This window comes from Zootoca vivipara, chromosome 9 (assembly GCF_965207765.1).
Source record: "Zootoca vivipara chromosome 9, rZooViv2.hap1.1, whole genome shotgun sequence".
Classification (NCBI taxonomy): Eukaryota; Metazoa; Chordata; class Lepidosauria; order Squamata; family Lacertidae; genus Zootoca; species Zootoca vivipara.
In genome coordinates this window covers 67,264,177-67,397,594 of record NC_142592.1, presented here as the reverse complement: position 1 = coordinate 67,397,594, position 133,418 = coordinate 67,264,177, and the positions used below count along the sequence as shown (strand labels likewise).

The 133,418-nt window shown below is 46.3% G+C and overlaps 4 protein-coding genes across 5 annotated transcripts; all 4 read left to right on the top strand.

Annotated features, from left to right (window-relative positions):
- The first annotated feature begins 18,115 nt into the window (after positions 1–18,115).
- Positions 18,116–83,148, top strand: NET1 (neuroepithelial cell transforming 1). 2 transcript variants are annotated; one of them, XM_060279238.2, is made up of 12 exons: positions 18,116–18,742; positions 38,549–38,615; positions 43,675–43,734; positions 72,104–72,211; positions 73,615–73,782; positions 74,968–75,030; positions 75,907–76,003; positions 76,532–76,608; positions 77,489–77,746; positions 78,626–78,796; positions 79,777–79,963; positions 81,032–83,148. In XM_060279238.2, the coding sequence occupies exons 1-12, from the start codon at positions 18,537–18,539 to the stop codon at positions 81,442–81,444; spliced, it is 1,875 nt and encodes a 624-aa protein (XP_060135221.2). In that variant the 5' UTR covers positions 18,116–18,536; the 3' UTR covers positions 81,445–83,148. The 2 variants fall into 2 exon arrangements, with proteins under 2 accessions (XP_060135221.2, XP_034984323.1); XM_035128432.2 differs by lacking the exons at positions 18,116–18,742; positions 38,549–38,615; positions 43,675–43,734 and adding an exon at positions 66,180–66,453.
- Positions 83,149–96,116: 12,968 nt separating this feature from the next.
- LOC118091534 (neo-calmodulin) lies at positions 96,117–102,101 on the top strand. The gene is made up of 2 exons (XM_088651762.1): positions 96,117–96,653; positions 101,874–102,101. The coding sequence occupies exon 1, from the start codon at positions 96,195–96,197 to the stop codon at positions 96,642–96,644; it is 450 nt and encodes a 149-aa protein (XP_088507888.1). The 5' UTR covers positions 96,117–96,194; the 3' UTR covers positions 96,645–96,653; positions 101,874–102,101.
- On the top strand, positions 99,514–99,786 carry LOC148684680 (calmodulin, striated muscle-like). Its single transcript, XM_088651915.1, has one exon. The coding sequence runs from the start codon at positions 99,514–99,516 to the stop codon at positions 99,784–99,786; it is 273 nt and encodes a 90-aa protein (XP_088508041.1).
- A 4,044-nt stretch (positions 102,102–106,145) lies between the features above and the next one.
- Positions 106,146–106,854, top strand: LOC148684679 (neo-calmodulin). Its single transcript, XM_088651763.1, has one exon. The coding sequence runs from the start codon at positions 106,258–106,260 to the stop codon at positions 106,705–106,707; it is 450 nt and encodes a 149-aa protein (XP_088507889.1). The 5' UTR covers positions 106,146–106,257; the 3' UTR covers positions 106,708–106,854.
- The last annotated feature ends 26,564 nt before the right edge of the window (positions 106,855–133,418 follow it).

Here is a 133,418-nt window from a genome sequence, read left to right as displayed (position 1 = left end):
CCGCCGCGCTTGGCCTTGCCGGAGGGCGCGACGGGGAGCTGGAGGAAGGGTGCGGCATGGTGGGCGGGAACGACAACTCATGCTCCACTGGGCTGTGCTCCGCCTCCGTCTCTGCTCACCAGCCCCGCTGGCAGTGCCCCTCTCACCCACGGCTGCGCCGGCCCTGCTTCTAGGGGGTGCAGCTGCCCCCCTGCCCCACGTTGGGTACGCCCATGTCCTCAGGCCTTGCTTGCAGGTTTGCCAGAGGCATGTGTTTGGCCACGGTGAGAACAGGGTGCTGGGCTAGATGGACCTCCTTTGGTCTGATCCTGCAGTCTGGCTCGTAGGACGATGAGAACCTTTGTTCTGATCCAACAGAGATCTTCCTATGCTCCCTCTTGGATGCAGAAGAAAGGCTGCAAATGTACAGATTCAGCAGAGCATCTATCAGAAACAGAGTAAGATCGCAGGCAATTGTTGTTGTCCTTCTGGCATGGAGATTTCCTTCCTGCTTGCAGTGCTGCATTTCCCCCCCATGCAGCTTGGTCTCCTCCTGTTTGCAGCGACTTCCTGTGAAGAAACTACCTGCTTCCTGTGTTATGCAAACAGCTGTTCTATAGCTCTCGCGCTCTCTCTCTCTCTCTCTCTCTCTCTCTCTCTCTCTCTCTCTCTCTCTCTCTCTCTCTCTCTCTCTCATCACGTAAGCAAGCAAGCTGGTTATTAGGTCTTTGCAAAGTGTGCATTCATTGGCTTGTCATGCAGAGACGGCCACGTGTTTAGATGGCATCAAAAGTGAGTTACACAGATCTAAAATAGTTCTGCCAACAGTGGTGGGGCAGGCAGACTGCCGCCTCTTGCACTTTTGCTGCCTGAGGCGGGTGCTTCATGGATGGGCCGACTCTGCAACTATGCAATGAGGTGAAAACCTTTGGGGGGGACTCTCCCTGAGGCAGCAGCGACCCAAGATTTTCTAAAAATGTGGCTTTATTTCTCAAGCCTGCTGTCGCTTGTACTGACACTCACACAAAGAACCCACCGCAAAAATCAGGCTGCAATATAAGACTGCAGTTCTCTGTACAATTACTTTCTTGGGAGTAAACCCCCCTCCCTGAATATTGTGGGACTTACAGCGGGATCCCATAGGCACATAACCTAGGAATACATCACATCCAACTCCACGGCATTCCCTTCTGAGCAGACATGTATAGAAGTTCGCTGCTCGTGAGTAAGCATGCATAAGCGCAGACTGTATATAGTAAAAGGACTCTGATTACAAGTACTTATAAGGGAGTAATGGCTTTCCCAACCGATTCTTTCGTATGAGTCAAAGCCATTGAGCCAACCCCCGCTGTTCTTGTCAATTTGAACGGCATCTAGCCAGAAAATTTCTTTCCAAGGATTAAGTTAAAACCATCTGTTTTGAAGCTTGGAAAGGCGCTGTCTTTTTGCAGGAAGGTCGAGCGGTGAATCGGGCAGCCCCTGGTCCTAACGCTGCCTTTATTGCCACAAGCTCATAGTGGGGGCATTAAACGTTCTACCTTCTGCTCTAACCCTCACATATCTTCCATCAAGGGATAATCTTCCTGGCTTCTTGCAAGGATCCTGAATCGTTGCACACCCTGGATTTGTATAAATGCTAAATATTAAAGCCACATCTTAAAAGAAACGGTCTTGTAATTTTGATTCTCTTTTCTTTTTTTGTACTTTTGATGCTACTTTTTTAAAAAAGCTGCTTAGGAAGACAACCGTGTGCCCTGCAACTGCACAGATTCTTGGGGAGGGGTAATTTGCATCTCCCCTCCCTCTTCCACCGTCACCCAATTAATACCCATCTCTGCAAATTATTGCATAGGCACTCCAGGGCCCTGTCGCCTGTGACATCACTGGGGGCTGCTCCTGGGTCTCAGGTTTGGGCCCCGAAATCTCAGGAGCTGGAATGCTCCCAACCTGACAACCCTAGTGTGTGTGCGCATGCGCAGATTGATCCTGCCTGCAGGGCGCATGCAGAGACCCTTGTGTGCCTGGCTGCGGAATTGCGCTGCTGCCGTTTCCGTTGCATCTCCTCTCAGCAAACAGCCTATCTGGATCATAAACAAACCGGAGAAAATTTTCCTTTTTAAGAATGTTTGGCGGCATGTTTCTTTACTCTTGCTTTTGCTCCGGCTCTACTTTCTATAGAACACTTTCTATAAACATTTGGCGATGTTGATGAACCTGCTTCAGAAGCCAGCATGCAGCAGAAAGAAAAGAGCTTTTCATAATGTGGGTGTCTCTCCAGTACTGCGCATCTGTTTGAGGGCCAAACCTGATGGGAGATCAGTGGGGTGGTCTCGGGATACCTCAATCAGATGCCCCGCTGATGAGTTGAGTGGGAAAAGTGGGGGTGGGGAGCCCCTTCGCAGCTGGCAGTGCCTCTGTGTGTATTGGTGCGGCAGGGTTTAACCCTCTCCCCATATCCTTTCCCCAATTTTAATCGCTCCTACCATTAGAACTGGTTTATGCCTTATGGCAGGCATCCCCAAACTTCGGCCCTCCAGATGTTTTGGCCTACAACTCCCATGATCCCTAGCTAAGAGGACCAGTGGTCAGGGATGATGGGAATTGTAGTCCAAAACATCTGGAGGGCCGAAGTTTGGGGATGCCTGCCTTATGGGGTAGGGAGAGATGAATCTTACCATTCATCACCTTCCACATCACAGCTTGCTGGGCATGTTGCACAGGGCCGGATTTAGGTTTGACGAGGCCCTAAGCTACTGAAGGTAATGGGGCCCTTTATATGTCCAGCTGTCCTTTGTCAACAATGAATTGCTGCTGTTTTTTGTCTTGAATATATGCTATATGGTCATTGATGGACCATAGGTATCTCAAGCCATTTGCACATGTTGCCATCCAACCAGTCCATGCAGAATGTAGGCACACTATATATAGAAATGAGCAAAGCAGTGATATTTTAGGGAGCAGGCTAGCAGGCGGGGGCCATGACTTACATCATAGGAGCCTACACAACACAAAACACTGTTGCTGTATGTAGGTTTTATTTTATTTGTTTTTTTCTTATATTTTGGAAATGTACATCGTTTTTTCCCCTTTACAGTAATTTTATAGGGCCCCCCAAGAGAGTGGGGCCCTAAATTATAGCTTGATTAACTTATACAGTGGTACCTTGGGTTACAAACACTTCAGGTTACAAACACTTCGGGATACAAACTCCACTAACCCGGAAGGAGTACCTCGGGTTAAGAACTTTGCTTCAGGATGAGAACAGAAATCGCGCAGCGGCGGCAGCGGGAGGCCCCATTAGCTAAAGTGGTGCCTCAGGTTAAGAACAGTTTTGGGTTAAGAACGAACCTCCGGAACGAATTAAGTTCGTAACCCGAACTTAATTCGTTCCGGAGGTTCCGTTCTTAACCTGAAACTGTTCTTAACTAGAGGCGTGCTTTCGCTAATGGGGCCTCTTGCTGCCACTGTGTTGCCGGCACACGATTTCCATTCTCATCCTGGGGCAAAGTTCTCAACTCAAGGTAACTCTTCCAGGTTAGCGGAGTTTGTAACCTGAAGCGTTTGTAACCTGAGGCGTTTGCAACTCGAGGTACCACTGTACGTAAATCTGGCACTGATGTTGCATCTCCCATTATATATACTGGGCTCTAGGAGGCTTATTTTGTCAGAATCGAGTAGAGTGGAACCTCGGGTTGCGAATGATCTGTGATCTGTGCGGGAGGCACGTTCGCAAACCGCAGCCGTGCGTCTGCGCAGCACGGGTCACGATTTAGCACTTCTGCGCTTGCTCAAAGTGCGATTTAGCGCTTCTGCACATGCGCAAGCACCAAAACCCAGAAGTAACTCGTTCTGGTACTTCTGGGTTTGGCGAGGTGCGCAACCCGAAAACGCATAACCTGAAGCGTCTGTAACCTGAGGTACCACTGTACACACTTCCAGAATTAACACTAAATACATTAGTTATGGTAAATGGACCACCATAGCTGCAAGAGGGCCATGAAAATTTGTGCCCTGGGCTTTTTGGACTCGTCTTCCCATGTACCATCCACCTGAAACCCAAGGGGTGCACTGGTTGCCAGATAGGAAATTTATTGGTATTCTTTTCAGATCTCCTACCCTAGTATCTCAGTTAGAGGCAGCGATACTTCTGAATATCTGTTGCTTGAAACCATAGGATGGTAGAGTGCTCTTATGCGCGAATCCTGCTTTCGGGTTTTGGTCAGCCGCTGTGAGAACAGGATGCTGGGCTAGATATCCCATTGGCCTGATCCAGCAGCTCTTCAGATGTTCTTGAAGCAGAGGGTTAACGGGATCTTAATCTGGACGCAATAGCAGGGAGGAGGAGTGGGAGTTAAAAGTTTGGAGCTGTATCTGCAAGATTCCCGTGACTTTAACTTCCAATGCTATTCCATTAAAGCAGAGCTAAAAAGGGCCTGGGGGTGCAGCGTGCAGCTAGAAGCATGCACCAAATGCTACAATTTCTACTCCAAACAGGCAACAGAGTCCAAATGCGCTGCCCGAAAGGAGCCGAAGCAGACCCTGCTTATGGTTTCGCTCAAGCCGGGGCCCGATCCTCACAACTTGCCTTGGTGCCAATGCTGAAACATGTCAAAAAAGCAGGCGCGCCAATGGCGCTGTGTAAACAATAACTGCGGAATGTTTGAAGTTGGATCTTGGTGCACATTCTTCCTCCTTTGGACTGGGAGCTGTTACTCGTCATCCAGCAGTTGCCAGCATGCCTGCGGATTAAACCTCTCCCCCCCCCCCATGGGCATTTAAAGCAGCATCAAACTAGCCTGCAAATCGTGGGGCCAGATAAACCTGACCTTGCGGCGCCTCTGAGCCAGTGAATTTACCATAGTTTTCGCTCCATAGGACGCACCTAGTTTTTAGAGTAGGAAAACAAAAACAAAAAAATACTTTGCTTTCTTGAATTGTCCTAAGCATAGCAGCCAACTCCTAGAGGCCTAGGTGCCTTTGCCCCCCGCCCCCATTAAATATTTGAAGCGGCTTAGTCATGCTGGCCACATGACATGGAAGCTGTACGCCAGCTCCCTTGGCCAGTAAAGTGAGATGAGCGCTGCAACCCCAGAGTCGTCCATGACTGGACCTAATGGTCAGGGGTCCCTTACCTTGACATCAGGCACCTGCTAAAAACATTTTTGTTTAGGTATGCCTTCCCAGATCTTTAGAAAGCTGATGGGAGTTTGGATCTGGTTTGAGTCTATTCAATCTTTCTGAAAGTTTTATATTATCACTATTTTTTCTTATTGATACTTTTACTGTTTTATTGTTTTTGTAAACTGCCTTGAAGGTTCTTTTTACAATTGAGCGGTGTATAAATTTTGTGATATAAACTAAAATAAAAACAGAAGTGCAGATTATTTGAAAGAGCACCTTCAGGGGCAGGAAGCACATGTGTGTATGGATTTCTGGCAGAATCCCAACTCAGATTGGGAATTGGCTCCAGATGTTTAGTCTCTAAGACAGCTATGGTGCTAGCTGGCATTGCTATTAGCAATGTTCAGTCCCATCCTTCTGTTAACTAAACAGAACTCCTGTGTTGGTGGCTACAGAGTTGTACCATTTCAAAAAGACAACTTGAGTATGACACTGTGGCTTGTCGGACAATGGTACCTGTTATGTACTGAGCTGAATCCTAGAACAATAGGATTCAGAATCAGCGGGAGCTACCCAATCCAACTCCAGGTGGAAGTGAATCCGCAACCTGATTGGCCTGCTGGAGCAGCCAATCAGGCGGCTGGCAGAAGTGAATCTGCTACCTGATTGGCCTGTAGGAGCAGCCAATCAGGCTGCAGGCAGAAGTCAATCCACAATATAATTGGCCCACAGGTGTAGCCCTGAAGTAGCCAATCACGCAAGGCCCATTGTGTAAATAATGTATATAAGCAGATGGTTTTGGGAAAAGAGCCATTCGTCTTCTCTTCTTCTCCTTGATGAATGTGAGCTGAATAAAGAGCATGAAATTCACTCTCGACTCCGAGTATATTTCACTGGCGACGAAGGTGGGATCCTGCTGAGCTGACCGCCACCACGCACTGCACCGCAGCACTGCCACCTGCTGCACCGCTGCATCGCACCGTGCATCCAGGCTTCAGCTCCAGGACCCAAGGAACCCAGAATGGCAACCGACAGCAGCTTCTTGCCATTCAAACCAGCATCAGGAGACTGGGAAGGGTACGCCGCCCGTTTCAACTTCCTCCTGCAAGCGAAAGAAGTCACCAACGATGCCATGAAGAGGGCGACATTCTTCAGCGTCTGTGGAGAGGAGACGTTTGAAATCGCCCGGGCTCTCCTTGCACCTAGAGATGTCGCTACCGTCTCTTACAAAACAATAATGGAACGGCTGAAGGAGCACTTTTCACCACAGCCCTCGGTGGTAGCTTGCCGAAATGCCTTCTACGCAAAGCGGCAAGCCCCAGGGGAAACCATAACTGGGTTTGTGACCTCCCTCCGCCAAGCCGCCCGGTTATGCAACTTCTCAGAGTTGGAGAACATGCTTCGTGACCGCCTCGTCGGTGGCCTGAGGGACGAGATGTTGCAACGACGCCTCTACGCCAAAAAAGACCTCACGTTCCAGATTGCTCTGGAGGAAGCCCTGGCAACCGAAGCCGCCGAGAGGTCAACGCAAGAGGCACGACCGGCCCCGCCATCCCAACCGAGGGTCTACCACGAAGACCTCACCGACGAATCCAAATCTGACAGGGAGGAAGTACACCGAGTACAGCGGCGCACTCAAGCAGCACACACACCACAGCAGCCTCGACGAGAAGGAGGGAACTGTGCAAGCTGCGGGGAGAACCACGAGAGGAGGACCTGTCGTTTCCGCAACGCAGAGTGCAGGCAGTGCAGAAAATTGGGACACATCGCCCGGGTGTGTCGGGCTCGACTCACCCGTCGACAAGCATCAGATGACCGATCCAGGAGCCCCAGGTCACACGGCACCATGCACCAAGGCAACTCGACGGAGATCACGGACTACCAGGTATTCCAGTTGCCCCATCCCAGCACAGAGAAAATTTATATAGAGGTACAGATAGAGGGAGCCCCATGCCGCATGGAGCTGGACACGGGTTCAACTCTATCCATAATCTCGGCCCGAACATTAAGGGAACTGTGCCCTAATGGGGGTCCCAAACTAAGGCCGGCCCCATTCACCCTCCGGGACTTCCAGAAACGTAAGGTCCCTACAATGGGGGTGGGGACCTTCAGGGTGCAATATCGAGGGCGAAAGCAACAATTGGACTTGCTGGTAGTTAAGGGCCCCTACGTTAGCTTACTGGGACTGGCATGGTTTGGACCTCTGGGGCTAGCCGTTACCGGGGTGAACCGCACTAGCTTACAAGTGGACGTGGACGCCATATGCAAAGAGTTTCCAGGGGTTTTCGATGGGGCATTGGGACGATATACAGGACCCCCCATTGCCCTACAGCTAGACCCCGCTGTACGACCCATCAGGCACAAGGCCCGCCGGGTCCCGTTCGCCCTGAAACCCCGCATAGACGAGGAATTGGACCGGCTCGTGGAGCAAGGAGTGCTGGAGCCGGTGCCCAACGCCCCCTGGGAAACTCCAATTGTCACACCCGTCAAGCCTAACGGTTCGGTCCGCATCTGTGCAGACTACAAATGCACCATAAACAAGGCTCTCACGGCCCATGCATACCCAGTGCCAGTGGTCAGCCATGTCCTCGCCACCCTGGCTGGGTCAAAAATCTTTGGCAAACTGGACTTGGCCCAAGCGTATCAACAGTTGCCTGTGGACGAAGCCACAGCAGAGGCTCAGACGATTGTGACGCACAGAGGGGCATTCAGAGTAAAGCGGCTGCAATTTGGCGTTAGCGTGGCACCAGGCATATTCCAGAATCTAATGGACTCTCTCCTTAAAGGGATTCCTGGCGTCACCCCCTTCTTCGATGATGTACTGATCGCCGGGCCCACACCAGAGGAATTTGAGGACCGCCTCCGCTCCGTCCTGCACCGTTTCCAGACGGCGGGCCTCAAGGTGAAGCGGGAAAAGTGTTTACTGGGAGTGCCGCAGGTGGACTTTCTGGGATTTAAGGTGGACGCAGAAGGGGTCCATCCAACCGGTGACAAGGTACGGGCCATTTGTGAGGCCCCAGCGCCCAAGAGCAAGCCCGAACTTCAGTCATTCTTGGGACTATTGAACTTTTACCATGCCTTCCTTCCCCATAAGGCAGCGGTAGCGGAGCCCCTACACAGACTCCTAGATAAAAGGGCCCCTTGGGTGTGGGGCCAGCGACAAAGGGCCGCATTCCAGGCAGTCAAGGACTTGCTCGTCTCGAACTCGGTCTTGGCACACTTCGACGAGAGGCTGCCAGTGGTGCTGGCATGCGACGCCTCTCCCTATGGCATCGGCGCTGTCCTGGGACACCAACTCCCGGATGGAAGAGAGGTGCCGGTGGCATACTTCTCCCAGACGCTTGCTGCAGCCGAACGAAACTACTCACAGATTGACAAGGAGGGTCTGGCAATCGTGAAGGGCGTAAAAAAATTCCATGATTTCTTGTACGGGCGGCCCTTTACCATAGTGACTGACCACAAGCCGTTGCTTGGCCTGTTTGCCCCCGAGAAGCAGACCCCCCAAGTGTTGTCTCCACGTGTCCTCAGGTGGTCAATTTTCCTTGCCGGCTACCAGTATGCACTAATCCACCGCCCTGGGAAGGCGATAGGCCACGCAGATGCACTCAGCAGGCTACCACTACCAGAAACAGGCCCCGACCCAGCGCCTGCGCAAGAGGTTATGACCCTGGAGCTGCTTCCCGACCGACCCATTCAGGCACAAGAAGTTGCGCACCATTCCACAAAAGATAGGGTCATCTCCCGGGTCCTGGACTGGGTGTGGCGAGGATGGCCCAGCAGCAGCCCCGGGCCAGAATTCGCTGGCTACACAAACCGCAAACATGAACTGTCGGCCCACAAGGGGTGCCTGTTATGGGGAAGCAGGGTCGTTGTTCCCCAGCCCCTCCGCAAAAGGGTCCTCACAGCCCTACACGAGACACACCCAGGGGTAGTGAGGATGAAGGCCCTTGCCAGGAGTTATGTGTGGTGGCCGGGGATTGACAGAGAGATAGAGGCCTGGGTCCAACACTGCCAGACCTGCCAAGAATCCCGCCCGGATCCCCCAAGGGCCCCAGTCCAGCCCTGGGAGTCCGCCCGACATCCATGGTCACGCTTGCACGTGGACTTCGCTGGCCCCTTCCAGGGAAAAACATTCTTCATAGTGGTGGATTCCTACACCAAATGGCTGGAGGTCGCACTGGTACCGTCCACTTCTACGGCGGCAGCCATCCGGGTACTACGTAAGCTGTTTGCAACCCACGGGCTCCCTGACACCCTCGTCTCGGACAATGGAACCGCATTCACGTCAGAGGAGTTCCAGACCTTCACAGCGCAGAACGCCATCCGCCACATCCGCTCAGCACCATTCCACCCTGCCACCAATGGCCAAGCGGAGCGCATGGTGCGGACCACCAAGGACAGCCTCCGCCGCATAACACAAGGGGACTGGGAATACCGCCTTGCCGCATTTCTTCTAGCACAGCACAGCACCCCAAGCACAACGACGGGCCGGAGCCCAGCTGAACTACTCATGGGCCGGCGCCTTGCAACTAGACTGGACCGACTTCACCCCGACAGAGCTCAGGATGAGGTAGTGGTGGGGAAAGGCAGGAACCCCCGGACATTTGTGGCCCAGGACCCAGTGTATGCAAAGAATTTTGGGGCAGGCCCAGCATGGGTACCCGCCACAGTCACCAAGGTGACCGGTCCCGTGTCGTACGAGGTACTAACGGAAGGGGGGCAATGTTGGCGCCGCCACTGCGACCAGCTACGGCGACGATTCCCAGGAGGAACCCGGGAGGAGAGCGGGACAGAGGGGTCCCAAGGGGACAGCAGGGCAGTGAGGCCTGTAGAGCGAGAGGGGTGGGCAGGGGAAGCAGAAGCAGTAGGCACAGAGGGGCGCCCCGAGGCTGGAAGGACACCGGAACCAGAGTCACAACCTAGTGGTTCAGTGGCGCCAGACCAGACAGCCCCGGCACAGCCAGCAGCCTCGGAACACGAGCCAGAACCAGAACCCCTGACCAAGGAACACCCCAGGCCACAACGCACACGGAGGCGGCCAGCAGACCTTGGGGACTACGAATGCAACTTCCCGGGCAGGACTGGAACTTAGAGGGGAGGGGTGTTATGTACTGAGCTGAATCCTAGAACAATAGGATTCAGAATCAGCGGGAGCTACCCAATCCAACTCCAGGTGGAAGTGAATCCGCAACCTGATTGGCCTGCTGGAGCAGCCAATCAGGCGGCTGGCAGAAGTGAATCTGCTACCTGATTGGCCTGTAGGAGCAGCCAATCAGGCTGCAGGCAGAAGTCAATCCACAATATAATTGGCCCACAGGTGTAGCCCTGAAGTAGCCAATCACGCAAGGCCCATTGTGTAAATAATGTATATAAGCAGATGGTTTTGGGAAAAGAGCCATTCGTCTTCTCTTCTTCTCCTTGATGAATGTGAGCTGAATAAAGAGCATGAAATTCACTCTCGACTCCGAGTATATTTCAGTACCCATTGAGACTGGTAGGGACCGGGGAAGATGGAGACCAACAGAAGGTGAAGCCAGAGCCAACAGCAGGCAAAGCCACTCCTTGTCTATTAAAAATGGAAGCAGGCAAGTGAGGGCAGGCTATTGGTAGGAACAACGTCCCATTTGCCCTAATGGACCAGCCTCCACCCTCATCAGATAAAGGTCATCTCTGCATGTTTCTTGCTGCTGGTCCCTGGACTCCTGAATAGTTTGAGCAGCACTACCTTCTGAAAGCATCTTACGAAAACAGCTATAAAACACAAGCCCTGCCAGCCACCCGAGATTTTAAAATGTTGCAAATTTCTAAGCTGTCCCACATCCATCCGCTAAAGTTCTCCGAATGAGTTTAAAGTGGCAAAAGAACCTGTCTCCCAGCACAAAAGAAGTGGGGGGGAAGAACGCTAACCGACTTGATCCAAGGAAGAGCAAAATCATACAATCGTAGAGTTGGAAGGGACCCCAAGGGTCATCAAGTCCAACCCCCTGCAATGAACTAAAGCATCCGTGACAGATGGCCATCCAACCGCTGCTTGAAAACCTCCAAGGAAGGAGAGTCCATCACCTCCCAAGGGAGACCGTCCCACTGTCGAACAGCTCTTACTGTCAGAAAGTTCTTTCTGATATTTAGTCAACAGTGTTCCAGATTCATGCCCTCCACATTATCACAAATCTCCAATGCTCTGAAGGAAAATGATTCTGCAAACTCCCAGCTATTTTTGAAGGGTTGATTGAGATTAAATTACTTGTAGTCGGCCTTCACTAATAGTTGAAAGGAGTTCTGGATCGGGCTAATAAGGTATGAGCCAGGCTTTGGAAGAGATTAAAGGAAAGGAACCTGGATGTCTCAGATTAGGAGAAACTGTTCCTTAAGGACCTAAGACAAACCATGTTAGATCAAGAGGAGATCTGCAGCTCAGTGGTAGAGTGTCTGCTTTGCATGCAGACACACTCAGGTTCAATTCTTGGCCTCTCCAAGAAGGGCTGGGAAGGTTGTCTGTCCTGAAACCCTGGAAAGCTAGCTCAGTATTTGTCTGTTTCCTAATTCTTGAACACATATTCAACGGCAGAGGCAAATATGAGCCACAGACATCACTTTTGGGGCTCCTCGGGGCTGCAGATGCAAATGTTTACAGTGGGAAAATGGGAAATATTAGCTGGTAAGAGGGTAAGTCAGCCAAACATGTCAACCCAGTACAAGACTGCAATGGAGTTTCTTTGCAGAAATGTGTTCTGAGTAGTTCGAATGGCTCTGTGTGCATGCCAAGCAATAAACAAAACTCATTAGCATTGGTACAGAGATTCTAAACTGTACACTTTGGCTTAAAATAACTGAACCAGTCAAAACTGCTTTGCACCAGATGACATTCATTTATTGCTTCCCCCCCCCTCCACTCCTTGCCCTTTTGTGGAGAAATGAAACCAGAGTCAGGTGGTTCTTTGCCAAGGCTGTTCACTCCAGCAAGAGAGATTTGCTCCGGTACCTGAAAGGAGCCTTCAGACTTTGGCCAGACATGTAACACATAGGGGTGGAGTAGGTGAAAAATGCAGAAACTGAGCACGAGGCAGTTCTAAAGAGCACCTTACCAGCCCTTCTCCAAAGAAAAGGGGTATTCTGTACCAACTGCAGACCTGAAACAGGCCTACATCACAGGTGACCCCGGGGAGGGGGGGGAGAGGTAGACCATAGCTCCATAGTGAGACAGGGATGTGGGGGAGAAATTTGATTCAGTTCACACTTAAACCTATCTACCTTGCACTTTCTTGAGCAATGTGCAAACTGCAATACAGCCATCCTCCAAAATTCACACTTTTTGGCAGTTCTCCAGCCAAGTCATGTGTACTAAGATGCACACGGCAGGGTAAACTGTGAGTATAAATGCATGTGTTAGGGGAAATTGCTTGGCAATTTTTTTTCAGGTAAAACTGGATTGTTGTTGTTGTTGGCCAAAGTATTGGAGCCTCAGCTTCATGATCTGTCCTTCCAGGGAGCACTCAGGGCTGATTTCCTTCAGAATGGATAGGTTTGATCTTCTTGCAGTCCATGGGACTCTCAAGAGTCTCCTCCAGCACCATAATTCAAAAGCATCAATTCTTCGGCGATCAGCCTTCTTGATGGTCCAGCTCTCACTTCCATACATCACTACTGGGAAAACCATAGCTTTAACTATACGGACCTTTGTCGGCAAGGTGATGTCTCTGCTTTTTAAGATGCTGTCTAGGTTTGTCACTGCTTTTCTCCCAAGAAGCAGGCGTCTTTTAATTTCGTGACTGCTGTCACAATCTGCAGTGATCAAGGAGCCCAAGAAAGTAAAATCTCTCACTGCCTCCATTTCTTCCCCATCTATTTGCCAGGAGGTGATGGGACCAGTGGCCATGATCTTGGTTTTTTTGATGTTGAGCTTCAGACCATATTTTGCGCTCTCCTCTTTCACCCTCATTAAAAGGTTCTTTAATTCCTCCTCGCTTTCTGCCATCAAGGTTGTGTCATCTGCATATCTGAGGTTGTTGATATTTCTTCCGGCAATCTTAATTCCGGTTTTGGATTCATCTAGTCCAGCCTTTTGCATGATGAATTCTGCATATAAGTTAAATAAGCAGGGAGACAATATACAACCTTGTCGTACTCCTTTCCCAATTTTGAACCAATCAGTTGTTCCATATCCAGATCTAACTGTAGCTTCTTGTCCCACATAGAGACTTCTCAGGAGACAGATGAAGTGATCAGGCACTCCCATTTCTTTAAGAACTTGCCATAGTTTGCTGTGGTCGACACAGTCAAAGGCTATGAAGCAGAAGTAGACGTTTTTCTGGAACTCTCTAGCTTTCTCCATAATCCAGCGCATGTTTGCTATTTGGTCTCTGGTTCCTCTGCCCTTTCGAAATCCAGCTTGCACTTCTGGGAGTTCTCGGTCCACATACTGCCTAAGCCTGCATTGTAGAATTTTAAGCATAACCTTGCTAGCGTGTGAAATGAGGGCAATTGTACGGTAGTTGGAGCATTCTTTGGCACTGCCCTTCTTTGGGATTGGGATGTAGACTGATCTTCTCCAATCCTCTGGCCATTGCTGAGTTTTCCAAACTTGCTGGCATATTGGGTGTAGCACCTTAACAGCACCATCTTTTAAAATTTTAAAATAGTTCAGCTGGAATATCATCACTTCCACCGGCCTTGTTATTAGCAGTGCTTTCTAAGGCCCATTTGACTTCACTCTCCAAGATGTCTGGCTCAAGGTCAGCAACCACACTACCTGGGGTGTGGATATTAGGATTGGATATTAGGACTGGATATTAGGACTTAATAAATAAATAAATAAAACTGGATATTAGGACTTAATAAATAAATAAATTGCCAGTGCAGATGTGGAGAACCGAATCTAAGCAGTGCCAGTTATGCAGATCCAAGTAGTCAAGTGGGCACATTATGGGCTAAGGTGAACTTGCAGGTAAACTGGTCCCAAGTTGTCAAGAGGTGTATATGCTAATAGTAACACCTTGAACACTGCAGATCTCTGAGCAGTGGTTAAATGCTGACAATACTGTAGATGCAATATATAATATTGCATGCAACAGGAGAACTACCGGTACGTACACCACCTTGAACTCCTTGGAGCAGAGGTGAAATATAAATGCATTAATCAACTAATAGAATAAACTTGTCAGCAGGTTTATCCTAGCAAAAGTTTTCATAGAATCATAGAGTTGGAAGAGACCACAAGGGGCATCCAGTCCAACCTCCTGCCAAGCAGGAAACACCATATGGCTGTCAAGCCTCTTCATAAAGACCTCCAAAGAAGGAGACTCCACCACACTCCTTGGCAGCAAATTCCACTGCCGAACAGCTCTTACTGTCAGGATGTTCTTCCTAATGTTTAGGTGGAATCTTCTTTTTTGTAGTTTGAGTCCATTGCTCCGTGTCCGCTTCTCTGGAGCAGCAGAAAACAACCTTTATCCCTCCTCTATATGACATCCTTTTATATATTTGAACATGGCTATCATATCACCCCTTAACCTTCTCTTCTCCAGGCTAAACATACCCAGCTCCCTAAGCCGTTCCTCATAAGGCATCGTTTCCAGCCCTTTGACCATTATGGTTGCCCTCCTCTGGACACGTTCCAGCTTGTCAGTATCCTTCTTGAACTGTGGTGCCCAGAACTGGACACAATACTCCAGGTGAGGTCTGACTAGAGCAGAATACAGTGGTACTATTACTTCCCTTGATCTAGATGCTATACTCCTATTGATGCAGCCCAGAATTGCATTGGCTTTTTTAGCTGCTGCATCACACTGTTGACTCATGTCAAGTTTGTGTTCTACCAAGACTCCTAGATCCTTTTCACATGTACTGCTCTCAAGCCAGGTGTCTCCCATGCTATATATTCCCCACCCCCAAGTGTAGTACTTTACATTTCTCCCTGTTAAAATTCATCTTGTTTGCTTTGGCCCAGTTGTCTAATCTGTTAAGGTCATTTTGGAGTGTGATCCTGTCCTCTGGGGTATTAGCCACCCCTCGCAATTTGGTGTCATCTGCAAACTTGCTCAGGATGCCCTCAAGCCCATCATCCAAGTCATTGATAAAGATGTTGAATAAGACTGGGCCCAAGACAGAACCCTGCGGCACCCCACTAGTCACTACTCTCCAGGATGAGGAGGAGCCATTGATGAGCACCCTTTGGGTTCAGTCTGTCAGCCAGTCACAAATCCATTGAATGGTAGCATTGTCTAGCCTGTATTTTACCAGCTTCTTTACAAGAATATCATGGTGCACCTTGTCAAAGGCCTTGCTGAAATCAAGATAGGACCAGCATTCATTTCTTTGTTGTTTAGTCGTGTCCGACTCTTTGTGACCCCATGGACCAGAGCACGCCAGGCACTCCTGTCTTGCACTGCCTCCCGCAGTTTGGTCAAACTCATGTTCGTAGCTTCGAGGACACTGTCCAACCATCTCGTCCTCTGTCATCCCCTTCTCCTTGTGCCCTCCATCTTTCCCAGCATCAGGGTCTTTTCCAGGGAGACTTCTCTTCTCATGAGGTGGCCAAAGTATTGGAGCCTCAGCTTCAGGATCTGTCCTTCCAGTAGGTTTGATCTTCTTGCAGTCCATGGGACTCTCAAGAGTCTCCTCCAGCACCAAAATTCAAAAGCATCAATTCTTTGACGATCAGCCATCTTTATGGTCCAGCTCTCACTTCCATACATCACTACTGGGAAAACCATAGCTTTAACTTTGAGTAATTCTGTATCTTTTAGGAGACATCTGAAGGCAGCCCTATATAGGGATGCTTTTTAAGGTTTAATGTTATAGTAAAATATTTTTTATATAAGCCGCCTGGAGTGGCTGGGACAACCCAGCCAGATGGGTGGGGTACAAATAATAAACAACAACTATTATTATTATTATTATTATTATTATTATCATTATTATTAACTGGACACTAGTGGAGGAGATGGAAACAAAGGATTCTGCCATAATGGGAGCTGAAATTTCAAATCTTGTTTAATGAAATAAAATAAAAATAGTCTTTTTCTTATGTTTTTAGCTGTGTTCTGGTCTTTTATCTCTAAGCCGCCTTCAGTCCCTGCCAGGCCTGCGCAAATAACTACATAAATACTGTACACCAGGGGTGGCCAACTCCCAAGAGACTGTGATCTACTTTCAGAATTAAAATCTGGCGGTGATCTACCCCCATTTTTTTGGGTTCAGCTCAAAGTTGTTGAGCTTTTTTTAGGGAGAAGGAAAGGGGGTTGACCAGATTTGGTAGCCTTTTTGGGGGGGCAGCACTGCCCAAATACTTTTCTTACAGAGGACAACAGAAACTTTTAGAGATTTCTTGGGAGAGAGTTGCATAAAAGCACTCACAAAACTGTACGCCGCACAAACTCCTTTACCCACTCCATTAACCTACCTATCAAGATTTCTTAAAAAATACATGCCTTCATCCATTGTTAGTGTGACATCTGTGTCACCATTTCGGTAACCAACTGTTTGATATCAGACGAGTACTGTGTCAGGGCCAGCTTCAGGGAATCTGTCATGTTTGAACGTTGTTTACTCTTTGTCATTTTTAAATATGAAAGTGCAGATTCACAGAAATAAGTACCGTACCAGTAGAACCAAAACATGAGTTCTAAAGGTGGGAAGCAAATACACACACACATAAAGACAATTGTTGCAGTGTTGTTTTCCAGGCAGACCACCTTAAGATCATAAAATTGTCCCTATTAAACTCCCATGTATCCAGAAACAGCAAAGTACCCCCCCAAAAAACACAGCTGAATCCCCCCCTCCCAAATGCCCCTCAGGAAATCCCAATACACATAAAATTACTACTTGTGTTACCAGCATAGGATAGTTAAAACAACCTTTTGAGGGTTCAAGAGGAGGGAAGGCAGGCAGGTAAAGGGGATGATGTGCATTTCACGGGGAAGTTGAGAAGCAGAATCAGCGAGACTCCTGCCTAGAGTGGCAGCAGCAGGCGGGTGGTGGTGATTGGGTGATAGGAGAGAATATTAAGGAGCCCTTGCCTGGTGGAATGATCAGCGGTTTTCACCCACCTGGTGCCCCTGTGTAAGTTTTGGACTACAGCTTCCATTGGCCCCTGGGGCTTCGTAGTCCAGAACCGTCTGAAAGACAGCAGGTTGGAGAAGACTGGGCTAATGCAAATGCTTCCCCAGAACTTGCTGGCTTTATAAGCAGTGCATTCAAGGGGCTGCAGGGTGATCACAGAAGAGTGAGACCTGTGCCAACAGAGTGTACCCCATTCACGCCCAAGGAGAAGGTTATTTGCCCCCAAAGTTTGCAGAAGTACAAAAATATTCTAGCGGGTGCGGGAAGTCCTGAGGGGAGGATATATAATGAAGACTGAGTAGTGAGTCTGTTGCTGCTCCTGTCACCTCCTCCCTCCTCAGCCTTTCCTGCCGGCTTCCCTCCCTTGTTTGTTTGTTTGTTTGCTTCCCTCCCTTGTTTGTTTGTTTGTTTGCTTGCCTGCCTCCTCCAGCCAGGAGCACCGGTGGCCCCCCACCCCCGACTCCCAAGTACCCAGAGCCCTTGCCGGGGCACTGGCAAAGCTGCGCAGGTCATCCTCTCGTGGCTCCCCCCCCCGTCCGCCCCCTCCCTCCCGGCTCAGGGAGGGGGAACTGTCTGCCCCTTCCTGGCTCCGTGCTTAGCATCACATGCTTATCCATTTGAATGTAAAGAGAAGAGGAGTGGGAAAGTAGACTTGGTTTTTTTTTAAGGGAGCCGGGAGGAGGAGCAATCCAGCCATTATGCGCAACGCACTCACACACACACACATACTGGTGAGTTCTATATCGGCAAGAGGGAAGGAGCTCTCCCTGCAATTGCCCGTGGCTATTGAGCTTTGAGGGGGGGGGGGAGAGAGACAAGAGTTGTTGAGGTGTTTTTTTTAGGGGGGAGAGCTCTTTTTTTCTTTTAGGCTGGCAATCACTAAGGAACCCACGATCTACCCGCGAGCTACCAGAAACTTCCTCGCGATCGACTACCGGTAGATCGCGATCGACCTGTTGGACTCCATACTCGGGAGTAGACCCACTGCAACCCGTAGGAAGCCGCGACTCTAACTCGGCTCCCTTCATTTCTGGAGCCTAATCCCACTCCTTTCACGTTCCCCGAGACGAGGCGGTACGAGGAAGGGAGGAGGGAAAAACAAAACAAAACACCACCCTCATTCTTTTGAAAAATAAATAATCCCCAAAGCGAAGAAGACCTCAGGCCTGGCAGCTCTTCCCCCCACTCGCACCCCCGCGCTGTCTCCTAGCAACCGGCCGTCGGCGGCGCTGATTGGCCGGCGCGGTTCCCGCCGCCATTTTCAAACGGCTTTTTTTTTTGCCAAAGCGGCCGGGCGGCCCTCCTCCCTCAGCCGCCGCCATTAACCATTCTCGTCCCGGGCTTAAGCGGAGGCGAGTCTGGTCTCGCCCGGAATGGAGAGCAGCCCCCTGGCTGAGAAGCCCCCTCTGAGGAGGAAGGGGAGGCGGCGGCAGCAGCAGCAGCAGCAAGCGGCGAGGCCCGGCGCCGCCGCGGGGGGAGCGCCTGTGAGGCGCAGCGACGGCGGCGCGCTTCTATTCGAGACCCCCGGAGGGGCCCGGCAGGCCTCCTCCTCCTCCTCAACCGCCTCCTCCTGCGGGCGGTAAGTGCCCCCTCCCACCCACCCCTGCCCTGGGTCCTTAGGGTGAGGGGCGGGTGACGAATAAATTCATGGTAATAGGAATAATAGTAATCGACCGGGGGGGGGCAGGCGGTGTGAGGTGCTGGGGGTGTTGACCCCCCCTCCCCAATATTATTCGCTTCAAAAGGAGGGGAGGCGTAAGAGCCTTCAGCCCCCTACCCGTCACAGGGACGATCCGATTGCATCACCACCACCGCAATCATTATTGATTACAGTACATACTATTGAACCCTAGGCCCAGTTTTCTCCCCGAAAAGGGGAGGGGGTGGTGGTCTGAGATGAAGCTGAGAACCTGCAGAGGGGTCCCCCCTCCCCCGCGGCACACCTGTTAAAGGGATGAGTCCAGTGCAATCTTATGTGCATTGCTGTATGCCATTATTATTATTAGTAGTAATAGTGTTATTGATGCTCAGCCCCAGCTTTCTACCTGAAAAGGGGACGGAGGTGGTCTGACATAAAGCGTGAGAACCTGCAGGTCCCACCCCCACCTGTTAAAGGAATGAGCCCCTATTTGTATTATATTCTTGTATCATCATGAGTCGAGTGCAATCTATTCGTATTGTATTGTTGTATCGTTATTATCACCCCCCCCCTCATCTAAAAGGATTTCGAGCCTCTGCACTCTGCACTCAGATAAAAGAAAATGTTGCACCACCCATAGCAGTATGGCAAAAATCCTAAAATCAGAGTGACGTAGCCAGCCAGCTCCTTTGTATATTTCATATGGATTTTTGAAGTGGGCACTTGATATGTGATGTGTGTTGTTTTTAAAAAAGGAATGACACAGGAAGCATCCCGTATGAACACAAGAGCGCTGCTGGATTACAGCAGAAATCCATCTCATTCTGCATCCTGTCACCCACAAAAGCCAGCCAGATCTGTTCCACCCCACCCCTGAGAAGGTCAGAAAGAGGGCATAAACACAATAGTATTGCTCCCCAGCAACTGGCAAAACTGCACGTTTTAGATTAATGCCCAAGGGACTTTTCTCGATGATACGGAAGCTGTTTAGACCTTATGCAGTGTGTTCAAGGTGCAAGTCTTTTCCCTGCCCCTCAAGATGTGTGCCCAGTGAGGGGTACCTAATGCCGCAGAATACAGAACTGGGATTCAAGATGACCTTAACAGATTGCAGAACTGGGCCCAAGCTAACAAAATGAATTTCAATAGGGACAAATGTAAGGCTCTGCACTTAAGAAGGAAGAACCAGCTGCACAAATATAAGATAGGGGACACCTGGCTTACCAGTACTATGGTTGTTATTACTATTAATTCAATTTATATACCACCCTTTATCAAAAGATCAGGGTGGTGTACAACATTAGAAACATATTACATGATATCAATGATAAAATCATAATAAAAAGAGTCCTATCCCCAACACTTTTGCAGGCCATAGATTATTGAATAACCATAGGCCTGGGTAAAGAAGAATGCTTTTGCCTGGTGTCTAAAGACATGTAATGATGCACCAGGCGAGCCTCTCTGGGGAGAGCATTCCACAGATGGTGAGCCACCACAGAAAAGGCCTGTTTTCTTGTTGCCACCCTCTGAACCTCTGTGGGAGCGGGGAAGAGAAGGGCCTCAGATGACAATTGCAGGGTCTGGGTCGGTTTGTATGGGGAGAGGCGGTCTTTAATTTATTGAGGTCCTGAGCTGTGTAAGTACATTTATATTTGAAAAGGATCTGGGGATCTTAGTGGACCATAAGTCAACAGGGTCATGCAGCATCACAAAAAGTGAATGCTATTCAATAAATAAATAAATAAATAAATAACCTTTATTAGGCATGACAAATTCAAGAGCTTCAGAACAAAATTATGGATAAAACATTCACGTTATAGACTTCATGAAATAAAATACATATTAATTAAATCAATATTTTAAAACGATATATCAATTTTCAGTTAGCATCCCCTGGTCCTCTCCACAGTGGCCCAATGCTATTCTAGGCTGCATCAACAGAAGTACACTGTCCAGATCAAGGGAAGTCATAGTACCACTCTATTCTGCCTTGTTCAGACCACACTTGGAATACTGTGTCCAGTTCTGGGTGCTGCAATTTAAGAAGGATTTTGACAAGCTAGAATGTGTGCAGAGGAGGGCGATCAAGATGACCAAGGGTCTGGAAACCAAGCCTTATGAGGAAGAGTTGGAAGAGTTGGGTGTATTTGGCCTGAAAAAGAAGAGACAGATGACATGAGAGCCATCTTCAGATAATCTGAAGGGCTGTCACATGGAAGATGGAGTGAAGTTTTCAGCTGCTCCAGAGAGTGGAACTCAAACCAATGGCTTCAGATGACAAGAAAGGAGATTCTGACAACCATCAGGAAGAACTTTCTGACAATAAGAGCCGTTTGACAGTGGAACGGACTACCTTGGAAGGCTGTGGACTCTCCTTCCTTGGAGGTTTTTAAACGGAGGTTGGTTAGCCTTCTGTCAGGGATTCCTTAGCTGTGATTCCTGCATTGCAGGGGGTTGGACTAGATGACCCTTAGGGGTCTCTTCCATTTCTGCAGTTTTGTGATTCTATCAATGACCCAGGCAAGCATCACACATTCAATTCAAAACAGTTCATTATTCATTTTTTGGATTTATATACTGCTTTTCTGCCCAGGCACGTCAGGCAGTTTTCAAGTTTAGCACTAAAACGGCTGCATTATATAAAATGAAATTTGACATATTCCTCTCATGCTAACTGGGAGCTGATAGAATTTGTGCTTGCTGCCCTGGGCTCCTTCTCTTCTCAGTTTAGGGAAGCTAGTTGTGTGGAACGATGCATGGGAAAAGTTTTCTTGTAGACCTGATATTATGTCTAAATCTGACCTTAGGTCTGGTCTACCTATGCAGCAGAATGAGGTGGCAGAATCATGATAGGATAAAATAGACTGTGTAATTGCAGATGACGGAGTAATCAAATAACAAGCAAACACTAGCACACTAAGGAGAAAGGTTCTAACCCAGCCTTCTCCCTGCTGTTGTGCTAGTTGTCTGCTAGTGGGGTGGAGTTTTTTTATTTTAAAACCAAGCCACATTCAAAATCTGACAACCTCCCCCTCACCACAGCCTAAAGTTGTGCAGTACATTCTACCATTGCTAACCTTGACCTCATAATGCTGCAACATGTGCAGATGAAGCCTTCAACATGCAACATTTCTTTTATTGCTAGATGGCCTTCTACTAGCCTTTTATTGTAACTCCAATTAAAATTCAGCAGCCAGCAACATACTTTTACTTATTTCAAGTAGGTCAAGTTTTCTTGAGGCATACAAGGACAAACAGGGTTGTTTTAAAGCATTTCTGCCCTGGCCAAGATTGCTCCCATTGCACAGTACTTTATACCAATACGGTAGCTGGCTTAATGGAGGGTAATAATTGTATTGATAGAGCTGGTCTCCATTATTGGAGCCAGTGATGGCTATGACACCCTTTCTCTTGAATTCTTACATACCTGTTCAGAGGTCCTGGGAAATTTTAAATCATGTCCATTAATTGGGAAGTGAGGAGAGCAGAAGTTGTCTTAGGAGTTAAAGTGCAATGCAGGCTTCCCCTTAAATACAGAATGTGTGAGAGAGGTGGAAAGTTCAGGTGCTGCCTCTAAGGTGAAGGAAGGTGCCCTCAGTCCTGCCATTCCTATTGAATGCTTCCATGATGTAATACTAAAGGTTAGCTGCCACTTATGCAAGGGTATTCTCAACTTCACATAATATTTGGCCCCAATCAAATAGGCAGCCAGTTGACCAGCATCCCAGCCCTACTCTGGATGGAGTGCCAACTGGCAATGTTGAAAAAGGATGAAACATTTGTCATTACTAAAATAATAATAATAATAATAATAATAATAATAATAATAATAATTTATTATTTATACCCCGCCCATCTGACTGGGTCTCCCCAGCCACTCTGGGCGGCTTACAACAGAAAAATGAAATAAAATAATCTATTAAACATTAAAAGCCTCCCTAAACAGGGCTGCCTTCAGATGTCTTCTAAAAATCTGGTAGCTGTTTTTTTTTCTTTGACATCTGATGGGAGGGTGTTCCACAGTGTGGGCGCCACCACCGAGAAGGCCCTCTGCCTGGTTCCCTGCAACTTGGCTTCTCGCAACGAGGGAACCGCCAGAAGGCCCTTGGTACTGGACCTCAGTGTCCGGGCAGAATGATGGGGGTGGAGACGCTCCTTCAGGTCTACTGGACCGAGGCCGTTTAGGGCTTTAAAGCTCAGCACCAACACTTTGAACTGTGCTCAGAAACGTACTGGGAGCCAATGTAGATCTTTCAAGACCGGTGTTATGTGGTCTCGGCGGCCGCTCCCAGTTACCAGTCTGGCTGCCGCATTCTGGATTAGTTGTAGTTTCCGGGACACCTTCAAAGGTAGCCCCACGTAGAGCGCATTGCAGTAGTCCAAGCGGGAGATAACCAGAGCAGGTAGGTAGGTCAAAGCTGGTATAAAGTTATTTTACACAAATTCTGTATTAGCATTTATGGGTTGCAGTGCTTGTGTCCTCTTTCTGTAAGCTTGGAGAACATTAAAATCACTCGTCCATTTTATAGCAAAACTATTCTAGGGTGAGAGAAAGTGACAAAACAGGTTTACCATTCTGCCAGCCACTTTTGGAGCAATCCTGTACAAGTTTACTAATGGCAGAATGTTTAAAGGTGGCTTAGATATGTGTACCACATGTGCTTTACTTTCCAAATACACGGTACTGGGATTTTGAGTATCAGTATGTGGAGCCCTCAAAAACATGCATGCTATAGAGTCTGCATCTTACCCATTTTTCTGAATCCCAGGTTTAAAGTGGGTCCATATTAAGTTTAAAATGATGCTAGTTAGTTGTTGTTGAAACATTAAGATGAAGCAGTGTTCCAATGTCATGGAAAAGAGTTGCCAGTGTCCAACCACTGCCCAGAACTCCACAATACACAATACACAATTCTTCTTCTTCTTCTGTTTATCCCAACTGAATGTCTGTTGTAATGCAGAGAGGTGTTTTTTTTTATACACTCAGGCTCTCACATTGGGACACTGCTTATAACCTCAAGCTCAAGGGCACAAAACTCCTTACAGAAATTAACAAGGCAAGGCAGGGTGAGTGGGTGCAATCCTTCCCTTAAGGATATTTCATGCAACACAAAACAAGGCATGCTTAGTTGGAAGTATATGTCCTATAGTATTCATTGGGGATTAGTGTAAATTACAAAATTAGTGTAAAATTACAAAATATAGCTCTATTTAGCTCTGGATGATTGTTTCAGCATAACTGATTTTGTTTTTATAGTCTGGACTTCCTTAGCTATTCAGTCTCTCCTACCTAATGTAAGGTGTATGGTGTGAAAATGACTTCCAACAGGAAAGCATGGGGTGCAAGTTGTTCTTTTTAGACCTAGGAAGTGAGGCCTGACAAGCAGACCTATGCTTCATAGGCTTGGATTTAACTAATCTTTGATGACTCTGTAAATACAGTTCTTGAGACACATAACAGTTCCAGCCTAGCTGTAGAGTGTTGACTGTAAGTCAGCTTCTGTCCACTAGATGCCAGTAGATGATAGTGATAATTATAGAGACTCTAGGCACTGTAAAAATTAGCTGTAATGTTAGTAGCCCCTGCCTGCAGTTTGCAGTGTAAACTAGGTAAGGCAGACATGGTTTGGGAAGGCTGGATGCAGAACAAAGCAGAATTGGGTGCTGAACTAAAAGATGGGGAACTTGGGCCTTTTAAAAGGTTGTAGGATTCCCACACCTGTCACCCCTTACTATTCACCATGCTGCCTAGGAAAGAGGGAGTCCAGCAACACCTTGAGAGCCACAGGTTTCCCACCTCTTGGCTAGTAAAAGCAAAGGAGAGAAAATATACTAAAAACACAAATTATAACAAGGAAATTATCACCGTGCATGTCTTCTGATATTAAGACTCCTGGGTACCTTTGGCCTGAACCTCCAAGAACTATGCTTCTTCCTTTAAAGTGTTGACAGCATTTCCCAGAAATGCAAGCTTTGATTTGAGTGTCAAAGATTAGATGAGGGAAATACACTCAGATCACTCACAGAAAATATTACTATTAACAAACAGGTGTTCACACATGTTTGTGGATTTCAAAGGGAAATTCTGCTCTTTGCCCCAGCTAGCAGTAGTAGTTTTGGATGACCCTCAGGATCCCTTCCAACTCTACAATTCCAGGATTCTAACTGTGAGTACAACATAACTATATATTGGGTTTGGTGTTTCTTGGTATTTTTGAGGTTGAATGCTTCCCCCTTGATACACAATAAAACAGGATCCCTTCACTTTGGTTTTGGCCTATAGTGTGATAGAGTGTCCTATCTCCTTTCTTGCTTTTTAAAGAAATTAAGTTCTGGGTGTCACCTTTCCCTCCAGGTCTCAAGGGAACATGTACACATGGGAGAGAAAAGTAAACAGGTAATTAGGGAAAGGCTGCTTGAACTCAGAGGCAAAGTACATACTTTGCTTATAAAAAGTGCCAGGTTCAATCCCTGGCATCTCTGGGTAGGACTGAGAGAGAGCTGCCGATCCATGTAGACAGCACTGAGCTAGATGCACCAAGGTAGATTCTGAATCTATACTATAGCAAAAAAAAAATCCTTTCAGTTTCTCCTTTTTTTTTACTCTATGGTTCATAATACAGTATAACAATGAAACACGGGAATGGGTTGATTGTGGTGGGAGCCAGGAGTAGAAAGTGAAAGGAAAAGCTTTGTTATCGTGATTTGCAAGCCATCCAGAGCAAGCGAAATTAACAAGGCTTCCCCCGTATGGCTATGATATGACTGATGATGCAAGTGGGGCTCGATGCTTTCCAGAAAGCCATGTGGACTTCATGAATACAAATGATGATTCCAAGCAGTGCATCAGATTTTACCGTTGATGCTGATTTTGTAATGTTCTCCATCAGGGAATTCCCCCCCCCTTGCCCCAAAAGCTTGTCATTGCTTGAAAAGCCAACCATCCATTGCTTGGGGGCAAACTATATTTGGTTCCAGCTTAGTATGAAAGGATGTGTTTTGTTGTTGCTGTTTCTTTTCCCCTCTATCATAAAAGGCCCCATCTTTTTAGTTACTGGCATTAGAATTAATTGCTTAAACACATCATCTTATATTGCACATCTTTTTTCCAGTTCTTAAAGAGAATGCCACTAAATTGGATTATGGCATGTATCTTAACATGCTGTATATGCATGAGCACAAGGTGGCGCAAATGATGCTGCTTTTGTATTTTGACCAACTTGGTCCTTGTATGGAGCTGCTTTTGGACAGTGTTGTGGAAAACAGCATATTTTGTTCTGTATGGAAAGTCTTTCAGTTTTCAGTAGCTAGAACAATGTGAGTGTTTGCAAAGGTTGTCCTGTGTCTGGCTGTACGATATTTTTTCTTCTTGACCACAGGCCATTTCCCTCTTGAATAGAAAGGTGTGCATTCTTTCCTCCCCAGCTTCTCCCCTATAGTAAAAGTTACTTGACATGTTATTTCGGAAGCATTCTTGAAGCTTCAACCTAAGCTACACCAAAACAGGTTTTGTTGCAGCAATATTTCTGCATCTTCTTTCAGAACAGAAAAGTTTTTATAGTGCAATCTTATGTATGGCTACCTGGAAATGAACCCTACTGTGTTGAGTGGTGATTATTCTCTGATATTATGCTTGGGTTGCAGCCGCAGAATACTTGAATTGTTCACTCTCACAACAATCTGTTGTTGAGGACTGTTATTTTAGTAGACTTGCAAGTAACATGAAAGCAGTGAATTGTGCAGATGGTTATGCTGTGGTTGTGTTTAACTGGATTGTGTTGGCTTAATAAACCTGGGGGTATGGTGGGGTGGGGTGGGAAGCACCCTGCACTCTTAATGTATTGGAAAGCTGCAAGCTATTTTCTGCAATGTGTTCAGATGAAAATAAATGCCCATCTTCATTCTCTTCTAATCCCAAAGTGTTTAGAAGACACTTTGCACATCAACAGAACTCAGGATACCTCAGTCAGTAGAGTTCATCTAAGGGTCACGGGTTTGAGCCCCATGTTGGGCAAAATATTCCTATATTTCAGGGGGCTGGACTAGATGACCCTTGCAGTCCCTTCCGATTCTACAATTCTATGGTTCCAAGTGCATGGAAAACAGCTCCTTCACAACTGACTTAATAAGCAGCGTTTTGGCACACTACAGATGGTAGGTTCATCTTGTCCTTGATCCGAACACAGTGTAGAAACAGGGATTACTATTCATTGGGAAGGCCACAATACCATCAGCTTGGTGGTTACATGAAAATGCAATCTGGCTGCTTGGTCAGAGAATAACACATCTCTTTGTGTAGATTAACTCAAAACTGGAGGTCTGCTTTTCCCATTTGTGTTGTCTTTAATTAATAAAATGCACACAGTAACTTTTTTGCTAATGGCCCTGCCAAAAGGCCACCATAATTCATAAATGGATACAATGTGACATCCAATGTATATGTGAATGTGCTGTAAATTTGAATTGAAACAGTGTTCACCTGCATGTTGTTCTCTCACCCCCCCCCCAATAAGAACAACATAACTTCTTGGATATACATTTAATATACTACATATCAAATAGTAAAACAAACCTTTCTGAATGTGCACAATTACACCTGTACATCTATCCTTTCACCAGAGATTTTGATGTGGTATGAAAAAGGGAATGAAGGAAGAGACTGAAATAGCCAGGGTTATGCAAGTTCAGAAACTACCCTTTTCTCTCACAGAAGGAAAATAGCAAGCTGTCTATGGTGAAAGGGTGGCTGTGCCTCAGATCAGCTCTTAAAAAACGTTAAAGGGGAGAAACTATGGTAATGAAGCAGGATGGGTGGGAAAATGGGATGTGGTTGCTAGCTTTTCACTCATCTCATTTAGCTATGTGTTTTACAAGCAAGGTGATATGCAGGAATTAGCAGGAGGAGCTATGCATGGCAAAGAGACCTACATTATCACTTGCTAGGTGCTCCACAGTAATCTGCATCTAAAACGCTTGCTTATTGATTTGCGGTTTGAGGACCCCCCCCCCCAGGAACAAAGACACAGTGACACGTGGTATTTGAGTTAATGGGTAGAATAAGGCCACAACTTTATTGGTTAGAGCAAGTGAGAGGTATTGGCTTAGGCATTGGACTCCCTAGCAAGCATGACTCCACCCTGCTCAGTGGGGGGGGTCATATCAGGTTAACACCCCGAGGAAGGAGCCTGTGGATGCAAATACAACTGAAAGCTCCCCCTGGTGTCACCAGGGGTTGTGCCATGGCCCTAGCCCCCAGCAGGGCGTCGGACAGGATTCACGACCGCCGGATCTCTTAAGGGGATACCCCTATAAGAGGAGGGTTGGATGATGGACACAACCAGTCCTCGAACACACCAGACAACTCCATATTCCAGTGCCTAACGCCAAATACCGAAAGAAGTGACGAAAAAAACCAAGAGGCCGGTGCCAATTAGCCAATTGGATAAAAAACTCCTACCAGGCCCCTTGGACAACCAAAGGCGACCAACCGAATTCCATAGCAAGGTCAAAGCAAACACACTAAGGGAAGACCTAAAGGGAGGGTGGGCGGGAGATCCGTTGAAGAGCAGCGGCAGAAGGGGAGATCGGAGGCTGCTGCGCTGTTTTAAAGCAAGTAAACCCCGCCCATGAGCTGGCCCTATTGGCCAGCCAGGGGCCTGAGCGCGGCAGCAGGTATAGGTGAAGCAGGCACGTAGAACGGGTCCCGCCCGCAAAGTCTCCCCTCCCTGAAGAGGAGAGATCTTAGCAGAGAATTGACACCCTGCATTTCCTCATTTGGGTCCCAAAGTGGCCTGCAGTTGAGACAGGAACTGGAATAAGGAAGACTATTACCAGCTCTTCATGCTATTCTATTTCAAAATGAGCCACTGGAGATGAGGCACAGAACTTCCTCATCTTCGGCTTTGGCTGCCCCCTTTCAAACTTTTATCTTCAAACAGACAAATTTAGTGTCTCATGCCACACAACTCTTGATCTTACAGCTCTGTTGTCCCAGGCATTTTAATTTTCCATTGTCTCTTATTACCATAAGCTGTAGTTTAACATTAAAGTCTTCATGGTCCTAATACCAGTGGTTTGGTAAAAAGGAAAAATTATTTCTGACTCAACCTGCCAATGGCTGAGGAGGGTATCTGCACAAAGGCAGCGGCAAAATGCTAGGTATGAGAAAAGACTCTTGGGCAAGCGGAGAAATTCGGTGCTGAACATTTGTCTTTTTTACTGCTCCATTTTAAAAGATGGCTTGTTTGAAATTTGATAGCTAATTCAGCAATTCAGTTTACTTGACCACAAATCCTTGTGCAGACCAAAAGTTGCGGGCTTTGTGTCTCTAGCAGTTTGCAAGCTACCTGGTTGTTGGTTAAGAAGAGAGGGTGGAGACATGCAGTAGATATAGATATGGCTGTTCTTTTATAAGCACTGTGGACCTTTAAAATGAAAGATCCATGAACATAGCTTGGCCACCCCCACACAATGGTTTTTGGGTTTTTTAAGGTTTGCTAAATGATATAGGCATTACTCCTAGCACAGGGGTGGCCAACCCCCAAGAGACTGCAATCTACTCACGGAGCTAAAAACTGGCATAAACGTATAGCCAAAATCTTGTTGCTATTCATTGCAGACACTGCTTGAAACTAAAGGAATTCTTGTCTCATAAACAAAGTGATCATCTAAAATAAATAGCTAACAGAAAACAGTGTCTTAATCATGGGAAATGTGTTTTGTGACAAATCTCATGCCACGACTTCTGTTGATCCTAGTTGGGCATAATTTCCCACAAGAACTTAAAATGTCTCTTGAACCTCACCCCACAACTGGCAATTCTTTTGAGCTGGCATGATCTGCGAGTGGGGTTTTTGCTCATGGATTTGGCCCAGTGCCTTTATGTGATCTTTGCTGTTCGTCTGTGGGAGCACTTGAAATTGGTAGGAAAAAAATGTGCATCAAGTTCAGCTAGCCTTGGAATTGGCCTCTTGCCTGCTAACTGGAAACATGCTATTAGTCTGGAATTCTATTCTAGTCTATTAAGTAAGCTGGAAAGGTTACTTAAAAAGGAGGTAGAGCAAATCCCAAGGGGCTGGTGGATGGCAGCAAGGAATCGTGGGCTGTGCCACGGTCCACGTGGAAACAACCTGGTGTGCGTCTTTCCCCAGGAATGAGTACAGCACAATCTGCCCTTTCCCATCAACGCTGCTGTTTGCTGTTCTGCTTTGGAATTAGAGTTCACTTTTTTCCTTGAGCATTGGCCATATATTTAATCCTATTTATTGCTGAGGCTGTAACAGCTGCTTAGTGCTAGGTCTTGGGTTTTGTTGGTCCTTACTGTCTACCTTAATTTTTCAGTTGTGTGCCCAGGCTTGCTTTCTTGCTTTCTTTTTTTAAGAGTAGGAGGCAAGAGATAAGATGTCCTAACTGATAAGCTAGCACCAACAGAGTGTGTTGGACTTGGACCTGTGAAGTCTTGTGGTGTGTTCTGCTGTCGACTCACTAGATGCTTTGGATTCTGTTGCAGTTTCTCCGCTTGCTTCCCTGTTTGTAAAATGGGGATAACTGGGAGCATGTTTTTGGACTCTTGGAGATTTGATGCAGGCTACAAAGTATCTGATATTTCTCCCAAACTTGGTTTGTTTTCTTATCTGGTTTAGAGATATCACTGTGAGAGGTATTCAGCACAATCCTACTCAGAGTAATGCTACTGAAGTTAATGGGCATGACTAACTTGATTTATTAGGTCTACTCAGAGTAGGATGCAGTTGGATACAGCCCCATGGATTTGCATGTCTGCTTCCCATTCCAAAACCTGTACAGGAGGATTTCCCAAGTGCCCTCATGCCACAATGTATGCATAGTAAGCATATGCATGCACCACACAGCTACTCATGTGCACCACTTACTACTCATACCCATGCACCACAATTAGGTTTGAATAAAGCTCTCTTCGACTCAAATAGAAAGGTCCTTTGAAGTCGTAATTTCAGTGCATGGGGTGGGTTTAGGTGGGAGACAGGGTGGGACCCTGAAGGACCAGGGAAGTCCTCTGTGAATGTACTCAGAATGAAGTCTTGCAGAGGTCACACTGTCATAACACTTTGCCCAGAATATCTTTTGAGTACATTTTGTGGTTTGAAATAGAATGCTGGACTCTGGCACTGTGAGAACCTTAAGCCACTGAAGCAGACATCCCCAAGCAGGTGCCTGCTTACAGTTGTCTGAGCAGGACTGTAATATTGCAGCTCTGCAAATAAAGCCATAAGGTGCAGGCTTTCCTACCTGTAGGTGGCTCATATTCTACCCAGAGATCCAAATGAGTGATTCTTTGCAAGCTTGGAATGTTGTCCAGAGTCAATTTCCTTTGCAGAGTAGCTTGGCCTGAACCTATTGCAGGTTGCTAGGCAGTTGGCTTGGACCAGAAGTCCCATGGGAGGAAAATCCGGAGAGAACATGAAAGGAAGGTCCTTCCTATAGGAAGTCTGCTGTTGGGAGATAGCGGAGGAGTTAAATGGTGAATTCGGGGTTGATGCATGGATGCTGCCATGATGATGTGGGAAGCATGCCAGATCACCACTGCCCTTCATATAAATTACTCGTGGATAATGACACTTTGTTAATATTCTCTGATGAGCTCAACTGTGTTGCTTCACCTTTTCAAGCTGGACAAAGAAGTTGAGGGCAAATGTTCTTGGAAGTCTGTCCCACTGCGCCATGGGACTTGTTCAAAAGCTGGCGTGTTTATGATTACAGCCATTGTTTTTGCTATTTAAAAGGAGGTGGGGGAGCACATGCACAGTATTGCTGAAACCTGTCTGAGGTGCCTAACGCCCCTTCCCTCAGAAACCCCAAAGGATATAAAAAGATCAAAGTAGTGGCTGCTGTAGACTGCCTGAAAAGTACAAGAAGTCCCGAAATCAACAGTAGCAGTCTGTCCTATTCACTTGGTTTCAATGGTCAGATTTTGTTTTGCACACGGACCCACCCACCAATTGCTACTTAACCTTTCCCACCCGATAGCACCTTAGAGACCAACTAAGTTTGTCATTGGTACACGAAAGCTCATACCAATGACAAACTTAGTTGGTCTCTAAGGTGCTACTGGAAGGAATTTTTTATTTATTTTTTGTTTCAACTACGTCAGACTAACACGGCTACCTACCTGTAACTTTTCCACCCAGTTGTGCCACTTTCATGGTTTTGCTGTATTAGAAGCAGCCACTAGAATTGCTAATTGAATCAGAGTTGCAAATTGCCAAATAGTGGCTCAGCCAGAGTGTTTTGGGAGTTGCTTTTCTCGGAGGGTAGAATTCCCCCTTAGATTTGAGATTTCTACCTTTCCCACTCCTAAGGATTAATTTTAACAATATGTTTACTGTATGTGAAAAGCTCTCTCTCTCTCTACACACACACACACACAAAACAAAAGTAGGGTAACAGTATAAGCTGTGTGCAGTGGGGCTTACTTTTTAATAATAATAATAATTTAATAATTTATTATTTATACCCCGCCCATCTGGCTGGGTTTCCCCAGCCACTCTGGGCGGCTTCCAACAGAAATATTAAAATACACTAATTTCTTAAAGATTAAAAGCTTCCCTAAACAGGGATGCCTTCAGATGTCCTCTAAAAGTCTGGCAGTTGTTTTTAGTAAACATGTAGAATTGTGGCCTTAAAAGATGCAAACTAGGTACAAATACATTGGGCTGAAAGCACTCCCTTTCCAACCTGGGAGTGAAAACTGCTTACTCAATTTCTGCCTTGTTGACAACTGACAACTCTAAAGCAGCAATTTAGAGGTGACTTGGAGGAGAAGCTGGACTGGAAGATATACTGCTACCTAAGGGGAGTATCCATCTCTCTTGTCTAATAGTGTTAGGTATCCAGGCTGTAAGGGATGTGGGTGGCGCTGTGGGTTAAACCACTGTGCCACTTGGGCTTGCCGATCGAAAGGTCGGCGGTTTGAATCCCTGCGACGGGGTGAGCTCCTGTTGTTTGGTCCCAGCTCCTGCCAACCTAGCCATAGCTGCCAAGTTTTCCCTTTTCTCGCGAGGAAGCCTATTCAGCATAAGGGAAAATCCCTTCAAGAAAGGGATAACTTGGCAGCTATGAACCTAGCAGTTCGAAAGCACATAGTGCAATTAGATAAATAGGTACCGCTCCGGTGAGAAGGTAAACGGCATTTCTGTGTGCTGCTCTGGATTCGTCAGAAGTGGCTTAGTTATGCTGGCCACATGACCCGGAAAAACCGGCTCCCTCGGTCTGTAAAGCGAGATGAGCGCTGCAACCCCAGAGTCATTCATGACTGGACTTAATTGTCAGGGGTCCCTTTATCCTTTACCTATCCAGGCTGTCATGTTCTGGCTGAATGGACCAATGTGTGTTGCTCAAGCAGGGAATGAAGAAGAAAACTTTGTTCTGTTGCATTATAAGGCATTCATATTTAGTTTCTAGTAATATGCAGTAATTTAGTAATATGCAGATTTATTAAGGTTGATCCATCTGTTTTAAAGGCAGATGACTGATTACGTAACTAAAAATGCTTTGAATACCTGACAGCTCTGCTATTTTTATTTTTTTTACATATGCATCTTTTGGGACCTTCAAAGGGTCCTCTTATCTATATTTTGGGAAGAATCCAAGCTTATTGTTCTGTTTGATGTTCCCAGCATGCTTCCTCCACAACAATAGATTGACAAGATATGCATATAGTGGGGATGGGTAGCAGGCTTTCCTTTGAGTTAAGCAGGCAGAACAGGAAACCTACCACAAGGGTCCAGTATATTTGGCTGAAGGGAAACACTCTTGTTTTTCCTTCTTCAGTTTACCTCCCTTGGTGCAGATTAATTCTGGAAGGGGAGAGGGTGGGGAAGGTTAAGCAAACAAGCTGAGCTTCCAGCCAGGCAGCCGAAAGGAACTTGCTGTCAAAGCATCTTTGGAGAGGCAAAGCAGAAATTAGAAAAAGAACCAGATGGCATAAACATTGAGATATGCTGGCCAGACTCTTGACTGCTTGCAAAGCAAAGGCACCATCCAACCTCAACAGGAGAATATCCTGTTCTGTTCTATCCAAGTGGATGGTGTGCACTGCTTCTCCATGATGGATTTGCCAGTGACAGTATTCAGTTCACTGCGTTACCCTACCTACCCATGGTCTGCTGGATGTGACTAAATGTGGATAGGGAGGCCTCATACCACTACACTTGTGTGCAAGTTGTGACTATGGAGCAAGACACCCACAATTTATTAATGTACTTATATTTATTTCAACAGCTTGTCTACCGCTTAATCACAGTTGTCTCTAAGTGATGTACAGGAGGCTAAAACTGAGTTAAAACAATAAAATCAGATCCCAATTAACAGCTGGCTGGATTAAAGAAGTCTTCAGCAAGGGCCAGAAGTTCAAAAGGGAAGGGGTCTTGTCTTACCTCAACTGGAAGTGAGTTCCATAAAATTGGGCCTACAATGGCTCTTGCTTGGATATAAACTGTACATCCGAGCCATAAGGTAAAGGTAAAGGTACCCCTGACCGTTAGGTCCAGTCGTGACCGACTCTGGGGTTGCGCGCTCATCTCGCATTATTGGCCGAGGGAGCCGGCGTATAGCTTCCAGGTCATGTGGCCAGCATGACAAAGCTGCTTCTGGCAAACCAGAGCAGCACATGGAAACGCCGTTTACCTTCCTGCTGTAGTGGTTCCTATTTATCTACTTGCATTTTGACGTGCTTTCGAACTGCTAGGTTGGCAGGAGCTGGGACCAAGCAACGGGAGCTCAGCCCGTCACAGGGATTCAAACCGCCGACCTTCTGATCAGCAAGCCCTAGGCTCAGTGGTTTAACCCACAGCGCCACCTGGGTCCCATACATCTGAGCCATAGGGGACCACTAACAGTGATTCCCCTGAAGAGAGCTGGGATTGAGCAAGGAATATAAGGGATCAGGTGTTCCATGAGGTATCCTGCACCCAAGTTGGTTAAGAACCTTGGAAAGACACTTGGAAAGTAGTAGGGCTTCCTAGGGATGACCTAGACCTGGTAGAGAGTACTGTATTTGTTTTGTATGCAAAATGTTCCAGCTGGTAGAGATATCTGTGGAACCCTGGAGAGCTGCTACCAATCAATGTAAGCAGTATTGAGCTAGGTGGAGCAATAACTCGGGAAGCTGCCTTGTCTTATGTTCCTAGGGATAAAAACCTGTCTCACCTCCAAATTGGAGGAGAGGCTGGGATGATGGTACAGTGGTGCCTCGCTAGACGAATTTAATTCGTTCCACAGGTCAATTCGTATAACGAAAAATTCATCTAGCGAATCCCATAGGAATGCATTGAATTTTCCCCCCAATGTCTTACAGGACATTCGTCTAGCGAGGCACCACTGTAACTGCAAATTATGGCTGGCTGAATAGTGTATTCCCGGACGGTCTTAAGAACAATTTGTCTGTGAAATTGAGAGATGTAAAAGTTATCCAGTCCCTCCACACCAATTTGGAGGTCAGTGGCTCCAACAATTTTTCTGTGGGGAAAGTGAGCAACTGACCAATTAGCATATTAATATAGACAAATATTATCTGTCTCCTGAGAAATCTCTATGTGGGACAAGAAGCTACAGTTAGAACTGGATATGGAACAACTGATTGGTTCAAAATTGGGAAAGGAGTACGACAAGGTTGTATATTGTCTCCCTGCTTATTTAACTTATATGCAGAATTCATCATGCGAAAGGCTGGACTAGATGAATCCCAAGCCGGAATTAAGATTGCTGGAAGAAATATCAACAACCTCAGATATGCAGATGACACAACCTTGATGGCAGAAAGCGAGGAGGAATTAAAGAACCTTTTAATGAGGGTGAAAGAGGAGAGCGCAAAATATGGTCTGAAGCTCAACATCAAAAAAACCAAGATCATGGCCACTGGTCCCATCACCTCCTGGCAAATAGAAGGGGAAGAAATGGAGGCAGTGAGAGATTTTACTTTCTTGGGCTCCTTGATCACTGCAGATGGTGACAGCAGTCACGAAATTAAAAGACGCCTGCTTCTTGGGAGAAAAGCAATGACAAACCTAGACAGCATCTTAAAAAGCAGAGACATCACCTTGCCGACAAAGGTCCGTATAGTTAAAGCTATGGTTTTCCCAGTAGTGATGTATGGAAGTGAGAGTTGGACCATAAAGAAGGCTGATCGCCGAAGAATTGATGCTTTTGAATTATGGTGCTGGAGGAGACTCTTGAGAGTCCCATGGACTGCAAGAAGATCAAACCTATCCATTCTTAAGGAAATCAGCCCTGAGTGCTCACTGGAAGGACAGATCGTGAAGCTGAGGCTCCAATACTTTGGCCACCTCATGAGAAGAGAAGAATCCTTGGAAAAGACCCTGATGTTGGGAAAGATTGAGGGCACTAGGAGAAGGGGACGACAGAGGACAAGATGGTTGGACAGTGTTCTGGAAGCTACGAACATGAGTTTGACCAAACTGCGGGAGGCAGTGCGAGACAGGAGTGCCTGGCGTGCTATGGTCCATGGGGTCACGAAGAGTCGGACACGACTAAACGACTAAACAACAACAACAACAATAGACAAATGGAGAGGCTCAGAAGCTTCCTGTCAAATCCCAGGGTGATTGCAGCTATTTGTTGGAGGAAGTCGTGCCATTGTTCAGTCTTCCTCAAGTAAATATTTAAGGGTTTCTAGTACGCTCAAATGGCTTGTCCTTTAGCACCAGAGAGCTCTGAGCATCAGTAAATACAAAGGAACAGAACAATGCCCTGACCCTCTGGATTCTACCCAGCAGAAGTAGCAAGCGGGGAGCCAGGTTCAGTAACTATCACCTTACTAGCGATGGTGGTTAGAACAAATAGTTTCTTCTGCATTGTAGCAGCAACAGTACATGCTAAATGGTAGATGTTTTTGTCTTCTCAGAATCGTCTCCACATCCCCCACAGATCACCTATCTATGACTTCTCTTCCCAGTTTTTAAAGATTGTACCTGCACAGGTTCCTGCATGTCTCCTATGTAAATGATGTAGAACAGGCATGTGTTTCCCATTGATTCAGCAGAGCACTGATGGAAGTTATACAGTTTACAGCAATTCATAGGACTTCCACCCGCCCAAATACTATGATGTAAACTGAAGCACAGAGTGGAAACATTATAGCCTGCTAGTTGTTGGAGCTTCATGTAAAAAGAAAAATCCATTATTTGATCAAATTAGGTGTTGTCATTGGCCAATTATATAAAACTACTCTTCTGAGATATTAAAAATCTGAGTTTTCGATAAAAGCTGTGGTGTCCAAAATAAATGAAAAGGTCTGTGCCTCAAGCTTATTAGACAGTGAAACTTGGAAGTGAACGTATTTGCTTAAGTCTGTTCTAGTCCTGGAGAATGACTTAAGGCAGTGGATTTAACACGCTTAAAAGGTGTATGTCGCACAACTGTGGTATTGTATGAAGTACTCCCTGGCAATGTTCCATCCTTGGCTACTGAAATACTGAGACAACATTGCAGTTGGAATATTTGTCAGAAACATATGGCTTCTTCAGAAACTGCAATTTCCACGGAGGTCACTGACATAATGGCAGATGTTCAGAAGCACAGAAAGAATAACAATATTTATTTCTTTTACTTTGTACCTTTATGAAAATTCAGGTAGTGATCATGCAAAGAAATAAGAGATTTTCCATTCTCTTGCACTGGAAAGCCAGGAACAGCTGTTCTGTTCTGATGAGAGCAAGCATGCAGAGACCTGAGCAGAGTCAGATCTAATTTTGGAAACTAAGCACTGGTGCCGAGATGGAAGATGTTAGGAATGGAGTGTTCCCTTCTCAGTTCTTGGTGTGGAGTTACTTGTGAGGGCATTTTAGTGGGCTGCAGTTTCATGATATTTATTATTATTATTATTATTATTATTATTATTATTATTATTATTAAAAGTATACCATCCTTATCTGAAGATCACAGGGCAGTTCACAACATAAAAATTCAAAATGAGAACACAGAATACATAATAAAAGAAAAACAAACAAAATGCCTTAGAATGTTAATCAGCCAAAAAGCTTGGTTATAGAGAAACATTTATGTAACTTACCGGCCAGTTACCTATCTCCTTGAGTAAGGTTCTTGAGTGGGTTGTCAAGGACCAGATCCAGGTGTACTTGAAGGGAACTCACTTTATAGATTCATTTCAGTCAGGGTTTAGGTCCGGTTTTGGAACAGAGACTGCTTTGGTCACCCTGTATGATGACCTCTGTTGGGAAAGAGACAGAGAAAATGTGTTCCTGCTAATTCTCCTCAACTTCTCACTGGCTTTCGATACCATCAGTCATGGTATCCTTCTAGAGTGGCTGTCTGAGTTAGGGGTGGGTGGCCCCACTTTGCAGTGGTTCCAGTCCTACTTGGATGGTCTTTTCCAGAGGGTGGTGCTTGGGGGAGTGCTCTTTGGCCCTGTGGAGCCATCAGTGTGGAGTTCCCCAGGCTTCAGTTTTATTCCCTATGCTGCTGTTTAACATCTACATGAAACTGCTGAGTGGGATCATTTAGAGTTATGGAGTAGGTTGTCAGCAATATGCTGAAGACACATAACACTGCTTAAAAGCTCTCTGCCTTGCATGGGGGCAAGGCTCACTTGGCACACTGGCACATGCACACATGTGTATGTATATCTTGTGCTAAATGTTCTTGATGGCAAAGTAGCCCGGAACTCTGTAAGAGCTTCAGGGTTTTCCTTGTAACTGCTGTCATAAAAAAAACTCTTTCTGTCCACAGGTACCCTCTGCGGCGAGGAAGCTCATTCACATTTCTAACTCCTGGGCCACATTGGGATTTTACTCTGGTGAGTAAAGCAAACAGCGTATTAATTCACAATTGGAATAATGAACAAAGAAACAGTTCTCTCAACTAAAAGTTTGTTCTGTGCCCAGACAGACAGCTACAGGTTTTTTCCCTTTCTGTATGCTGCTGGTGGTTAAACCAGCTTTGCTAGCTCTCAGATGGTAGTCAGTGTACCTGATCTGCCTTGCGAGACTTACATGATGTGCAGCAGTGTATTTCCATGTGCTAGAACAACGTCTGCCATTCATTTCTTCTTTCTGCATACTGTAACAGAATAATTTGACCGGCTATGGATTGGATTGAGTAGGATTTAAACAAGACCTGCCGAAGTCAATGTGACATATACAGCATCTACATTCAGGAACTGATTTTTTTAAATAAAAAAAATCATTCAGTAAAAAGATATTTCCCATCTCGAAATGTGTGTTCCCATTGTGTCTTGATTTCCTTACATGTAGTAGCTACTTCCACTCTTGCGGCTCAGAAAAGCATACTGCTTTTAGCAGGAACACTGTGTGGCTAGACAGCTAAAGTAATTTTATCTTCCAATTACACTTTCTGCTTACACATTTGTTTCTTGCCTGGGACTATCGGCATCATTGGAGAAAATAGTATTTCCCCCCCCCCCAATCCTGCTTATCGGAGATGGTGCATTTCAAACTTGGAACACAGGAGGCATGTTCAGACATTTGCCTGAACATGTGAACGCTGTATCTGTGGTGGGAGGCAGGGGCGTACACTCAGGTCTTGCCCCTAATGTCTCCATACATGTTACCCTTTATCAGGGTCCCCAGTCACATGGATATTTAGTCACAAGAACAAGTCCTTGCAGACGTACCCTGCTCATTAAGTGGAAGTTCATGCTGTTTATCTAGGGGGAAATGTGCTCCTCAAGGATGACTGACTATTATGATCTTAACTGTTGTCTCAGTTTTGATCCTGCGGTGACTAGCTAAGACTGGTCCTTCCTTCAAGGCAACAACCAAAAAAGTGATTACCTGTACAAAACTATGCTCCCACTCTGCCTACTTGAACCTCATCTTCCCACCACTTCCATTTCTTCATGAATTGCAGAAGCTAGATAGGGATGCTAAGGGTTATATCCAGCCATGTTTTACTCAGAGTAGACCCACTGAACCTAAGTGAAACTAAGTTAGCCACACCCATTGAGTTCAGTGGGTCTGCTCTGAGTATGAGTAACTTTGGATACAATTCAAATTATTTTGGATCTTGTGGAATGGAGGCCTATATACAGAGCATTGTCTGGATACCAAGCTGGATCACACTCAGGTTCTTCTATTTGCTTTGAGGCATGGGGCACTTGTCCGCTGGGGTTTTAATAGCTCGTATTCCCTTTTCTCAACCAGAGCAAATACTAGGAAAGAGCTGTAGTGGTAGGATACATGGTGTGCATGCATAAGGTTCCAGATTCAATCCCTGACATCTTCACCCAAAAGGTCATGAGGTACCAAGGAGAACTGCTGAAAAGACTGGAGAACTGCTGCCCATTAATAGAGTACTTGGCTGGATGGACTAGCAATCTGGCTGTCCCTGTGCAATGAAGCCACATAAGTTCAGTTTTAAGGTTGATTGCTGTACAAGAAAATGATGATAGTACAATAAGGCCATTATTTTTTATTGTCCTAAAAGCAAAGGAGTGAAAGTAGATAGGAATATGGGCAGCAATATTTATTTTAATCTGTGTTTTCCTATTCACCTATAAACAGTATATGCCTTTTTATCTTTTTATGTGAAAAATGGTTGAGACAGGAGAAACCCTGCAGGCCTTACCCTAACTAATGCAAATTAAGATGTGCCTCCAACTCCCAGCAGCTCCAGTCTGGGATAGCTAATGCTCAAGGGTAATGGGAGTTGTAGTCCAGCAACTTCTGGAGTTCCATAGGTTAGCCACCAAAGCACTTTTCTCTTACTTCATGGTACTGGTCCCGACCTTGTGCCATGTTTCAAATGCAGCATGAGGTCATGGAAGAACCTGATTTTCCCCGTTTTGAGCTGGTGAGGTTATAAGCAAGATTTTTGAAACTTGATGAATGCATATCTGCAAATGCACCCATGCAGAACACATAAAAAAGAAGTGCCAAGTCTCCCTTAAGTATGAAATCGAGAAGCAAAAGTTGGTGCCTGTCTGGTCTATTAAATTTTGCTGCTCAGTTTGCTTGTATGGGATTAGTGGAAGTGACTAAAATTAGCCATAAGGTAAATGGAGTACACTGGCTCATCCCACACTTCTATGTATCAGAAAATCCACCTAACCTTCAGGCTACTGATGCTGAATCAGAGCTAGAGCACCTGTAGCAGTAATAAGTGCTGTTTGACAGATATCTGTGCACTATAAACCTAGAAATATGGCTATAGAAATATTCCTTTGCTTTTAATTCCAGCCCCTTGGTAATAACTACGGATAGGTATTACTTCTCAGAATGAGACTATTTCTCCACTCCTAATCTCTTGAGGAGCTGCTTTTGTATACTTTTTGCTCTGTTCATTATGTTATTAAGGCTTAGGGTAAGTAAATGTCCTTTTAATAGAGGCTAGTTCCAGTAGAAGAGGATAACAAGATTAGATGCTATATATTACAAACCTGAAACTGTATTTATACAAGTTTAACAGACATGAATTGTCCCCAATGACATGAGGCTGCCAAGAATCCTGACCTTACCTGGGTAGTACAGCTCCTAGGGTTTCCTGATTTGGGAGATTATGACAAGCTGATTTTAAGCTTGTAGCAAGATGAGCCTGTAAATCATGAAAGGGAATGATTAACCTGACCTCAGCATCTCCTGGTTCCTGGATTTATCAATGTGAGGGACTGTCAGACTTGGACCTGGGTTCAAATCCCTGCTCAACCCTGAAGCTCATTGGATGACCTTGGGCTAGACACCATTTTTCAGCCTACCTACCTCCAAATTGTGAGGACAAAATGTGGCATGTGTGTGATATGTGCACACTTTTGAGTATCATAGAGGAGAGGCATGTTATAAAGGCTATTTTAAAATTAAGATTTGGTGTGGAAATAAAAAGAAGCCAACCTCACCCAAAGGAAGTTTCTCTACTTACAAATAAGAAGTCTCCTATTATCTGATACAATCATTGAATCACCCATTTTAGAAAGACGGGTTTTCTTTCTAATTAAGGGGTGTTTTTTTGTTTTATAGAATGTTGATGAACACTTTTTGCTGAGTCTTTAGACATCCTGCTTTTTCAGTCTGGTGCACTCTCAGAAATACTTTTCCACATGAACTGATCTCAGGAGGGTTTAAAAGTGTCATCCAGTCTGAGAAGAACGTATCAATCGGATAGCCCTTTGTTTCTCTGAGCCATTCAAGTGCAGGTTTTTTTAAGAGTCTGCATCTGATTTAGCAGATGTAAAACAGCTGGCTTTGCTGTCAAATGTCTGCTGTCTGTATGAATTGCGACTGGGCTGAGAAAAATGAAGGGCCCAGCCAAGGCAAGACCTATTAAAACTAGTCTAGCCAGTCTTAAAAACAAACCTCTGGACTTCCTTTAGAGTCTGGAGTTGGATGAGACTAAAGCCTATAGGTTGGCTATAAGCAGGGCGTAAAGCTGAATTGCAGAAACTAGGGTTTCTGAGTAAAAAGCACAATCTGAAATTCTTGGTAGCGTTGCAAGATTAATAAAAAGAAAACAATGTCTATTTTTAATGGTATTCTGACCAAGTCTGTATAGTTAATGTGCAAATCATCCCTTTGAATAATTTGCAGATATGTAATAGATATGGTTAGAAATTCTTTGAGGTGCAAAAACACTCATTTCTATGTTGTTCATAATATCATGGCATTATAATTTTTTGAATAATGTTTTAGAAAGTCATTTGGTGGAGAAAGGGGTATATTTCAGGTTGTTCTCCTTTGCTTCTCCTGCATGCTTCACTCTGTGTACACACACACACACACACACACACACACACACACACACACACACAACCCACAGTGCATGCATGGAGACTCACATTAAAGCATTATTCTGTCAGGGAGAGAAACAGTGCCACATGCAGCCTCTGTGGTGATAGAACTGTGCGCGCAACCACAATAACACTGTCTTGTGTTAAAGAGGGCTGTGCTACAGGGATCCCACATGAGGCTAAATATTTTTAAGATTAGAAGGGGGAATGAGAGCCATATGTGTTGTTCTCAGAGTATGGTCCTTCATGAACACAAGACCATGCTCTGGTGGTGGGACACATGCTGTATTCCTCTGACAATGGCCTGGTCGCTGGGAGGAAAGTTTACTTGCCACTACCAGAGGTGAACTGGTAAGGACATTATTATGCCATAGTTGTGATGTGTAGAACAGGGGTCAGCAACCTTTTCCAGCCGTGGGCCAGTCCACCATCCCTCAGACCATGTGGTGGGCCGGACTATATTTTGAAAAAAATAATGAACTAATTTCTATGCCCCACAAATAACCCAGAGATGCATTTTAAATAAAAGCACACATTCTACTCATGTAAAAACACCAGGCAGACCCCACAAATAACCCAGAAATGCATTTTAAATAAAAGGACACATTCGACTCATGTAAAAACACGCTGATTCCTGGACCGTCCGCAGGCTGGATTGAGAAGGCGATTGGGTCGCATCCGGCCCACGGGCCTTAGGTTGCCTTCCCCAGCAGAAGTGGGAGATAGCACACATCGGCTCTTATATAATGGTAAGCATAACTGAGAACTGTGGAATCCGAATGGGTTTCTTGTTTCATTAAGTAAATTCTTGAAAGAATTCCAGGTGTCAATAGTGACATTCATTCATGTTGCTCTCCTTCCTTTTGGATTTTCATTGTTTTCTTTTTAATCTCTTTCTCATAGGAGCACAAAGGAGGCAATAACTTCTAGGCAAATTGCTTGTATGTCAAGTCAAATGACGTTAATTGCCAGAATGAAATTCCTCCAGCTTGTTTACATCATAGCTGTAAAAAGGAGGGCAGCTTTGGGGCACGCAACACTTGGGGAAGCTGGTTCCTTTCAAGGATTTCAAAGCCAGGCACGTAACTCGTATAACTAGTGTTTTCTTTCCTTATAGAAGAGGAAGCGGAAAGAGAGAGATGATGATGTTGTCAGTATTTGTAGCCTCGATCTTAAGGTAATTAAAACATTTTTTTGCATGATTGTACTGATAAGCAAAGGTGCTGCATTCATTGAGGTTTCTGGTCCACCTTATATTGAAGGCTTGTGGTGGGTTTTATTATTTTTCTCCTTCTGTTGACCAACCATCCAATGTAGTTGAGAGGATATTGCTGTTTCCATTTAATTGATGGGAACTGAGAGATTGCAACTTTCCAAAGGCTCCACCCACCAAGTCTCCAGCTAAGCTGGCATTTTGAACTTCAGTTGCCAAGCTTCAGGCTCAGCACACCTACCTACTTGCCAGTGCTGACAAATCCAATACCTGAAAGAACCCAAATTTATTGTCTCTGATAATTGAGACCTCCAGACCTAGAGGGTGGTATCTTACTCTGTCCTCATAGTTGAAAGTGATGGACTTAAGTCCAGTGATTTCATTGAGTCTGCCCTTAGTATGGTGAGCATTGGATATCACCAGAGGCTTTACTACCTGAAGATTTTTGGTTTATTTCCAAACCTATCTCTGTGACCGTGAAGCCTAGAATGTTGCTACTTTGCTTTTTTATTACAGAATTCTAACTTTATTGAGCAATTACAAGAGGCAAGAATAAGAAACTGCTATAAAAATGGTTTCCCTTCAAGATACACAGTGAGATGGAAGATTCTCAATACCTGCTTTTGTGCATTCTTCTAGCAAAATGTCATAAAAGGGGGCAATTTTTCTGAATAATTATTTCTGTACCTTCCACAGCTAATATAATTTATCAACAGACATCCAACTGTTCTCCCTTCAAGCTTTTTCCTACCCATCTCCAACAAATTTCTCACTGCCTGACATTAGGGAATAATATTAAACTAGGTTTTGCTTGGTCTAGACGCATAGAAATTCATGGACATAACCTAGTCATGTCCATCAATTTCAGTGGGTGTACTCTGAGTAAACTTAGTTTAATACCACCCTTTCCCCCCCCCATTTTTCTAGCAGGGACTGTAAAATGCCAACTGTTTTTCTAGGATGACCTTCATTTCTCTGGTCTTTTTAATGACATCCATGCTGTAGAGCAGGTGTAGCCAACAAAGTGCCCTCCAGATGTTGTTGAACTACAACTTCCATCAGCCCCGACCATTAGTTCTGCTGGTGAAGCTGACGGGAGTTGTAGTACCACATTGGCTATTCCTGCTGCAGAATAACATTTCCCTGGGAAGACCCACCAGGCTATTCCACTGCATGTTTTTCCAGAAGATGAAGAGAATTTTTTAAGACTGTGCTGCTCAAAATTGCTTCCTTTTGTTGGTTTTGTAATCTTAATTCTAATGTGTGTTAATTTGAAATGTATGCTGCATAGCATCCTGAGCACAAAATGGAAAGGTAACTTGGACATTTTATGAATGAAAGAACACCTCTCAGTGCCAAAAGCAAGAACTTAGCAATGGTGAAAGGTTTGTAATGGTGAAACCTTGCAATGCACTGCCCCTTCTGGCATTAAGAGTATATCCTGTATTTTTCCTGTATGTGGCTTTATCTTTTCCTGAGCAATGTAACTAAAGTAAACGCTATGAGACTGAGGCATGCTAATTCTGATTTATGGGATCCCCAATCATTGCCTCCTTTGTTAATTAACGATTCTATTGTTTGGTCTTTTTATCAGCCTCAATTTTATTATTTCTCAAAAGTGGATTCACTGACCTGTGAATGGCCGTGACTGTTTTTTTTAAATCTAAGGTTCACATGTAGGTTCCTTCAGCTCAGAACAAGTGGGTATCAAAGCAGGCTCAGACAACAGAATTGTTGCTCTCTTCAGTGATTGCTTCATATCAGATTGCACAAATCTCCCTGTTCATCGGACTCCCCAAAACCTTGGAAGAAATGAGGCTTAGTATCAGCTCAGTAAATATACAAGTATCCAGAGATAACCACTGAAAGAAATACGTGCCTCTTCTCAGGTGGATAATAATTACCACTTTTACTGCCTTCACCCACTGCTGCTGCTGTTGTACATGGCACTGCAGCTAAAGTGTAGGCACTTCAGCTAAAACTTCTGGACTGCCTGCCCTTACACTCCCAGGCTGGGTTCAAGGTTTTTGAATTGTTATAGAAAGCTTTGCACAACCTGAGTCCAGGATGCCTTAAGGACCACCTGAGCACTTACATCCTAGCTTGGTCACTGAGATAGTCCTGGGGAGCACTGTTAATTATCCCTGTCTTTCAGAAGCCTGACTGGCTTCAGCTAGAAGTTGACTGTTTAGTGTCATGGGTCCCATGCTGTAGAATATTCTTCAGTGGGGATTCAGCAGGCAGCCTTGCAACTAATTTTCAGGTGTCTCTTAAAACCCTTTTATGCCAACAGTTCAGTTGTTTAAACTTATTCAGTGTGAGCCAGTCATTTATTATTAGTCTGCATTTCATTTTTATGATTATTTTGCATTGTTTTAATTGCATTTTATATTTATTGCACATATAAATGTTGTTGTCTACCACCCTGATATTTTATATGCGGAGGGGTGGTCTATAACTATTTTTGTCAATAAAGAAATAAATCTCCCAGCTCTCCTCATCAAAACTTTATCCTCCTGTCACTCTGAAGGCAACAAAGCCTTTGCTGAATCAGCATATTCTCACTGTACCTATTTGCTAATTGATACTTCTCTGGCTTGTCCTGCTGCTGCTAATCTCTGTCTTTTCACCTCTCCTGGCTTGTCCAACTGATTCAAGTGTGGAGAACCTGAGGCCCTGCAGATGCTGTGGAACTACAACTCACATCATCCATAATAATTGGTCGTGCTGGCTGGGTCTGATGGGAGATGAGAGTCCAACAATATCTAAAGGACCCCCAGGTCTCCAGCCTTGGTCTAAGTCAGGCATCCCCAAACTTCGGCCCTCCAGATGTTTTGGACTACAATTCCCATCATCCCTGACCACTGGTCCTCTTAGCTAGGGGTCATGGGAGTTGTAGGCCAAAACATCTGGAGGGCCGCAGTTTGGGGATGCCTGGTCTAAGTGACCATTTGTATGTTCTGCATAAGGCTTAGTGTAGTCTTAATACGAAAAATGTAGACATCAGTATTAATTGGCTTGATAGAATCCAACAGAGTGCTTTTAATTCATTGAAATGGCTTTCTGTTCTGTCGCACACAGTTAAGTGCAATGGTACTGTTGTTGTTTAGTCGTTTAGTCGTGTCCGACTCTTCGTGACCCCATGGACCATAGCACGCCAGGCACTCCTGTCTTGCACTGCCTCCCGCAGTTTGGTCAAACTCATGTTCGTAGCTTCGAGAACACTGTCCAACCATCTCGTCCTCTGTCGTCCCCTTCTCCTAGTGCCCTCAATCTTTCCCAACATCAGGGTCTTTTCCAAGGATTCTTCTCTTCTCATGAGGTGGCCAAAGTATTGGAGCCTCAGCTTCACGATCTGTCCTTCCAGGGAGCACTCAGGGCTGATTTCCTTAAGAATAGATAGGTTTGATCTTCTAGCAGTCCATGGGACTCTCAAGAGTCTCCTCCAGCACCATAATTCAAAAGCATCAATTCTTCGACGATCAGCCTTCTTTATGGTCCAGCTCTCACTTCCATACATCACTACTGGGAAAACCATAGCTTTAACTATACGGACCTTTGTCGGCAAAGTGATGTCTCTGCTTTTTAAGATGCTGTCTAGGTTTGTCATTGCTTTTCTCCCAAGAAGCAGGCGTCTTTTAATTTCGTGACTGCTGTCACCATCTGCAGTGATCAAGGAGCCCAAGAAAGTAAAATCTCTCACTGCCTCCATTTCTTCCCCTTCTATTTGCCAGGAGGTGATGGGACCAGTGGCCATGATCTTGGTTTTTTTGATGTTGAGCTTCAGACCATATTTTGCGCTCTCCTCTTTCACCCTCATTAAAAGGTTCTTTAATTCCTCCTCGCTTTCTGCCATCAAGGTTGTGTCATCTGCATATCTGAGGTTGTTGATATTTCTTCCGGCAATCTTAATTCCGGCTTGGGATTCATCTAGTCCAGCCTTTCGCATGATGAATTCTGCATATAAGTTAAATAAGCAGGGAGACAATATACAACCTTGTCGTACTCCTTTCCCAATTTTGAACCAATCAGTTGTTCCATATCCAGTTCTAACTGTAGCTTCTTGTCCCACATAGAGATTTCTCAGGAGACAGATGAGGTGATCAGGCACTCCCATTTCTTTAAGAACTTGCCATAGTTTGCTGTGGTCGACACAGTCAAAGGCTTTTGCATAGTCAATGAAGCAGAAGTAGACGTTTTTCTGGAACTCTCTAGCTTTCTCCATAATCCAGCGTATGTTTGCTATTTGGTCTCTGGTTCCTCTGCCCTTTCGAAATCCAGCTTGCACTTCTGGGAGTTCTCGGTCCACATACTGCCTAAGCCTGCCTTGTAGAATTTTAAGCATAACCTTGCTAGCGTGTGAAATGAGCGCAATTGTGCGGTAGTTGGAGCATTCTTTGGCACTGCCCTTCTTTGGAATTGGGATGTAGACTGATCTTCTCCAATCCTCTGGCCATTGCTGAGTTTTCCAAACTTGCTGGCATATTGGGTGTAGCACCTTAACAGCATCATCTTTTAAAATTTTAAATAGTTCAGCTGGAATATCATCACTTCCACTGGCCTTGTTATTAGCAATGCTTTCTAAGGCCCATTTGACTTCACTCTCCAAGATGTCTGGCTCAAGGTCAGCAACCACACTACCTGGGGTGTATGAGACCTCCATATCTTTCTGGTATAATTCCTCTGTGTATTCTTGCCACCTCTTCTTGATGTCTTCTGCTTCTGTTAGGTCCTTACCACTTTTGTCCTTGATTATGGTAATCTTTGTACGAAATGTTCCTTTCATATCTCCAATTTTCTTGAACAGATCTCTGGTTTTCCCCATTCTATTGTTTTCCTCTATTTCTTTGCATTGCTCATTTAAGAAGACCCTCTTATCTCTCCTTGCTGTTTTTTGGAAATCTGCATTCAGTTTCCTGTATCTTTCCCTATCTCCCTTGCATTTTGCTTGCCTCCTCTCCTCCGCTATTCGTAAGGCCTCGTTGGACAGCCATTTTGCCTTCTTGCATTTCCTTTTCCTTGGGATGGTTTTCGTTGCTGCCTCCTGTATAATGTTACGAGCCTCCATCCATAGTTCTTCAGGCACTCTGTCCACCAAATCTAAATCCTTAAACCTGTTCCTCACTTCCACTGTGTATTCATAAGGGATTTGATTCAGATTGTATCTTACTGGCCCAGTGCTTTTTCCTACTTTCTTCAGTTTAAGCTGGAATTTTGCTATAAGAAGCTGATGATCTGAGTTACAGTCAGCTCCAGGTCTTGTTTTTGCTGACTGTATAGAGCTTCTCCATCTTTGGCTGCAGAGAATATAATCAATCTGATTTCGATGCTGCCCATTTGGTGATATCCATGTGTAGAGTCGTCTCTTGTGTTGTTGGAAGAGAGTGTTTGTGATGACCAGCTTGTTCTCTTGACAGAACTCTATTAGCCTTTGCCCTGCTTCATTTTGAACTCCAAGGCCAAACTTGCCAGTTGTTCCTTTTATCTCTTGATTCCCTACTTTAGCATTCCAATCCCCTGTAATGAGAAGAACATCCTTCTTTGGTGTCATTTCTAGAAGTTGTTGTAGGTCTTCATAGAATTGGTCAATTTCACTTTCTTCAGCACTGGTAGTTGGTGCATAAACTTGGATTACTGTGATGTTAAAAGGTCTGCCTTGGATTCGTATCGAGATCATTCTGTCATTTTTGAGATTGCATCCCATTACAGCTTTTTCCACTCTTTTGTTGACTATGAGGGCCACTCCATTTCTGCTACAGGATTCTTGCCCACAGTAGTAGATATGATAGTCACCCGAACTGAATTCGCCCATTCCCTTCCATTTTAGTTCACTGATGCCCAGGATGTCGATATTTATTCTTGTCATCTCATTTTTGACCACATCCAGCTTACCTCCACTCATGGTTCTTACATTCCAGGTTCCTATGCAATATTTTTCTTTACAGCATCGGACTTTCCTTTCGCTTCCAGGCATATCCGCAACTGAGCGTCCTTTCGGCTTTGGCCCAGCCGCTTCATCAGCTCTGAATCTACTTGTACTTGTCCTCCGCTCTTCCTCAGTAGCATGTTGGACGCCTTCCGACCTGAGGGGCTCATCTTCCAGCGTCATAACTTTTATATGCCTGTTGTCTTTGTCCATGGAGTTTTCTTGGCAGGGATACTGGAGTGGCTTGCCAGTTCCTTCTCCAGGTGGATCACGTTTAGTCAAAACTCTCCACTATGACCTGTCCATCTTGGGTGGCCCTGCATGGCATAGCTCATAGCTTCTCTGAGTTATTCAAGCCCCTTCGCCACGACAAGGCATTGATCCATGAAGGGGATCAATGCAATGGTACTACCTAACCCAATACATCTGCTTAGTGGTTATAATTCAATATTTGTTTTGAAAAGGTGTGGCTGTCTACATTAAGATGGCATTGTTTCATTTTGACTCATTAAAGCAAAAATGCTGCTATTTTCAGAAGCACGTAGCTCATACACCCCACAGCAACTGGGTTCCATCTCTCTTGCAGCTGGTATGAATTATTGCAAAGGTCCTGTCTGAATGACATTTGCTTCTGAACATGCACAACTGTTAACATTCAAAGCCAACAAGGTGGAAGGTTAGATCTTAGTTTTCAGCAGTTCAAGTTTGTCTTGCTGACGTCACTGTAGGATTGTAAAAATCCCTGACCTTCCTCCAGCGTTCAAGCTGACACATTTGGAGAAAAAGAGAGAAACAAAGAGAGAAAGTATTTTTATTAGAGCATGAGGTTGGTGAAGGTCTGTGCCAACAAATGTTGATCGATGGCAAAATATCTTGTCTATTTTAAGCTGATGACAGTATCTTTCAAGTGTTTGCTCCCTTTGCCTTTAAGATTAATGGGTGAAGGTTGCTTGGGGGCCCTGTTGGTCCTGCTACCTTTCCAGAAGCCTCATCCTGGTTGGGCCCAGTATCCAGGTACCAAACAGTAAAGGTCGAGAGCCTAGAATTCAATAAATGAGTGGCTGTTCTGAGCGGTGAAGAGTGAGGCTGTGGAGACAGCTGCAGCACTGCAGGTGGATTGAAGGGACAAGAATGCATGGCCATTTTAGATTCAGTTGACTTTGGAAGTTTTGAACTTCTTGTGGCATTGTGAATTCTTCCTCAGATTGATAAAGATGGTAAAGCATATTTGATGCAGACCCTGGTCTTGAAACTGTGAAAGGTTGGGGTATGTTCTTAGTGTCACACTTCACTCGGGGGTTCTCCCTTTACTGCTAAATCTGAGAAATACAGGCTGTCTGCTTCCTAATTTTCCCCTGCTTTCATGAGAGAACTTTCTAGTGCTTGGTGAGCTCCTCCCCAGCTCATGGGGATCCCAGTCCACACTATTTGACAAACTTCAGTAGTCTGCCAAATTTGTAAGCATAGCTATGGTTGCAGCTGCACTGTGAAAGATAAATTGTATGGTTTAGATGCTTAGCTTTCTCTTAGGAAATGTAGTTATGTGAAGCTGGCAGGAATCTTTGAAAAACTGTGTACTTGAACCCATGCACGTGTATCTTTCCACTGCATTCTCATTTCACTCCTTGTTGAAGCAGTTCTACTATACTTGCAGTAAAACTGCCTCTGACGTGCCATAGCTTGTCTTGCTAACATTATGGTGATAGCCACCAACTTGGATGGCTTTAAAAGAGGATTACCCAGATTCATGGAGGGCAAGGCTATCAATTGCTACTACCCATGATGGCTTTGTTCTGCTTCCATTGTTGGAGGCATTGTCCCTCTAGGTGCCAGTTGCTGGGACTCCCAAATGGGCAAGGTGCTGCTGTTCTCATGTCCAGCTTGCTGGCTTCCCACAGACATCTGACTGGCCATTGCGAGAACAGGATACTGGATTAGATGGGCCATTGGCCTGATCCAGCAAGCTTGTCTTATGTTCTTATTGTGCACTGTCATAAAACTAGGCTTCCTCTGGTTCTTTGAGGGATCTCATGAATTAAGTGGATCAGTACTTATTAGCAACCCTATGACTTGGCATTAGATAAAGTCTTCATTGTGTATACTGTGCTACAATGCTAAGCTCTGCTATTATGTAAGTTGCAAACTAATGATTCATGCCAGGTGAAGCCTAAGGTGTGTGTATGTTCAGAAGGTGTGGGCCCAATGTTTATTAGCAACAAGATTGCGGGGGCCTCAGTATCCAGCGCTGAGTCGAAGAGAAGTACAGTGCAGCTTGCAAAGGGCACGATGAAGCTATCCTTAGTAATCTCCAGTCTAGTCTGTGCTCTAGGTCCTCAAAAGCCTGGTAAGGAGTACTGTGAGAATTTGTTACGCGAAAGAAATAGGAATTCTGTGCCAAGAAAATATAAGTGGTTTTTTAAAAAGAAGTTTTGTACACTAAATGTAGCAAACCACATAAACAACGGCGCTTGGAATTGAGACCACTGTTATAGGAAGATACTGCCTTTTACCATGGAAAGTCAGTTAGATAGCATGAGTAATAACTGATTGACATCCTCTGTGAATTTGTCTAATCCTGCTTCAGAGCGACCTGAGCCAGTAGCCCTTGCCATAAACTATCCACTGTGTGAAGCTACATGTGCAACAGAATGCAGGACCCTTGGCACATGAAGGGCTGGAGCACCTTTGTTACAAGAGAAAGCTAAAGATTATGGCTTTTTACATTAGAACCAGGGTGGGGATCTGGAGCTGGCCAGTGGGCCGGATCCCTAATGCCCCCACCTTCTGTGGACCTACTTTGATAGGTGGGTGGGACCACCTTCCTGTCAATCACTTGATGTCACAATGATGTCAAAGTTCAGTGGGAATCACTGGAAACCTCCAACCACCTGCTCAACTGCTATAGTGACCTACTTAGAAGGTGCACTCCCAGCTCCAATCAGCTAATTGGTGCTGGAGGTGCATATTCCAAGGGGCATGCTCCATTTGCTTGAAGCACTATTTTAGCCGAGTGGTTTGAATGCAAACTACTTCAAGAAAACAGCAAGTTTATATAAAAGTGAGCTTCCGGTTTCAAAAGATCTTCCTCTGCTTCTAACTAAGGGGAAGTCCTTAATGCATCTGATCTCAGTGAGGATTCCTGCCAGCACCTGTCAGCTGATGGGCACTGATGGAGAGCCTCACTTGTAAAGGAACAATTGAGAGCATCAGGCATGGGGCACATGGGCATAATTTGTGGGGAACAGTCTTGCAGGCCAAATTGGGCCTGCACCATACCTAAAATAGGTTTGCATACTAGAGAGTCCCCACCACTGCTTTAGAAAAAAGACGACATAAGAGGAGACATGAGAAATCTACTAAAGTTAGACATTATGTGGAGAAAGTGGGTTATGATTTCCTCCCTCCCTTTCCCACAGTTCTAGAACTTGGTGCCATTCAAATTGATGGGCTGTAGACCTAAGGATGACAGTATTCAATGCAGCACATAATTCATTATGGAATTTGCTGATCCAAGATGTGACTACCGCAAATGTAGGTGGTTGTTTAAACCACCTGAAAGGAGTTTAGACAAATTTATGGTCAGCATCTCATATCTATGGCTGTTAATCGTGATGGCCAAATGGGACTACAGTAGAGGGGCATTACCATCAAGCCCTGTGCCTGAACTTTCTACAGACTTCTGTAGAAAATGAGGTGCTGGAGTAGGCAGACTTTTTTTTGTTTAATTGAGCTGCCCCCCTTTTTTTATTAAGATGACTCTAGATTTGTCCGGATAAAGTTATATTGCATGGTAAACTAGCTTCTTGGCTGTTGCTGCTTTACAGTAGTCAAGCAAAATACAGGTGGCAACCATTTTTCACGGGAGTTCCATTCCTGACCCCTGTGTGCATCAGTGGAGCACACATTAACTCCACCCCATTCTGCCCACCACCCCTTTTCAGACCACTTCTAGGTTGGCAGAGACCAGTGTGTGCATGATTGTGCATCAATTGGACGAGTAAAATGGTCGCTGTTAGTAGTAACATAAACCAGTCCTTGGGGCTGACAAGCTGGAACGTGTCCAGAGGAGGGCAACCAAAATGGCCAAAGGCCTGGAAACGATGCCTTATGAGGAACGGCTTAGGGAGCTGGGTATGTTTAGCCTGGAGAAGAGAAGGTTAAGGGGTGATATGATAGTCATGTTCAAATATATAAAAGGATGTCATATAGAGGAGGGTGAAAGGTTGTTTTCTGCTGCTCCAGAGAAGCGGACACGGAGCAATGGATTCAAACTTCAAGAAAGAAGATTCCACCTCAACATTAGGAAGAACTTCCTGACAGTAAGAGCTGTTCGACAGTGGAATTTGCTGCCAAGAAGTGTGGTGGAGTCTCCTTCTTTGGAGGTCTTTAAGCAGAGGCTTGACAGGCATATGTCAAGAATGCTTTGATGGTGTTTCCTGCTTGGCAGGGGGTTGGACTGGATGGCCCTTGTGGTCTCTTCCAACTCTGATTCTATGAAGTAAAAGAACCTTTCATGGGGTTAGAGCCGTGGTTCTCAAAGGGTGTGGCAGGAAAGGATGGCAAGTGTTGCAGGAAGATTCAAGGACAATTCAATGAAACATTTAAACAATTCATTGTAGTATAATATAGTATAGTATCAAAGTAATTTTTTTGGATATACAACCAGAAACAGTATCCACACCTCTCTTTAAGAGCATTGGTTATTCTTCTACTACAGTGGTACCTCTGGTTACGAACTTAATTTGTTCCAGAGGCAGTTCTTAACCTGCAACTGTTCTTAACTAGAGGTGTGCTTTCACTAAGGGGGCTTCTTGCTGCTGCTGCGTCGCCGGCACACAATTTCAGTTCTCATCCTGGGGCAAAGTTCTCAACTCGAGGTAACTTCCAGGTTAGTGGAGTTTGTAACCTGAAGCGTTTGTAACCTGAGGCGTTTGTAACTCGGGGTACCACTGTATTCTCCACTACATATAGTGGAAAACAGGGGTTTGTCATATGTGTCAGAGTCGAAAATCCCTGCTCACTGCATATAGCAAACAGGGATTTTTTTGACTCTGACAAATATGAAAGATCATAAAAGAGAAAGGTTTGTTTGTGTCAATGAGGAGATGAGAGTTTGTCTCAAATTAGACCTAATATAAATGAGATTACCTGGCAAAAAAACAAGCTCACACCTCTCACTGAGTTTGCATACATACTGAAAGTACATATGTAAGAGGCTCGTTTATAATTATAATTTGGGAATGACTCATGTTCTCATGTGTAGCTGCATTGTTTTATACTGTATGGGTGTCCCATGATCATATTATAAAGTACCGTAGTTGTGTTCTGTGTTGCAAATCAAGCACTGCTAGGAGTTGTTTCTTTTTGTTTTCCAATGCATTTCTTATTGATTAAAAAATTGGTGTGGCCATGAGCAGATTTTTGTTCTGAAAGTGTAGCCAAGAGAAAAAAGTTTTAGAACTAGTGGGTTAGAGTACGGTATATGACTTTCTTAAAAGCATGGCCATTACTCTTATACCAGATAGATGCTGCTGTAAAAAATAGCATCCTTTCCCGTGTCGGGTACCACTTTCAGGGCCCACAATTATAGGACCCCTAGTCAGACATGGCAGCTGAAACTCACTCATTTATCTTGGCCAGCCCTGAAAGATAAATGATTACGGTAGTTGGAGATCAGCATTTAGGATGAACTGCCAACTGGACCACCCAAGTCATGAGGAGAAAATAACTATGAGTGTATGGGTTAGCATATAAGTTTAAATAAAGAATATAAAGTAGCTTCAAATTTGTAGTGTGGTGGCTGCTTTTCTCCCTTCCTTTCATGTAAATCTTAGCTTGTTTTTACATCAGGAGCTTATGGCAAAGCTCTTGTATTAACACAGGCAGAATGTGAAAGAATAAAGAGAAGGCTTTATTTGATTTTCTGTGCTTTCATCCATCTTGAATGTTGATATTTGAATGGTACTAGTGATGGCCTATACCGCTGAATTTCAATGGGGGAATGAATTGTAGAAAAAACACATCTGTGCTGCTCCACTGTAGTTGAGCTTTTTATTTATATAGTCCATCTTAACTGCAGAGACATCCCATCAGCCTAATAAAATGCTGTGTTCCAGACTGCATGTATACATTATAGGAGCCAAGCAACCCCTTTGTCTGCTTACAAGAACACAGCTTTACATTTTTGACAGGGACATAAATATCTATTGCTGGAATGTTAAAAGCAGGTTATAGCCAAGAAGTAATGTGGTCAAGCAGGTCATATGGGCTAACTTCCTATAAGTAGTCATTCAAACAAAGCTGTGTATTTTCCCGAAGAGCTAAAGCAAGCAGTAATTTTCTCAGTGTATGTGCATTCTGGTCATAGCATTTGATAGATGACCCCTTTGACAAGGCAGCAGCTTAAACTAGCTGTGGTCCCCCAAACCCTACTATGAGGAAATGTAAATTCTTAAAAGTTCTACCTAGAATAAGTAGATAATGAATAAAATTGCATTTTTTAAAGGACAGAAAGCAGAATAAAGTGGTAGAATCATGAGGTGTTTGACTAGGACCTGGGAGAGCCGTGTTCAAATCCCCATTCAGCCATGAAGCTCACTGGGTGACCTTGGGCCACAGTCACCATCTCTTAGGCTAACCTACCTCACAGGATTGTAAGAATGAAATGGGGAGGAAGAGAACCATGGACACACTACCTTGAGATCCTTAGAAGGTGGTATAACTTTAATAACTTTTAGAGTCAGTCCACAAATTACAAAATAATAATTAGGAGTAAAAATAATAATTGGGGAGAACCTTCAAAAACTTGGTCACGACATGGACTTCCTAGTAAAGCAAGCCACCAGGTTTGCTGGCCATTGCTCCCCATGCAATTTGGAGGCTGCTGTGCACAAACTCTTTGTAATGTGAAGTTGTGCATCCTTCCTTAAGAGTTAACATTGTTTCTGTATTCCCAGGCATTTGGGTCAGGGAGTGGTGGGAAACAAAGAGAAGTTTAGCACATTCTGTACGCCCATAATGCATACCCTCCAACGATTCTCTGATGAAAATGTGGACGTCCCATTCCTTAATGATACTTTTACTATTTATACCCCACACATCTTACTGGGTTGCCCCAGCTCTCTGGGCAGCTTGCAACATATATAAAAACATTAAAAAAAAACCTTCCCTATACAGGATTGCCTCCGCCTGCTTGGGTGTTGGAGAACTCCATACCCTCCAACATTTCTTAGATGAAAATATGGACATTTGCTGACTTGCTTGTCTTCCATTTGATTGTTCATCCTCTGTTTCTGAGTAAACAGGGGTCAGTGTGTGTAGCGGTTAAACTAGTGTTGGGAAATGTAGAGTCCAAAACCTACTTAAGTGATCTTGGGCTGCTCAGCCTATCCTACTCCATAGGTGGGGGTGGAGAGAACATGCATGCCATGCTGAACTCCTTGGGGGAATAGTCAATCAAAATGCACATTGGAGCCACAGCCAGGGAGGAACAACGCATTCCCCACCCCCATGCTTGCAAGAGCCTCTTATTGCTCATGCCTGGAGATTGTCCATGTGTGATTAGTTCCATAAATGCCTTTGCAGAGAATCATCACATCCACTTACTTATACCTGCCTGTGTGTACCTTGCAGCATTAAATCATCACCTGCTGTCCCCTCCCAAGGCACTTCACAGGCTGCAAATGATTCTTCAGTGCCTCTTATACCTCCCAGGGGCAAAAGATTGCGTCACAATAGATTAGGGCTCTTTTGCAGTTCAACCAGCATTGATCATGTGCTAGTTTCATTTAAGTATGAGCTTGGAGCATTTGGGTAGGTGAAAGTTGGCAGGCATTGGCGAATCCCAGGTCAGCAAAGATAGCAGGAACAGTTCTTCCCTACCAAGGCCTTTGGTAACAAGAAAACACTTCACACCCACAAAATATGCCCAAGCTTACATAATCCATTGCCAAGCATGTTTAAGAGGCAGAACATCAGTTCATTGTATTAGGTAATTAACACTAATTACTTAATGACAAGTTCCTGTGTGACTCCATGGAACTGCTCTTCTCCTACGGTAGTAGCTCTGTCCTTTTCTTCACTACATTTACATTGCTGTGCTAGCCTTTCTGCTGGCTAGATGTTTGTGCTGTGGATATCTTTGGGACTCTCTTTAGAGACTAGCTGTACAGATCTTGTGATGTGATGATCTCCTACCCACCAGAAGATGTTTTGGCTGACAGGAAAATGTGGTAATTTCCTGAGCATCTGAAAAACCAGAACAATTAGAACAGCTCCTTGGTGATGTCTACCTGGTCCTTTGAAGTGAGTTTTTAAAGTAATGTGCTTTTTTATATATATAAAAAGCAAATAGTTTGAGATGGGGTAAGGAAAATACATCATATTTTATACCATAGAAAAAGGCTCCAATCGAAGATATTCCACTGGTTTCCTGTACAACTGGGCCTGTTATGCTGGGCCGGGTTGGGGGGCAAGGGTCTAGCAATAGGAGAACAGGCTCAATTTAGACACCATGCTAATTTGTTAAAAATGAACAGATAAGAACCTTAGTTTCATACACTCTTCGCTCCCCTTCTTTATGACGTGATGGGAAGACGCCAGACTTGAACTATAGCTTATCAGTTCGTCTTCAGGTGGTAAGCCATGATTTTGTGTCAAAGCTATGGTTTGACACAAACTTAGAAGTACAAGAGTTTAACCACCTCCCCTCATATAGAAAGGAAGAAAGAAGCATGAGAGTCTAAGGCTCAGTTGTCTCATTCTCTCATCCTCCCTATCACTAGATTGAAGTAGGTAACTTGGAACAGGGATTTATGTGGGTGTGAGGGAAGCCTAGCAAAAAAGTGTAGTGAGAGTGATGCTGGAATGAATGCTGGGGCGGTAATTGTGTTTCAGAACTGGGAACCAAGTTTGATATGGTTCCTTTCCAAAATGGTTGCATTTCCAAATCTATCTAAAACAATTTTCTTTTGAAAATTAAAGTAACACCAGCCACATATAGTCACTAGAAGTGCACTGTGTTCAAGACCTATTTACTTAGCTTTTATATTGCATGTCTTGTGATTGTTTAGAGAAGATACATTACTGATAATATTTATGACTGCTCTGTGAGGTCGTTTGATATTATCCCCTTATTATATGTTCCTCCTAAGGGTTACCAAAGTGTGACCCTGAAGACGGGGGAAAGAACCTTATTCTTTAGGTAATGCCTTTTCTGAAGGATGTTGTTGTTGATGATGATGATGATGATGATGATTTTAAGCTGTTACCTGCTCTAAGCCAGAATGGCACAAATGAGAAGCTGAAATAAATGAAATAACTCAAGAGAATGGGTGTGTTTTCTCTCATACATGTTGTCAAACTTTCATAGTAGAAGGTGAAATTCTCATACCTTTAATCTAGCTTCCTGAGAGCAAGAAAAATCACAGGGCACACCCCCGTAGAAAGAGAAATGGCACCTGTGAGACCTTGTGTCACTTGTGAAAGCTGTGCCATTCATCTGCCCCTTGATCTCCTTGAAATAATTGTGAATACAATTGAAATAGGTTTATAGCCCCTAACACTTCGCAGCTATACAAACAATCTCAAGTTGCTCATTCCGTTTTTCAAAGCATTGGAGTCTGAGGGGTTGGCAAAGCCGAAAATGAAAAAGAAGCTTACCTAAACTGGGTGCAAAATTGTGTATTGACTCCATGCTCCTACACAAGTAAATAATGGGATCTGTACTGCCGGTGTGCCAATAGGATAGCATGTGATGCTGGTATAAGTATTTCCCACTATTCTTTGGTTTGAAGGTGCTCCCTTGCCTCTTTTGCTGTGGTGAAGCAGGAACAGTACAAGAAGACCCAGCTCAAGGCTTCAATCCTGTGCCTATTTATTTAGATGCAAGCCCCACTTTGTGGCCCCTGCCATCTTACTGCAGCAGACCACTGTCCTCTAGCCCAGTACTGTCTATTCTGACTGGCAGTGGCTCTCCCAAGGCTCCAGCAGAGTTCTTTCCCATCCATGGTAACTGAGATCTTTTGGCTAGAAGGACCTCTACATTGGGGAAGGGCCATGGCTTAGTGGGAGAACATCTGCCTTACAGGCAGAAGGTCCCAGGTTCAATCCATGGCATCTTCAATGAAGGCTTGGAGAGAGCCTTGTTTGAAATGCTAGGGAGCTGCTGCCAATGTAGATAATACTGAGCTAGATCGACTAATGGTCTAACTCAGTAGTGGGCAGCTTGCTGTGTTCTTTCCTGTGTCCTTATATTCTCTACAGTTCCTTCACATATAAATTCAGTGAAATTTACTTCTGGGCAAGTATGCATAGAGTGGGCTGCAAAGTCTAAGCAAGCTTCTGTCTAAATAATCCTTGAGAAAGCAATGGAGGTTTGCTTTTCTGTGATCGCATTTAGGTGCTCCTTATTTTGACTATAATCTCAACTCTTGCTGTCCACCACCTTTTAATTAAGCTTTAATGTGGGTTTATTTACACCTTGGAAGGGCTTGGCCTACATCTTCTCATTACTTTGGGAAAGGCCAAAATTTGAGAACCTTCATTAATTAAAAAGAGCCCAGCTGAATGTTTAGGGTGTTTCCCCTGCCCCTCCCCTCTCAGTTTCACGAGAACTTCCTTCATCCTTTTAAAATACCTAAATATAGGACCAGTTCTTTGGCCCTGTTTGACACAGATTTTATTAGGAACTGAATACACTGACGATGGGATGGGGGGAGAATTACTGGAAAACAGATGAGCTGTTATTACAGCAATGCTTGTGTGATCTTGAGATGCAAAATGAGTAAAATAATACATTCTTGAGCAGCCTTCCCCAGCCTGTGCCTTCTGGCTCTTTTTGCTGTGCTGTCTGGAGTTGATGTAGTCCAAAACATCTGGAGATACCAGGTTGGGGGAGCCTGTTCTAGAGCGTAGAGAGGAGGCGGAGGAGGAAGTTAGCATGTCTCATTAAACAGAATGAAGAGTTATGCTTAATTCAAAAGCCAAAGAAGTGCAAATGCAGTCATGTTGACTTCTAGAACAAGAGTCACAGAGCAGTTCCGTATATATGGTGTCCACCTAAAAGTTCAGGAAGTGTCCCCTAAATGTAGAAACAACATTCTCCCTTCTGATGGGCCCTTGCTTGCCAGAGGGAGCCACTAAGATAAGTCCAGGATCAATTTAACTTCACAAGCCATGTGAAATATTTAAGGTACCACCATGAGCGTAGCTGCCCCTCCCAAAACAAGTAAATCAATAAAAACACTTAACTGAGGTTCTGCCCCCCAACATAAATCCTTGCTATGCCCATGGGTACTACTGAAGCAGCTGCTTCATCTGAGCTCCCCCCCCCAGCCTTGGGTTATCTTTTAATGTTGCAGAGGGTGCTGAGGACCAGCCATGGATCACTCAGCCCTAAGCAATCTGAATGATGCACATTGCCACACTCCTTAAAGCAAGCAAAATTTTTAGTCAAGGGTAAAAGGGACCCCTGACCGTTAGGTCCAGTCGCGGACAACTCTGGGGTTGCGGCGTTCATCTCGCTTTACTGGCTGAGGGAACCAGCGTACAGCTTCTGGGTCATGTGGCCAGCATGACTAAGCTGCTTCTGGCAAACCAGAGCAGCGCACGGAAACGCTGTTTACCTTCCCACTTATTTATCTACTTGCACTGCGTGCTTTCGAACTGCTAGGTTGGCAGGAGCAGGGACTGAACAACGGGAGCTCACCCCGTCACGGGGATTCAAACCACCAACCTTCAGATTGGCAAGCCCTAGGCTCTGTGGTTTAACCCACAGTGCCACCCGCGTCCCTTTGTTTGGAGCTGACTCTTATTTTCAAGTAAGGGAGCAATGTGGGGAAAAGTGCTTGAAATATGGGCATCTGCACAGAATGGCTGTAATGTTTAGCGCATCTCCACAATAACTGAATTTATTTCTTGCCTTGGACCATCCTGAGGTTTGGATTTTTGTAGGGTTTTTTAAAATCCCTACAGCAGGCACAGTTGTTTACAGCAGAAAATAAAACAGAGGATGTTAACATATCCAGTTTGATGGCTGGCTGGGGCTGCTTTGAGAACAAAGAAGGTGGAATGCAGGATATATTAATCAGGGGTTCCAGTTTCATTAAGAAACACTGTAGCACATAATTGCTTTGCTTTGCTGCAAGAGAAAATGTCACATCTTACAGTAGTTGGTTTTGCCCTCTTTCTTATTCCATGTGGGTTTTGCAAATCTTGAATATTTGAACACCTAAGGAAGCTGTCTAATCTAAAACAAATAATTCTTATCTAGTTTTGAGAGAAAAGCTGAAGGTTCTAGCAGCAGAGGACAAGAAAAATCATGTTGCATGGCTGCAGTCTAATGCACACTCATGTGTGAATAAATCCCATAGAACTTGGTGGGATTTCCCCCTTGAATAATCATGCACAGATGTGAGCTACAGGTTGCTTGAATATTGTGAGCCCTGATTATCTTTCCTATGCTACAAGTCCTGTTGAGATGTGAAGGGGGTTGCGTTTTAAGACCTGGGTGCATAATTACTCTGGCACTGTAGAAATGGGCCAAGGCATGAGATTGGGGTCAAAATCTGTTTAATCCAACAAATTGAGGATTGGGATATGAAACTACTGTATATGTATTACACCAAGGAAAGCTTTGGCTACTGTCCTTCACCTCATGGGCAGTAAAACCAAACCCTCTGGTGCCTTTGAAATCTGGGCACTCAGGAGTCCTCAAGTTCAATTGCCTGATGTCAGGTGATCAATGCAAGGTTCAGATCTGATAAAGGTGTGGCCTGTGAAACCAAAAAGGTTCCCCACACCTGCTCTTGACACACACCGTTTGAAATCCTCGAACCACTTACTTTCTCAGGAGTAAGCTCCGTTAACTCAAGTCACTAGAGTTGTGCTATTTAACTCAGTTTTAGCCATCACATCTGTACCTCACCTTCCTCTAAGGCAGGCATGTCAAACCTGCGGCCCTCCAGATGTTTTGGACTACAATTCCCATCTTCCCCAACCACTGGTCCTGCTAGCTAGGGATCATGGGAGTTGTAGGCCAAAACATCTGGAGGGCCGCAGGTTTGACATGCCTGCTCTAAGGCATAGCTGCCAAGTTTTCCCTTTTCTCGCGAGGAAGCCTATTCAGCATAATGGAAAATCCCTTTTAAAAAAGGGATAACTTGGCAGGTATGCTAAGGTGGTTGGAGCGTCACCACCCACATGATTCCCCCCAGTCCGTCCCCCCAGTTTAAGCCTCATAACAGTCCTGTTAGGTTAAGTTGGGCAATTGGCCATAGATCACATAGTGAACTTTGGGCTTTAGCGGGGATTTGAACCCATGCTTTCTTGCTTGCTAAAGTATAGCAACATCACACTGGCTCATAAACATATTTAGGGGCTGCTTTATGTGGGGCTGCCACATACAAAGGAAGGCAGGGCTTGTCTCAAGGGTCAGGGTGGGGCAGAACAGGCGATTGGTGCAGCTGCAGCTGCCCTGCCCAGCCCCCCCCCCAGGAGTGAGAAAAAAATCAATCACCTGCTAAAATTCCCACTTGGCCTTCACTATTAAAGATACAGGAAGAAGCCTTATTGTCTTTAGCATCTGATTATCTTTCAGCCCAGCCCTATACACCAGGGGTGGGCCACCTCAGACTTTGGAAATAAATGTGGCCTCTTTGCCTGGTCCTTAAAACTCTCCCCAGGCCACACCCCTCTTTTCCCAGGCTGGAATGTGTCTTAAACCCTGTCTGGGTAGAGGACAGAGAGGGGTGTGTGTAAAAAATCAGTCGTCTGGACAAAGGTAAAATTTACATTAGATCTCTCCTCTTCAGGGAGGGGAGACTTTGCGGGCGGGACCCCCTCTACGCGCCAAGCAAGGGGGGGGTGTCCGGCCCCCTGCTTCACCTCTACCTGCTGCCGCGCTCAGGCCCCTGCCTGACCTATGAGCGGGGTTTACCTGCTTTAAAACAGTGTGTTAGCATCCGAATCCCCCCTTCTGCTGCTGCTCCTCAACGGATCTCCCACCCACCCTCCCTTTAGGTCTTCCCTTAGTGTGTTTGCTTTGACCTTGCTACGGACTTCGGTTGGTCGCCTTTGGTTGCCCAAGGGGCCTGGTAGGAGTTTTTATCCAATTGGCTAATTGGCCCCCGCCTCTTGGTTTTTTCACCTACCTCGTAGCAATTCATCACAACTTCTTTTGGTATTTGGCGGTAGGCATTGGAATATGGAGTTGTCTGGTGTGTTCGAGGACTGGTTGTGGCCATCATCCAACCCTCCTCTTATAGGGGTATCCCCTTAAGGGATCCGGCGGTCGTGGATCCTGTCCGACGCCCTGCTGGAGGCTAGGGCCATAGCACGACCCCCGGTGACACCAGGGGGAGCTTTCAGTTGTATTTGCACCAACAGGCTCCTCCCTTGGGGTGTTGACCTGATATGACCCCCCGTGGAGCGGGGTGGAGTCATGCTTGCTAGGGTGTCCAATGCCTAAGCCAATACCTCTCACTTGCTCTAACCAATAAAGTTGTGGCCTTATTCTACCCATTAACTCAAATACCATGTGTCACTGTGTCTTTATTTCTCGCGGGGGGCGGGTCCTCGAACCGCAAGTTGCTTTGCCCAATTTTGCTTCTGGTCCCACCCATCTTTGGCATATGCCCCACACCCCTAGTTTGCCCCCAAAGGAATGCAAACCTTGGCCTGAACAAGGTTCCTCACTCCTGTTATACTACTCAGAAGCAGATCTGACATGGAGTTGTTCCCAAAACTCCAACCTTAAATTTCCCCTAAGCTGCACAAGTGCTGTGCTTGAACATCAGTTGCTTTGGAATTAGCACTACTGTACTTGTGGAGCTCTTTGCTGCACTCTTAAAAATACTTGCACATATGTACAGTAAATTAAAGGTCATTTTGATAGAGACGCTCTGGATTTCCAGCGAGTCCCCCCAAACAGTTCCGATAAAGCTGCATCAAATGTGCCACGCAGGAAAAATAGAAATAACCCAGGTGTGAAGGATGCAAAAAAAAAAAAGTGGTGTTAAAAGCAGGCATTTTAGCAGGTGTCACTTGTCGCGCAGAGGTGAGAAACCTGACGCCTCCACAAATTCCTCTTGCAATGAGCGATTTGCGGAGCTAGTTCCGCCTCCCGCAAAGTGCCACGACTCTTGTTTACTTACTTGCGAAGTCTCATTGTTTAAGCAATAAATCTTTGACCTGAGCCTATGCTTGTTTGCTCAGAAGCAAATCCCACAGCCACCGGTAGGGTTTGCTTCTAGATACCGTGCATCCTTTTGTTGCTGTGTAACTTGACTTTTGCTGGGGGTTCAGCGTGGTTTACTCTGAAGTAAACGTGTATAGGATTGCCGCCGTGCAACCCGATCGTATGCATGTTAACTCGGAAATTAACCTTCAAGTATGTGTGCAGTACATGCTGTGAAACCTACTTTGGGAGTAAAGTGCGAGGGATCTTGGCGGAGCCTACTTCTGCGAAAGCATGCACTGGATCGGGTTACCCGGCCGCGATCCCGTGCATTTATTTTGCCGGTTAGATTGCAAACCTAATTCCGTTTTCCTGCAAGTGAGCCTCACTGGATTCAATAAAATAAAAAAATTCCTTCAGTAGCACCTTAAAGACCAACTAAGTTTTTATTTTGGTATGAGCTTTCGTGTGCCGAAAGCTCATACCAAAATAAAAACTTAGTTGGTCTTTAAGGTGCTACTGAAGGAATTTTTTTATTTTACTTCGATCCAGACCAACACGGCTACCTACCTGTAACCTGGATTCAATAACTTAAAGTATCTGAAGTGTGCATGCACACGAAAGCTCATACCAATAACAATCTTAGTTGGTCTCGAAGGTGCTACTGGAAGGATTTTTTTTTACTTATGAGTAGACACGGTTGGGCTCGTAGCCTTTGTATTTGCGATTCACAAGCTAAGCCCGTTTACTTACAAGTAAGCCCCAGCGTGAGGTACTTGCTGCTCGGTAAAACATACATTGAGTTTGCAAGGCTATTCCTCGGGATCGCGTCGAGCCATTTTAGCGAGGGGCGGTTTTGCAAAGACTGTGACATTCGGTTCTGATCTCAGCATTTAGAGTCCGTTTCTTCCTACGTTTCCAGGGTGCGTGGGTGTTATACTGACAGTTTGTTACAAGTTGGGAGAACACGCTAGCCCCCTTTGGCGTCCTCCTGTGCAAGGCAAACGTCTGAAGAGAGGGCTGTACACGCGAAGCCATTCTCCCTTCGGACGTTTGCAGTGTACGATCGGGCGCCAAGGGGACGCGCTACTTGGTGCTGCGACGGTTCAGGATACCTCCCACAGGGGGCTCCAGCCCAGTGGTCCAGCGCCGGTTCTTCCCTGCCGTGGGGGAACCCGAGACGGCTGGGCGTGCCACTTAGCCGTGGGCTAGCCAATGGCTCCCGGGCGCCAGGAAGCCCTGCCCACCAGGCCGCTCCGGCGCCCCGCCCACTGCCTCTTGGACTGCTCTCCTCGGAGCTGCCGGCTCAGAGGGAGTCTGCGTGAGTCACCTGGAAGCGAGATGGAGCTGTTGCAGCCGCAGCAGAGCTCAGACCGCGGCGAGGGGCAGGTGGTGCCTGAGTAACCGCCTCGCTCGCAGTATTAGGGGTGGGGAGGGCGGATTACAGTCAGCACAAACCACGAGGAAGCCTTGGAAAAGAAGAGGGGCTATGGTGGCGCACGATGACGCCGGGGGGCTGCTCCCCATTAAGAGGACTATTCGGGTGATAGATGCGCAGAACCAGTCTTTCAGGGAACAAGAGGTAAGGCGTGCGTTAAAAGCATTCAGCAATCAGAAGAACGATAAAGGGTTTTCTTAAAGTGGCACGGTTCTGCATACTTGCCCAAAACGTTGCCCAAAGTCCGCTCTTTTCAACAGAAGGAGGTTTGCTTCAGAGTAAGCCTTCAGGGGATTACACTGCACGTGTAAGAGGTGGGAGCGTTGATTTGTTTCGCACCTTGCTCTTAAACGCGCCTGTTTAAAAATGACTGAAATGAAGTCACCTGTAGCAGGCAACCGCGGAAGTCCTGCATAAATGGCGTCAGCTTACTGGGAGAGATGCAAAAGTGAGTGAAAACCGTCGGGGTTTATGGATTGCTCTCCGTAGGCTAAGGTGTGACTCAGTGAGTAGAGACGGATAAGTCAGTAGTACTATTTGTCCTTTTGTGTCCTGTATACTTTTATTTGAAGCTGCTAGCTAAGCATGACTTAACACAGCCCTTTCAGGAAAAGCTTCTCTTACAGCTGGGTGCTGTTAAGGAAAGGTATAAATGCGGCAGGCAGTTCTGAACTCCTTAATAGGCTGCCAAGTTTGTGTCTCATGCCTTTCCTGTTAAAAGGAAGCTGCTGGGGAGTGTTGAAACCCTTTGGGTATTTGTTGAGGTCTAGACGTTGACCCTGCTTTATTTACAGGAGGGACTGCTTATAGCAATGATGTTGAGGAGCCAGGAATGTATACTGTAGTCCTAAAATATTATGCATGTTATCTAAAGTTGCATGCTGACAAAGACATGAACCATGGAAGGAGAAGAAGGGAAGTCTTTGGATAGGCTAAAGTTTGTAAAATGTTTGTTTTGAAATGTAAAATTGGGAACTTAATAAAAATGATTACAAAAAAAGAGAAATAAGCTCCCCCCCATCAGTTTACCATTTAAGGAACCTGAAGCAACTGAGCCATTTGTCAGTGGAATTTGGTAGCTCATTCTCTCCCCTCCCCGCCCCCCACCTTCTGAGTTTAGCATAGCTTGTTCCTCTTTTACATTAATTCCGCCCACTTCCCAATCTTGTGATGTTGTGTGTATGTATTCTGCAATGGAGTAAGCAGACACAAAGGAGTGGCTGTATTTCATTGATTGCCAGTAGGGATACTTGTTTGGGTATGTGCTCTCAGGGGATCAAGCTCCACTGTGGGTGCTTAGCTGTACACTTTAATGGCATTTCCCTTATTGTTGAGTAAATTGGTCTCCGAGACATTCCTGCAGGATTATTGCTTGCATGGAGGCATAATATGAGGCATAATGAAAGTACTTAAATCCTGCTGAAATGCATACCTCAAGGTGTCTTCTGGTAGGAATTATGAGAACTCAAAAGTCAAGACTACTATAAGTGATGCCTTGTGACATATGACATCCTGTCCGGAAGCACTGTTGGTTTCTTTATGATTCAACAGTTCAGCTTTAATAAGGCAGAACTTCGAAGTTTAGAGTCTAAACATTCTGGTGTGATACACGCAAGGATTTTGGCAGCTGTGGAGGTGAAATATACCAACTTCAGGATATTTCTCAGTAAGCTTGCCTTTCTTTGTCTGTCTGGATGTTCGATGTAAAGGAGACTTTATTAAGTTAGGAGGACAGGGAACGAGACCTTTTTTATGTTATCTGCCAACCTGAAGGTTCAGTACTGTGAGTCCTGACAGGTTATATAGGTCTTGAATGCAGCTTTGATGTACAACCTGAGATGGCTGACCATAGGGTGTGTCTCTTTGCCATTTGTTAACCTGTCTTAATTTGGGATATTGCCATAACTTTTCCTAAAGTGGATATTAATAGATGTAGTGAGCTGCTTCTGTTCTTGCTAAACAGATAATGCCATTAGAAATGTACACACAGGCGTTTAGGATTAACATCTTCACTTGGTGAAAGAGACTCCATAAATTAGATGTCAGTGATGTTTTGAGGAGTGGCGATTAAGTCAGATTCTTTATTGATTCACCAGTATGTTTATAGGGTTTATGGCTAAGTCATAAATTTGTTACAGGTAGCTGTGTTGGTCTGACGTAGTCGAAACAAAATAAAAAAAATCTTTCCAGTAGCATCTTAGAGACCAACTAAGTTTGTCATTGGTATGAGCTTTTGTGTGCATGCACATGAAAGCTCATACCAATGACAAACTTGGTTGGTCTCTAAGGTGCTACTGGAAGGATTTTTTTTTATTTTGTTTCCTAAATTTGTGACAGAGAAGAGTTTCTGCTTCCAGAAAAACCTTGTACTGTACAGTAGTTTCTCTATTGGGTTCAGAGATGAACAGCTTCATTGTCCCAAATCCTTTGTTATCCTGGATATGGCAAAATGGTGGAGAGAAACTACTGTCACATGAGCACCTTTGGATGAGTCCTGAGGAACCATCTACACGGTCTATTCCAATAGATATCTAACTATGTACAAACAGAAGCACATTGTGGGATCAGACTTTAGTCTTAGAAGTGAATTTCCAGATGTGGCTATCAAGTGGCAGCTTCTTCTCCCAGGCAGCTGGTATAAAAGCTGTGCCCCTGAGCTCTTCAGCTCACATCTCATTTGGCATTAACTGAAAGCCTATGTTTCCCAGGTGTTCTCAGCATTTGTACTTGCTTGCCTGGGAGGCATTCAGGTTCAGTTCAAAGGTCTAATTTGAACGTGACTGATTTGTTTTCTGAAGCAAAAGAAGCATCTGGAAGAATATTTCATATCCTCTTCTTTGCTTGCTTCTGTGCTGAAGTGTGAAGGCTATTTTCTACATGGGAGCAGGCAAGGATGTCAGATAATGCTCTCTTTAAAATTCACAACTTGAAAAACTGGTTCAGTCGTGCTCTCCATTGCTGCAACTCCGAAACTCAAAGCTTGCCTCCTGATCTCCCATCAGGAACAACGAACAAATTGCTCAAAACACAATTCAAAAATACTTGGTGAACTATTGGGAGTGTGTGTGTGTGGAATCCTTTGTGCTCTGTAAAAAAAGGAATTTTTTTTTGCATGTGTGTGCTTCACATTGGCAGGGCTGTGCTACACAGGCATCTATGAAAACTTAATGTACACACCAACAGCATGGTGCTGTGATACATGCCTGTAACAGGCCCTTGAGAAAAGGAGCTGCCCTGCCAGTTCTTAGTTTTTCCTCTGCAGAGCTCTAGCTTCTGGGTGCTCCTCTTCTACCTTATTTTACAGCGCTGAATTCAGCATATGCCCATGCAAACCTTTTCCTCACTCTCCACTTGAAATATCATGTTGCACCACAGCTGTAGTGCCTAAAGAATGTAGAAGCCGCCATGAAAAACTCATTCTTCTTGTTTTTTATCATCACTTTTTGCTTATTATTTTAAAGAATCGATGTCTAGTCTACCTTTTCAGGCCCACAACACGGTTCACAAACTAAAGCACCCACTGTAATACATTCCACATTGAGCAAATGTGGGGGGAATATGTGTACCTCTTTCTCTTTTTTTAGTGCAAACTTAAGTTCGCTTCACCCACCTAAGTCATTAATATAGTACTTTTTGATTTACAGAGGGCTTTATATCGGCAGTACCCCTTTTCAGATAGTTGTTGTACACAACATTTACATGAGGGAGAGTGATTTGCCCAAATGAGGCACGCTCAGACTCGACCCCAACCTGCTGTTCTCTGGGCTAGACATTGCATCTTGAGAAAATTAAACAGTTTAAATTCACTGGTGAGTCTCTTGTCTCCCAAGCCTCTGTTCAACATATGTGAACTGGAAATAACAGCACCCTGCTTCACATCTTTAACCGCAAGAACAAATAAAACAGGGAACATGGTTATCTGTCCTGAGCTTTGGTGACCTAACAGGTCTGTATGAAAGGAGGTTCTGCATACACCCGTGGACATTAAAATGGCATACTTTTATTTATTTCATTTGTTTATGCATTGCTTCCTATGAGAACATCTCAAAGCGATTTAACAATAAAACCTATATAAAACAATTTCATATACTGTAGTTTGTTTTTGTCCATTCCCCCCTCCCCCAATGAGATACATTATGAAACTGCAAGCAAGCAACAAGGGGACTTTCCTCTGTCAGAAGGGCTGTTGATGTGCATGTTCCTTCCTTCACCTTGAAAGGGGATCCTGCACTCTGCCACCACCCCCCTTCTGTGGAATTCATGACATCATTCCTCTGTGTTCATTGGTATCTTAATGGGAGAGCAAAGCATTGTTGCTCTCTGGGGCTCTGCTTTACTGACTCCTCCAGCAGAGCTATTTCTGAATCGTCACTCCTGGACGTGACAGTAAGGCCCTATCGACTCAAGTCTTTCTCCTTTTTTAGTCCTACCACTTCCTCTGTGCGGCATGTGTTAACTCCCAACCCCAACAACCATTACTATCTGTGCACCTAGGAATGAAGTTGGTCCCACTTTTAATCCCCGTGGCAATAGCTTCCACCTTTCTGGTTTCTCTAGGGAGAAATTTCCTGGATTGAAAACACCAAACGAACTTGACCCTCTACTAGTGTGAAGTAGGCTGACAACACAGTCTTGTGATGGGGTTGCCTTCTGTTCTGGGTTCTTGTGAAATTACGGCATCCTGTCAATTTCCCATCGAAAATAAAAGTGTAGAAGGCCACAGTGATTGTGGTCAACCTTTCAATGTGTCCTCTGTGCCGTACCAAAACCGACAAAGCAACAGGATCCTGCCCCAAGGGCTTGAAATCAATTGGGGAAGGGAAACGGTTGGAATTGATAGCCTAAATCAAAAGTACAGTACTGAAAAAAGGGAGGGAAGTTAGATGAGATCACGATTCTTATTTCCAAGAGAAGGGAAATCCCTGTGTTGCAACTTCAAAGGGCAGATACTGTTTTGGGACAGACTTTTACAATAGCTTAAGACATTATCTCTTGAAAGTCAGTCCTAGCAATGACACAGACCTCAGCTATGCAGCCCTAAGGTATTTGAGCAGCCTATTTCTCTTTAGTTCAGCCCTTTGAACATCTCTCTCTCCCTCCAGTTGTGCCTTGTTCTTGCTTTGGGAACCTGAGTGTCTTTCAGAGAGAGGCATAGGAATGCAAGGATGTATCCCTGCTCTCTGCCTCCAGCACATTGCCTGGCAGTGGTAGCAACACATCTCAGTGATACACAGGAGGTAACATGCCAGTGACTGCTTAATCACACAAACCTTTCTATGTGTGAACAAACTTCTAGCAAGCTTGAGTCATCTTCCAGGGCAGATACACTCTTCCTTCTTCCACACCTCTCAGTAGACAGCTGGTCTCTTTATTCATGTCTCTTTTATTCATGTACTTTGCTGTGGTGGCCTGTCTTATTAAGACACTAAAAACTGTCGTGCTAGATTTTGTTTTAACACCCAGGGGGAGTCAGAGAAAAACTCACACCTCATTCTCCCTGGGACACAGGCCAAAAAAAAAGTGGGCCCTGAAAACAACATTGTTTGTTCCAGCTATAGTGGACTTTGTTATTCTTGCTTCTTGCTAACCTGAGCCATTGGTTTGTACTGTGGTTATAACTTTAGTGTTTAAACAAAATATATTTGTCTTTTGATGGGGCTTGTGTGCTTTGGGATTGGGTGCCTTGGTACTCTGTGTAGTCCTTATCCCCTTCCTCCAAGGGAGTCTGGACACTGTCAACGCACTAAGTCTTGAGTAAACAGTCAGTACAACTTGTTCTCTCATCTATTTGCAGGAGCCTAGCAATAAGCGCGTCCGACCTCTGGCTCGGGTCACCTCCTTGGCAAACCTGATTTCTCCTGTGAGAAATGGTGCAGTGCGAAGATTTGGACAGACAATACAGGTAAGCATGTGGGTTTGATGTTGCAATTGTTTTTTGGTGGTGGGGGGCGACCATGGAGTAAGTATTATCCACCATTCTGCTGTAGAAAGGATTTCTACAGCCTGCAGAACTGAGCCTCATATTTCTCTTTTTACTTTTTAAAATGAACAAGTTTATAGTCCTCATGGGTCCAGAGGGGGAAAATTGAAGTGGATGTTTGAGGGTATGGATGGCTTCTTTGTCTTCCTTCTCTTCTCCAGTCTCCAAGCACCTCTAGTAAAGCCACAAGGTGAGGGGAACATAGAAACTTGCTCAGTTCTTGCAGAACTTGGATTTAGAATTTTTTTCCTCCCCACAAATATTTTAACTCAGGTTTTCCACACACCAGCTGGCATTTTGTGTCCTAACTGCCTTGTAGTCCACATTTCTGCACAAACATATAAGCAAGTCATTGGAACAAAATAGATTTGCATGCTTTTGGTTGCAGATAATTGTGTTGTAGAGTCAAGACCCTGGTGCAGTTTTATAAGGAGCGGCCTATAAACTGAGGCCAATGTGCTGGGGGGAGAGGCATTAGATTGCCGCCTGTGCCAGCACTTGATGGCTGCATGTGACATGATGCAGCATGTGCTGATGTCTGAGTTTACCCGGCTGTTCATAATAGAAACATGACATCAGCAGAGCCTGTCATGTAAGATATACCATCCACCCCAACTGTGTAAATACTGCTCGCTCGGGATGCTAGTGCTGTTTCAAGCCTCAAAGAACACAGCTCACATGGCTTGTTAATGTTACCAGAGCTGGGAGAGGTAGAATTACACTATTTATGTACTTGAAACCAGATTCTCAGCCAGCTTGACCCCAACCCTCTCCAGCTATCCAAAATCTGTAGTATGGGAAGGGGAGGGTTGAGCAGAAGAGGGCATTTGCACATTAGATCTCTCAAGGCTCCGTGGTGCCTGGATTAGCTACACACACGCCCTGCTTACTGAAGCCGCTAAGGGTGAAGTTTCTTAAGGCGGGCCTGCACAATTTGGAATCCACCTCCAGGGCATTGGGTCCTGCTAGGTGTTTGACAACTCACCTATTTGTCACTTCCCTAGCATGCAGCAAAGCCAGGAGACTTGTTGCATCCCAGTGGGCTGCCTTTGGCTCGCATGTGTGGGTTTGTGACAGATTATGTGGGCCTGATCTTAAGGATATTTCTACAGGCATTCTTCCAGAGGCAGTTGCATTGACCGGGACTTCGTTGCGTTGTGTGTTTGTGCCTATGCACACAGTTTGCTGGGCTGTGCAACATCCCTGGTTGGCATGAAATGCCTCACAGCTGTTTTTCTGTACAGCGTCTGTTAAAATACATCATAAGTTCCTAAGGTTCGTGACTGTATGCAAACCATCTCCTTTCCCTCCCTGGTGTCCTGCAGTCATTCTCTCTTCGCGGCGAGAGCAAGTCTCCAGGTAGCGTGCAGAAACTGTGCAGTCGGTCAGCTGCCCCCACGCCACCGAAAAGAAGAAACAGTGTGCTTTGGTCCGAGACGTTGGATGTCAACATGAAAGAGACGCTGAGCACCAAAGAAATCAAGCGCCAAGAGGTATGCCTCCATTGGGGCAACCCCAACAGCCAGCCCTAGACAGATGGGGCTGTTAGAATTCAGCACTGAATTGGGATTTCTGAGCATCTTGGCTGTTGTTTTGAGAGGAAAAAGAGCCATATGTTTCTAGTCCTCATGGTCTCCGGAGGCATGTTTTGAAGACCTGCCGGCAGTGTAAGGAGAAGCACCCAGTGTTCAGGAGGCAGCAGTCATGTTTCCAGTCCCCCATTTATGACAGCTAGCCTCCTGCCACCACCATATCCCCAGATCTGCAGAAGGCGTTACTTTGCTGCCTAGAATAAGGCAAGGAAACTGGGCAGGGCAAGTAGATACATGAGAAGAAGATTGCATAAATGGTGTGCTCTCTGGTTTTGCATTTCTATAATGCATCGGGGGGGGGGAGGACGGGGGGGGGAGGAGGCCTCAGTTATTCGGTGTATAAAAGATAGTGGCAGAAGAGTTTGAAGAACTGCTCTGTTCTCCAGAAAGAAGGTGCTTCTGTCCTGCCACATTCCTTAAAAACAGATACTAAATTTCCCCTCTGAATCTTGACTGATAATATATTCTCTCTCCCCCCCCCCAACCCAACCTGGGCCAAGGCCCCAACATGGGAGACAATATACTTCATATCGGGCATTAAAAAATGATTAATTCTGAAGCTCCAGCTTTATGACTCATGCTAGCTGGTGATCCGGACCAAAGTTATGCATTAATACAAATGACTAAAGCAGCAAATGAGAAAAAGAGGGGCAAAGTTCAGCCCTCTGGGCGAGTTCAGCACTTCACACTGAAGTCTAACGCGCCCCAATGTTTGATTTGGCATGATGTTGCAGCTTCAAAGCCTCCTTTCATGACAATGAGTTTACTTTTCTCAGCAATGATTCAAGCCATTCCCTTCCGTTTTGGCCCTTAAGCCCAGGGGGGCGGATGCAGCTCAACGATTGAGCTTCTCCCCTTTGGGGGCTGCAGGGCGGCTGGCTTCTTGATAGAAATGGTTTGGGCTCTACTGGTGGGGCTTGATTGGCTGCTGCTTTGTTGCTGCTTCAACATAACTGGCTAGTGGAATAGTCAGTGGTCAGCAAAAGCTCAGAAACCCCGAAGTGGTAGATCTTTGACTTCAGCTGTTATTTCTAGGGCAATAAAATGGAGACAGTTCTGATATTTCCCCCCACTTTTTGTTCACAGGCGATATACGAAATGTCTCGGGGTGAGCAGGATTTGATCGAGGACCTGAAGCTTGCCAGAAAGGTTAGCCTCTTTCTCTGCTTTCTTTATATTGACGACACTGCAAATCAATATATTATGTTAGCTCCCCACCCCCACCCCACTTTGCAACGGTTAAATGCACTGGATATACTGGATTAGGCCTCAGACTTTCTGAAGAGGAAAGGACTTTGCTCGTTCCATGAAAGGTCACTGGATAAATGTGGAAGTAGTTGTGCTGGTTGCTCCTCTGCCAATTTCCGTTTTTCAGTGAAATAAGTCACATGGTAGTAGCAGTACGTACTATTTTCATTTCTATGCCATTTTATGGTTTTTAAGAAAAAATCTCAAAGGAGCAGCTTTGTGGCAGGATATACCATTAATGTGTGGCAAGCTGCTTTGAGATATTTTCTTAGAAACATAAAATGGCATAGAAATGGTCATCTAGTCCAACTCCCTGCAATGGAGGAATGGCAGCTATAGCATTTGGGAGGGGTGAAGGTGTAAGAGGAGAGAACTCGGCTACAGGCTTATCTGCCATTCCCAGCCTGACAGTGCACCTGCCTTTTTTTGTGGGCAATGAATCCTGCAGACACAAAGTGCACTGGGAGCTCTTGCTTCAGCTGCCTGGAGGTCGCAATCCTGTTGCATGGAAACTCCCATAGGAGGCTGCCCATATAACGAGTCAGACTCTGGTCTTGTCTCCGCTCTCCGGTGTTTAAGTCTTTCCCAGATCTCCTTGGAGACCAGTGCTGGGGACTGAACCTGCAAGCATCTGCGTGTGACGCGTGTGCTCTGCCATTGAGATATGGCTCTCACCACCCTTTCCCCCTCTCCAAACCATGCAGTTGCACCGCAATGCCATGTCAAGCTGCTTTTTAATTTATTTTTTTGTAATTTCCCATCCTTTCTTGTTGACAGGCTTATCATGACCCCATGCTGAAGTTGTCTATCATGTCTGAAGAAGAGCTCACTCACATCTTTGGGGACTTGGATTCCTATATCCCTTTGCATGAAGGTGAGCTTCTCCACCCCTTCTTCCCACCCCCCCCCTCCAGCACTCATGAATTCATGTAAACGTGCCGCATTCTCTGCCCGCCACATCAAAGTAGCTCAAAAAACCGACCTATAAAATGTTAAAACCATAACGCATCTGCCACAAAATACTCAAATGAAATCCCATGTGCAGACAGCACAGGGCTGCCTATTGCAAAAGCTTTCTGAAAGCGTCAGGTTTTTACCCGACTGTAAATTGTCCGTGGAGTGGGCTGTTTCATACACCCACCAGCAAAGTGCCGCTGAGTGCCATTGCACAGAGAGGGGCCGGCCAGTTCCTCCAGTAGACCTCTTCTGCGATGTGGAGCAGGGTTTCTCTGCAGATCTAAAGCCACACGAGAAGAAGCATTCTCTACGGGACATAGGCTTTGAACGTCATCCCCAGCACTCTGCACTTGTGCTGATTACTGTTTTAAATGTGAATTTTTAAAAAATGTGTATGTTGAGAAGAGTGTCCTGGTACCAATCCCCTTTTGTGTTTATCTTGCAGACTTTCTGGCAAGGCTGGGGGAAGCGACAAGGCCAGATGGGACAGTGGAGCAAATTGGACCCATTCTTGTGAAGTGGGTGAGTAACCCTCGGATCTCTCTCCCTCTGTTCCTTACGGGAGATCAGCCATCCAAAATTCATGGGAGCATTGGCTTTGGAAAGTCATGAGATCCTATAATTAAGCTGATGTGTGTTGCTCTGGATTTCATTTGCATAATGGACTTTTCAAGCCAAATTGACTTGCATTTCTGTCTGGTTGCTTGCCAGTTAATTTGAGATGAGCAGCAATAACTAACGCCTGAGGCCTGCTTCTCACGTCATTTGCCTCCTCCCAGCCTCAGTTACTCATCTACAACACGAGAATGATAGTAACCTAACTTACAGGGCTGTTGTGTAAGGGTTACTGAGATAATCTATATGACGTAACCTGGACACTTGAAATAAACCATGCTAAAAGAAACTTTGTACACTGCAACTGTGAACAAAGAGATGTGACATGTGTATTAGCACTCCAGACTGAAAAAGTATGGTATATGATGGCGTTCATAAGTCTTCTCTTGAAGCGTTGCACTTTTGAAGATCTTCACATGAGGCTAGATGGGCTTCACTTAACCAAAAGGCAGCTAGGAATTGGATATGGAATGTGCCCCTTGCTTTCTTCTCCCCCTGCTGTATTCTTCACAGTGGGAGCTGCATAATTGGAATTCCTTACATTCATACACAACACTGCAGAGCACCTAGCAGATTGCCTGACTCATTCAAGTGGGGAGGGGGCAGCGGTTCTGATGCTGCAGTTTACAAATGCCGTTCTTTTAATGTTTTATATTTAAATCCTGTTACATTCATACTGTCCTTTGAATTTTTGATATGTTTTATGGCCTGTGATATTGTGCGTGTTGATGCTGGTCTGCGACCGTATTAATAAATTCATTCAAATGCCGCTCCATCGTCTTTCTAGCTACCAGGACTGAATGCATACAAGGCCTATTGCAGCAACCAGTTGGCAGCGAAAGCCCTCCTGGACCAGAAGAAGCAAGACCGCCGAGTCCAGGACTTCCTCCAGCGTTGCCTTGAATCTCCTTTCAGCCGCAAGCTGGACCTCTGGAGCTTTCTGGATATCCCTCGGAGTCGGTTGGTCAAGTACCCTCTCCTCCTGAAGGAAATCCTGAGGCATACACCCAACGATCATCCCGACGTTCAGATTCTGGAAGAAGCAGTAAGTGCCTGTGGATTCTCTGCACGGAGCTTCTAATATATTATAATTGTAGAGTTGAAAGGGACCCCAAGGGTCATCTAGTCCAACCCCCCTGCAATGCAGGAATCTCAGCTAAAGCATCCATGTCAGATGGCCATCCAACCTTTCCTTAAAAACCTCCAGTGAAGGAGAGTCCACCACCTTCCGAGGGAGTCTGTTCCACTGTCAAACAGCTCTTAACTGTCAGAAAGTTATTCCTGATGTTTAATCGGAATCTTCTTTCTTTAGTAAAGTACCTTTTTAAAACCAAGTCCAACCCTACAAACTATCTTTCTTGCAATAATACGTAGTGAACGTAAATGCAGTTTGTGGAATGATGGATCAGATTAGCTGGAAATGGCCCCTCTGAATTAGTACTCGTTGACATGCTTTTAAATACATTGTTAAATGTGGCAGGCCCAACGCCAGGCACGAACGCAAAGGAAGACACCTGATTTGTGGGTGCAGAAAGCACTCTAGAAGCTGCCAGGAAGTTCTCCTGCACAAGTCCCATTGAAATGGGCTAAGAGCTTTGCAAGCACAAAGCAGTGCTCTTCCAAGGGCTTCTGCTCACCTTAGTGCAGTTTTGTAGGAAACTGCTTTGTGTGTTGTACCCCACTGTGTGCTTGTGGAAGAGATTCTGTGCCAGTTGGAGTTTCCACCCTAGCCCCAGAACGTCTTGAGCAGTCCTGATTGGCTCAAGCAATTGAACATTCTGTTTCTGTTTTGTGTTGTGGTGCTCGGTTGAGTAAGGCCCTGTCCCATGTATCTTCTCGATCCATTGCCTGTATGGAGGCCTGTGCTCTCACTGCCCGACTTCAGTTATCAAGCAGTATTAATTGGTGGACACTTTGCTTGTAGATCTCCATAATCCAAGGAGTCCTCTCGGACATCAACTTGAAGAAAGGGGAGTCTGAATGTCAGTATTACATTGACAAGCTGGAGTACCTCGACGAGAAGCAGAGAGACCCACGAATCGAAGCGAGCAAAGTGCTGCTTTGCCACGGGGAGCTGAAGAACAAGAACGGCCATGTAAGTATCTGATTTTAGAGAGCTGATGCTGCAGATGCTTCCATCTTGCAGCCACAACACCTGCCAGGGAATTGCAGAGTGAAACGGCACCAGTCTCAAATTCTTGATTGCGGCGCATCTTTTAACACTCTAGAAATAAGTGTCCAGGACCTGCCACTTTTATCTCTTGATTCGTTCTCTCTTTTTTAAAAAAGAGAAGACTACCTTGCTGTGACGAGAGTTGGCGCCCCCACTTTCCCCCCCCTTTCTTTCCAGACCTTGACTTTAGTGCCGGGTCATTAAAGAACCCATTAAGAGGCATCAGGCAACACCTAGACACAGAAAGCAGGGCTGGCATCTGCCCAGGTTGCAGTTGGTGGTGAAATAATTAGCATAAAGTTACTATAGAAAGCACAGCATGCATTTTGCTGGGGGTGGTGGTGGTCAAGAGGCATTTCCTGCGTGCTCCCAGTGATGCAATGCATCCCTTAGATTCTTCCAAGTATGTGATCTTTTGGGCTTGGGAGAAAACTGGTGACGGCTTGGAGTCTAAAGCGGTTCTCTAAAAGCTTGGCCGGTGCTGCTTCTCAAAAATAGAAGCTGGAACCTGAAGGGGTTGCCTGGCCTTCCTCCCAGCTATGAGCAAACCGTCCTGTCATAGGTCAGCTCAACCTATTTTGTAGTCAAAACTCTCTTGTGTCTCCCTGGCTGGCAGCCCTGCATCATTAGTTGCTCTGGCAATGCTAGTCCTCTAGCATTATCGTGGTTGTCTGCGTATGGAGATCTGGTGCTTATTTGGAGTCATGCTGCTGACCCAGTTTGCTCGAGCAGTTTCTCTGACTGCCAGCCCAGTCTCCTGTGCCTTGGGTAGGTCTTTCAAGCAAGGGCCCCTTGGATCCTTTCAACTGGAGAAGTGCCTAATAATTCTGCATGTAGCCTATATATATATATATATTGTTCCGATTTAAGACCTTGACCAAAGCATTTCCTTCCCCCTCCAGAAGCTCTACGTCTTCCTTTTCCAAGATATCTTGGTTCTGACTCGGCCTGTGACACGGAACGAGCGTCATTCTTACCAAGTGTACCGGCAGCCGATACCCGCTCAGGACCTGGTGCTCGAGGACTTGCAGGATGGCGACGTGAAAATGGGAGGCTCCTTCCGAGGTGCCTTTGGCAATTCCGATAAAGGTATGAAGCAAATAGGCCCGTGTCCTTCAGCAGTCTGTCCGAAGGCTGTCTTGTACGCAAGCCGTCTTTGCTTTAATGGGAATTTGTGAGGATTAGTCCCCCTTTCCCCTGGATTTTGGCATAAAGTTCAACACAAATCCAGGTTGGGACTTGCCAGGCCCTGAAAAAAATACCAGCATTGGTCCTGAATGTGACTCATGAATGTGACACTGAGGTCCAGTGCCGAGGGCCTTCTGGCGGTTCCCTTGTTGCGAGAAGCCAAGTTGCAGGGAACCAGGCAGAGGGCCTTCTCGGTGGTGGCGCCTGCCCTGTGGAATGCCCTCCCATCAGATGTCAAAGAGAAAAACAGCTACAGTGGTGCCTCGCTTAACGAAATTTTCGCTTAACGAAAGGATTTTTCGAGCGGAGGTTGCCTCGCTAGACGAATTCGTTTTATGAAAGATTCGTCTAGCGAATCACGGTTTCCCATAGGAACGCATTGAAATTCAATTAATGCGTTCCTATGGGCAAAAAAAAATTCAATGCATTCCTATGGGATTCGCTAGACGAATTTTTCGTTATAAGAAAAGACCCAGGGAACGAATTAAATTCATCTAGCGAGGCACCACTACCAGATTTTTAGAAGACATCTGAAGGCAGCCCTGTTTAGGGAGGCTTTTAATGTTTAATTGTTTTATTTCATTTTTCTGTTGTAAGCCGCCCAGAGTGGCTGGGGAAACCCAGCCAGATGGGCGGGGTATAAATAATAAATTATTATCATCATCATCATCATCATCATCATCATGATTTGGGTATAAATAATAAATTATTATTATTATCATCATCATCATCATCATCATCATGATTTGGATGTAGGTCAAACATTCGTGAAACCCCTTCAGCAAATGAAAACCGCTGGTGTGGGGGGGAGCTGGGGGTGGGGGAGACTTTGGCTGACCCAGGAATGTGTGTCAAAGTAGCCGGGCAAGCAGACCTCTGTGACCATTGCTCAGTAAACTCGTGTCAATCAGCAGTCTTGAAGCTCCATTCTGATGACATCTCTCCTCCCCTTGTTTCCCCCCTCTGCAGCTAAGAACATCTTCCGGGTCCGCTTCAGAGACCCTGCCCCTGGCCAGTCCCACACGCTGCAGGCCAACGACATCTTCCACAAGCAGCAGTGGTTCAACTGCATCCGGGCGGCCATTGGGCCCTACCAGCTGAGCGCTGCGCCTTGCGAGCTCAAAGAGCTGCCGGAGCTCAGCGAGGAGGCGGAGGAGAACAACCCCTCTGTGCCCAGTGCCAAAATCAAGAGGAGGCCGTCCACCCTCTCCGGCAGCCTCCACATGGAGCTGGACGAGAACAGCGTGGAGTGCAGCTCAGTCACGGACATGGCGTCAGATGAGGCCAAGAACCCCAAGCCGTACCGGATGCACTCTGGGCTCCGGAGGACGAGGGAGAGAGCCCAGCAGCTCAGTGGCAAGCGGAAAGAGACACTCGTTTGAAGGGGTCGGAAGCCCTTCTCCCCACTGTTTATTTATAAATAAAAAGTGTACATTTTCTTTCCTGTAATGTGAGGATGGTTACTCCTTCTGAATATAAATGTCTGTGGTCTTTCTGTTTGTGTTTTTTGTTCTCCTTTTATGGCAGCTACTGGTTTTCAGCAAACACTGTTGAACTGGAGTCTGATTCTGAAAAGTTAAGGGCTCTGATTTTGGGGGTTACAAAGTGGGTTTTGAAAATGTTGCATCTGTGAGGAACGTTTTGGAGCAAGCTTCAGCTGTTGCAGGATTTGTCACCAAGGAGCTGAATTTTTGAGGCTTGATGCCCAAAGAATATAGAGCAGACCCACCGTTAAAAGCATTTTTTCTCTCAGCAGTTCCACATAGAAAAATGCTCATTATTTAAAATTTGAGGGTTTTTTTTGGCTTGTAGAGGGATTCTGTTTGATGCAGTTCCCCCTAGGTTGTTAAATCTGGTTTATTCCAGCCCTTACTGTAGAAGGAAGGTGGTCCGAGACCTGCAACCCACATTTCTCAGAGAGACAGACGCCCAAGTTCAACAGGTTTCCATTTTACTGACTGGAATTCTATACTTAATTTTTGTTTGTTCGTTGTACATTCCTTGTGTGAATTGACATGACCTGCCAAGTATTTAATCTTGTTTTTTTATTATTATTACCTGAATACATTTGTAGAGAACTTTTGTACTTTGATTTCATTTTATTTCTCAACAACCGAATTGGCGTTTTTCTTTTTCTTTTTTTAAGTACTTGTTGGGGTGTGTGTGTGAGAGAGAGAGAGGGAGAGAGCATGTGTTGGTATGTTATGTATATTTAAAAGCCAGTTCAGGACTTTTCAAGGTGAAGCAAAGCCATATGTTCTTGAGCCATTGGGAAAATGGGAGAACAAGAGTTCCTACCCCCATCCCCAAAACCGACCTGGGGTGCCTGTGCCTTTAAAAACAGCTCTACTTCAGCAGAGAGAAGGTGCTGAGTAAGCAGAATTCTGTATTTCCTTTTAAAGGTACAGAAGAACTTAGGTGGTCCGCATGTTTGGCAATCTTAGGGGGAGGGGAGATTTGAGGTCCGTTTTGATGTAGCATTTTGGGTTGACCACAGGCCTGTAGAGTGCCTTGTGTGCTCTGAACTACTGAAAGCAGATCGCAGTGGACGCAGAAGGCTTAGATGAATGTCGCAGAAGGTTTAGGTTAGGTAAAGAGATTATACTACAGTGAGCAGAAAAGGGATGAGGTCTTTAGAAGGAAGCATCAGAAAGATGCATTTGGAAGCAAAAGGAGGCACAGTGTATGTTGCAAGACTTGGTAGGAGGTGGTGTTAGCAAGGAGAAGGAAGGAAACGGGTGAAGTCTTTACTTGCGGTTTTGAGGTTGTCGCCGTCCCCCCTGCTTAATTTCAAGGAAGGAGGGCAGTTTACCTTGGCGTAATGCAAATTAGCAGGAAGAAACTTTGAGCGCTTCTAGTAATGCATCTGAAGCACTTCCAAAAGTTAGCTGAGTTCTGCAAGTTTTCTTTTTGAGGGGGAATTTCTGGTGCAGAAGAAATTCATCTGGCTAGAAGCTAGAATGGGGATGAAATTCTGGAAACAAATGTAAATAATAAAAACAACCAAAGCACAACGACTCTGTAAAAATGTTTTTGTTTTTTTTGTACAGTGTTAAGTTTGGTGTACAATTAAAATGTCCTGCATATTTCCTTGTATTTCATCTTTAATGCGAGGGGTGGGTGAGAGTGGTTTATCAGGCACATCAGTCGCCAGCTCTCCAGGTCAAGCAGAGAATAATAATAATAATTTATTATTTATACCCCGCCCATCTGGCTGGGTTTCCCCAGCCACTCTGGGCGGCTTCCAACAGAAAAATAAAACACAATAATCTATTAAACATTAAAAGCCTCCCTGAACAGGGCTGACTTCAGATGTCTTCTAAAAGTCTGGTAGTTGTTTTCCTCTTTGACATCTGTTGGGAGGGCGTTCCACAGGGCAGGCGCCACCACCGAGAAGGCCCTCTGCCTGGTTCCCTGCAACTTGGCTTCTCGCAACGAGGGAACCGCCAGAAGGCCCTCGGTGCTGGACCTCAGTGTCTGGGCAGAATGATGGAGGTGGAGACGCTCCTTCAGGTATCACTGGCATCTTTTAACTCCAGATACAGCTGTGGTTCAGATACCTGGGTTCCTATCCCAATGGGAACATCTAACCCAGGCATCCCCAAACTTCGGCCCTCCAGATGTTTTGGCCTACAACTCCCATGATCCCTAGCTAACAGGACCAGTGGTCAGGGATGATGGGAATTGTAGTCCAAAACATCTGGAGGGCCGAAGTTTGGGGATGCCTGATCTAACCCAAACCTATTGGTGTGTATTGTACCATCCTTATTACTTTCAATTTTCTGAGGGTTCCTTTTCTGTATTTTGACAGTAAACACAAAAGTAAAGCAAAATGGCACTTGATGTGAGCTCTGTCTGTCACACAGCTTTGAGGCTGTGTCACCTGAAAACAACACACATATTTATCTTGTGAAGCATATTCCCTTACAGTAGGCTGGACTATCGGTCTCTTTACTGAGCCCATTGGCCTCTTGTGGGCCAAAAGTAGAAAAGTTCAGCTAGCTGGTGGTTTTAGTTCAAAAAAATATCTCCATCCATAATTAAGTCTCAATGAGCTTGTTGCAAACTATATGGGCTTTGCTGCTGGGGAAACGAACCATAGTATTATAGAGTTGGGAAGGGATCACAAGGGTTATTTAGTCCAAGCCCCATGCAAGGCAGGAATGTTTTGCCCAATGTGGGTCTCGAACCCAGAGCCCTGAGATTAAGAATGTCATGCTCTGGCCAACTGAGTGACCTGGATGTGACAGTAAGGGAATGTGTACATTCATAGGAAGCTGGCTTATGTGGAGTCAAACCAATAGTCTTACCTTCCCAGTCCTACCTGAGGATTCTGGGAATTGACCCTGGGACCTTATGCATGCAAAGCATAAGTTCTACCATTGAACTACCGCCCTTCGCCAATTCCCAGCACGATAAGAAGCTAGCATTGCAAACACAAACAGTCCAAGGGAACCTGGCTGTAAATATTTGCATTTTTAAAAATCCCTCTTGCTTGAAACTGATGGCGTGACGCCTACACAATAACGTAGGGAAGCGCTTAATAGCCAATACTGGATTACAAAGATGTCTGCATCAACCCCGCCCTGTGGGAATCCCTTGCAGATGACTGCAGTTGCAGAAAGGTTGTGCACCCACAGCAGTGACCAGAGGAGGAATGACCGCTGGGAGGAGTGCAGAGCCATGGTGCATCTGCAGCAGCACAGCTGGAGGCCTTCCTCTGCCCCAGCTGCAACAAAACATGTCTCTCCTGTATCGGTTTGCCCTGCTTCCTGACATCCCTAGAACACTCCAGGTGGCTCAACCGATCTCGGGGTGATCTGGAGCTGTCGCCAGCATCCTGGGCTGAAAGCATGGTTTTCCCAAATCGGCCCGATTCAGTCTGGCTTCGGCTGAATCTGGTACACAAGTTTTCCCAACCACCCTTCAAAGAGAAAGCTGGACCTGCAGTCCCACTCGACTCCATGCTGGTCTGGGCTGCATGCACCAAGGGGAAGAGCGGATCTCCCGGAGCAAGAGAAAGCCTCCAGACTTCTCCACCCCCCAACCTTTTACGTTCAGTTGAAATGAAAGCACACAAGGCTTTGCTTCTGTTCAAAAGTGCCCTCTGAACCCGAAAAGCTCACGCAGTTATTCCCTCTGCCCAAGTTGTAATCGGCACGCTCTGTTCAAAGCAGCGCCTGGCTTTTGTGTCTCGCTGTGCGTGATGTGCTTTTGGAAAACATCTGGTCCAGAAACATTTTATTTAAAAGGGGGGGGGGGACACAATGGAAGCCTAATTGTTTTCAGCTGCTGAGCTGCACGTCAGACGCCCAACTAGCAACGATGGCTATGTTCTCCCTCTCTCATAGCTCTGGGGCTTGTGGACGTGCCATGAAGCTGAATGCTGGAAGATTTGGGACAGATACAAGAAGGTCCTTCACGCACCATGTAGTTCAACTATGGAACTCACTGCCACAGGAGGCAAGGATGGCCACAATTTTGGATAGCTTCAAAAGAGGATTTGACAAATCCACACAGGAGGAGAGGGTTATCGAGGGCTACCAACCCTGATGATGATGTTCTCCCTCCAATTGAAGAATCAGCAGTGCTTCTGAATACTAGTTACTGGAAAGCACAGGAGGGCAGAGTTACTGTTTGCAGGCTTCCCCTTGTGACATCTGGTTGGCCACTGTGAGAAGGGGATGCTAGGCTAGATCTCTTCGGCCTGATCCAGCAGCCAGCCTCTTCAGGTCTTCTTACGTTCCTGACTGCAGATGTAACCAAGGCAGTGAGATTTTACTTTCTTGGGTTCCATGATCACTGCAGATAGTGACAGCAGTCACAAAATTAAAAGACGCCTGCTTCTTGGGAGAAAAGCAATGACAAACCTAGACAGCATCTTAAAAAGCAGAGACACCACCTTGCCGTATAGTTCTTCTTCTTCTTTGGCGATCACTAGTAGCCGAGTAAGACTGTCTTCCATAAACACGGTTTTAACAATGTGACTCTGGAGACCAATTCTGGATCCACACATCCTTCCACAGTGGGGACATTGGTTTCCAGGTGGGAGTTGATCATGGTGTGGATTTGTCAAGTGTGCCTTCCTCTTAGCACATTTCTCCCTTGCGTCCTGATGGTTTTCCCAGTAGTGATGTATGGAAGTGAGAGCTGGACCATAAAGAAGGCTAATCACCGAAGAATTTATGCTTTTGAATTATGGTGCTGGAGGAGACTCTTGAGAGTCCCATGGACTGCAAGAAGATCAAACCTATCCATTCTGAAGGAAATCAGCCCTGAGTGCTCACTGGAAGGACAGATCCTGAAGCTGTGGCTCCAATACTTTGGCCACCTCATGAGAAGAGAAGAATCCCTGGAAAAGACCCTGATGTTGGGAAAGATGGAGGGCACAAGGAGAAGGGGACAACCGAGGACGAGATGGTTGGACAGTGTTTTCGAAGCCACCAACATGAGTCTGACCAAACTGCGGGAGGCAGTGGAAGACAGGAGTGCCTGGCGTGCTCTGGTCCATGGGGTCACGAAGAGTCGGACATGACTAAACAACTAAACAACAACAACCAAAGCACATTGTTTGGGCAGCTGTTTGGTTTCTTTGCTCTCGTGGTGGCCTTTGCTGGGTGGCATCAATCACACCCCATCCCCTCTGTCCATTGGCGAGGGCCTCCTTGGTGCATCGCAGGTGGGGCTGGCTGCAACACACAAGGAGGATTTGATTTATTTATTTAAAAAAACAACCCATTGTTTTGTGCAAGTCTGACATATCAGAAAACTTGTACCTAAAAGAAATAACAATAATAAAAATGGCCATGCACAGGTAAACAAATACATGTCCAGGCTGCACTTCATGTTTTCAGAAATTGGGGAGGGTGGGGAAGTCCTAATCCCCCCTCCCGGGGGGGGGGGACAGTGACAACAGCACACCCCCACCAGTCACCACCCACTTGTGTGGTTGGAAACACTGAGTCAGAGTTTAAGTTGAAAGCTCTTGTGTGTGAACAAACACACAGAAGTGCACAAGGGAAAAAAATAAGTGCGCATGTTACCAGCCTAGTGTGAGCACCACCTAATCTTGGATACTACCCTGTGGTTTTTTATTATTATTCTTCATTAACAAAGTTTTAACATGTGCTTGGATGTGACTTGATTGCATATTTATGTGGCTTTGCAAACCGCCCAGAGAGCTTTGTTGAGTGGGCAGTGCTAAATCGCAGCATGGAAATAAACATATCCATTTAATTTTAAAAATGCCTCTGAACACTTTAGTAGTTCCAAAACTGCAGCGAGGTTCCTCGCTCCATGCCCTTGATCGTGCAAAACTGCAAACAGCTGACCACTTACTGATAAATAATTTGGGTTCCTTGTTTGGAAGTCCCTGAGGTGGCTCTTGAACTCAGCTCTTCTGTTCATGGTGGCGATGGCACTTAGTTCTAATCCCAACCCAGTGACTTCCACTCAAAAAACCCAAAATATCCAGGAATGGAATTGTTCCTCTATCATTATCGCAATTATATCATGTGCCAATGTATAAGCGACATACCTGCTTGATGCTATTGTTTTTAAATAGGACACTACATACCAGCTGCATGATGTCCTAGGTATAATTGAACTATATCCTAATTAATCACATGGCTAATTAAAGCACCTGACCAGTAGCCGCAAGCAATTCGTTGGCTAACCCACAATTATTTACAATGTCTGCCTGTTTTCCTCACCTGTCTTTGTTCTGCTTGCAAGTCCTCAATTATCACCTTGCCCAGAAACTCAACAGCTAACCATCTCTCTCTCTCTCTCTTAGAGGCCATCTGGGGTGTTGGGGTAATACTCTTGACCTACCCTGCAGGGATATTAAGATGATTCATTCTCATAATAGAACGGCATCTTCATTGGGAACATCCAGTGAAGCTTGACGTTGGAAGATTCAGGACAGAAAAAAGCCAAGTCTTATTCACACAGCCATTTCCCATTTTAAACCTTCATTAATACACATACATTTTGCGTTTCTGTTTCAATTAAATCTATTATTAATTAATTAATTAATACCCCGCCTATCTGGCTGGGTTTCCCCCGCCACTCTGGGCGGCTTCCAACAAATACCAAAATACATTAAAATATCACAGATTAAAAACTTCCCTAAACAGGGCTGCCTTTAGGTGTTTTCTAAATGTCAGGTAGTTGTTTATCTCCTTGACCTCCGATGGGAGGGCGTTCCACAGGGCGGGTGCCACTACCGAGAAGGCCCTCTGCCTGGTTCCCTGTAGCTTTGCTTCTCACAGTGAGGGAACCGCCAGAAGGCCCTCGGCGCTGGATCTCAGTGGACGATGGGGGTGGAGACGCTCCTTCAGGTATACAGAACCGAGGCCGTTTAGGCTTTAAAGGTGAGCACCAACACTTTGTGCTCAGAAACGTACTGGGAGCCAATGTAGGTCTTTCAAGACCGGTGTTATGTGGTCTCGGCGGCCGCTCCCAGTCACCAGTCTAGCTGCCGCATTCTGGATTAATTGCAGGTTCCGGGTCACCTTCAAAGGTAGCCCCACATAGAGCGCATTGCAGTAGTCCAAGCGGGAGATAACTAGAGCATGCACCACTCTGGAGAGACAGTCTGCGGGCAGGTAGGGTCTCATCCTGCGTACCAGATGGAGCTGGTAGACAACCGCCCTGGACTCAGAATTGACCTGTGGCTCCATGGACAGCTGTGAGTCCAAAATGACTCCCAGGCTGCGCACCTGGTCCTTCAGGGGCACCGTGACTCCATTCAGGACCAGGGAGTCCCTCACACCCGCCCGCCCCCTGTCCCCCAAAAACAGTACTTCTGTCTTGTCAGGATTCAGCCTCAATCTGTTAGCTGCCACCCATTCTCCAACTATACTTAACCTATCTACTATACTTAACCCTTCCAACTCGGCCATTCTAGGATTCTTTGAAATGGCAAAGCCAGGCTTTGTCATAAATCCAGTCCACAAGGGAGGAAGTTAGTGCGAGTTCCCCCAAACCAAGTGTAGCAGTCAGATCAGAGTTGTTGTTGCTGGCACCTGTCTGTCTTGAGAAACAATGGAGTTCGCCTTGGGGGGGGGGAGTCAAACCGCTGCGTCAGCAGTACCGAAGTGACCTCCCTGGGGCGCAAGCCTGGGTTGTGTGTCTGGAGGTCCTGGGCTGCCCAGAGGACAAGACCCCCCTCTCGGCCTCACTGATGTGGTCCACAGGAAAGCAGGGCAAGACGTTTGGCATCAGGTGGCTGCAGGAGTTGCTGGAAGGAGGCATACAAGGCGCCATCAAGCCATCTTAGGGACTCCACTCCAGATTGTGTGTAGGGTTTACTCCTTAGGTTAGACTGAGAGGCAGTGGCTGGTGCAAGGTCACCCAGTGAGGTAGAGGTAAAGGACCCCTGAACGGTTTTGTTGTTGTTTAGTCGTTTAGTCGTGTCCGACTCTTCGTGACCCCATGGACCATAGCACACCAGGCACTCCTGTCTTGCACTGCCTCCCGCAGTTTGGTCAAACTCATGTTCGTAGCTTTGAGAACACTGTCCAACCATCTTGTCCTCTGACGTCCCCTTCTCCTAGTGCCCTCCATCTTTCCCAACATCAGGGTCTTTTCCAAGGATTCTTCTCTTCTCATGAGGTGGCCAAAGTATTGGAGCCTCAGCTTCACGATCTGTCCTTCCAGGGAGCACTCAGGGCTGATTTCCTTCAGAATGGATAGGTTTGATCTTCTTGCAGTCCATGGGGACTCTCAAGAGTCTCCTCCAGCACCATAATTCAAAAGCATCAATTCTTCGGCGATCAGCCTTCTTTATGGTCCAGCTCTCACTTCCATACATCACTACTGGGAAAACCATAGCTTTAACTATACGGACCTTTGTTGGCAAGGTGATGTCTCTGCTTTCTGCTTTCTGGACGGTTAAGTCCAGACAAAGGCGGCTATGGGGTTGTGGCTCTCATCTCACTTTTCAGGCCGAGGGAGCCGGCGTTTGTCCACAGACAGCTTTCTGGATCATGTGGCCAGCAGGACTAAACCACTTCTGGCACAATGGGATACTGTGACGAGTGCCAGGGTGCACGGTAAAGCCGTTTATCTTCCCGCCACAGCGGTCCCTATTTATCTACTTGCACTGGCGTGTTTTCAAACTGCTACCGGTAGGTTGGCAGGAGCTGGGACCGAGCAACGGGAGTTCACCCTGTCACGGGGATTCGAACTGCCAACCTTCCAATTGGCAAGCCCAAACCAGCCAGTGTGGTGTAGTGGTTAAGAGTGGTAAACTCATAATCTGGTGAACCGGGTTTGTGTCTCCGCTCCTCCACCTGCAGCTGCTGGGTGACCTTGGGCTAGTCACACTTCTCTGAAGTCTCTCAGCCTCACTCACCTCACAGAGTGTTTGTTGTAGGGGAGGAAGAAGAAGAAGAAGAGTTTGGATTTGATATCCCGCTTTATCACTACCCGAAGGCGTCTCAAAGCGGCTAACATTCTCCTTTCCCCTCCCCCCCCCCACAACAGACACCCTGTGAGGTGGGTGGGGCTGAGAGACTTCAGAGAAGTGTGACTAGCCCAAGGTTACCCAGCAGCTGCATGTGGAGGAGCGGAGACGCGAACCCGGTTCACCAGATTATGAGTTTACCACTCTTAACCACTACACCACACTGGCTCTTTTTGTGTGTGTGTGTGATGCAAACACATAATTTTAGTGTGCATACAAACACCTAGGAACCACATTAAAGTTTGACTACACATCTAATTCCAATAATAATAGTAAAAAACAAAAAACTAAACTTGACCCCTTCCCCAAACAGTTGACACAGAGATCACCACAGGAGAGAAGCATGACCGATGCCATTGGGGGGAACTGACAATATGCACTTAATGTCAGGTACTAGCAATGCACAGTGAAAAAGCTCCAAGTCTTCAATCTGGAGATAAGAATGTGATAGCCAAGGGCCAGCACTGGATTTCTTGAGTTTCCACACTTGCTCTGCTGACTTAAAGTTATCTTGCTGGTGGTGGAGATTCATCCACAGCTTGGAAATACTTTTGCACACTCCATGTGGAAGAAATGAACAAGCTGATTTTTTTAACATGTCCAGGTTGGCACCAAACTCCCCACCATTCACAAGCGGATGCACAGGTCCAAACTATAATGTGAAAGGCACACATTTGGTTTCCTTTTATGACAACCAGAATGGTGGAATAATGAACCGCGTTGCACTCAAAATTATGAAAGTCTTCACCGAAACAGAAAGAGAATGCCATTAGTTCCAGCTGCCTTTTTCCTTGATATTTGCTGAACAAGCCAATTTCTTCACACACCCTCAAAGACGGCAGACTTGCTGGTCATAGCAAAGGTCAGATCAACAGTCCCTTGTATATTAGATAGAATAAAAAGGGAATAAAATCATTGTATTTTCCCCTTCCTTCCGTATGTACACAGTATAAAAGTATAAATAATGGAATTAAAAGGCTCTAATTCTTTTTCTCCAAATAATTTGAGGGCACCCAGCCTTTAAAAGGGAAACGAAGTGGTGTAGCTAGCCGCCTGGCTGCCCGGGGCGGCAAACCCGAAGGCACCCTGCCGGGCGTCACGACGCATGCGTCACGACACACGATGCATGTGCGGAGTGAGGCAGTCTCGTTTGCTTCAGGGCATCTCCTCAATGGCGGCAGTTGCGTCGTGCGGCGGCGGCCGTCGGAGGTGGTCAGCCCCGCCCAGCCTGCCACCCTCCTCAGCAACTCCTGAGGATCAGCCGGGTTCAGGCGAAGGTTGCCAACTTTTAAATCAGTTTGGGCAGCTGCGTCTTTCACAGCAGTTTGAGCAGCAGGGATTTCACAGCGCAGGTGTTAAGTGTTTTGTCTCTTGCCCCTGGAAAGTCACCTGGGAGGGAACACAACCCTCTGATAAAGTTTCTCCACCCGGCTTAAGCAACAGTGACGGATCTCTTCCTGATAAACACCACACTGCGCACTCATTGCCCCTCATGGCAGAGCTGGGCCTGTAGCTCTCTGCTTCGACAGGGCTTCACATGCTCCTAGAACGGATCCTGGCACCGGACCAGATTCCGTGGCTCAAGAGCTCAAGATAAGCCTTTGCATACAAGCAGGATTCTCCCCGCCTCTGTGCTATTGTTTCCCGTTATTACTCAGTTCTACAGTATTTCTCTCCGTAGTGTATTTTGATCCTGAGCCGCGCTTGCAATTCTCCAGAGGGCTCTTTTTCATGAAACAAAACCAAGGCGTTCTCTGTGTCGCTGACAACCCAGGAAGAATCTGCCTTTATTTCCCCGTGAAGCTGGTGCCTTGATGCACAAATATCACGCATGCAGTGCCTGTGTTGTTCAGTTTCACTTCTTTCTCTGCTTTTCCGGGGCACTTGGAGGACGGAGATGACTCACTTCTAAACAGGATGTGACCCTTGCCAACCCAATTTGCCTTCGGTTTCGAGTTCAGGCTCTTCGTTTCGTTTTTTGGTGCTCTGTCCAGTAAGTAGCTGGAGACGAGGACGCGGAGGTCTCTTTTGAGCTCATGCAAGCGAGGAAATGAAACCCAGATACTGCAGCCTGGAACCTCCTCCCCCTGCAGGGTGTGAGACAGGAAGTGACATACCTGAGACAGGAAGTGACATACCTGCTGTCACTCAGGGCAGCGCTAGGAAGACCTCAAGTTTGCAGGATCTGCCATGCTTCTTAGCTGAGCACTAACTGGAGTCAGTTGGGAAAGCAGAAGAGGCCACACATTTTCCTCTCCTCCTGATGACCTATTTATTCAGCATTCAACCTGGTTTTCTCACCCTCTGTTTCAGAGTATCTGAAGAAGTGTGCATGCACACGAAACCTAAGACAAACTTAGTTGGTTTCTAAGGTGCTACTGGAAGGAATTTTTTTATTTTGTTTCGACTACACCAGACCAACAAGGCTACCTACCTGTAACTACACATATAATAGCCACCAACATCTTGAGTCCCAAAACTGGGACACATGTCTTCCAGCCTGTGCTCTTGCCCGAATATGGGACCTTGTGCAAGATCATGAGATCCAAAAGACATGGTTCCCCTACCCCCCCCCCCCCCCCCGGCCAGAGGCCATGCTCACATGGCACCCAAAAGCATTTACAATCTGGAAGGTGCGCAGAAGAAAGAAACCAAGATAATCCAGGGTCTGGAAACCAAATCTGCTGAGGAATGGTTGAAGGAGCTGGGTAGGTATGGGAAGGTGTTGTTGTTTAGTCGTTTAGTTGTGTCCGACTCTTCGTGACCCCATGGACCAGAGCACGCCAGGCACTCCTGTCTTGCACTGCCTCCCGCAGTTTGGTCAAACTCATGTTCGTAGCTTCAAGAACACTGTCCAACCATCTCGTCCTCTGTCGTCCCCTTCTCCTAGTGCCCTCCATCTTTCCCAACATCAGGGTCTTTTCCAGGGAGTCTTCTCTTCTCATGAGGTGGCCAAAGTATTGGAGCCTGAGCTTCACGATCTGTCCTTCCAGGGAGCACTCAGGGCTGATTTCCTTCAGAATGGAGAGGTTTGATCTTCTTGCAGTCCATTTTATCATATGTGGAGGGATTGCAAGATTATTTTAAAAAATTGGGAAATGATATACAATGAATTGGGGGGAAAATGTTTAAAATAACATTCGTTAAAAAAAACAGAAGCTTTTTTGTTGGGTATTTTGAGACAAGAGCTGCTGAAAGAAAAACGGACATTATTTATGTATGCTACAACAGCAGCATGAATGTTAATAGCACAAAACTGGAAGACCGGAGAAGAACCATCCAAAGAACAAGGGCAAGAAAAGTTGATGAACTATGCAGAGTTAGCAAGTTGCGTGAAAAGGACAATAGCGACTTTGAAAAAGAAAGGGAACCCTTTACAACATATTTGCAGAAACAGCAACAAAAACATGGACTCACTGGCAGGATTTAAATAAACATTTACAATTTTATTTACAGAGAACAAGAAATGTAACAATGGGAAAACACAGTAGCTTATATAAACACAAGATTGTACCATTTGATGTAACAAATCAGAAATGGAGGCTGAGGGAAGTCAACAGGGAGGGGGGAAATTGGAAAATGAATGTTTAGTCATGATGATGGCTATTTGTTGCAAGAAATAAAATCAATAAGAATTATTTAATAATAATAAAAGGAGCTGGGTATGTTTAGCCTGGAAAAGAGGGGACTGAGAGGAGATAGGATGTTGTTGTTGTTGTTTAGTCGTTTAGTCGTGTCCGACTCTTCGTGACCCCATGGACCATAGCACACCAGGCACTCCTGTCTTCCACTGCCTCCCACAGTTTGGTCAGACTCATGTTCGTAGCTTCGAGAACACTGTCCAACCATCTCGTCCTCTGTCGTCCCCTTCTCCTAGTGCCCTCCATCTTTCCCAACATCAGGGTCTTTTCCAAGGATTCTTCTCTTCTCATGAGGTGGCCAAAGTATTGGAGCCTCAGCTTCACGATCTGTCCTTCCAGTGAGCACTCAGGGCTGATTTCCTTCAGAATGGATAGGTTTGATCTTCTTGCAGTCCATGGGAGATAGGATAGCCATTTTCAAATATTTCAAGGGGTGTCATATGGAAGAGGGAGCAAGCTTGTTTTCTCCTGCTCTGGAGGGCAGGACTCGAACCAACGGCTTCAAAATACAAGAAAGGAGATTCCGACAAAACATCAGGAAGAACTTTCCTGACAGGAAGAGCTGTTTGAGGGGGGAATGGTCTCCCTTGTGAGATTGTGGCCTCTCCTTCCTTGGAGGTTTATAAGAAGAGGTTGGGAGGCCCTCTGTCACGGATGCTTTAGTTGAGATTCCTGCATTGCAGGGGCTTGGAATAGATGGCCCTCAAGGGCCGTTCCAACTCTACAATTCTCTGATCCTAGGAACTATGGGCCAGTCACAGTAACTAACTGGTGCTTTTAGCTCAAAGGAGTCCCTCTCAGCCCTTCCTGTAGATGTCAGTGGGATAAGATAAGATAAGATATCTTTATTGTCATTGTCCCCTTGCAGGAACAACGAAATTACTCGGTTGCTACATCCACTCAGATAAAGCATTCCGCATAATCCAAAATTACAAAACCTAATTAAAAACAGTAAATATAATACAAATAACAAGTAAAATAAGATGACTTCAAAGTCCAGGCTTTCCATTTAAGGCCAAAATCGCTCTAGAGAAGAAACTGTTCCTGAGACGGCTCGTTCTTGCCTGCATAGTTCTATATCTCCATCCCGATGGCAGGAGCTCAAAGAAATGGTGACCAGGGTGCGTTGGATCTCTTGATATGTCTCGTGCTTTTCTATGGCACCTGGTGGTATAGATTTGTTCTAAGGTGGAGAGTGAGCAGCCAATAATGCTCTCTGCTGTTTTAATAATTCTACACAGCCCTGCTCTGTCCTGAGAAGTACAGCTTCCGTACCACACACATAAACCATACGTAAGAACACTCTGTATGGCGCAGTGATAGAAGGCAAGCAGCAGCTTTTGTGGAAGATGGTTTTCCCTTAAAATTCTCAAAAAAAAAAATACAGTCTCTGCTGTGCCTTCTTCACAAGCCCGCTTGTATTAACACTCCAGGACAGATCTTCCTGTAACTCAATACCTAGAAATCTAAACGTTGTTACCCTCTCCACACAAATTCCGTCAATCAAAAGTTGCTGGACCTCGTTCTTCTGTTTCCTAAAGTCCACCACAATCTCCTTTCTTTTCTTTGTATTTATGAGCAAGTTATTAACTCTGCACCACTCTGTCAGCCGCTCCACCTCATCTCTATAGTCCGTTTCACCCTCCTTATCAGAGATGAGCCCGATCACGGTTGTGTCATCTGCAAATTTGACAACCCTATTTCTAGGATTTGAACCTGAGACCTTCTACTTGCTAGGCAGATGCTTTTCTCACGGAGCTACGGCCCCTCCCTGAGGAGCGCCCTCCATCTCTGGCATCAGACCACGCCTGGTGAGTCTATCTTGCCAGCAAGTTCCTCCAGAAAGGAGCAGGATCCAAAGCCAGGCCTTAGGCCACGAATGAGGGTGTGGGTTGACGTCACTCTACGCCCCTGCACCATGCTAGATTTTCCTGTTTTGGCAGGGATTGCAACCGAGTGCTTCTCTTGCCGAGAGCGAGAGAGAGAGAGGCTGCTCGCTGCGAGATTGGAGGCAAGCAGCATGGCTCAGCGACTCACCGAGGAGCAGATCACCGAGTACAAAGAGGCCTTCTCGCTCTTTGACAAAGATGGCGACGGGGCCATCACCACCAAGGAGCTGGGCACCGTCATGCGCTCCCTGGGCCACAACCCCACCGAAGCCGAGCTGCAGAGCATAATCGACAAGGTGGACGCCAACGGCAGCGGCACGGTGGACTTCGCCGAGTTCCTCTCGCTGATGGCCAAGCAGTCGAGGGATTCCGACAGCGAGGAGGAGATCCGGGAAGCTTTCCGGGTCTTCGACAAGGACGGGAACGGCTACATCAGCACGGCGGAGCTGCGGCACGTCATGACCAACCTGGGGGAGAAGCTGACGGACGAAGAAGTGGATGAGATGATCAAGGAGGCCGATGTGGACGGGGACGGCAGAGTCAACTACGAAGAGTTCGTCCGGGTGATGATGGAGAAGTGAAGGCCCTAGGTAACAAACCGTTGCAATTTTCACGGCGGTACATTGCTTTGCGGTGGGGTGCAGGAGGCAGTTCCCTGCCCCAAGGTGCCTACAGTCCCAAAACTCAACTGGAGAGAGAACGAAGGGAAAGGAGGGATACAGGTGAAACTTGGGAAATTAGAATATCATCAAAAAGTGCATTTATTTCAGTAATGCAACTTAAAAGGTGAAACCAATATATGAGATAGATGCATGATATGCAAAGCAAGATGTGTCAAGCCTTTATTTGTTGTAATTGTAATTATTTGCCGTTAGGCGGGTCAATTATAAATGGAATGTAATTAACGAAATGTAATAGTGATGTTTATTTTTGTAACTATTTGTTTTATTTGTTTACCGCTCCATTGGGATGGTAAACGGCGTTTCTGTGCACTGCTCTGGTTCTCCAGAAGCGGCTTTGTCATGCTGGCCACATGACCTGGAAGCTGTACGCCAGCTCCCTTGGCCAGTAAAACGAGATGAGCGCCGCAACCCCAGAGTCGTCCCCGACTGGACCTAATGGTCAGGGGTTCCTTTACCTTTACCTATTTGTTTTATTACTGTCAAATTTCCAAAAGAAAGCATTTGTAAAAATTAAAATTAAAATAAATAATAACACGTTGCATTACTGAAATAAATGCACTTTTTGAGGATATTCTAATTTTCCGAGTTTCACCTGTAGGAGAGGCGATACAGGGGTGGGCATGAGCAGGTATTGCCACAGGCCTGTAGACTTTGCTGTGGCCAATGATGACTACTAATTCACGGAGCTCCTTGTTTAATTCACAGGGAGCTCTGTAGAGCTCCACAAATTGCACTTTCCCTTCGTAGTCATTCGCTTATGTTCTCTGCTCTCACTTTTTCTTTCGCCTGGCCAGAAGCCTTTCTTCCTGGGAAATTGGTGGTGTAGCAGGCAGGAGAAATTTGACAAATTAAACTGGGCAAAGGGCAGCCTGCCCTCTGTTTCTCTGCAACCCTGCAAATTCGAGAGGCTTCTCAAACTGCTGGAAGCAGCAAGCAGTTCTTCTAAATGCCAGTTCCTGGAAACCACAGGAGGGGAGAGGGCTCTTTTATTTATATTAATTTTAATTATTTATATTAATTTTAATTAATTTTAATTATTTTAATTATTTAAATTAATTTAAATTAATTTTATTTTATTTTTGAATCGGTTTTATTAAGTTTTTTGGGAAAAGAACACAAAGTTTATGATCAAATCTCTTTTTGTCGAAACGTAAAACCTAATCTAAGCAAAAACACAAACCAAAGAGAGAGAGAGAGAGAGAAAATAGGGAAATAGAGGAAGGAGAAAAGAAAAAAAGAAAAAAAAGGGAAAGCAAGAGGAAAAAAGAGAAAAAGAGAACTCCTATCTAAGTTGCATTCAGGGCAGAGCCACTTAAATGAATGGGCCAAAGTTAGCTGTTATGTACTAAGCTTGGATCCTAGAACAATAGGCAAGTAGGATCCTAGAATGCAGCAACTGATTGCCTTGCAGGAGAAGACCAATCAGGCTCCAGGAAGAAGTTAAGCAGCCTATTAGGCTGGTGGGATCATAGAATGCAACAACTGATTGGCCTGCAGGCAAAGACCAATCAGGCTCCAGGAGGGAAGCAGAATCAGCCAATCGGACGGGACTCATTGTGTAAATAATGTATATAAAAGCCTGAGGTTTGGGGGGCATTTCATTCACAGTGTTACAAGCTGCAATACAGAGCATGAAGCCACTGCAGGACTCTGAGTATATTTCATTAGCCTTGGGAAACATAGAATTGTAGAGTTGGGCGGGACCCCAAGGGCTGTTCTAGTCCAGCCCCCTGCAATGCAGGAATCAAAGAATTTCAACAGGGCAAATCTGAGCAGGGCAAACTGAGGATACCAACTTATGTCCTAGTTGCTCATTCACTTACTTCCGGAGAGCTGTTGCACTCATGTGCCTTTTGTGGGCTTCCCAGAAACATCTGGCTGGCCGCTGGAGGAACCGGGTGCTGGACTAGAAGGGCCACCGGCCTGATCCTGCTCCAGGCATCCTCTGATGCTCTCATCTTCCGAAATCAGGGCAAAGCCCAGTGTAGTGAAATACAGTGGTACCTCTACTTATGAATTTAATACGTTCCGAATGCATATTTGTAAGTCGAAAAAAATTGTAAGTCGAATCCCATAAGAATGCATTGGGAGAAAAAATTCGTAAGTCGAAGCAACCCTATCTAAAAATTTGTAAGTAGAAAAAATCCTATCTAAACTGCATCCAAGATGGCGGACAGAGCTCCATTCGTAAGTAGAAAGATTCGTAAGTAGAGTTATTCGTAAGTAGAGGTACCACTGTATGGAAACAACCAGGGTGGCAACTTAAGTTGACAGAATTTGCAAAAACAACAACAACAACAACACACACACACACACACACTCAACTAGGGACATCTTAGGGCTTCATCCTGATGTCACAAAACCGGACGGATAATGCTATGAAAGTTGCGCTGTGCGAGAGCTCCACCCAATTCGCATTCCTGATGTTGCAGAGATGTAGGATGTCGATGGCAGGGCACCAACTGCTTCTGCCAAGCCTATAAGAGGCTTCTGCCAAGCCTCACTGGGGCAAAGCTGTTCCTTTGACTGGTTTCACCACAAACAAGTAGATCCCTCTCCAGGCCAGGGTGTGGACCGAAGCAATCCGTCCCTTCATCTCCTCCTTCCGGCAGACGCTAGATTTTCCCATTTCAGCAGGGATAATGAGCGAGTAATTTCCTGGAGACGAGAGAGAGAGAGAGAGAGAGAGAGAGAGAGAGAGAGAGAGAGAGAGAGAGAGAGAGAGAGAAACGAGCAGAGGCTGTGCTGGGCAGAAGACGGACACGCCATGGCTTACCGATTCACAGAAGCAGAACTCAGCGTGGTCAAAGAGGCCTTCACACATTTCGACACAGACGGCGATGGGGTGATCACCTCGTCGGAGCTGGGAGAGGTCATGCGCTCCCTTGAGCACGTGCTGGTCAGCCTGAGGGAGAGGTTCACTGACGAGAAGGTGGAGGAGATGATGAAACAGGTGGATGCCAACTCGGATGGGAAAGTCACCTACGAGGAGTTTGAGAAGCTGATGGTGGCCAGAGACCCCCGAGGCCCTCCATTCTAGGTACAGGTTAACAAACTCACATTAAATGTTGCAGGAGAGTTCTCTGCCCTGAGGAGCTTCCAGTTGAAGAGTTTGGCAGCGACGCGTGGATGAAGGAAGATGGGAGATGTGGCCAAGGGCAGGGAGCCCATGGTCAGGGCAGGAATTCGATTCAATTCATACCTATCTTTTAAATTTGTGCTTCCCTGAATTTTGCATTCTGCTTGTCCCCCCCCCCAAAAAAAAACCAAATGATGTGATCTCGTGGAAATGACAAGATGCAAAGACGCATTTTATTACGAGAAGATGCTTAGCAAAAAATGTATATATTAGGCATATATCTGTCAGAACTTTAGCATGGGTTTCTCCCAGGGAAAAATGTGGAAATACGGAGAAAGGAAAACGAAGAGAAAATAAAGTAGATGTTTATGCCCATTCCTGCCATATCTCCCATTTTGGGATGAAGATTGGGCAGAATCAGAAATGTGCAAGAAGCTGGCCTTCTCTCTTCCTTCCTTCTTTCCTTTCCCTAATCCTCAGTTCTCAAACCACCTTTTGTTTCAAGATATTTGAGATGCACAGAATAGCTTTTAAAGAACAACCAAAACTGAGGGTGCTCTCATGCTCAGAAATGTATGTGATGTGACTAACTTTGGCCCATGAATTTTGATGCACCTACTTTGAGTAGCGCTTGGCTGGCGACAATCCGAAACACACAGTTTTTCAGGGCTCTGAGTTTGGCCAGACCAGGAGGTTTGGGGAGAGGGGAGAGGTTTAACCCCTCCCATGCCATTTCCCTGATGTAAATATCAGAGGCACAGACACAAATATTGAAGGTCAACTAAAAAAAACGGCAAAAATAAATAAATCTTATTTTCTTTGTTCATTTTATTTCATAAGATTTATACATGGTAAGAAACAACCGGTAAAGGTAAAACAGGAAAATCAAGGAAAATTTACAATAGTAGTTTAAAACCTACAAGAAGTTAAAATGCTAAGACAGGTTAGAATTCACATCAACTTTCTATGAATCTGGGGAGGCTCGTCTAAACAAGGATGTTTTTAGCAGGCGCCGAAAAGAGTACAGTGAAGGTACCTATCAATAGGCAGGGAGTTCCAAAGTGTAGGTGCTGCCACGCTGAATTAGCGAGTTATTACAAATGTGGAGCAGGTCTTATAATTCCACCAATCAAAGCGTTTGAATGGGCTCATGTGGGGCAAGGTGATCTCATAGAATCGTAGAGCTTCAAGGGACCCCAAGGGTCCTCTAGTCCAACCCCCTGCAATGCAGGAATCTCAGCTAATGCATCTTGTAGCTGAAGAGGTCCCAAGTTGTTAATAGGCAGCCTTACCCTGGTTGGGCTTGATGGGAGTTGGAGTCCTAAGGACCTGCGTGAGCAATGCTCATCAGTAGTATCCTTTTCATAGGATGGGAACAACAGAACAGGTGAGGGTTAATGGTACAGTATGGCCACCGGACATGGATGCTTCAGTTGAGATTCTTGCATTGCAGGGGGTTGGACTAGAGGACCCTTGGGAGTCCCTTCCAACTCTATGATTCCTTAAATGGCTCAGAACCGCAATACTTCAAGGACCGCCTCTTTCCATAGGAACCTACCCAGACCCTGAGATCATCTCCTGAGGCCCTTCTTCGTGTGCCTCCTCCTCGAGAGGTCCGGAGGGTGGCAACACGAGAACAGGGCCTTTTCTGCAGTGGCTCCCCGTCTCTGGAATGCTCTCTCCAGGGAAGCTCACCTGGCGCCTTCATAATACCCATTTAAGCGCCAGACAAAAACGTTCGTTTTTAACCAGGCCTTTTTAACCAAGCCCTTGGCTGATCTGATTTACATCCTATGTGTTTTGGGGGGGGACGGGGGGCTATTGGGTTGTTATTTTTATTTTTATTAGGTATTTTGTGGTTTTATATATTGATTTTATTCTGTGAACCGCCCCGAGACCCCTGGGTATAGGGCGGTACTGTATTCAATTAATAATAATAATAATAATAATAATAATAATAATAATAATAACCCCAAGCGGGTCGACGAATGGTCCTTACCATATTCTCTATTTTACCATTTCTTTCTTCCCCTCTTTTCTCTTTGCAGCGGAGCTGAGACTTTACCCGCTGGCTGAAATTTGCAGAGAAATGCTGTGCGTCTCGCCACCATCCCCGTTGACACTTAAGACCCCAAACTGCAAAGGAATACTCTCAAGCGGCTTCCTCTTCACAGCCAGGTTGAAGGAGACACACCCGAGAAAAAGATCTGGGGCAGATGCTTCTCGTTGACGGTGCTGTCTCAGGCCCCAGGGGAAAATAAATTCATGGTACTCTTTTCAGTTGTGGAGTCTATTATTTGACAGACCTGGCTCACGGGAGAACACCTGGCAGTTCCATCTCTGGGCACAATCCCCTGGGAGGTTCTCCCATTCAGTTCAGGGGAGCTTGTGCAGTAGACCTTCCCAGGGTTGGGTCACATGCCTTTGTAAGCCGGGGCGAGCAGGTTTTGAGTTTCATCCACCCTTGCTATTGGGTTGGCCCTTTTGCTGGAAGGTCTACCTACCCATTCCGGTCCAAACTTTCGTCATAGACAATTCATAGGCAATTTTTTTCCAGTGAAACTTAGGGCATGGACCCGTCTCAACCAGGGAGAATCATTATTATGATTTATTAAATTTTTATACTGCCCTACATCTGAAGATCACAGGATGGTTTAGAACAGGGGTCCCCAGACTTACCGCGCGGCGGGCCGGTGCCCGCCGCGCCGACCGCGCGGTGGGCCGGAGGGTAGGGGAGTATGCGCGCAGCGGGCCGGAGGGCGGGGGAGTGCGCGCCCGTGCGCATGCGCACACGCACACGGGCGGGGAAAAAATAGCAGAAAATCGCTTGTGCGCATGCGTATGGGCCTCCCCCGACCCGGAAGTGCACCAGAAATGACCTCTTCCGGGTCGGGAGAGGCCCATACGCATGCGCACAAAGGATTTTCGGTGATTTTTTGCTGATTTTTTAGATCGTCGCTGCGCCGCGCGCCGTGAGAGCGGGCGGCGGCAGCGGGCGGCGGGGGTCGTCGCGGGCCGGATTGGAAGGCCGATTGGGCCGCATCCGGCCCAGGGGCCGTAGTTTGGGGACCCCTGGTTTAGAATATAAAAACACAAAAATACATACCATAAAGGTAAAGGACCCCTGACAGTTAAGTCCAGTCGCAGGCGCCCCTGGGGTTGCGGTGTTCATCTTGCTTTACTAGCCGAGGGAGCCGGCGTTTGTGCACATGATCATTCCTGGGTCATGTGGCCAGCATGATTAAGCGGCTTTTGGCGCAATGGAACGCCGAAAGCAGAGCAGTGCATGGAAACGGCTTTTAGCTTCCTGCCGGAGCGGTACCTATTTATCTACTTGCACTTTTGGGCGTGCTTTCGAACTGCTAGGTTGGCAGGAGCTGGGACAAAGCAACGGGAGCTCACCCCGTCGTGGGGATTCGAACTGCCGACCTTCTGATCGGCAAGCCCAAGAGACTCAGTGGTTTAGACCACAGCACCACCCGTGTCCCGATACATAGCATACATACATTCAATAGTAACAAACAAAAACAACAACCCTCCCACAGGTCAGAAGGCCATGTTTAATTAGAGCCAGTATAGTGGTTAAGAGCGGTAGACTCCTAATCTGGGGAACCGGGTTCTCTTCCCCGCTCCTCCACATGCAGCTGCTGGGTGACCTTGGGCTAGTCACACTTCTCTGAAGTCTCTCAGCCCCACTCATCTCACAGAGTGTTTGTTGTGGGTGAGGAAGGAAAAGGAGAATGTTAGCCGCTTTGAGACGCCTTCGGGTAGTGATAAAGCGGGGTATCAAATCCAAACCACTCTTCTTCTTCTTCTTCTTCTTCTTCTTCTTCTTCTTCTTCTTCTTCTTCTTCTTCTTCTTCTTCTTCTTCTTCTTCTTCTTCTTCTTCTTCTTCTTCTTCTTCTATTAGCCAAAGGCCTGGGAGAAGAGGAATGTTTTGCCTGGCAACTAAAGATCTGTAGTGATGGCGCCAGGTGAATCTCCCTGGGGAGAGCATTCCACAAACGGGGAGCCACCACAGAAAAGGCCCTGTTCTCAGGTTGCCACTCTCCTGATCTCTTGTGGAAGATGCACTTGAAGAAAGGCCCCAGATGATGACATATGTGGAGAGGCAGTCCTTGAGGTATTTAGCTTCAAGGCTCCACCTCTGAGTTTCGAGATGGTTGTTTCAGCACATCGGACAACCCCAAACAACTTGATTCCCCGACGCATGTGAAAAATAACCATCTCAGAGTAGTTCTGAGCCGAACACGCATTCCCTGAGAAGGGAGGAGGAAAACCAAATGGCTCACATTCTGTCAGAGGCCTTTGGGTTCCTACAGAAAATGATGGAGGGTGACAGATGATCCCATCTGGGGGCCAGAAACTAAAATGACAAATGGTGGTCAAATTAGACGCACCACGCCGAGCCACCAGATCTTTTCCCCAGACACCCTGACGAGAAGTAAAGCAGGTAGGGAGGGAAGGAGGGCATTAGACCCTGAGAACAGGCAGGGCGCTTTGCTGTACTCGCATGGATGAGGGCCCGAGGGCCACATTCCATGTTGGGCAGCCATCTGGGGGTCGCTTGCTGGCGATGCGTGGGCCAGAGACAAAAGTGCATAGAGCAATGAATGCAAATTTAACCTCGATATACGTAGTTATGTTTTCAGTGGTGGTAGCTCATCAGCTGAAGAGGAATAACCAGAAAACTGCTCTAGGTTTGACATTATCCCGGTGGTCAGTGGCATAGTGTGGGTTGCCAGTGCCCAGGGCTTTGCGGAGGGGATGGGGGGAGGTAGGGAAACGGTGGGAGTCACCCAGGAGACCGAAACCACAGAGATAATAAAAGAAAGAGTCATTCCATTGTCTGGAGAGGTTGCTTCCTGGTTTGCAATGGAGCCCGGGGACGGAAGCTTGCAGCTGTATTGAGGCAGCACCGGGTGTGGAAATTTTGCACCCCTAGCAATTTTGTGCCTAGGGAAACCCCCAAGTAGGATCTGAGTGCAAGAGCAACTCTCCCCCTCCTGAAGTTTCCATCAGCTGGTATTCAGAAACATCCCTGCTTCCATCTGTGGAGGCTGAGCAGAGTCATCACAGCCATTAGCCATCCATAAATTTGTCCAATCCTTTTTTTACAGCCGTCCATGTTGGTGGCCATGACAGCTTCCTGTGGGAGGGAGTTCCACAGTTTAACTCTGTGCTGTGTGAAGAAGGACTTTCTTTTGTCTGTCCCGAATCTCCCAACATTCAGCTTTAGTGGGTGTCTGCAAGTACTAGTGTTATGAGAAGAAGTCCTTTCTTTCTTTCTTTCTTTCTTTCTTTCTTTCTTTCTTTCTTTCTTTCTTTCTTTCTTTCTTTCTCTCTCTCTCTCTCTCTCTCTCTCTCTCTCTCTCTCTCTCTCTCTCTCTCTCTCTCTTTCTTTCCTAAAATGCATACACCTATTAATTGAAAAAAAAAGTCCCAGGGGTTTACAAAGAAGATAAAACAGTAAAACCAAGAAAAATTCAAAACCATGCTTTAAAACATACTGAAACAGATTAAAATTATTCCAACTTTCTAAGCATGTGGGGAGACGTGTCTAAACAAGAACGTTTTTATCAGGTGCCAAAGAGACTACAGTAGGAAGGCACGTACTTTATCTCAATAGGCAGGGAGTTCCAAAGCTAAACGATCTGTCCTGAATCTTCCAACATTCCGCTTCCTTGGATGCCCATAAATTCTAGAGTTATGACAGAGGGAGAAAATCCTTTCTCCATCCATGCCATGCCGAATGTTATAAACTCCTATCATGTCATCTATTGGCGGGAAGGTGAACGGCGTTTCCATGCGCTCTGGTTTCTGTCACGGTGCCCCGTTGCGCCAGAAGCGGTTTAGTCATGCTGGCCACGTGACCTGGAAAGCTTTCTGTGGACAAACGCCAGCTCTCTTGGCCTGAAAACCGAGGTGAGCGCCACAACCCCACGGTCAAATTCGACTGGAATTAACCGTCCAGGGGGTCCTTTGCCTTTTACCCTTTTACCTCTAGCACCCCAAGATTCCACAAACTGCTTTTGCCCACAAATGGAGGCCTTCCTATAAAATCACACTTTTAATTTCATGATTCCCCTTCCTCTAATTACAGGGGGGGGGGAAATTAAAATAATTGTTCACTACCTTCTTGCCTCTTTCATTTGCTACCCAAACGGGACTGGCAGGTTGTGTAACTTAAAAGGGTGCGGATCTTCTACGGTACCTCCCCGTGATTAGGTTTGCTCCAACAGAAGCTCAACCTGGGTGTTGCCTAACCTTTCCCCAAATTGTGGATCATCCCTGGGCAGAGGGCCAGAGAAGACACCCGCGGTTCTTGGCAACTCCCAAAACAGGGAAGAGAAGAAGTTCTTCACTGCGCCGGAGAACGCCAAGGCAGTCACAGGGCGACCGTGGACGTTGTCGGAAGCAACGAGGAAGCCATGGCCGAACACCTCTCAGAAGAGCAGATCGCTGAGTTCAAGGAGGCCTTCCTGATCTTCGACAAAGATGGAGATGGCGCCATCACCACAAAGGAGCTGGGCACCGTCATGAGGTCTCTTGGACAGAACCCGACAGAAGCCGAGCTCAAGGAAATGATTGACAAGCTGGATGCCGATGGGAACGGGACGGTGGACTTCCCAGAGTTCCTGTCCTTGATGGCAAGGAAGATCCAGAACTCCGATGGGGAGGAAGAAATCCGGAACGCCTTCCGGGTCTTCGACAAGGATGGGAACGGCTATGTCAGCGCTGCAGAGCTGCGCCACATCATGACCAATCTTGGCGAGAAGTTGACGGACGAAGAGGTGGAGGACATGATCAAGGAGGCGGACGTGGACGGAGATGGGCAGGTGAACTACGAGGAATTCCTGCGGATCATGTCCTGCAAGTGAAGACCGCTCCTGAGGGACTTGGGTCTGCGTACCCGAGGACAGTAGGACTTCTGGCTATTTCAGGGCACACGCCTTCTTCTCCTTTGCACGGCCTGGGTGAGGTGGTTTGGCTTAGTGGCTGATGAAATATGATTAAATGGATAATGAGCGGTGGAGCATTAATTTGATGGAAGAATCTGGAGTTCCAATGCACTTTTTTTTCCTTTCGCTTTCTCTGTGGCCCAGAGGGATTTGTGGCGCGGCAGATGGGGTCACGTTGCGTTCTTGCTACAAAATGAATTGAGAGGAGGCTGTCCACCACAGTCTAGAACGGAGCCAACATACGGAAGGTAGATTATGATCTACTGGGTGGACAGTAGGAGATTGGCAACGGGGGCAACCCAGCACGATGGGACGGGGACAAATAATAAAATGAATATTACTGATGCCTGAAAGTGTAACATCAGCAAGCGAAAATAAATTTTGCTGTGGCTGGTCTTGTACTAATTGCTTAACCTCATCTGCAGAATACAAGTATTATTAATTGATTGCTTTTGATCTGTTCTCCCCCGCGCCCCACCCCTTTCAGCAGTGCTATTAAGAGTTTGGGGCCAGATTAACTATAATAATAATAATTTACCTGAAGGAGCGTCTCCACCTCCACCATTCTGCCCGGACACTGAGGTCCAGCACCAAGGGCCTTCTGGCTGTTCCCTCGTTGCGAGAAGCCAAGTTGCAGGGAACTAGGCAGAGGGCCTTCTTGGTGGTGGTGCCTGCCCTGTGGAACGCCCTCCCAACAGATGTCAGAAAGGAAAACAACTACCAGACTTTTAGAAGACATCTGAAGGCAGCCCTGTTCAGGGAGGCTTTTAATGTTTAATAGATTATTGTGTTGTATTTTTCTGTTGGAAGCCGCCCAGAGTGGCTGGGGAGACCCGGCCAGATGGGCGGTGTATAATAATAACAATAATAATAATAATAATAATAATAATAATAATAATATATTATTATTATTATTATTATTATTATTATTAAAAAGAATTCTGATGCCCTTGATTCCTGTTTCTGTGAAATGGGCACAGCAATGACTTGTAAAGTTTCATGGGAAAGTGTTCTTACAAAAGGGGAGTACCAGTGTAAGGGGCTGAGGGTTTCACAAAACTCTCTTAGTCCCCACCTCCCCAAGTAGAGTAATGTAATGAGTTAAATTTTAATCGTTTAAACGAATGAATAAATAAATCTCCCTGCGTGGGAAGGGATGGGAGGTTGGCGGTTGGCTTTTGAGTTCAGCTCCCAACTTTCTGTCAGGCTCTAAAGTGACCGAGAAACAGAGCTCAAGGTAGGTCTTTGTGGACAGATGGGATTCCTCGAGAAGAAAGAGAGGGGCTCTCGCCTTTAGGGCCGCCGTCCCTCTGACTTCTCTGGTCCGCAGGGTTTGAACAGCCAACAAAAAACATCGGGTTCAGCGAGGCTATAAAAAGAGAGCAGTGACATATATTCAGATGAAATACAATGGAAGGGCTGTGCTATTTATAGTGGCCTCCAAGCCTGTCGGGTTTTGTCTTTTGCGGTCTGCCCTGAACTCTGACGGCATCAGATATTAAACACCCGTTTGCTCGCTCAAGGAAGAATAAAAGGGAAAGGAGAGAAGGACTGCGTCACACTGACATGTTTTCCAAGCACATTGAAAAGGCTGATGATAAAGATCGCCGACTCTGGCTCCTGACCCACAAATGACGGGTGGGAAGTGAGTAAACCAGATTGGTTGAGATTTGGTTCCTTTTCTGACCGTGTTTCCAAGGCCCCCCCAAATTCCTTGGAAGCTTAGCAGGCCGAGAGTCATCATCACTCAGAAGATGTCCCTTGTGATACATAGTTGTAGGAGAATCATAGAATTGTAGGGTGATCTATTCCAAACCTCTGCAGAAATAGGCAGCTGTCCGAAACGGGGATCGAACCTGTAACCTTGGTGTTATCAGCACCATGCTCTAACCAGCCAGGGTAGCCCAGCTGGTTTGAGTGCAGTGCTGATAACGCCAAGGTTGCAGGTAAAAACCTCTTATAGGACAACTGTGTATTCTTGCATTGTAGGCGGTTGGAGATGGCTCTCAGGGCCCCTCCCAACTCTACAATTCTATGATTCTATGAACTGAGCTATCCAAGGCTAAGCCCTGGGGGTGTTCAAAGGCAGCTCCAGGGGTTGCCCCCTACCAAGGGACCCATTGCCAACACACCCACCCCAAAGCCCTGACTTTGCTTCTCATTCATGGAATCCATGCAGATTTGTTGGCTGCAATAAGCCAATCAGCGCCAGAGGCTCCTCTGCCACTAGCACCATACAATGTGGATGTCAGCTCACTCCATGTCAGGGACTGGACTGAGGAGGAATAGTGTGTGTGGGGGAAACCCCTCCCATCTTCCTGCACCTTCCCGAGGGCAGTATAGATTTAGAACAGCGGTTTGCAGAAGGGCATAGTTCAGAGGCTGCAGAGGGGAGAAGCTGGTAAAGATTGGGAGAGCAGCCAGGAAGAAGCAGAAGCAGGGGAGAGACAGCTGACCGACTCAGTGTCCTTGGGAAGCATTCCTGACCCCCCCCCTCCCAGGAAAAGGCGAGCATTGAGAGTAGTAGAACAGAAAGCTCAGAGGCAGAAAGCACAGACCAGTCATCGCAGGGATGATGTAGAATAGGAGAGACGGGGTGGGGTGGGACTTTACTCGGAGCAACGGTGATTATCTAAGAGAGACCGCATTCCTTCGTCCCTCTCTGTGACTATTGAATAAACTACTTCAGTAAGAACTCCTCCTTGTTTTTCTGCTTCCTGGCTGCCACCGTGGGAGGGATAGGATTCCCTAAAGTCTGACACTCAAGCACATTGATGCTGCCGGATTGATGCGCCATCACACACACGTCTCAGAAGCTGCAGCTTTGACAAGTCCCAGCGTCGCCTTGTGTTTTGAGCCAGGCGGGGGCATTTATTCATGGTGTCTCCCTGAGTGGGTCCAAGAGACATGTCCGAGGTCCAAAGGCATGGGATGAGGATGGCGATATTTCTTAATATCCTGCCTTTCCTCCAGACAGGCGAAACAACACAGATAGAAGACGAAAAACCGAAAACGTATAAAAGCATAGTAACAATAGATGCATAGAGTTGGAAGGGACCCCGAGGATCATTTAGTCCAACCCGCTGCAATCTTTTTGCCCAATGTGGGACTCGAACCCACAACCCTGAGATTCAGAGTCTTATACTCTACCGATGGAGCTCTTATCATTAATTAATGATAACAGAGTGCAATTAAACTCTAATAGAATTAAAACAACAGTAATAGAATTAAAACAAATCCACTACTGTTATTGTGGCAGTTATGGCGGTCTCACTTCATAAGGCCAGTGACCCTTCTGGTCAGCATCCAGTGGCCAATCAGATACTTATCAGAAGCCCATCAATGATGGCCTCATCCTCCCGGAATTGGCCTAATCCTCTTCCAAAGCCATGCAACTTGGTGGCCATCACTACTTCTTGTGGGAGTGAGTTCCACAGTTCAGCTCTGCACTGGGTGAAGAAGTACTTCCTTTGGCCGGATCCTGCAACGTTCATCTTTGCTGGACGTCGCCAAGTTCCGCTGTTCTGCAACAGTGCGCCAGAGCCATAGGAACACAGGAAAGCTGCCTTATCCCGAGTCAGACCATTGCTCCATCTAGCTCAGTATGGCCTACACTGACTGGCAGCAGCTCTCAGGCAGGGCTCCCTGCTACCTGGAGATACCTGCAGGGGTTGAACCTGGGACCTTTATCTTGCAAGGTTAGATGCTCTGCAAGTGAGCTATGGCCTTTCTGGGCTCTGGATCCAGGTAACCCTCCAGGCATGAAGGCGAACCACCCCCACTTCTTCCTAGAATGGCCCCCTCCCAGCCAAACACTGCTGCACAATGTCTTGGGAACGAGAGCCAGAAGATTCCATCCTTTCTGGCTTCGCTTTCCCCTTTTCTTTCCCTTAAACCCTCGGAGATCCCCTCGGAATGCGTGGCCTTTGCCATCCCTCGGCGTTTGTGTTTTCGGAGCTAAACAAATCACGCCGGCCTCCTGTTTTCTATCTGGGTACCACTGGCCTAAAAAAGTTGGGCTCCTCCGGAGAGCCTCTCTTGCCCCAGGACTGGAAAAACAACAACCCCCAAACAGAAACAGATGCAGAGAAGGGGGAAGGAAAATTGGAGACAGTTGGTTTTTTTTAGGGAGCAGCACGTTTTGCTGGGATCATCTGGAGCGATGCTTGCCGTGCAAGGGTGTTGATGCAATGGCGCCCGAACCCCCATGATCTGTGCCTGCTGCGCCTAGTTAATTGCTGCCTGGCATTCAGAGAGCCCGCCTTCGCCGCCAGTTCAGAGCTCTTTCTCTGCATTACGGAGGGGGGAATCCATCGCGCTCCTGATGTTGACGGACTCCTGTTCTTGTCAGCCTTAGACAGCATGGCCCAGGGTCGAAGGGGTGGAGGAGGGAGTTGTGGTCCAACAACCTGTGGGGGGGAGGGAGGCACAGGTTCCTCACCCCCAGCTGCACATCATGCCTGGGAGACCCAATGCGGTAGCTCAGTCGGTGGAGCAGGAGACTCTTAATCTCAGGTTCGTGGGTTCGAGCCCCATGTCGGGCAAAAGATTCCTGCATTATAAGGGGTTGGGCTAGATCATGGGTAGGCAAACTAAGGCCCGGGGGCCGGATCCGGCCCAATTGCCTTCTCAATCCGGCCCGCGGACGGTCCGGGAATCAGCCTGTTTTTACATGAGTAGAGTGTGTCCTTTTATTTAAAATGCATCTCTGGGTTATTTGTGGGGCATAGGAATTCATTCTTTTTTTTCTTCCCTAAAATATAGTCTGGCCCCCCACAAGGTCTGAGGGACAGTGGACCGGCCCCCTGCTGAAAAAGTTTGCTGATCCCTGGGCTAGATGGTCCCTGGGGTCCCTTGTAACTCTACATTTCTATGATTCAATTATTTTTCATCATCCTTGGCCTTGCAGGCTTGGGGCGATGGGAGTTGGAGTCCAACAACATCTGGAGAACACCAGCCTGAATCTAGGTTGTTATAATCATTTCTCCTCCTCCTCCTCCTCCTCCTCCTCCTCCTCCTCCTGGTTAAGAGCGGTGGATTCATAATCTGGTGAACTGGGTTCGCTTCCCCGCTCCTCCACATGCAGCTGCTGGGTGACCTTGGGCTAGTCACACTTCTCTGAAGTCTCTCAGCCTCACTCACCTCGCAGAGTGTTTGTTGTGGGGGAGGAAGGAAAAAGGAGATTGTTAGCTGCTTTGAGACTCCTTCAGGTAGTGATAAAACGGGGTATCAAATCCAAACTCCTCCTCCTCCTCCTCCTCCTCCTCCTTCTTCGTACACCTCACTCTTTTCCCTATCAGGGACTCAAGCCAGCTTACAAATAAAAAGGGAATGGCTAAAAGCATAGAAAACAGCAATATTTTAAAAACTAGCTTTAATTCTATTAACGTTCGCTTTCTAATTACTGTCATTGTTTTCTGTGTTTCTAGCTGTTCCTGTTTCTATTCTTCATTCACCCATTTCATTTTTCCATTCATTACATTTCTCGTATTTTTATGCCGCTTTCCATTGTGATTCATTCGTGAATCACGAAGCGGCTCACAAGCAACTATAACATAATAGAACATCACGAATGCAACATAAATCGTATGGAATGATAAACAGGTTCTCAGTAAAACAATTACAAATAATCAGTAGAACAATGATGTTCTGTAAAACAACTAAAAGAATAAGCTAAACAGCACAATTACAACAAAAGTCATATTGTAAGGGCCACAAACTAACACAGCATTCATTGTTGTTGTTGTTGTTGTTTAGTCGTTTAGTCGTGTCCGACTCTTCGTGACCCCATGGTCCATAGCATGCCAGGCACTCCTGTCTTGCACTGCCTCCCGCAGTTTGGTCAAACTCATGTTCGTAGCTTCGAGAACACTGTCCAACCATCTCGTCCTCTGTCATCCCCTTCTCCTAGTGCCCACAATCTTTCCCAACATCAGGGTCTTTTCCAGGGAATCTTCTCTTCTCATGAGGTGGCCAAAGTATTAGTCGTGTGACGTGATAGAAGCCTGGACTGTACAACTTCGGACCACGGTCGGGTAGTTTTCCATGCCAGTCCTACTCAGAGTAGACCAACTGAAATCAATGAACCTGTTATCTACGGTGGGTCTGCTCTGAACAGGACACAACTTGTAATTTAGTTGTCCCTTACCCATGTGAAAAAAGCTCCCTGTTCACAGTAAGCTAGCACATCAGCCAGAACCCTTTGCAAAACCTTGCACTCTCGCGCTAGATTTCTACATGCAAAGAGGAGGATTTGTGGGGTTTTTAAAATGTGTGTACATATATATATATCTGGGAGGGCATTCAGAAATGCAACTCCCGCCTGCAGCCTGATGCGGTGCAGTTCTGCTACCCCGCCCTGTGAAACTTGCATAACAAGTCTCTGACTAGCTTGCGTAACATGTCTAAGAAACAAGAGGCTGTATCAGTGCTTAGGAGATCAAAGACGCTGGAAGATTTACTGCTTGGCCTCCCACTTGGAGATGTTTGCAGGGTCCTTTGCTGATAAGATCTCTCACCCTCAGCCTTTGTTGAAGTGGCTTGGAGGAATTGCATTTTAATGTGGCTTGAAGGCACTGGCAGGATTATTTTTTGCAGTTTATTTGGAGAGAGAGAGAGAGAGAGAGAGAGAGAGAGAAGGGTGCGGAGGCTTGGAGGGGGCAGCTGGTAGCTCCCCTACTTGTTCCTCCCAATTCTGCCAGCTGACCCATGTAGGACCAGCATGGATAGCTGGCTTCGGTGAATATCCAATGTTTCCTCCCTTTATGGTCTTGATTTATGGGCTACTACTAAAATGAGGCTGCATTTTAAGCTGTATTTTAATTAACTGTTTGTTTGTTTGTTTGTTTCATAGAATCATAGAGTTGGAAGAGACCACAAGGGCCATCCAGTCCAACCCCAAGCAGGAAACACCATCAAAGCATTCTTGACATATGCCTGTCAAGCCTCTGCTTAAAGACCTCCAAAAAAGGAGACTCCACCACACTCCTTGGCAGAAAATTCCACTGCCGAACAGCTCTTATTGCCAGGAAGTTCTTCCTAATGTTGAGGTGGAATCTTCTTTCTTGAAGTTTGAATCCATTGCTCCGTGTCCGCTTCTCTGGAGCAGCAGAAAACAACCTTTCACCCTCCTCTATATGACATCCATATATATATATATATATATATATATATATATATATATATATATATATATGAACATGGCTATCATATCACCCCTTAACCTTCTCTTCTCCAGGCTAAACATACTCAGCTCCCTAAGCCGTTCCTCATAAGGCATCGTTTCCAGGCCTTTGACCATTTTGGTTGCCCTCCTCTGGACACGTTCCAGCTTGTCAGTATCCTTCTTGAACTGTGGTGCCCAGAACTGGACACAGTACTCCAGGTGAGGTCTGACCAGAGCGGAATACAGTTGTACTATTACTTCCCTAGATCTAGATGCTATACTCCTATTGATGCAGCCCAGAATTGCATTGGCTTTTTTAGCTGCTGCATCACACTGTTGACTCATGTCAAGTTTGTGGTCTACCAAACTTTGTTTTTGTTTGTTTGTTTGTTGTTGTTTCCTATTATGTTTATTGTAATTCATATTTGGTGTTAGCCGCCCTGAGCCTGGCCCTGGCCGGGGAGGGCGAGGTATAAATATTATTATTATTATTATTATTATTATTATTATTATTATTATTATTTTGGCCGCCGAGGTGAATGCCAAAATGGTGCTCTTCCTCCCCACCAGGGGGAAAGTGGCGAGTGCAGATCTACATCAGAAGCAAGTGGGGAATAGTGATCTACATCAGGATCTGCTGCCTCTACAGATCCTGCCACCTGGGGCAATTGCCTCAGCTCGCCTCATGGCCTGATCAGCCCTGCCTGATCCCCTCTCTGGGTGCCCCTGCCTCCAAAACAGCCTGTTCCCTCAGTCATGGTCCGATTGCCAGTGCTAAAATGTGGCACACCTACGGGGAACGATGGAGGGGGTTCGGTATGTTTAGCCGGGAGTAGAGAAGACTGTAAGAGCTGGAACGCTCTCCCTCGGGAGGTTGTGGACTCTCCTCCCTTGCATGTTTTTAAGCAGAGGTTGGGTGGCCACCTGTCATGGCTGCTTTAGCTGAGATTCCTTCATTGCAGGGGGTTGGACTAGATGGCACTTGGGGTCCCTTCCAACTCTATGAGTCTATGATGTTCAAAGGAAGAGAACCAAGATGATCAAGGGTCTGGAAACCAAGCCTTATGAGGAACAGTCGAAGGAGCTAGGTGTGTTTAGCCAGGAAAAGAGGAGACTGATTATAATCAGGGGTTGGCAAGGCTTACAAGTACGTTTCCGAGCACAATTCAAAGTGTTGGTGCTGACCTTTAAAGCCCTAAATGGTCTCGGTCCAGTATACCTGAAGGAGCGTCTCCACCTCCATCATTCTGCCCGGACACTGAGGTCCAGCACCGAGGGCCTTCTGGCGGTTCCCTCGTTGCGAGAAGCCAAGTTTCAGGGAACTAGGCAGAGGGCCTTCTCGGTGGTGGCGCCTGCCCTGTAGAACGCCCTCCCAACAGATGTCCAAGAGGAAAACAACTACCAGACTTTTAGAAGACATCTGAAGGCAGCCCTGTTCAGGGAGGCTTTTAATGTTAAATAGATTACTGTGTTTTATTTTTCTGTTGGAAGCCGCTCAGAGTGGCTGGGGAAACCCAGCCAGATGGGCGGGGTATAAATAATATATTATTATTATTATTATTATTATTATTATTATTATTATTATTATTATTATTATTATCATCTCCCCTGGGCCGGTTCATTCCAGCGGAGATCCCTCCGTGGGCCAGATCGCATGTGTGTGTGTGGGTGCCGCGCCCGCGATTTCTGGCGCCGCAGAAGCGAGTCCCCGTGCCGCGCTGCGCCGGATTAGCGCAGCACGCCGGGACTCGCTGAGCAGGCGGCTCGGTCCGGGGGCGGCTCGTGGGCCAGTTAAACGACCCCCATGGGCCACTTGTGGCCCACGGGCCTTAGGTTGCCGACCCCTGGACTATATGATAGCCACCTTCAAGTATCTGAAGGGCTGTCATGTGGAAGATGGGGCAAGCTTGTTTTCTGCTGCTCCAGAGGTTTGGTGGCCATCTGCCAGCGATTCTGGAGCTTTGATTCCTGCATTACAGGGGGTTGGGCTAGATGACCTTGAGGTACCCTTCCAACCCTACAAAGCGATGGTTCTATGATTCCAGTCCGGTCGGCTTCTGTACATGGAACGAAGGTGGTGGGGGCTCTTTTCCTCTGCCTCAGGCAGCAGAATGTCTTGGGCTGGCCTTTCCTCAGGCAGCCACGTTTTGTAGGAAGCCCGCAACCAGCATGCCGATTCAAGTCGATGAGAACGAAAGGGGGCCTTCCCTTTCCTCTCCTAGCCTTCCTACAGAGACCTTAGGCTAATGTTTCCTCTACGCTTAACCTTAATTCAGGCGAGCCGGTTAACAGCTGCTTGACTTCTTAATCGAAACCAGGTCTGAGGAGGCCTGGTCTGTCGGGGCGCATTTTCTAGATCTCAGATGTGCTGGCGGGGAGACGGTTGCGTAGCTGGGAATGTTCTGGCTTCACATCAAAGGGGCTTTCAGAAACCAGATCAGAGCCGCAACCTCAGATCCGATCTCTCTTCCGCCTGCTCAGGTTAACTTCAAATTATCCCTGCTGCAGTGGAGGATGGCTGTGATCTGTTCCCACCCAGCCCGCCCCAGGCTCCTGCCTGTTTCTCCCAGATCGACCTTGAGTTTGAAACATCTGCTTGAAAGGTCTTGCACCCCCCGAAGCTACAAGACTTAGAGCCTGAGGAGCAGATTCTATCGGAAACCAGCCGGACTTGTCAGGTGCGACAACACAAACCTTGCAGGTGAGGACAATTTGGGGAAGGGCCATAGGTTCAATCCCTGCCATTGTCTCCAGGTAACGATGGGCGAGAACCTGGCCTGAAACCTCGAAGTGCTACTGCATTTCTTTCTGTTTTTATACTTTTTATTAAATATTCTGTTTTTTATTATGATTAAAGCTTTATTGCAGAACAATTTACATACTACATAAAAAACAACACAAACAAGCCAATACCATACCCTCATACAGCGGCGTAGCGAGCCGCTGCGACACCCGGGGCGACAAATTGCTGTGCACCGGGGGGGGGGGGGGAGAGCCGTCGCCGCTACGTAACGACGCATGTGTGTTACATAACGACGCATGTGTCATTACGTGGTGGAGTATCGCCGCCCCCCTGCAACTCCAAAGCCGCGCGCCTCCAGCTCCAAACTCCAGGTAGAAAGCATGGTGGGCGCCATAGCTGCCAAGTCTCCCGTAATCCCCGGGAAACCCCCGTTTTTCCGGCTGTACCCAGCCAAAAAAACGGATTTTTTTTCCTGGTTTATTCTGGTGCGGCGGCCATTTTGGAACTGGGCGGAGCATGCTCAGAAGCGACTTTTGATGCTGCTTTGCCCAGTTCCAAAATGGCTGCAGCACGACTTCTGGTGTGGTGGCCATTTTGGAACAGGGCAGAGCAGCATCAAAAGTCGCTTCTGAGCATGCTCCGCCCAGTTCCAAAATGGCGGCAGCGCTACTTCCAGCCTGCTACTTCTGGTCCAGTCCCTTATTTCTCAGACCGGAACTCGGCAGGTATGGTGGGCGCGCCGCGCCGAGCGGGCTTTCTACCTGGACTTTGGAGCTGGAGGCGCGTGGCTTTGGAGGCACAGGGCGACGGCGATACCCTGCCATGTAACGACGCATGCACAGCATTGCACTGCGCATGTGTGTTAAGTAGCGGGATATCGCCGCCCCCTGGCGACTCCAAAGCCGCACGCTTCCAGCTCCAGGTAGAAAGCCCGCTTGGTGTAGCACACTTGCCGCACCGAGTGGGCTTTTTACCTGGAGTTTGGAGCTGGAGACGAGCGGCTTTGGAGGTGTGTGGAGGGGCAGCGATACCCCGCCATGTAACGACGCATGCATTTTTACCGGGAGGCTGGAGGCTTGGCTTGGGAGTCGTGGGGGTGGGGGCGCCAAGTGGCACCCCCCCTCCCAGACTGGAAACTGGGGCGGACTGCCCCCATCGCCTCCCCATTGCTACGCCCCTGCCCTCAACACTAACTAACAACATATCATTTGATATCACACACACTTTTGACTTCCGATTCACCTCATTGTAGCTTTTAAACATTATTGGTCTGTTCACACTTCCTTATTTTTTAACTGTTACATATCAAAAGGAGATTTTTGCTTTTGTAATTTCCTTAGTATTCAAGGTTCAATCTAGACCTGTCAGGAGATTTCCATCACAATACTTTTTTAGATATTCTTTGAATAGTCCTCTTAATCTCCCAGTCATTTTCACAAGTTCTAAATATTCTATCATCTTTGCCTGCCAGTCAGTTTTTTGGGGGGTTGAGTCACCTTTCCAATTTTTTGCTATTAAAATTCTTGCCGCCCTGGTTGCGTACATAAAAAAGGTTCTAAAGGTTTTTTTGTATATAATGCCTAACAGAACGGCTTATGTTTGTTTGTTTTTTTGAAGGAGAATTTAAAAATTCTTTTGAGTTCGTTATATATTACCAGTATGTCCCAGAATTCTCTTATCTCCATGCAGTCCCACCAATGTTTTGCAATTTAGATTACTCATTTAAACATCCTTAAAATATCAATGACTTCACTTCCTAGTAGATGACAACACTAAGGAACTGGCAAGGTCTTTTACTGCTGCGGAGGAAACACATGACCTGGAACAGGCACCCCCAAACTGCGGCCCTCCAGATGTTTCGGCCTACAACTCCCATGATCCCTAGCTAACAGGACCAGTGGTTGGGGAAGATGGGAATTGTAGTCCAAAACATCTGGAGGGCCGAAGTTTGGGGATGCCTGAACTAAACCATTCAGTATTCTATTATTACACCCATCAAAACTTATTTACACTGTTGAATTTATCTTTAAGCCACCAACATTTTCAAGTGTACACAATTCCCCCCAATATATTCAATAAACATTTACCAATCTTCTCTAAATGTATGTTCCTCTTCAGTTGCCTCGCTCATTTTCCATTTTGGGGCTAACAAAACATGGGCCGCATTAGTGGCATACATAAATAACCTTTTTTTGACACCTAGGAATTTCAGTCTGAATTATCCCCCCCAAAAAGGACTCTGGTTTTTTTTGGGATAAGTACTTTTAAACATTTTTTTCAATTCATTATGGATTATTTCCTAATACAGTACTTTTTTACCCTTTTACAGGTCCACCACATATGAAAGAATGTTCCCATTTCTTGTAATTTGAAGCCATTGGTTCAAGTCCTGCCCTCCAGAGCAGTAGAAAACAAGCTTGCTCCATCCTCCATGTGACAGCCCTTGAGATATTGGAAGATGGCTCTCATATCTCCTCTCAGTCTCGTCTTTTCCAAGCTAATCATGCCCAGCTCCTTCAACCGTTCCTCATCAGGCTTAGATTCCAGGCCCTTGATCATCTTGGTCGCCCTCCTCTGCACACCTTCCAGCTTGCCAACATCCTCCTTAAATTGTGGTGTCTAGAACTGAGCACAGGACACCAGGTGTGGTCTAACCAAGGCAGAATAGAGGAGTACATGAGCCCACAAATGTACTATGAAAGACCTAAATGTTCCCTGGCGGGAGAAAGTCTGGGTTTGCAGGCTTTCCGATCGGAAGGTTGGCAGTTCAAATCCCCGCGACGGGGTGAGCTCCCGTTGTTCAATCCCAGCTCCTGCCCACCGAGCAGTTCAAAAGCACATCAAGTGCAAGTAGATCAATAGGTACTGCTCCGGCGGGAAGGTAAACGGCGTTTCCATGCGTTGCTCTGGTTCGCCAGAAGTGGCTTAGTTGTGCTGGCGACATGACCCGGAAGCTGCCTGCGGACAAACGACAGCTCCCTCGGCCTATAGAGCGAGATGAGCATGCAGCCCCAGAGTCTTCCGTGACTGCACCTAATGGTCAGGGGTAAAGGTAAAGGGACCCCTGACCATTAGGTCCAGTCGTGACCGACTCTGGGGTTGCGCGCTCATCTCGCATTATTGGCCGAGGGAGCTGGCGTACAGCTTCCAGGTCATGTGGCCAGCATGACAAAGCCGCTTCTGGCAAACCAGAGCAGCACATGGAAACGCCGTTTACCTTCCCGCTGTAGCGGTTCCTATTTATCTACTTGCATTTTGATGTGCTTTCGAACTGCTAGGTTGGCAGGAGCTGGGACCAAGCAACGGGAGCTCACCCCGTCACAGGGATTCGAACCGCTGACCTTCTGGTCAGCAAGCCCTAGACTCAGTGGTTTAACCACAGCGCCACCTTTACCTTAATGTGCTTGACACCTATACCATCCTTGCCATAGTGCTTTAGAAACATAGTGAATTCAGTAAAAAGGTAAAGGTACCCCTGACCGTTAGGTCCAGTTGCGGACGACTCTGGGGTTGTGGCGCTCATCTCGCTTTACTGGCCAAGGGAGCTGGCGTACAGCTTCCAAGTCATGTGATCAGCATGACAAAGCCGCTTCTGGCGAACCAGAGCAGCGCACGGAAACGCCATTTACCTTCCCGCCGGAGCGGTACCTATTTATCTACTTGCACTTTGACGTGCTTTCGAACCGCTAGGTTGGCAGGAGCAGGGAGCGAGCAACGAGAGCTCACCCTGTCGCAGGGATTCGAACCGCCGACCTTCTGATCGGCAAGCCCTAGGCTCTGTGGTTTAACCCACAGCGCCACCCGCATCCCAGAGTGAATTCAGTAGATTGCCTAAATGCAAATTCAACTCACATCCCCCCCTTCCAGTTCCTATGGGGAGGGCGGATGAGCACAAATTTCAGCCCCGGTGATGAGAAAAATTCTAAAATCAATATGGAAAACAAAACAAACCAACAACCTTGTATTCAGGAGTGACAAATACCTAAATTTAGAGTTTCCAAAAATATGGCATTTTTGCAGAAATTCTCCGGAGTGGAAAAGGAGAGAAAAACAAGCTCCCTTTTATTTTTAGACCTCGTTTTCCAAGCTCCTGCTCTTTCTAATTTTGGGATGTTTTATTAGCGAAGCTTTTTTGACGTGGGTTCGAGACGGATTCTTCCAAATACATCGCCATGAATGGTTCCCGGTAAACGTTTGCTGCTCTCAATGTGGATAGTGAAAAGGGGGGTGGGCGTGGCCGGTGGGGTAAGTATTATGGACTGCATCCAGAAATGACAACGTTGTTCCAAGAAATTGTTTCGTTTGTTTTTGGTGGCATCAGTCCTTGTTTTGTTTGTGTGGCTGTCCTGGACAGATTAATCCCATGAGAAGCGGAGGAGGGGGAAAGAGATTTAAGGGCCACACAGAGGGATTTTTAATTTTTATTTTGGCATCGTCCCCCTTGAGACTGCAATGCTGGTGGCCAAAGAGCATTGTGGGAAGAGAACCGATTAAAACGTTGCAGACTACAGCATCAGAAAAGCAAAATTATGGCACAGTGATGTCTAGGACCTGGTAAGAGCTCAAAGAGGACACGGGGATGCTGCCAATTTTTGTCTTACAAAGGAATATTGGAAGCTGTTGTTGTTGTTGTTGTCGTTTAGTCGTGTCCGACTCTTCGTGACCCCATGGACCAGAGCACGCCAGGCACTCCTGTCTTGCACTGCCTCCCGCAGTTTGGTCAAACTCATGTTCGTAGCTTCAAGAACACTGTCCAACCATCTTGTCCTCTGTCGTTCCCTTCTCCTAGTGCCCTCAATCTTTCCCAACATCAGGGTCTTTTCCAAGGATTCTTCTCTTCTCATGAGGTGGCCAAAGTATTGTAGCCTCAGCTTCAGGATCTGTCCTTCCAGTGAGCGCTCAGGGCTGATTTCCTTCAGAATGGATAGGTTTGACCTTCTTGCAGTCCAAGGGACTCTCAAGAGTCTCCTCCGGCACCACAATTCAAAAGCATCCATTCTTTGGCGATCAGCCTTCTTTATGGTCCAGCTCTCACTTCCATACATCACTACTGGGAAAACCAAAGCTTTAACTACACGGACCTTTGTCGGCAAGGTGATGTCTCTGCTTTTTAAGATGCTGTCTAGGTTTGTCATTGCTTTTCTCCCAAGAAGCAGGCGTCTTTTAATTTCGTGACTGCTGTCACCATCTGCAGTGATCAAGGAGCCCAAGAAGGTAAAATCTCTCACTGCCTCCATTTCTTCCCTTTCTATTTGCCAGGAGGTGATGGGACCAGTGGCCATGATCTTGGTTTTTTTGATGTTGAGCTTCAGACCATATTTTGCGCTCTTCTCTTTCACCCTCATTAAAAGGTTCTTTAATTCCTCCTCACTTTCTGCCATCAAGGTTGTTCTGAACAACAACAACAAAGATCTGAAAAGAAAAAAACCAGCTGAAGGGATGGGGGAAGTCACAAGCTCAGCAGAGCAAAGAGTATATTTGTTTGTTATTGTAAAGTTGGATTTGCTGTGTTATAAAAGGAAAAACTAATAAAAATTATATGGGGGGGGGGGACGGAAAGGTGTGTGTGCACTGTGTCATGTGATTATGCCGGATAGGGTTTACCTGTCTGCCCCCCATATTTTATTCAAGTTGGCACTCCTGGAAAAGAGATATTTCTGCCTGGCGCCTAAAGTTATGCAATGAAGGCACCAGGTGAGCATCCCTGGGGAGAGCATTCCACAAACAGGGTGTCACTGCAGAAAAGGCCCCGTTCTCGTGTTGCCACCCTCCGGACTTCTTGTGGGGGAAGCACACGAAGAATGGCCTCAGATGATGAACAAAAGCTAATGGTGTATCTAGATCAGGCACCCCCAAACTTCGGCCCTCCAGATGTTTTGGGACTACAACTCCCATCATCCCTGGCCACTGGGCCTGTTAGCTAGGGGTGATGGGAATTGTAGTCCCAAAACAGCTGGAGGGCCGCAGTTTAGGGGTGCCTGATCTAGATCCTATAAAGGTGCCTTGAATTTTGTATTCTGGGGCCCAGTATTAGAGTTATCCAATAGAGTCACTTTATTCACGCAGCTGTATGCAATAAATCTGAATTCTTTCCGCATGCCGCTGTCTTCTTTGTGCCTGAAAAACCATTGTAGGCTGACAGTTTAATTAGGAATTGAATTGAATTTATCCCCACCCACCCCCCCAATCCGTCCTGCCTGATCAGTCTGCTGCCTGGGCAGTAACAGTGAATGAGCAAGTCCTGTTCTTTATCTAAGGGATAAGCCCTCAGAGATCTCTGCAGCTCTCTATCTTTAAACTGTACTTGGACTGACATAGCCTTTTGTACAGAGGAAAGGCCAGAGATAAGCAGCAAAGAGTACTGTACAAACTTTGCACTTAGATGGTCCCAGGTTCAACCCCAAGCGTCTCCAGGTAAGGCGGGGAGACACTCTGTCCTGAAAACCTGGGCAGCAGCTGCCAGCCAGTGTAGGAAGGTAACACTGAGCTAAAGATAAAGGTAAAGGGACCCCTGACCATTAGGTCCAGTCGTGACTGACTCTGGGGTTGCGCGCTCATCTCGCATTATTGGCCGAGGGAGCCGGCGTATAGCTTCCAGGTCATGTGGCCAGCATGACAAAGCCGCTTCTGGCAAACCAGAGCAGCACATGGAAACGCCGTTTACCTTCCCGCTGTAGCGGTTCCTATTTATCTACTTGCATTTTGATGTGCTTTCGAACTGCTAGGTTGGCAGGAGCTGGGACCCAAGCAACGGGAGCTCACCCCGTCACAGGGATTCGAACCGCCGACCTTCTGATCAGCAAGCCCTAGGCTCAGTGGTTTAACCACAGCACCACCTGGGTCCCTCAACACTGAGCTAGATGGACCAATATGGCCTGACTCGGTATAAGTCAGGCTTGGAGTAGGTGACCCTGAAAGTGCTTCAGGCCGCGGAGGACAGCTCTGTAAAGTAGGACGTGAAAGCCACGGCATAGCAGAGACATGGAAGGGGAAGACAACCCCCAGAATGTCAAGTGAGCACCTCCAGGCTCCAAGAAGCTGGTCCACAAAATTTCCAACCCTGCCTAGCTGCTGGTGTTGTTCAGCTCTTCGTGTGGAAAAGATCTAGGGGTCTTAGTGGACCACAAGTGAACTGTGTGATGCAGCAGCAAAAAGAGAGAATATTATTCTAGGCTGCATCAAGTGCCTGGAGGCGGTTGGAGGATGGATGGCGGCTAACAGATTGAGGTTGAATCCTGACAAGACAGAAGTACTGTTTCGGGGGGGACAGGAGGCGGGCAGGTGTGGAGGACTCCCTGGTCTTGAATGGGGTAACTGTGCCCCTGAAGGACCAGGTGCGCAGCCTGGTAGTCATTCTGGACTCACAGCTGTCCATGGAGGCGCAGGTCAATTCTGTGTCCAGGGCAGCTGTTTATCAGCTCCATCTGGTACGCAGGCTGAGACCCTCCCTGCCTGCGCACTGTCTCGCCAGAGTGGTGCATGCTCTAGTTATCTCCCGCTTGGATTACTGCAATGCGCTCTACGTGGGGCTACCTCTGAAGGTGACCCAGAAACTACAACTAATCCAGAATGCGGCAGCTAGACTGGTGACTGGGAGGGGCCGCCAAGACCACATAACACCGGTCTTGAAAGATCTACATTGGCTCCCAGTGCATTTCCGAGCACAATTCAAAGTGTTGGTGCTAACCTTTAAGGCCCTAAATGGCCTCGGTCCAGTATACCTGAAGGAGCGTCTCCACCTCCATCGTTCTACCCGGACACTGAGGTCCAGCACTGAGGGCCTTCTGGCGGTTCCCTCATTGCAAGAAGCCAAGTTACAGGGAACCAGGCAGAGGGCCTTTTCGGTAGTGGCGCCCGCCCTGTGGAACGCCCTCCCATCAGACGTCAAAGAGAAAAGCAAATACCAGACTTTTAGAAGACATCTGAAGGCAGCCCTGTTTAGGGTGGCTTTTAATGTTTAATAGATCACTGTGTTTTATTTTTCTGTTGGAAGCCGCCCAGAGTGGCTGGGGAAGCCCAGCCAGATGGGCAGGGTATAAAAAATAAATTATTATTATTATTATTATTATTATTATTATTATTATTATTATTATCATCATCATCATCATCATCATCATCTTCAACAGAAGTCTAGTGTCCAGATCAAGCGAATTCATAGTACCGCTCTATTCTGCCTTGGTCGGACCACACTTTGAATACTCTGTCCAACTTTGGGCACCACAATTTAAGAAGGGTGTTGGCAAGCTGGAAGGTGTGCAGAGGAGGGCAGCTAAGATGACCAAGGGTCTGGAAACCAAGCCTGATGAGGAACGGTTGAAGGAGCTGGCCATGATTAGCCTGAGGAAGAGGAGACTGAGAGCAGATATGAGAGCCATTTTCAAATATCTCAAGGTCTGTCAATTAGAAGATGGAGCAAGGTTGTTTTCTGCTGCTCTGGAGGGCAGGACTCGAACCAATGGCTTCAAGTTACAAGAAAGGAGATTCCGACTGAACATTTGAAAAAACTTTCTGACAGTAAGAGCTGTCCAAAAGTGTAACAGAATCCCTCAGAAGGTGGTGGAATATCCTTTCTTGGAGGTTTTTAAGCAGAGGTTGGATGGCCATCTGTCATAGATGCTTTAGCTGAGATTCCTGCATTGCAGGGGGTTGGACTAGATGTCCCTCGAGGTCCCTTCCAACTCTACGATTCTATGATTCTATAAGAGAAGCAGGCAAGTGGATTCAGGGCCCACCTGCACTATGCATTTAAAGAGCCATTATACCCCTTAAAACAGCCATAGAGAATTACGGGAGCTGTAGTTTGTTAAGCATGCTGAGAGTTGTTAGGAAAGACGCCTTTTCCTCACAGAAAGCTACAGTTCCCAGAGTTTCATGTGAAGATTGTTAAACCACTTTGAGAGTCAGCATGGCACAGTGGTTAGGGTGTCAGACTGGGACCTGGGAGGCCAGGGTTCGAATCCCTGCTCGTCCACGAAGCTCACTGGATGACCTGGGGCCAGTCGCTGCATCTCAGCCTGACCTACCTCACAGGGTTGTTGTGGGGATTTAATGAGAGGTAGAATCAGGCGGCCACTTTGAGCTCCTGGGGGGGGGGGAACGGGGAGCTATGAATGTGAGAAATAAATCATAATTAAAAATGGTATCTCTGTTAGAGGAATGCGGTCCCCCAAACACATCTCTTAACCCCCTTTACTTACCCGCAGTTCCCCAGGATGCTTTGGGGAATGCCATGGCCGTTTAAAGAGGTATAATACTGCTTCAAAAGAGTAGTGCAGATGGGGTCTTTAACCCACCTTCCCCTACTAAACCAGTCCTTTTTCCTGCCAAAGAGATTTTAGGGTTATCTGACCTGGATATATGTGACTGCCTCCCCCCCCCAGCTTTTATCCTGATTTGCTGTTGGATAAAAGCAACTCACAACACTTTTAAGGCCGTAACAACAACAACAACAACAACAACAACAACAACAACAACAACAATTTATTTATACCCTGCCCATCTGGCTGGGTTTCCCCAGCCACTCTGGGTGGCTTCCAACAGAAATATTAAAATACACTAATTTCTTAAAGATTAAAAGCTTCCCTAAACAGGGCTACAACCCAAACAGGAGTAAGTAGGAACTTAGAAACTGGTTTTGCTAGGATCGTCTCACAATGTCTCACATTGTCTCGCAGTTGCTAACATTAAACTGAAATCTGTTTTTCTTCGTCCTTAACGTGTTGCCTGAAGTGAATATCACTTCCCTTCCTTTTGCAAAACGTGGGCTCCACAATGCGTTTTTTAAAAACCCCTTTGAATGAGCCCATTATTTTGTACCCTCTTACAAATTTGTTGCTTCTCTCCACCCCCACCCCCCATACCGAAACACTTTGTGTTGTTTGGGGTCTGAGAACCCTCGTATTTATATCTCTCCGATCCAGATCTCTGCGGCGCCTAGCTAATTGCCAGATGTCATGCAAACTCCTGCGCCGCGTAATCCTAACAACAGCTGAGTTGAATCTTCATTGTGTACTTCTATTCACTTTGGGGAGTGTGCGAGAGGAGGGGGAGAATGTTCAATCCTGTTTTGTGTTAGGAGAGGGAGGGAGGGAGGAATCGAGAAGGGCAGCGGAACGCCGTTGCTCTACTACCCCAAGCAAGGGAGAGATCGAATAGGAGGATTTCCTTAATTTCTCTCGTGTGAGCAAGAGGCAATGACCACAGGCTAAGGGCACATTCCAGCCAGGCAAAAGCAGTCAAGGAGGGTACGGAACAGGGCCGGTGAAGGGTGTGGCCTTGTGAGAGGGGGTGTGGCCTGAGCAGGGGTGTGGCCAAAGGCCAGCTAGAGAGACCTGGGGGGCGCCGCAATCAGCCCTCAGCACCCTTACCAAACTATGGTTCCCAGGAGCCTTTGAGAAGGTGGAATAATAATAATAATAATAATAATAATAATAATAATAATAATAATAATAATAATAATACAGTCATACCTCGGTTTAAGTACGCTTCGGTTTGAGTACTTTCAGTTTAAGTATTCCGTGGACCCGTCTGGAACGGATTAGTTCACCTTCCATTACTTTCAATGGGAAAGTTTGCTTCAATTTAAGTACGCTTCAAGTTAAGTACAGACTTCCGGAATCAATTGTGTATTTAAACCGAGGTACCACTGTAATAATAATAATAATAATAATAATAATAATAATAATAATAATAATACGGACTTCCAGAACCAATTACACACATACTTCGGGTTAAGTACGCTTCAGGTTGAGTACTCCGCGGACCCGTCTGGAACGGATTAGTCCACTTTCCATTATTTTCAATGGGAAAGTTCGCTTCAGGTTAAGTACGCTTCAGGTTAAGTACAGACTTCCGGAACCAATTGTGTATTTAAACCGAGGTACCACTGTAGTAATAATAATAATAATAATAATAATAATAATAATAATAATAATAATAATTTGTTACATTTATATAACTAACTTCATCTTCCAAGGATCTCAAGGTGGTGTACATGGTTCTTCCCCACCCCGTCTTGCATTGAATCTTAGGTTAGACTAAGAGATAGTGAATTTTGAATTATGGTGCTGGAGGGAGACTCTTGAGAGTCCCATGGACTGCTAGAAGATCAAACCTATCCATTCTGAAGGAAATCAGCCCTGAGTGCTCACTGGAAGGACAGATCCTGAAGCTGATGCTCCAATACTTTGGCCACCTCATGAGAAGAGAAGAATCCCTGGAAAAGACCCTGGTGTCGGGAAAGATGGAGGGCACTAGGAGAAGGGGACGACAGAGGATGAGATGGTTGGACAGTGTTCTCGAAGCTACGAACATGAGTTTGACCAAACTGCGGGAGGCAGTGCAAGACAGGAGTGCCTGGCATGCTCTGGTCCATGGGGTCACGAAGAGTCGGACACGGCTAAACGACTAAACAATAACAAGAGATGGTGGCTGATCCAAGGTCACCCAGTGAGCTTCATGGCTGAGTGGGGATTCGAACCCTGCTCTCCCCGGTTCTAGTCCAACACTTTAACCACTGCACCACTCAGAATATTAAAAGCACGATAAAACATCAAGCATTAAAAACTTCCCTAATCAGGGCTGCCTTCAGATGTCTTCTAAAAGTCAGATATCGTGTTTCCCCCTTTTGAAGACACCGTCTTATAACTTTTTTCCCTCAAAAAAACACACGGTGTCTTATTTTCAGGGGGTGTCTTTTTTTTTTTTTACGGCGCTACAAGACTTGGGTTTTGTGAAGGAAGAACTGTCTAGGGATAGATCCGCTCTGGGCGCCGGCGCTGGAGCCCTATCGGTTGCGAAAGCTGGCGCAGATTGCAACGTAAAAGAGGAGATACTCAAGCCGTTGCATTGGGACACCTTGCTGGAAAAAAATGGAATATCTCCCCGTTCACAACGCTTTTAAAGCCTTCCCTTTGTCCCCTTCCCGAGCTGACTCTCCAAACATTAATGAACTCCCCCCTCCCTTGCCCTCCTCCCCTCTAAAGTGGCAGCCTGCCTGCCGGGACGATGAGGTGGGAAACCTCTTTGCCAAGTTACCATATAACAGTTAAGAGAGGGATGCGAGCAGACGGACAGGTTGCCCTCCTCGCCACCCCTCCAGGCTCCCTGCGCTCCACCGGCAGCTCCTCTTAAGCAGTGGGGGGAGGGAAGTGATCCTGCCGAGGGATCTGGCTCCGGAGACTCTGAAGGGGGTGGGGTGGGGCTGCTTCATCCAAGGGGCAGGCTCGCAACGCCCCCCTCGCCGTCGCTAGGGCTGCCGAGGCTGGATCGCGCCCCTTATCCCACGCCTGCGCTCTGCCTCGGGCCATGCAGCCCGCAAAGTTCCGGCGGTGCGGCTCCAGCCGCCGCCAATCGCCCCATTGCCGCTCTTGCACCTCGGGCCATGCAGCCCACAACATTCCGGCGGCGCGGCTCCCGCCGCCGCCAATCGCCGTGCTGCCGCTCTGCCTCGGGCCATGCGGCCCACAATGTTCCGGCAGCAGGGCTTCTGCCGCTGCTCTGCCTCCCGCCGCCGGTCTGCTTCGGGCCATGCGGCCCACAACGTTCCGGCGGTGCAGCTGCCGCCACTGTAGTCACCCTGCTGTCGCTCTGCCTCGGGCCCCCTCCCATCTGGTCTCAAGCCTCTCTGAGGCTCTAAAGGAAAGCAACAAGGTACGTCTTATTTTCGGGGGATGTCTTATATTTCGCGAATGCATAAAAACCCTGCCATGGCTTATATTATGACTACATCTTTAAAAAGGGGAAACACGGTAGTTGTTTATTTCCTTGACATCTGATGGGAGGGCGTTTCACAGGGCGGGCGCCACCACCGAGAAGGTCCTCTGCCATTGTGAGGCTTGTTGGGGTGGGGCTTGCGCCTATTGGATTCTGTGTGGCCCAATCTCTTTTTTCCAATGCAGCAATTCTCCTCCTGGGTTGTCCCCCAGCTAACCACCAGCAACTTATCACTTCTACAGCTCGTCTTGGAACCAGCTCCACCCAGCGTGGGAGCGTGCGAAAGATAACAGCAGTGACGAAACCATCTGGTCTTCCGTGCAAAGGCTAAACAAACTTCGGCGCCTGGTCATCACTTTCCCTTTCCGGCTAGTTGTGCTGGGTGCAAGGAATTGAGGGAGGGTGGGTAGGGGTTGATAGAGAAAGCCCCGCTGAGTCACCGCACTTCCGGCCTCTTCGCCAAAGCTCATCAAAACAAGCCTTTATCAGCCACACCTAAATCCTCTTTGCTCACAAGGCCAATATAAGGCAATAAAGATAAAAACAAACAATCTTCCCTTCTGTCGAGGGGTTGCAAGTGGGGATGTCTCTGACAACCAACCAGAAACTCCTGAATTTGGAAACGACGAAACTTGCTAAGTGGGGCTGGGAGGATGAATCAAATTGCTCCGTTTACACAGGCTCCCGGTTTGTTCCTGGGCTCAGTTCAAATCCCTTTAAACTCCTTAACGGCTTGGAATCAGACTGCCTGCATGATCACTTACGGATTCAAAGGACAATAAAGGAGATTCCGACTAAACATTAGAAAGAACCTTTTGATGATAAAAGGCGTTTGGTAGTAGAACAGACTCCCTCAGAAGGTGGTGCGGTTTCCTTCATCGGATGGTTTTGAAGTAAAATTTTAAGCTGGTTCCTATGAACCCAGAGAAATGGATCCTGACCCAGGGAGAGCCCAAGGATCCAGGCAAGCAGGCACGATGTTGCCGCTGGCCGTAGAATGACAGAGACCAAACTAAGGCTGTCAAAAGCAAAGTACAGTTTATTAAAGAATAAAAACTGTTGCAACAGGGTCCTTCCTCTCACGCAGGAGAACAAGGAAGGAACACCAAACAGAGGTGTCTTGCCCTTAAAAAGAAATTTGAAATTGGTTTCAGCCCACCCCCCAGAAGCATCATCCATATGTCACAGAAGGGGTGTAGCCCAAGACCCCCCTCCCTAGATTCATCATAGGTACATCATGAAAGGGGAGGTCTGGTGGCAGTAATCTGAGCAGTCTGGACCCTGCCCCCTGCCCCCAAAACCTAATAAACAAAATTGAGAGATATTTACATTTCCCTGTTTCCCAGCCAAGTTAATCACACCCTTTTGTCTGGCACTCAGGTACCAGGATGCCAGGGATTATCACTTTAATTCCTGAGACAATGAGAAGGTTCCCCCCACCCCATTTCTTCCTTGCAGAGGAACACCTGGTCAGAGAGAGAGTCAAAATGGTGTCAGAAAGGCCTGTCTTCCTGTGCTGCTTCAGACATGTGCCTGTACTGTACATTCATGTACATGTTTTATGAACAATTATTATATATATATATATATATATATATATATATATATATATATATATATGACCTCAAAATTCTTATAACAATTTCAAGCAGAGGTTGGATGGGCACCTGTCGAGGGTTCTTTAGTTGTGACTCCTGCATTGCAGGGGTTGGACTAGATGAACCTTGGGGTTCCCTTCCAACTCTGAACAGCTAGCAAGCAAGCCACTGTGGCTGCCACGCCTTCCTTCCCTTCCAGGGCTCCTTCGCTCCTGCCATCTCACCGCTGACATAGTGAGGAATTTTTTTACGCATCACTTGGGATTTGGGGAGGCAGCGATGAATTATGATGATGAATTATGATGGCAGTGATTTGAATTATGGTGCTGGAGGAGACTCTTGAGAGTCCCATGGACTGCAAGAAGATCAAACCTATCCATTCTGAAGGAAATCAGCCCTGAGTGCTCACTGGAAGGACAGATCGTGAAGCTGAGGCTCCAATACTTTGGCCACCTCATGAGAAGAGAAGACTCCCTGGAAAAGACCCTGATGTTGGGAAAGATGGAGGGCACAAGGAGAAGGGGACGACAGAGGACGAGATGGTGGGACAGTGTTCTCGAAGCTACGACCATGAGTTTGACCAAACTGCAGGAGGCAGTGGAAGACAGGAGTGCCTGGCGTGCTATGGTCCATGGGGTCACGAAGAGTCAGACACGACTAAACAACTAAACAACAACAACAACTGGGAAGGCAGGCAAACTAATGCCAGTGTACTGGAAGAAGCAAAGATCCCCCGTGTCGAAGTGATGATTCTTCAACATCAACTTTGTTGGACTGGTCATGTTGTTCGGATGCCTGATGATCGTCTTCCAAAGCAATTACTCTACAGTGGTACCTCGGTTTACAAACACAATTGGTTCCGGAAGTCTGTACTTAACCTGAAGCGTACTTAACCTGAAGTGAACTTTCCCATTGAAAGTAATGGAAAGTGGACTAATCCATTCCAGACGGGTCCGCGGAGTACTTAAACTGAAAGTACTCAAACTGAAGTGTACTTAAACTGATGTATGACTGTATTAAGTTAGGGGGAATTGCTTTACAAAAAGGTGTACGTTAGGCAAGATTGCATACAAGAATATTGGGAGAAAATGTGTCCTAAAATAATACTCAAACCGAGGCGTACTTAAACCAAGGTATGACTGTACTCTATTCCAAATTTAAAAATGGAAATCGTAATGCTGGTGGTCAACAAAAGAGGTTTAAAGACTGTCTCAAGGCAAATCTAAAAGAAATGTAGTATAAACACTGACAACTGGGAAACACTGGCCTGCGAGTGCTCCAATTGGAGAACAGCCCTTTACCAAAGGTGTCATGTGCTTTGAAGACACTCGAACTCAGGACAAAAGGGAGAAACATGCTAAGAGGAAGGCATGCATGGCAAACCCTCACCGGGATCAACTCCCACTCGGAAGCCTATCTCCCCACTGTGGAAGGACGTGTGGATCCAGAATTGGCCTCCATGGTTACGGACTCACTGTTGAGAACGTGTTCATGGAAGACAATCTTACTCGGCTACGAGAGATCGCCAAAGAAGAAGGAGAAGGTTTCAAGAGGGGAAGAGGTAGGAGGGGCCCCCAGAAACATCTGGGTTGTTTTAACTCTTCCCTTCTCCCCCCCCCAGCTCGTCTTTCCAGAATTGTTACCCAGAAATACTCTGGGACTAGAGGACAAACTGCTCCCTAAGAACCGCTCTTTGATGTGGTTGTTTTTCGTCCCGTTTCTATTCACTAGCCTCCAGTTGTACAGTTCGATCAAACACACCGAGACGGTTGTCTCGTACATTTCCAGATGTTCCTTAATCCTTTTTGGCTGCTGGCCGCAGACGCAGCTGGGAGACGCGACGGGGCTGCGAGGCGGCCCTGCGAAAATACGACAGCTTGCAAACTCGGGTGGGGTGGTGACATAACAGCGCCTCTCGCTTCTTACTCTTTTCAGAAAGGACGGTATTATTATATTTATTATTCTTAATGTTTAATTCTTTCCATTTTCTAATTTAAACATCTTTTTATGCAAAAAAATTTCACATACCCAGTATTAATACTGAACGGGTGGTGCATTCAGAGACGATTGTCTGAGTGTTTGTTGTTGCTTAATTTTCATTTTCTGTAATTATGTAATGGTTGCGCATTATATGTTTTAATAATTAAACAAAAAACAAAAACAAAAAACCAAGAACTTGCAGATATCCAATGAAGCTGGGTGCTGGAAGATTCAGGGCAGATAAAAGGAAGTCCTTCTTCAGGAAGCACATATGGTAGTTAAACTGTGGAACTCCCTCCCGCAGGAGGCAGAAATGGTCACAAAATTGAACAATTTTAAATGAGGGTTAGACAAATTCATGGAGGAGGAGGAGGAGGAGGAGAGGGCTATGGACGGCTACTAGCCAGGATGTCTTTGCTCTGCCTACACA

Bases quoted from the DNA above. Each gene is read 5' to 3' on its own strand.
- LOC148684679 (XM_088651763.1), top strand. From the start codon at position 106,258: ATGGCCGAACACCTCTCAGAAGAGCAGATCGCTGAGTTCAAGGAGGCC.
- LOC118091534 (XM_088651762.1), top strand. From the start codon at position 96,195: ATGGCTCAGCGACTCACCGAGGAGCAGATCACCGAGTACAAAGAGGCC.
- LOC148684680 (XM_088651915.1), top strand. From the start codon at position 99,514: ATGGCTTACCGATTCACAGAAGCAGAACTCAGCGTGGTCAAAGAGGCC.
- NET1 (XM_060279238.2), top strand. From the start codon at position 18,537: ATGGAGAGCAGCCCCCTGGCTGAGAAGCCCCCTCTGAGGAGGAAGGGG. The intron at 72,212-73,614 runs GTAAGCATGTGG...GGTGTCCTGCAG, and splicing joins GATTTGGACAGACAATACAG to TCATTCTCTCTTCGCGGCGA. The intron at 75,031-75,906 runs GTTAGCCTCTTT...TCTTGTTGACAG, and splicing joins ACCTGAAGCTTGCCAGAAAG to GCTTATCATGACCCCATGCT.